The sequence below is a fragment of the Ambystoma mexicanum genome, chromosome 3p, assembly GCF_040938575.1.
Source record: "Ambystoma mexicanum isolate Mex_15411 chromosome 3p, UKY_AmexF1_1, whole genome shotgun sequence".
NCBI lineage: Eukaryota > Metazoa > Chordata > Amphibia > Caudata > Ambystomatidae > Ambystoma > Ambystoma mexicanum.
The window spans coordinates 514517810-514620241 of NC_090925.1; the positions used below are offsets into that span (position 1 = coordinate 514517810).

A 102432-nucleotide genomic window follows, 5' to 3' on the forward strand; every position below is an offset into this window, starting at 1 on the left:
ACTCACATGCTTTTGGCGGGTGTCACCCGCCTTGTAAAAGGCTGACTCACCCGCCAAGCCTCCAGCACTCCCATTCATTTCAATGGGCGTTTCACCCGCCAAAAACAAAATCGGGTGATTTCACCCGCCTTTGCAACACAAATGGTTGAGAGCTATGCGCTGATGTTGGAGTGCACACGGCCCAGCCCGGGCCTGTGCCGTTGCCCTCGGCGGGAGAGTTTTCCCTCTCTACCACCCGGAGTAGTCTGTGCGGGGAGCGGCAGCTCCACCCGCAGGTGTTGGTGTGCGCGAGGTCCTCCCTGGGCCTGCGCGGTTGCCGTTGGGAGAATGCCTTGTCTCCACCACCCGGTGTTGTACGCGGGAAGTTGCGGCTCCACCCGCAGCTGGTTGTGTGTGCGCGTGGACAGTCGGGCACATACGTGGTGCCGGCGGGGAGCTTTCTCGCTCACACCCGCTACCTTGCTTGCGCTGCGCACAGCCTCAGCTGCACGGCCTTTCCAGGAGGTGCTGATCGAGATGGCGGGCCAAGTGGGGCTCGAAGATCGGCCTCGTCTCCAGAAGGGGACCGCCTCATGCTGCGTTCATGCTCGGCCTCTCTACATTCACACACAGAGGAGGCTGACATGGAGCAGGGGTGCAACACTTCTTTATTCTTCCAGTGGCCGCCAGAAACTGGCGCCTTTCCCCTCCCTGGCTCCTCCCCTTCCCTCTATCCCCTGGTACTCCTCACGTGACATGAGTGCAGTGGCGACACCACACTTAATAAACTGTATTTTGTTTAATATTTGAAAGGTTGAATAATTCAGCTATATCAAATAAAAAACATAAAAAAACATAACATATACAGCGAGATTGCTACTAGCTCCTTTCCCCCACTTCCACAACTATAAATTATGTCATCTTTGTATCCATGTATTTTAAAACCAATGAAGTCTAAAAGAAATTGAGAACCAAAGTTTACATGTTAAACCTTAACAAAACACAATTGCATACTTGCCAACCCTACAGATTTAGGCAGTAGGCTACTGCTTTTGAAGCAGCCCTACCGCCTACAGATTTCAGTGACAGATCCTACTGCATTTTACAGTGGCAAGTAATTTATATGATTCTAAGGCAGGCTCCAGGACAGAGCATGCAACACATTAATTACTCTGTCTATACAGTGGACTGGTAGGTCATTACTTTGATTGCACTCAGACCAATCCACTGACCTGACAGCTGCCGACTCTGTCCTGCACTCTTGCCCGGACAACCCTTAGATGAACCAGCAGTGAAGGCAAGTGGCAGAGTGTAACACTTTCACACAGCATCTGCCGACAATTTGGTGTTAGCATTCAGAATTACACATTTTTAACATTTCAACATCTTTCCATACTGTGCTGTTTGTATGTTTTGTATTTTCCTGTGATGTTATTGTTATGGGAATTATTAATTTTCAAACTTGAAAAATCCTACATCTTTTTGGTCACATAATGTTGGCAAGTATGCAATTGAAGAAATATGAGCTGGGCGAGATGTGCAATAAGTGATCAGTATAATGTGCAAGAAGGGGTGGCCAATGTAAAGGGGGGGTGATGTGTTTCCAGTTTTTAATTTACGACCCTAAACATGTGGCGTTACAAGCACGCAAATCATATTTTGACCAGAAATGTAGGCCCATGCAGAGGTATGTGTTTGTGCTACGTTTGGGCCGGTTCCCAGCCCAATTTGGGCTATAGATGAGTTTCCTTTTCTGGTTACCCCTGGTTTATTGCGCATTTACGTTTGCCGGATTACGTGCTCATCACGTGACGTAGACGCCATCGTCGGGTTGTTTCCTGGGATGGGAAGTGGTCGTGTACTAGTCTGGACCTGAAATAAACATTATCCGGGCACCCGCTGCAGCCTCGCTTCTTATCGCTCAGGTACGTTTTACACTGTTGTTGCCACCGTAGCAGCCTCGCGAACTCGTCGCCGAAACATAGGGACGTAAGCAAGCTCACCATGTTACCTGCTGGTCTCCGGTGTTGACCCGTCCGAGCTTGTCTCCCGTCGTATTTGGTGCAATCAGCGGCCGAGCGATGTTGAGTCCGTCACCCGTGCTAACCGCGTGGCGCAGTCCCGACTCTCAAGTCGGTCAACGCTCCGCTTCCATTCACGTTGATTGCGGCTCCATGGAATCCGGAGATGGAGCTGGTCTGATTCCTGTGGATTGGACGGAATTAACGGTACGCACCTTTTTATGAGTGAACCTAAAATATATGGGTGGATTAGGATTAAGTGGACAGTCTGAGAGAACAATATCCCAGGGTCGCCCGATATGAATATGAACTAAACCGCTCAATCCTTTGTGAAATTTCGCTTGACCATATTTAATCTCTTTGCACGTATACCATTCACTTCTTTATTGTCGATGCTCGCTCCTAATTTATTCGATAAATGTTTTATAAATATCTCTTGGGCAGGAAGGTCTTAAAAAGTATACCCATCTTCCTTCTCCTTTGGGGAGCATGGATTTGAGGGGGAGGGGCAATTGTGTTGTGCAACACCGTTTGTTTTAAAGCGTCTGTGGACAATGTGGTGAGTTGAAGAGATGTTAGGGGAAAGGTGGGGGTAGAGAGGCAATGGTACGTTTCTGTTAACCATTCACAAAATGTGTATACATCATTTGTATGTCGGCGGACTGTTTTCCCTATGCTACATTGACCGTCCCGGACTGTCCATGCCATCTAGATGTGTGATTGCAAATCGTACTTTATTGAATTTCCGATGGAAGATATGCCTTCCTTCTGAGACAAAAGGACCGCATTTGCATGTCCCCCTTTGCCACATCCCCTGTGCACCTGCCTGCAATCTCTCATTCCATTTACATCGGACCTGCTTCTCCTGTCCACTTTTATTCTATGTGCCATCTTTCATCTTGCACTGTTCTTTTTAAATTCTATCTGGAGTGTACCTCCCCAGTGACTGCCGATATTCCGATGCACTTTCCCCATTTTTTTCCTTCTGTTGTGTATGTCGACTGGTGCGCTTGGACAGATTTTCACCTGCATTCAGAAGGAACGTCCTCTCGCTTTTGATGGCTTGTAAAAAGTTGCATATGCAGTTCCAGTTTGAAATACCGACTGAACACAGCCAGATTGTGAGATTGGAAATACCCACTGGGTCTGAGTTTTAGCTTTGGCAAACGGGAGCTGCTGTAGCAGGTGCAACTCATGTTAAGGGATAAGTTCATCCTAATAATGCCTGTTTAAATGTCCAGATTTTTAAACACTTGGAGAACTTCTAACGAGGGATTGCAGCCTGGGGTCAGACGCTAGTTTTTTCCATTTTAGAGCCTGCTATTCCTAACGTTCTCCCACCTTGTTTCAGTCTTGTTAGTGGGGAAGCGATCAAATGTTAACATAAAGGGATTGATCCATGTCAAGAGCATTTTTCTCGACAACAAAAACGCTCATTTAAAAAATTTGTTTTTAATGAGATGGTATGTTTTTTATTTTTATCTTTTTTTATTTTTTTTACATCACAAATAATTCCTGAAACCAAAAATGTTCGCATCACAATTCATTCCTTTAAACTATATAAGATCATTTCAATTACAGAAAAGGTAACACCTTATACACACCATTAAAGTTCATATCTCATGCAATCTGCACCGTTGAACTCCTGGAACTGACTTATTTCATATATAGGCACATGTCAAGCAGCATACAGCAAACCGTTCTGTTCTTCCTTTTCTTCCGACCATAGTACATTTCCTACTGCACCTCAAAGAATGCTAAAATCGGAGTGGTCACATTATTTTAATTCGTGAGTGCGAGATGTAGTGTGGGCAGAAAAGAGCCCACCGCCGTCGATGTAGTGAGACCCAATGAACACAAAAAGTAGTTGGTGCACACCCTAGATACGATTTATTTAAGGACAACATGGATGCAGGGGAGGTAGCACAACCCTGGCACGAGGTTGAAAATGCAACTAACAGAAAAGTATAAAGATGTATCAGATACTTCCATCCCCATCACACCTTAATACTGAAAAGCCAGTCAAAATTAGTAGATATTTGTAGTTATACTATACAGTGAGCCCATTAGTTCACAGGTATGCAAGAATGTTATATATTATTTTGAACTAGTGTTACGTTTCATTGAAGACTTTGAATTGCACCTGATGAATGGACTCTGGGTACCGAAAACGCGTTGTGCTGATGCTACTACATATAAAGACACATATGCCAATGACTTTCCACCTTTTTCCAAGGATTCTCCCCCAACCTTCCTTTTAAATGAAGTACTTATCTTTTTCCTCCTACAGTGGGCAATTTTGGTATTAGTCGTGTTTTACCTGTAGCAAATTGATGTGGGCAAAATCTTCAAAACCATTGATGAAGGGCTGGCGGCTATCTGGGAGCAATTGAATATAAAAAAATCAGCATGTGCTATCCATATAGGCCTTAACGTGTGAATTTTCAGAGGCAGGTTCCAAATCTCACCAATACCTGCAATGTAGCAGTCAAATAGGCAGGGGGCACGAACGCACGCCTAACTCCACGAAAAGTTTGAATTATTTGAGAGTGACCCATTTTGGTTTAGCCTAGGTTGGATATTTGAATTGTTGTTAAGGCCAACTAAAAATCCAGATGGAATTTCCCATTTCCTTAGTTTGGGCCACATTTATTTTTGTTGCTTATATAGAGCGCCAAGGGCATCTCTGCGCTTGCTTACATAGACTATTAGTTGTTACACAGGTTACAGGCATAATTACATTTGTTTTTACAATTTATATATGTTGCACATTTATAGAATACCGAGTTTTGCATGTCTATGATGGTATATATGCATTGGTCCAGCGTGGGCACCGGTCCTTCAGAGGTGCAGAAGAGGTATGTTTTGAGCTGTTTTTGGAAAATCCAGAAGGACTCATGGGGGTGTTCCAGAGTTTGCTGGCCATAGTGGGGAAGCTACTGCCTCAGGCTTTTTGTAGCTTGAATTTGGGGGTGATCAGGCGCTGCTATTTGGATATTTTGTCTGGCATGCAGGTGGGCACTACCCGGTGAAGACATTTATGAGGCAGCGTGAGTGTTTTGAACCAAATCCATTCTTGGTTGTGTAACCAGTTTTTGTCTCGTTTCGGAAAATGTGTGCTGATCTGGGGGTGTATGTTGTGAGTTGAGGTGCCTGTGTAGGGGGCGTTGCATTAGTCTAGTCGGGTCAGCACTGGGGCTCTGGCCAGTGTGGTGCAGCTGATGGGAGAGGGGAAGGGTCTGCAGGAGTTGATATGTTTGCAGGTGTAGGAAGTGGCTGTGGTGGTGGCGTTCACTTCTTCAGCTACGGTGAGGGAGGAATCTAAGTAGAATCCCAATGTTTTAACCTGGTTGGAGACTGATATTGTTGCAGTCGATGTTAAAGGATTGAAATGCAGAGCTGATTTTGGCAAGCTTGAGTTGAGAGCCTATGTGGAGCAGCTTTGTCTTGTCTTCGTTGAGGCACAGTCCGTGATGTGCCATCCAAGCCTGTATTGTTAGATGGCATTGAGTGTGAGGGTGTCAGAGGCATGGTCTCCTGTGATGGGAATGAGGACCTGGGTGTTGTCTGCGTAGTTGGCATATGTGACACCCAGGCCATCAAGACAGTCAACCGGTGGCTTTGCAAACATGTTATACAAAGTGGGAGACACGCATGAGCTGTGCGGTACTCCACAGGTGACAAGGGTGGGTGGTGCACTTCTCCCTTAGGTGAAAAGACCATCATAGTTCTGTCAGAGGAAAGACTTTATCTGTTGGGTGAGAATTGTGTGGTTGCATAGGATACTATGATAAACCAGATCTAAGGCAGCCAAGAGGTCCAGTAGTAGTAGTAGGGCTAACTTCCCTTTCTTTCATGTCATCCATTTGGACTTTTAAATCTAGTAGGGCAGTTTCTGTCCCATGGCTGGTGGTGGAAGCCGAATTGCCTAACTCCCAGGATGTTGTTTTCTTCCAAGTATTTCTGAACTTGGAGGTAGGCAACTCTGTCTTTAAAATTCTTTGTAGAAATGGACGTTGTGATGGGGCGGTAGTTTGTGCGGTTGTTGGGGGTCAAGGGAGTTTTTTTTTTTTTTTTAAATAGTGGTAGAACCTATGCGTTTTTGAGGTCCTTTGGGACACTGTTTCTGAACAAGGCATTGATCAGATTGGTGATGAAAGGGGCAAGTTGGGGTGCACAATCCTTGATGACTGAGCGTGAGCAGGGATCCCCTTGGCACTTGGAAGGTTTTACGTTTGAGATGATTTGTAGGACCTCCGAGTTGGTGACCATCGTGAATTCGAATGGAGGAGTTTCTGAATTGTAGGTGGCTTTCGGATGGTGACTATGGCAGAGTGGTTAATAGAATTTTCTTTTTTGCAGCTATTTTGGCCTGGAGTTGGGATTTTGCCTAAGAGCGCGTTCTGAAAGTCCAGGCACCAGCCTGCATTTTTATTGCAGTTTTCTACAGGTGGGATGGGGTTTCCAATTCTCTAAGGATAGAGAATAATTCCTTGGATTTAGAGTTGGCCTTAGCAAGTCGTTGCACAGTGCGCTTTTGGTTTGGAGGACTTGTAGTTTATATTCTTTGGCGGTCTTGTTGAAGGCAGTTCTATTTAGTCCGATAGCAGATTTCTTCCACTGGGCTTCAGCCTTTCTTTTTATTTTTCTTAAGGTGTTTAGTGTGGGGGTGAACCATCCGTTGAGGTGCGCAGGTTGTTTGGCTTTGCGAAGAGCCAGTTGGTCGATGGCTGCCAGAATGGTGTCATTACACTGTTTGGTCAAGGAGGATGGGTCAGGGTTGTCCTTGAGTTGGGTAGTGATGAAGGGTTGCAGTTACGGCAGTAGGTTGTCGGCCGTTATGTTTTGTTTATTTCTGGTTGGGGCGGTTGGCACTAGTTTGGGTGTGAGGGTCCTATTGGTCAGTGCCTCCATCTTAAAGGTTATATGATGATGATCTGACCATGGACCTGGAGAATTGGGTGAGATGGTGGATTTGCAGTTGATCAGCGAGCCAATCGAGTGTGCAGCCTTTCACATGGCTGGGATTGTGTATCCTATTTGTTATGGACTGCTATGGTGTTGGCTAGGGCTATTGTGTTTTTGGCCAAAGGGTTGCAGAAAGCCAAGTTGAAATCCCCCAGTATGATGATTTGTGATTTAGGTTTGGGGTTGGAGGACAGAGTTTGGGTAACATAATTTTCGAATGCATGTACGGGCCCTGGTGGTCTGTAGATAAGATGAATGTTACGAGTGGCCGTTGCATTCAGTGAGATTTTTACTAAGAGGTGTTCCCCAGAGGAAAAAGGTATATTTGGTATTTCTCTCATGTTTAAGGGGGTTTTGGCGATGATGGCAACTCTCCACCTTTTGGCTGTGTGTCAGTCCCTTCTGCAGATGGTGTAGTTATCTGGTACAGCGATACAGGGCTGGACAGTTTGTGTGTGAGGTGATATCTGCAATATCTAGTGAGTGTGCAGGTAGGGAACTGGCGTTGATGGGGGCACCTAAGATATTGAGAGTGGGCGCAGGTGAGAGGGTATGAGGGACACTGAGGGTGGGCACTTGGGTGTGCGGTCCTCAGGGTGAGAAGTGAGATTCTTCTTTGGATGGTAGGGGTGTTGGAGGTTTTATTTCTAATGACCTTCGTTCTGGTTGCAAGATGGATGTTTCTGAGTGCTATAGGCAGTGGGATATTTGTGCATGGGAAGATGCCTTGAGGGAGATTGGAGGTGTTAAGTGTGGTGGTATGGCACAGGATGATCTGAGGCCATGCAAGATGCAGGGCCTGCTCATAAGATTGAGAAGTGATGTGGCCATGATGTGATGCACGGGCAGCAGAGGGCGCTAGGTGATTTTGAGTTTAGCACACAACAGTACAGTGGCTAGATAGATAATACTCGGCAGTACAGTGTCAAGAGCATGCGGGCAGTGGATGCACCGGGTCAGTTTGAATTTAACAGTACAGTGGCAAAGGCACGCAGGCAGTGGTGAGCACTAGGTCGTTTTGGATTAAGCAGCACGGTAAGAAATGCACTATGACACTGGTGGGCGCAGCGTGCAGGCAGTGTATTGTGGCGTGAGCAGCTCCATGGTACAAGCATACCGTCAATAGGGGAAGTTAAGTGGTTTTGGTTTAGAACAAGCCAGTACAGAAGCAATTGCACAGTGCAGGGATATGTTTTGCAGTGGCGGGGGTTGACGTTGTCCCTGGCGTGGTTTAGGAGAGCAAAACTGAATGTTGGGAGGTTGCTCGGGTGTATCAATGTCGTAGAGGTGGGGAGAGCGGCTCTCCAGCAAGAGCGGTGGAGCACTTGATAGATTAGGGTCGATGGAATATGTGAGGTAGTTGTATGGTTGCTACTGGATTAGGCTGGCCTGTAGCAGTGAAGTGCAGTAGATTGAACAGATTTGACTACCCTGAGGGGGTGGTCACAATGCAGACCGAAGTCTGAGGATCTGGCGGGGAAATAGGGGATAGCAGCCCAGTACAAGAATGGACTGAATTCTTAACGCAGTGCTTGGATAAAGTAAAGGGAACCTTAAAAGTGTGCCTTAACAGTTGACCGGCTTCGCCTGCCGGTGTCCCCTGATTGTGGGGGCGGGGGGAGATTTGTTGCTGGGCAGCCAATTGCGCATCAGGAGGGCATTTTATGGCAAAGGGTGCTGCAAATTTCGGCAGCAGAGATCTTGGACTAGGTATTCCCTCGGTGTACCCAACAAAAAGAAATGTGATGGTCTGGAAGCTTGGTAGCCCTTTTGCTTAGACGGGATCAGGACACAAACGTACAGTGGAATTGCAGCTTTCTAACAGCTGAATGCAGAAATCAGCTGAGGCTGCTGGATGTAATGATAATAGCCCATGGGCTTATCTTACCTCGGAACACGGGCCGGGAGATGGGGGCACTGCTCCTCTGCAGCGGGACAGAGGGCTAGCTCCTGCTCGCAAAGTCCTCCTTCATGATGCATCTATCGACCGCATCTATTGGCGCTATACAAATTGAATCGCACTTTCCTGTCCAGGCTAGATTTTGGATACTTTTCAGAAGCAAGCTGTTGGAAGTTCCTGTATGTCTCCTGAAACCAGACTACTGTTGCTTTACTATGCCTAGATCTTTTACCCAGCATTCAAGTTGTTGAAGTAATATACACGGCAACACCTTGCAGTCAGCGTCCAAAATGGAAATTGGCAGATAGTTCACAAGATCAGATCTTGCACCCTTTTTGTAAAGGGTAACTACATATGCTGTAGACTAAGGGCACAAGAAAAATAAATCACTCTGCCACTTAAGACAGTTATAGCCATGCAGCCAGACTACCCTTAATAATTGGCTAGTTTATTTGGGCCAGGAGCCTGCAAGTTTTTTGACTTTTTTTCCCTTTCAAATTTTTTTTTTTCTTTTCTAGTACGTCACAATCAGTTTCCAGCTGTTAACACTGGATAGTTGGACTAGTTGATCAACCTCCACTTACTCGGGTTAAGCATACATGGCCTTAAAATGTTAGTCATGCTCTGACTCAGCATTTATTTGCTGAGTCGTTTACGCTCCCTCTAGATCAACCTGCGCATTATTTGGCATGGTTAACAGCATCATCTTCTGCATCCCTTTAGCTCCTATGTGCCCTACCTCCAATTCCTATAGGCTGGCTTCGCCTTGTTAATTAAGAGGTATTTTCCCTAGGCAGACATCTCACTCTTCCCCTTGGTTCTTTTCATATTAGTGCACATCTTTCTTACTTTGAGCAACCTCTTTATCAAAGCCTTGAGTCTGCCTTTTTTTTTTTTTTTTTTTTTCCCTCGGGTGCAGCCGTTTTTTACCGAAGCCATGCTTGTGCATATCTTTTCCCCACACAAGCATCAAAATGATCCACCATAAATGTCATAGCTCCAGTCCAGGGTTTTCCGTTAAGACACTCAAGCAAGTTATCATTTAGTCTCCTCGCTGATGTCGATTTCCTGCCAAGTTGACCCATAAGTCCCGTAAACCATCCTTTCCATCTACTCCTGTTTTTACTACCTGCTCAAAACATGCTAATAACATAATATGGTCACTACAATTAGTTGACTGTCTTCTACATTTACAAAACCACCATTATCACTAAAAATATAGTCTCTTTTTGATTTTGAGGAGCCATTTGACTAAGTATAATTACTTAGGATATCATTGGGTACAGTTCCATTCAGTGCAGAGAGCCCCAGCCCTTCTAAACGCTTTAACCAGGGGCCTCGGTTTTGCTGTTTATCTTCCCGGCCCCTGTTTTCTTATAGGAACCAGACTGGCTTTTCCCCTTTAAACATTTTTAGTTTAAATCTCCGGCTAGGATTACATGACCCCCACCACCCCCTTATCATTTATACGCATTTGATCCAGGAATACCCTTAAGTTACTGACTCCTGCGTGCCAATACATATTTAAAATCAAAAGGTGCCAGTTGCCCTGAAGTGCAATCTTCAGGCGAGTTGATGAAATTCATTTCTACAATGAAACATTTAAATTTCCTTACGGTCAGCGGGCCACCTGATGGATGCCCTTGCACTACACGTTTTGCAGCCTGAAAGTTAGTAACATAAGCATCTAATGAAGTTATTTTGAGCTGCGTTTCTTAGGCTAAAAAAAGCACAGTATCATGTCTCTATCTCAGCATTACAGAATATATGCGTGTGACCACGGGCGTTCTACAACGCTAGTGTCAAATCTGCTTAAACAGTTTTAAGCTATGGAAATTTAGATGTCCTGTGGTCGTAGTGCCAAGTGCACTCAGCCACAACCAATCTTCAGACTGTTTTGATGATTGAATTGTCTTAAAGCATCTGTATTTCGTGTCCAAAACCCCCACCATACTCTTTGGGCCTCTGAATTCAATGGCATATAAGAGGTCTCCTCATTTCCTGTTTCTGTAGGGCACCCCCTTGCCCCTTATCAATATAATGGGAGGGATCAAACCCCAAAGCACTAAAAGGTGGTTATTCCTTTATTATCAATCACCCACAATCTTGGAACATACGTACATAATTTGAGTGGTCAGTCCTATATTGATCTACAGAGTCAACTTGCTCTAGGTCTCTTGAAGCAGTGGCTCTCAGATAGGTCATCTGTCCCTGTTGATTATTCTGTTCAGAAAATATATGCGGGTACTACGGATAGTGCTGGGGGTCAAAGTTATTATGTACTTGTTCATTTACTCTGAATTGCCCAATACACGTTTGGTTAAATTTGCTGTCTGGGATCTTCTCTCTGATGGCCTGTTCCACTGGTGGTCATAACTTGGTGGCATTTTATTTTCTGTAGCCCTATTACACCCACCACAAGTTGGCCAGAAGATCATAGAGCTCAGTGTTCCTCTAGCGATTAAATCCTCCTTGGAAACAGTATGTGTCTCCTGATCCAACGCACCTACCCTTGAGGACGCGTCCTGCTCAATGCCCACATTTCCAACATCCACAGAATTATTTATTGTAGGGGCTCCAACTCTGCTTTCACTGTCGGCTGGGCTAAGAGGGAGCCTACAAACTTTCTTGAAGCTTGCTTCTTCACTCATGGAGGTTTATATTTGAATTTCTTTATTCGGTTTTTCAGATTTCTCCTTGCCGCTTGCTCATTTGATTTGCCCCTTACCCCATTCTTCACACCTGCATCAATTCCAGATACTGAATCTTTCTTGGGTTTTCAAGTCATATGACATCACCTATATCAGGAGAGTTGATACCTTCAATCGGTCCATTATTCCAACATATTCCAGCCCCAAACTCCCCTCCAGCCCTGGGTCTAGAATTGTTAGCATTGGCACCTCAATAATTCACCTTGTGTATATATCCATGGCTTTTTCAGGCCCCACTGGCTTATCCGCCGTGGTCACTTCATTGGTTTTAGCGACCATGGGCTGATGGTTGGATACAAATTCCTTCACATTAGTGTGGATATTAATATTCTCAAATTTACACTCCGCCAAGTTAGACTCTTTGTTTGTCAGTGACTCCCATTTTTGTTTCTTCATATAAGGGAACTAAAACGCACAGAACTTGGATAATTTCTGTCATAAGATCTTCATGTTGTCCCACTCCTCTGTAATCAAGACGCCTTAGTACTGCTGAATGTCTCCTCTGAGGAGCGGCTATAGGTTTAGAGGCCTACGATTATGGAGGATTCTAAGACACAAGACCCTTAACCCCATATCCGGTGGCGTGTCTAAGACTGGATTCCTTCGTTCTTCAAGCAAATGGATGGCTTCTTGCTCCATGCACTCCCTCGTGTCCATGTTTGAGGCTCCCAAAAGTAACTTGGCGCTCTCATTAGTGTCCACAGTTCTTCCCGGGTCATTTACGTGCTGTACTGTTTGAACAGACCTCATTATCGTTGTCTGAGAAAATAGTTAAAAAAATGGATGTAATTTTAGATGCATTGGGTTGCAACTGAAGATTTGAGTCACTTTTCGTACATTGATCAGTTGCCATCACTCTATACATAGACTGCTTAAGCATGCAATGTGCTGCTATGAAAAGAAACCCACATTTAACATATCACATAGTACACCATAGCAGGGATTTGCACTTAGCTTAGGTAGTTTTGCGGTGCAGCTTGCCCCCCTGAACTGCTGTCCCTGAGTCCGTCTGTGTTGGTACAAAACAAGCCAAAGAACAGCGTGTTTATGAGCTGCAGAGGCGGGTTCATACATGGGCAGTATTCTGCCTTCCGTTATCACAGCACTAATCGGCGTGTTGGATTTGGTTCAGTCCTGACTCATGCGCACTGTAAGGTTCCGGAGTCGCCTCCAATCAAGTTGTGGCATTTAGATTGTTCACTAAACTCTGAGCACTGCACAGCATGGAGCACCTTCTGCCTTCCACAATTCTCCTTTCCACATGCATCAAAACACTCCCATATGGACATGTACTTATCTGCTGTGCAGAGTGAGGCCTGCATGTGGGGAACAGGCCCACGGGAGCGTCATGCCGCAACTCCCGTTTCACACGTCTGCTTCCTCTCGCAGTCTGCAGCACAAGCAGGGATCCTTGGGCGTGGTGCGCCTTGCGTTGGGCTTTGTCCTAGTTGTCCTTAAAGGCCCGTGGTTACACGGGCCTTCTGGGTAACGTAGCTTCCTTTCTTGTTTCTGTGTGCTTGTGTCCTACTCAGTCCTGCAAATTAAACACAGGAACCTCCTGAAATGCTAACATCTCAGTCTCTTAGCACTTCCCCAAGGTTTCTTATGCGGGATCCCTTTACCATGAGCCGCACGGTTTTTGTTATTGGTGCTTGCCACCTGTTTTCCTCTAACAATGGCAGGCATAAAAACACTATCCCGAAACACTAGTTTCAATTGAAAAAAAAATCAGAAATGAGAAGAGTAGGAATTTGGTAGCAAAATATATCTTGTTGCTTCAAGTTAGTTACTGGACCCCCTCTACCCTGAAAAGCTTTATTGGCCCTGCCCTCACAGTACTAACGGTGGATTTGAAATTGCTGCAAGAAATAGTTCTGTTAGTGGTAGCTGAGCGCAAAGTTCACCGTAACTAGTGACATGTGAATTTATTTATGTTGAGTATGGTGCAAGTCTTGGCTGTTGAATATGTACACTGCTACTAGCAAACATATATCCTCTGTTATGGAGAGGCTGGTGTTGATGTTAGCACTTTTAATTCGGCAGAGTGGGTCATGGTGGTAGGAGGTTTAAATGCTGAGTCCCCTTACCTATGGCTTAATGAAGACTATGTAGATGCAGCAGCTGGATTTAACATTCCTGCAATAGGACTAAATCAGAAATGTTTGATTCACCAGGACTACAGTGGGTTATAAATCGCCTGGAATGGGGTCTCCTTGTGTGTCGTCTCCTTGTGGTGAATGGAAGAGCAATGGGCGTTTGCCCAGGAAGCTTAACGTGGACAAACTATATAAAGACTTGACAAGATTATCTTTATGAATGTTCACTTTTAACATCTTAGAAATTCAAATTAGCTGTCATTATCCACTATCATTACTTGAAACTTGTGTTCACATTTCACGAAAGCTGAAATATAGGGGGACAAAAAAGTAAGAAACTAAATAGACAGCAAGAAATCCACAGTATCAGTCATCTGATCAAAACCTTCCTGATGTTGCTGGCGAATCTTCTAATCTATGCCGCCAGATAGCTGACCCCACATCTTTTTATGTGCCAGTGTGACCACTGGGAGAGTGCTAGCTGTCAAAGGGGTAGGTAATGTGGGTGGGGGATTAGTTAAACCCCCAGACAAGTTCATCACTTTTAAGAAAATGGGTATAAGAGATAAAATATTCTATTGTCGCACATTCTGGCATTACCTGGGATGAAATAAAAGCTTCAAGAAGGATTGATGAACACTCATTCAGAAACTAAATTAAATAATTAAATTATTTAAAGAAAATACGCTTGCTAAGCAATGGATAAAAATGCTAAACATTGAACAGTCAACCTTTTTGGAAATGGTTAATGACTAAACCTACACAAAGCCTGGCCCTTTTAAACTCGTTGAGAACGCATACAATACTTGCATGGAATAAAAAAAGGATTCTTCCAGTGACTAGAGCAAACCTGCTTTGAAAACTAATTTGGAGTGTAATGTGGCAAGGAAGTATACAAATCACTTGACACCTAGACTGGATGGCCTGGATAACCGTGTTAAAATGCGATCTGAATTAGAGGTCTTTGCTGGTGGATCTAAATCAAACTGGTACCATTTTCTAAACTTGGTAACACTCTTGCGTTTGTTCTGGCGCTAAAGGGCTGAGTGATTCTGACGCTCAGAATTTCATATTGGCAGCCTTCCTTGATGTTGCTTGAAAACATTTAGCAGCTATCATTTTCTTAAATTTTGTTTTTTTTTTATGGGAACTGGGTATAGGGCAGAGTAATTTACACCATGTAATAGTGCATTCCTATTTGGGGGGATGGCTTTAGGAAAAAACAACCCTCTTATGTGTTGTACTCGTAAATTCAACAGCTCAGTTGGACAGTGAACATATATACAAGTAAGGGGAAAAGTAATGGGTGTGTCTTAATCGAGGCCTCCTAAAATAAAAAAGTTTTACTGCCTCAAAAGTAATACTAAGCCCAGATGGAACAGTTTGAGATTATTTATACAAGGATTGAAACCAGATTGTCTTTTGGTGCCACATCTTTGACCCATGCTTAAAGAAATTAGCTCCTAAAGTAGCACAGCAGCATATTTATGTGGGCGCCATTGTTGAGGTTTATCATATGAAAATCCTCCAAGAAGCTTGAGTGCTTTTAAGAGCTTGTCATTGGAGAAATAAAATGTGATCAACCATAAAACACTAAGCTAATGTTTGTCTTTTTTTTTCTTTTTCTTCAAATGATATTTGGAGGGAAACCTTTTGTCATTGAATAGTTATTTGGGCTTTGTGATTAGTAATTCAAATTGCAATCTGTATAACCATGAAACCGGAACAAAATATTTGGCCTTTGGTGACATTGCTTACATGCAATAAAAAAAATGTCACCCACCCATGATAATGCCATGGGAACAAAAAATTGTCCAGTTGATATTCTATGATTTGAAAGTTGGCGAGCTCAATAATATAAAATGAGCTAACTAATTGGGAGGATGAATTTGTTATTTTTCGTTAACCCCCCCCCCCCCCCATCAGAGCTTTATCCATAGAGCTAATCTTAATCTCTCTTGTGTGAATCTATTAAAAAAATTATATAAATCCTATCTCTGTACTTATCTTGAGTGAAGTATTATAGAAAGGTGAAGTGTATACATTCTTATAAAAACGGAATGGTGTGTTTCTGGCAAGAGAGGGAATTCAAGTTTTTAGTCCAGGGGCTAAAAGGGAAAATGTATCTGGCATATAGTTTGTGCTTTTTTTTTTTTTTTTTTTTAAGGACTCATTTATCTTGAGTATATTATAGTTTTTCCAAGGCGGGGCACACAATTTGTCCTTGCTACCATCCAAAGGCGAGTAATTGATTTTTGGTAAGTAAGAACTTGAATTTTCAAATCTTAATCCCCGTAGTATACATACGTACCTACAAACATTTCCTGAATGGATTATTAGGAGTTAACTAGTTAGGAGTTTGTGGCTACGATTGACTAAACTGGCAACATTAGATGTGGTTCCAAGGAAAACCGAACTTTAGAGTTTGTGAATTTATAATTTGTGCAAACTGGGCCCTTCCTTCATAGAACACAATACTTGTAATGTGTGTGAGTTTTGAGAGAACATTATTTTTCTCAAATATTGGTAGATTTTATTATTTTGAAAATGTATCCAATCAAAATTCAGTGATACTTGGTAATATGAGTTGCAAGTCGAGGGTATATTCAGCTTTTTTAAATATGTGCGAGTTAATTATAGATTCATTTCTTTTGTACTTTATTATTTTGTATGGTGATGAATGTTTTCTTTAAACCAAATCAGACTTAAAATCTACACTGCATTATAAAACTGTAACCGGTGTATTTTTTTCTAGTACAGTCCTTGAATGTACTTTAGTTTAGTTGCATGCAAAGAGTACTACAAAAATGTGCACTACCTCACAGTGAATGTATATTTTGACATTCACATATGTACGGACACAAATGAGTTAGACGCCCATTGTCCCCTCTACTTCACAGGTTTCCCTTTAAGGGAAATATTTTTTTGCAAATGTGTAAGTGAACACAGGCAGAAGGTATTTATCCAACTTTTTCCGTTGCTATGCTTGTCAAACGGCTAGTTCAGTGGGATCTCATTTTCATAATCTGCCTGTGGCCTTATGAATATTTGTCACGTTACCTTTTGGATAATAAGGTTTATTGACATTTGAAAACTATTCTTTTATTTACAAGAAAATTTTAGCCCAGTGTGGAGGTTCTGCTTTTTCTTTTTTTTAAAAAAAACATTTTTATCTTGTGTTCTGTTTTCATCAGTGATCCCAATTTCGATCAGTAGTGACTTAAACACATTCTCATGTGGCAGAGGAAGTGCTCCAGCTAAGATTTTGAAGTTGGAGTATTTTACTCTCTATTTCAAAGTTGGGAGTCATTATTTTTAGGGAGTAAAAACAGAAGTCCTTTTCAGTGTGATTATTAAGATAAAAAAGTTTCGCCTGTAAAACAGTGTTTTTATTTTACTTTTTTTATTTTGGTTGGTTAATTAACCTTTCAAAACACTTACGATGATACAGAAGAAAAGACATATTTAAGCATTAAGTCATAGCATTGTTACATATATAGATCAGCAGACTAAAAGTTACAATGACATTGTCTGAGTTATTTGACTGAATCATTCCATTTGTTGGGAGCCACACAGTTCCTTGCAAAATTCAATACTTAAAATATCTAAACATTTAAAATAAAATTACTACAACAGCAACCAAACAACCTAATTGTCAGGGCACATTGTGTACAGTACTGTGTTTAAAAATTGAATAGTAGCTATTCTTAGTGATATTTTAGGTGTGGCAAATGGCTCATGCCATAATTCATCATTTGAGCGCATGATGTGATCGTGTTAGTTTATTGATGCTATCTTCTTTGTTTTTCCAAAGCAACACACTCAATATGTTTGTGTTTCTTTGGTTTTTGCAACTTTACAAAGATGGCAATACGATGTTTCCACTTGAATGAGACCTCTTCTCAATAAGATTTGGTTTTTAGGCCATAAATTCAGACGAAACCTTAGTATCTGATTTCTTAGATTGAATGAAGGGCATTTCAATAAATAGTCAACTGCTTGTCGAAAATTTTTATGTCCAAAGAGTGCTCTATCAAAATCTTTCAATTGTAAACAACTCTGAGTAAGATGCCAATCCAATTGGTATAATTAAAGTTTAGCTTTATTTGGATTTACCATTTAGGTTGTTTTGCTGTGGCTTATTTGTGGTGAAGTTACTAAATATGACACCAAGATATTTGTATTCATTAACTAAGGCCAATTTCTGATTTTTTTCAAAAGCCGGTCATAATGTTTCCTTTTGCCTCATTATTTCTCCCCAACTCCATAACTTGAGTTTTCTCCAAATTTAAAGTTAGGTTATTTTTGACAACCTACTAGTCCACTTTGTTAAGAATGTTCTGCAGGCCACTTGGCGTCTGCATAAAGAAGCCATGCAATAGCCTGGTTTCCAAGTTTCGGCACATCATTCATTACGTCCATAAATTCAATTCCCAAATCAAATATGAACAAATTAAATAATGTAGAAGCAAGTATGCAACCTTGTTTCAGGCCGCGTTTGGTGTGAATTACTTAAGATAACAACCCATCCAGATGCATTTTGACCTGCATTGAGGTGTTTGAATGGAGCAGGTATATTATCGTTACGAGTGACAGGATAGCCAAATCTTACTAGTTTTTCAAGAAGTAAATGACGATCTACAGAGTCAAATGCAACTTGAAAGTCTACTTAAGCTAGATAGAGAGGTTGATTTCTTGTCGTGTAAAGTTCTTTGATTGCATTAAGTGTTGTAATATTGATAGCATTGCCAAGACCTGCAACAAATCCAGTTTGGAAAGGATCACAACGATTCTCATTAGAAGGCCAGATGTTAAGGTCTCTTAAAACAATTCTACTATAGATCTTCCCAGGGGCATTAAGGAGAGCTATCGGTCGGTAGCTTGCAGGATGTTTTAATTGTAGTCTTGAAGATTCTAGAGGCTAAAACACCTTTGATTTATGTAATGGCAATCCCTCAACCTTGAGCTAAGACTGCCAAGTTGAATGGATGTACTCGTCACTTTACACACGGTTTTAATATAGAGTGTGAATTAAATTGTAAGTGTAAAAATAATCTGCCTCTGTAGGATTATGCACACAGCACAGGAACTCTGAAAAATACAATTGTGCAATACTGGTTTTCTGTCACTGGAAAAAAGCATAATTTGTTACAAAAGATTAATTCTCAATTGCAACTTAGTTTTCCATTTTATTAATTTTACAATCCTAAAATGCTAGGAAAATTAAATCTGCACAATGCTTCGGTTTGCTCCATGAGCATCAACACAGCAGAACTTGAATGGAAAGAAACTATTCCTTTGATCAGAGTGTAGTTTTTTTTGGGGAAAGGCTTCAGAGAAATACATTATTTCTCCATGGCTTGCAATTACATCAAAGTAGATAAAAATCAAGAGGCATTCTGGTTTCTGTCAAGTAATCTGTCCTTTGCTCTGAACTTGTGTGTAAATGTACACAAGAAAATAATAAAGCTGTCGTATTTACAAGATTTTCATGCGTAAAAAGGCCTGGCACGCACCTTATCTGGAGGCCTGGTTGTTAACATCCAATGTCTAGGTGTATGCACCATTGCCCAGGCTACGTGGTGATAGCAAAGCAGTGCCAGATTCCATTATGTTCAGATGGCACATTTACAGGATTTATTTATGCCCAAACGTACAAGATTGTGTTACGCTCACCTGACTCCCACGGAGGCGCTGGCCTGGTTCGCGCTGCTGTGACCTCTTCTAAGGTGATGCGCAGGGTTCGGAAGATGGACTGGACCGGGCCCCCAAATCTGGCTTGTCTGGCTCGCAGAAGTATCCTTCTGTAGGCAAAAATAGGGGATTAACTGTCTGCGGGGTAATGCAATCGGCCTCCCACTTTCCCCTCTCACCCTCCTCGAAACCCTTCTGTGATTCCTCGTAGCGTCTCACCTTAGGGTCTGGAAGGGCGAGCTCTCCATCCTGCTTCTGATGCAGGGGCGCGTTGGTATCCAGTTACTTCACTGGATTTTCGGATTGGTGAGAACCAAACTTGCTTGGCTTCCAGGTAAGTTTTTTTTGATAAGAGGTTCCCCTTGTGTCCATGCATTAATGTACTAATACTAGTGTCTTTTTCCCCATAGGGGCCGGGGTATGGAATGCCGGGGAACCAGCACCGACCCGAGATGAGAGGTGAAATCCTTGTAGAAATCAGGTAAGTCTTTAATGAGCGTTTTTTGGTAATGTTTTTTCATTCGCTCAATAACGCTGATGTGAATTTTTTTTTTTTTCCCCCTTATGGGGCCAGGGGGCCGGAAATGCCAGGATGCGGCGAGGACCCAAAATGAAGAGGGAATTAATCAACAGGTAAGTCTTAACATGGAGATTTAGCTTTCCTTATTCCCTTCTCTCTCACCTTTTTGTTCTGGTCTTTTTCTCCCTAGGCGCTGGGGCGTGACTGCGAATCCGGATGATCGCTGCTGAACATGGAGGCGCCCTGTAAAAGTGAGTGGAATGCGGCTCTGCAGCGATCGGCGCGATGAGCTTTTAAATAAAAGTTTTCCTTTTCAGGATTGTCGGCGAGATGTCTCCGGGATGCGGATTTAGCAGGTAAGGACTTTTCCTTCTTCTGTTCTCTTCTTCTCTTCCTTTGCAGGTGATCCAGGATGCTGGCAGGCGTGGCAGAAGTCAGGATGCAGGAGCAGACACGGTGAGCGTCCAGCTGCTAGATGCAGAACAACGCGAAGCACGTGTGGCTGTTCGGGTGGGGTTTAAATAGCCTTGGAAGAAGTTCCAGGTATGTATCCTTCCCCGACCACGCCCGGATAGTAAATTAGTCCCACAGGTAAAGTAGTTCCTTTCAGGCCTCAAGGAGGCCGGGATCCTGCAGCATGGTCTGCATCAGGTAAGTGCACCCAAGCACTCCCATAATGAGCCTGGCCCATAGGCGCCAGGACATTGTCCAAAGGGCCCCTATATGGGGTTGCTGGGTCCTTCCTTGGGGACTGGATGTCCGCTTTCGGGGACGCAGGGCTTGAACCGGCTCCCCGGGAGCAGGCATCATGACAGATTGCTACACTTAGGTGAAAATGTGGCATTTCGATCCCATCAGTTAAGGATACGGCTTATTCCTAGTTAGCATAGCAACCACATATCATTATTCATGATCATCACAGTAAAGCCAGGTACCCTTGCTGGCATAGTAAACCATATTATTGTGCCAAGTTAGTGATGCAAACCAGATTGAGTGGTACTGAGGGCTGTATTTATACTTGCAGTGGAGGCCCCGCATGTGTTGTACTGTGGCAGAGTATGTGCCCCATCCAGTGCACTCCCCAACGTTGAGCTGCCTGTTCACTGCTGGCATGCATGTTGCCAAAAGCTTACATGGGGCCGTATTATAATAATTGGTAAATGGAGACTGTTCGAAATACCGATGGCTACAGATAAGATTTGGAATTTGATTATTTTGCTCTCCAGCTATTGAAGTGGGGGTTGTACATTGATTTCTATTACAGGGATAGAAGAGTAATTCTTGATCTCAAGGGGATGGACGTAGGTGCAAAATATATTTGAACTCTAACATGGAATAGTTCTGTAATCCATACCCCAGTTCTTTCGTTGTAGCTAATTTCTGTGGTACTGCTCTGCTGCTACCACTGTTATGGAAGCATGGGTCAAGCTCCCAATTCTAATGTTTTTCATATATTTCTTTCCTGTGTTTATTTTTTTTTTTTTTTTTTTTAGCCAGAGTGGGTGTGTTGAGCGGCAGCAGAGTACTTGCCTGCTTTAAGGAAGTAGCATTTTATTTTCTATAGTTGCATCACGCACAGAGCAGTACACAAACAAGCCGCAGAATTCCTAAGCAACAAACTACGCCTACATCAACCGACAAGAACACTAAGATCAAGCACCGACATACGCCTGGAACCAAAACCCTACAACAGAAAAAAAACTCGGAGGATCCTCTTTCTCCCACCAGGCACCCAAAACCTGGAATGACCTACCTAAGAATATACGGAACACAACAAACCACCTAGCATTCCGGAAACTCCTCAAATCATGGCTCTTCACAGGGTAACCACAACGGAGACGCACCAGAATGCGCAGACATTAAAACAACGATGAAAATAACTCCAATCCCGACCACTCCCAATCTGGACAAACCAAAGAACTAACCACCTGACAGAGCATAAGCTAAAGCCACAAAAGGAAGGCTCCAGAGACTGAACACATACTTGGATCCAGGCGAAAGCCCTCAAGTGACTCACCCACTCGCACGTACCGGGCGCACCATATCCAGACTGGCAGACGCATTTAGATAGAATTGAGAATATTAGCATGGCCACACTTGGATGGAATTGTGGACATTGGCCTGCGTCACATCTAGAGGGGACTTTGAATGCTAGCATGCCCGCCCTTATATAGAATTGTGAATATTAGCATGTGTACATTTAAACAGAATCGAGAATATCAGCCTGCATCGCATCTAGATAGGACCATGAATGTTGGCATGCCCGCACCTACGCGAAACCTGAAGACTAGGGCGGGCCACACCTAGAATTGTGGACATTGGCCTGCGTCGCATCTAAATGGGATTGATTGAAGGATAGCAAGCCTGCGCCTAGATGAAACTTTAATATTGGCATGTGCCACACTTGGAATTGTGAACACCAACCTGTGTAGCATCCAGATAGGGTTGCGAATGATAGCATGCCCACACCTGGACAGATTTCTAGATGCTAGTTTGCGCCGCATCTGGATGGGACTGTGAATGTTGGTTTGCCCACACCCAGATAGAATTCTAAACATTGGCCCGCGCCGCATCCAGGTGGAGGTGTGGGAGTCAACAGGTGCCACACTGGGACAGAACTGCAAATGCTAGCATGCCAAAGGTCAGGTAACCCACTAACAATATAAGCTCAAACTCTCATACTTATCTCACTCAAACTCACACAACCATCTCTCGCACAACAAGCCGCACGCACTTCACAACACTACAACACATAAGCCGGACCAACAGCACACGCGGCCTATCACTGACCTAATACCCGCACCAAAGCTCAGCATCTGGTTATACCGAGTTGAAGCTGCCAACAGAACACCACTCCTCTCACTAGCCTACTCCCTCTTCACCTTACTAATCCACCCCACCTATTTACAGATCGACCAGAGCGCCTGGGGACCAATTCCGTTGGTGACGGTGCGCGGTACAAATACCTTTAACATTTAACATAGATTCTCTTGTTTTGAGGGACAGATCACACTGCTTCATGTCAAATAAACTCCTAGGGTGGTGGTTAATATGTCATTGACTCTTTCACATAGGTAAATAAGCAGAGCTTGTCTCCCCTTCCTGATGCCACACCAGAACTTGGGCTAGCCACACTACACATAAACAAGAATCGATTCTATGTCGACACCCAGCATCCCCTGATGCTGACACACACCTAGACTGAACCACCCACATAGGTCATAATACCATCAACGCAATTACACACCAAGACCAGATAATCTTACAGCTACGGCCACCTGTGACTCTGGATCCCGTATGGACACTATCTTCCATCCCGCGTCCCAAGGTGAGCAGTCTTGGGTATTTTGACCTTGTGTGCCCCAAAATGTCCAGGCCAGCATTGCGGGTTGCCTCCAGGCGCCGCGTGTAACTCCTGCTTCACGGCTCCTTCTTCCCTTTCCCCTCCCTCTGCCCGCCTCCCAACCCTCCCTCCCATCTGTGATTGGTCAGGTGCTTTGCTGCAACCACCTCATCCATGATAACTCTATAGCCTTAACTGACCCTCCCAGGGCAGCCCCTGCGGCTAAGGGCCCCAAGGCCAAGGGCAGCTCCGACATTGGCAGCTCCAAGATGTGTCTGCAGCGGAAGCCAGCAGTTAACATATACCAACAAAAACTGTACGTGTGGCATGCGTGGGGTGTAGAGCAATTACTCTACACCAGAAAGCCCCCGCCACTCTACCTTACCTTTCCATAACATAGACTACCAAAGATTTAGCCCATGCATACTTAAGATTTGTGGCTACCAGCCTGATTTTATCCATGACCGTATTCGAAATGTTGCCTTGCGCTGCATCCTAACATACTAGTCAAGGTTACCAAATATCAAACCTGTAGGGAATTGCGACGCAGGCTAGCGTCCACATCTGAATGGGTTTGTGGATGTCAGCATCTGCCCCACTTAGATGGAATTTGGAAGGTTAGCATACACCACACCTGACAGAACTGTGATAGAAATGTGCATATTGGCATGTGCCACACGAAGTTAGAATTCTTAGCTTCGGTCTGCCTCGCATATAGAGGGGATTGTGAATGTTAGCACTTGCTACACATAGATTGAACTTGCATGTTAGCACGTGCCGCACTTAGAATTGAGAACATTATCTCACCCCAGATCTAGATAATTATTGTGAAGGTTAGTGAGTGCCACACATAGACGGAATTATGTAGACCAACAAGTACCACACTTAGACAGCACTACAAATGTTAGATGCCATATAACCCACTAACCAATATAAGCTCAAACTCTCTCCTTACTTAGCTCACTCAAAAAAAACTCGCACAACCATCTCTCGCACAACAATCTGCTCGGACTTCACCACACCGCAACAACACAAGCCGCACCAACACGCGGACTGGCACCAACCCAATACTCTCACCAAAGCTCAGCACCCGGTGTCTACCGAGTTGAAGCTGCTACTACTACACCACTCCTCTCCATCTTACTCCCTCTTCACCTTAATAACCCATCTCCTCGTTTACAGATCCGCCAGAGCGCCTGGGGACCAATTCCGTTGGTGACGGTGTGCAAATAAGTACCATAACATAACCAGTGTGCACAACCAAACTCGCCACAACCCCACACAACACACTAACACACACCAGGGGCACTGAATCCTACCCAACATGTGAGGCCTTCCGCACAAACTCCCACATGCACAACAGACACCAGTTCCTCCTGGGTCTGAACCTATCCTATTTCACCCCCCAACCCCCCCCCCCTCCAGCCCCACCCCTCCCAACCACCAAGCGCCTCAAGGTGGTAGTGGTGCACAGTATAAATCAACATAACTTTCCATAGCAATATTCTGCTTGTCGGACTTGGTTCCACCCCCAAAAGGGGAGATCCAGCCCAAACCGCTATGATGTTTATTCTTCTGCATGAAATCATGAGCCACCCCAGACTTGTTTCAGGCTCAGTGGCTGTAGTTGGTGGGGTGTAGCTTCGGTATGTAGCTGGGGTGGAACTAGGTCTGATTTACATATAGCTTGCCCTTTTGTTATGGAATGGAAGGTTGAAAACTAAGGTCTGCATTGTTTCCCGAGCAATAACCGGTTATAATTAATTCAAAACCTTACAGCCGCCGCCTTTTCTTTCTTCTTGGTAGTGTGGGTTCTGCAGGAAGTGGATTTGTGGGTGGGATATTGGCAGCAGAACAAAGGTTGGCACTTAATTCATAGGGGCAGCCCATTCTGAACAAATGTGCCAAATACTATGGTGATAGCAGGACTCCAAATTTCGGGTGATACTCGACTTACATGTTTTATCATTGGTAAATATGAACTGGGGTGTAGGCAAAAGGCTGACGGTATAACACTATTTTAACCGTTACAATTTCTAAATTTTTTTTGTTTGTTTCTTGGAAAGGTAAGCATTTTACTTCTTGGGCAATAAAATACAGTAGCAGGATACACCTCCACATGGAAATGCATTTTACGTTGTTAAAGTTGGAGGTAATTAGGTTAAATTGCAACCCAAGATGGGCACGTTACTTACAGAATTTTGTTTAGTGCACGCCTATGGCAAATCAAACTAATTATTTTGGAAAGCTATACCCGATGCATGCGCTTAGTTTTGGATTAAAGTCTTTTACCTTTCAGATTTTCTTGGTTTACAGCATTCAATATTCACCATCTATCTGGTTTGTGTCTAACCCTTAGAAGACAGAGCCGGATAAAATGCTTGTTTTTCAAATCCTAGCACTGCCTAGAAAAAGGGCCATCTCCAGTGGCAATTCCTTCTCTACTCTCCTGTATTTGTGCCCAATACTGTGCTGGCTTTCATAATTCATATCTGTTTTTCCCCCCTTGTGTGAACAGCAGCCCAGTATACAGACACCACTTGCTGCGGCCAATGAGTTGCTTTGGTAAGTGGCACTTGTTAAGTGCTGAGTTCCATCCACGTCCTTCTCCTGCAACGCATCAATTGTACGCATACCTCCTATACTTGCAGCCCTCCCCGCCTCTGCATCCCGATGCTTATGTGCCACAGGACCACATAGAAGGTAGGCTTTAGTTATGTGTTTGTTTGTGTGTGTTTTTTGCATGTTATGCTGTATATGTTAGTGTTTGCGTGTTGTCTGAGTGTGTCTGGCTGACTGCATATTATGCAAAATGTGCTGTGTGAAATGTAGGGATTGAAATGAAGATTGGTTAATGCAAGCTGTTTTCAGCTAGTTCATAGCGTTGCCCCAATTCTAACTCTCGCAAAAGATGCAAAAAATGATTTTGTCAATTTTATGTATTACCCCTTATGATTTAGATACATGGATGTGTACTATTCATTAATTGTCCCAAATGCACAGTTCAATTCACATAGGTGTGCTTGTTTGGCATCAGGTGGCCCAAAGTAGCTCCTAGCAGCTGTTGGTGTTAAGGTAACAAGGCTCTTCTAGGCTACAAGCGGGAGCTAAATAGCTCCCAGCTCCCCTCAATTTTGAACCACGTTGATTTGTACTGAGATTAAATGGACATGCACTTGGATTGTGATTTGTAAATGTCACACTGGCGCCAGTTTCTTTTTTTAATTAAAAGCTTTGTGTAGTTGAGATGGTTCTAACTCAGATGTGCAAATTGCCATTAAAACTGATGAATCCATGTTGAATTAACTGAATTTATCGTTATGGTTAAATAAATTGGTTATGTTACTGCGCAGTATAAATGTCCTTTAACATTGTCACCATCAGAGTGTTCCCCTGGTGGTTCTGAAAGGTAAGAGGGTAGCATGGGTCAGCTAGGCATAGCGAGACAAACGTAGAGCGAGAGTCGTGATGTCTTGTGGACAGCTACAGTTCGGTTAACATTGTTGGCTGAGCATGGGTGTGGTTTCTGGATCGGTGGACTCCCATGTGCTGTTGTGTGGGACTATTTTGTTTTGTTGTGGATTGCTGTGTAAGGATGTGGTTGTTTAGCGTTTGAGAGGTGTAAGCAGATGGGAGAGTTGAGGGTCAGCGGTTGGGTTAGTGGGGATTTTTAAAATTTGATTACCTCATTGCTTTGGTCATGTGCGTTGGGTGCCTCTGCCTGTGCTCTCGACATGGGCGTTCCTTGGTGGGTGACTCGCTGGGTTCTGCTCATAGTGGTGGCATGTCTAGTGGTCTGTGGGCAGGAAGGTGGTGAGCCCCTCCACACCCACAACTTTTGTGTCGCGATGGGTATGGTAATGGGGTTTGCTGGAGGGTCGTCAGCGGTGTGCCTGCCATCACCTCCCTGAACTCCCAGGGTGGGGTTCCCTCACTCTGAATTCCAGGTGCTTCATGTCCTCCTGGGGTGCCAGTTATTGGTTAATGCTCCCTCGTCTCCAGCATGGGTGCCCGTCCCTTAGTCGATGCCCAAAGTAGCAGTTCGGCTTGGGTGGGTATATCCTGGGCTCCTTCCCCAGCTTCTTCCTTGCATGCACGCTTGTTGTGTCGCAATCTATTTAGGTGTTCGGTTTTGTCTGGTTCTGAAGTGAACCAAGTTTTAAGTCCTTTTCTTAATTTTAGGTGTGTGTTTGTATTGCGTATTTCTTTCGGAAGGGTGTTCCAAGTTTTTGCTACCAGTTTGGAGAATGAGGATTCCCCCAAGTTTAAAAAAAATATATTTTTCTTGTGTATGGTTTTGGTTCCACTCGGATGTCATTGCTTGATCAGAGTGCTCTTGTTGGTAGGTAAATGGTTTTTTTTCTTCAGAAATTCTGCTCCATGCACATGGATTGCTCTGTGCGTTATGCACATAGTTTTGAACATGATTTGTTGTTTGATGACAGCCAGCGTAACACTTTTTTAGTGTAGTGGTAATGTGGTCCTTCATGATAGTTGAGGAGAAGTCTGGCTGCTGCATTTTGGATCCGTTGCAGTTTCTTCAGCTGGTCTTCTGGCATTCTGAAGTGGTGGCTCTTGGCATTGTCTATTCTGGACATAAGGGCGATTATGGTCGGTATTTTATGAGCACAGGAGAGGAATGGTAGGATTCTTTTTATCGTATTCCATTCATGGAATTCTTTTATGCAGTCTTCCAGCTTTGTGTTCTCTTCTTGTGCATCTTTGATTTTTATAGATTTGCCATCTGCGTAGTTTATTTTTATTAAATTTGTTAAACGCCCAGACTCAGTGCTCCAGATAAGATTTTGAGGTGGCAGTATTTTACTCCTTATTTTTAAACTTTGAGAGTAATTGTGATTTCAAGAGTAAAAATGACTTTTCTCCTTTGCAAGAGTAAAATGTATGTGACATCCAGCCAACATGTGCAAAAACTGTATGGAAATCATTACTATGTGGCAGCTTTCTGCATTGTGACAGAATACACCTTTCCTTATTTCTGTGAGGTCTGGTCATTTGATCTCGCCTGTATATATTTAAATGTTGAAAACAAAAACTAGCCAATTACATGGTAAAACTAACATGAATTGTATTGTGTGTTTTGAGGTTTGATAGCAGAATTGTCTTTTGGTGTTTAATTAAAGTCATTTCCTGGAGCTATTAATACCTAATGGTAAGTCAATGTTATGATACAACAGTGTAGAGAGTCAAGGACTCTATGCTAAATTCTATATCTGATCTCATGTTCAAATGGTTATAGTGCTTTTGGCAAAGTGCTGTACATAGAATATATTTATCACAATTATCACCAAACCAAAATCGGTACTCCTTCATCGACCTCGAAAGGAAGGACTGAGTTGGCCTTGCCGGTATTTGAGCCTGCAACCTACAGATCTGCACAGATCGCAGGAACGAGCGCTCAACCGGCTGCGCTAACATCCTTCAGAGGTTGGTTAACTGAGTAGGTATAATAATCGTTGCCTAGATGTTGGACTAACATATGAAGCGCTACATAAAGTTAAATACCTACCTGGATTATCACAGGGACAAGGTTTTGCTGAGTTGGAAATGTATCTTTCACAGTGCTTGCACTTCCTGGAGCGTCAGGTTTGGATGTTTTAATTGTAGTCTTGAAGATTCTAGAGGCTAAAAAAACCTGTGATTGGTGTAATGGCAATCACTCAACCTTAAGCAAAGACTGCCAGGTTGAATGGATGTAAACTAGACCGTGCATACTCATCACTTAACACAGTTTTAATATAGAGTGTGAGTTAAATCATAAGTGTAAAAATTATCTGCCTCTGCATGATTATGCGCACAGGAACTCTGAAAAATACAATTGTGCAATACTGGTTTGCAACTTAGTTTTCCATCTTATTAATTTTACAATCCTAAAATGCTAGGAAAATAAATCTGCACAGTGCTTCGGTTTGCTCCATGAGCATCAACACAGCAGAATCTGAATGGAAAGAAACCATTCCTTTTATCAGTGTGCAGTTTTTTTTTTAAAAGGTTTCAGAGAAATAAATTCTGTTTCTCCATGGCTTGCAATGACATCAAAGTAGATTCTGGTTTCTGTTAAGTAATCTGCCCTTTGCACTGTCCTTTGCTCTAAACTTGTGTGTAAATGTATACAAGAAAATAAAAAAGATGTCGTATTTACAAGATTTTCATGCGTAAAAAGGCCTCTTGCGCACCTTATCTGGAGGCCTGCCCAGACCCATAGGTACCGCAGCGAGTTTGCAGACTGCTTATGTTTGTTTTACAGAGTTACAGTCAATCGGAAGAAAACCTGGTGATGCACATAACTAATCTTGATTTCAACATCTATACCTAAAGACAAATAAAACAATCATTGTTACAGATGACAGGTCAAGGGCACCATAAGGTCACAGTTCGAGCCTAGCAGAGTAGCTTACAGGGTCAAGGTTGGTTGAATAGCCAAGTTTTCAATGCTTTTTTGGAACCTAGGGTAGTTTCCTCTTTTTTGATGCTGAGTGGGAGGGCATTCCAGTGAGTAGGGGTGATGACTCTGAAGCTGCTGCCTCCTGCTTTGTTATATGTGTAATGTGGGATTTCCAACAAACTGGTTATTGGACCTGAGGGTTCTACTGGAGATTTTCTTTTCTTAATGGTGTTATTGAGGTAGCTGGGTGCTTTATTCATGAGACATTTATGTACAACACATAATATCTTAAAGATGATTCTGGCATTGATAGGCAGCCAGTGGTTTGCTCTCCTAATGTTGAAGATATCTTCTAATTTCTTTATGCTTAGTGCTGCTCTAAAGGGCTTTATTTTGTGGACGTTCCTAGTAGGAGGGCATTACAGTAGTCCAGTTTGGTTAGTATCCATGCTCTGGCCAATGTTATGCAGTTGGTGGATATGAGGAATTGGCGGCTTATGGCAATGAGTTTGGCAGTGTATGTTGTGGAAGAGGAGAGGGCTGAGATGTGTTTGTTCATGGTGAGATTAGCATCTATTTTAAACTCCTAGCGTTTTGACTTGCTTAAGAACTGGGATTAAGGTACTTGGCATAAATTAGTTTTCAAAAATTGATTAGCAGAATTTGCTAATTGAAATATTTTTGATTAGCAAATCGATTTGATTAGCAATTTTCTACTCCTATTTTAAATTTCACCAGAAGTTAGTTTTACCCCATGAACTACAATTGGCAAGAATACATTTCTATGTACCTCTGAAGTAATACATTCGTGCAATGAGTGTAAAATGCAAAGGTTCACTGCATGAATGGACTACATAAATAGATCTGATTAAAAAAAAAAAAACTCCAACATTTTTCATTTCAAGGCTCTGTGCAGCTGTGTCCTGCAGCAGTCAGTGGTGCATAGTGCAGTGTCCATCTCAACAAGACATCAATAAAGACGCAATTGTGTGTGTCCTTTTTATTTTATTATCAAGTTTCATTTAACTAATGTTTGGCTTAAAACAGTCACAAGCAACTGCCCAAGATGAAGGCAGCAGCTACAATGAGTTTATGACAAATTGGGGACATAAGTTATCTTATTCTGCAGAACCAAATGGCTAGATGCCAGTCTCTTGGTCTGCCCAGGTCATTGAGGCCCTGATGCAGCACCCATCAGTTGCTAGGGCCATAAAGTTTCATCTGCGAGACCAATAGGCCCAGGAAGGTAACATGTAGCCATCCATTTGTGGTCTGGCTTATTGCAAGACAGCAAAAACCGATGATTTAAAAGATCAAAATAAATGATCTAAAGAAGGAGTGCTGTCCCAGACACCTAAAAGCCCTCAGAAAAATCATCAGGGTGCCCAAGAGGTCAGAAATCTCTTCTCTAAACCTGTGGCGCACAGGAACCGCATTTTGTTAATTCACGGCATTGTTTGAAGTGCTGAGTGGCAAGTTAACAGCAAATTATGCAATCTAATGCCCATCAGGCCACCAACACTGCCTAAGGATAAATGATGCACATTTCTGTTCTTGCCAGCACACTGGTGTGGCTGGGTTGGATCAAATAATTTGCCCACGATCACAGAGTTTGGTTAAGCAGTGAAGCCAGAATTTGCCAGCATCTTACCACATCCCTTCCAAGCTCTAATTAGTACACATTTGTTTTGTTTCAAGAACAACAAAATGGTTGTTTATTTGCAAAGACCACAAATCACTCGAAGCAACCACCTTTGGGGGAGTATTTGCACCACCCTGAATATAAGACTACAAGTGATAGCTCCATAACACAACCTGCTTGCAAAAGGCCTTTTAAATATTATTCCAGTCTTGTAAGGCGCTGCCTATGGCACCAACACAAGATTTGTATTTGGTATAAAAAGATGGGCTATGCTTTCCTTACCTCTCTGGTGACTGTTGTCTGTTGTCAATGTCAGTGTGAAGGTTCACTCTTTCCTGTTATCGTCCTCTACAGACACATTGCAATGTCTACAAAACAAAGAGCAACTGATTACCCACAGCAATGTGCTTAAGTGGCTGAAAATATTTGTCCCACCGGAACGGGTAGGAGAAATATTATTGCCAGCCACTTGCTAACAAGTAAGTAGGTAGGGCCATGAGCCTCGGGGATGTCCACAGCAACTTCCCCATGTTGCCAGTTTGCAGTGTTATATAATAACACAGCAATTTATTTATACTTTTGTTCTGGGGCTTAATGCCTTAGCTGCATTTGCGGGAGCCCTTCCGGCTGTCACTTCCCTTGGGGTATATAGAAGTGTTTATCACCTCGTTGCCTTTTCACACTGGTTCCTCCACAGCAGGCACTTGCTGACATAGGCTTTATATAGGATTTATAACTTTTCAGTGGGTATTGTTTCAACTTCCTGCTGCCTGGCCGTTTAGTGATAATCAGTGGCTGTTAACCCCCAGATTATTTTTGTCATTTCATTGGGTAAAGTTGATGTGACATCTACTGTGATGTCATCATATGCTACATACTATTTTTGAAACTGGTCCCAGAATCTTGGCATGTCAGTCTTAGATTATGGATAGCAGTGTGCTTTAAAACTGCAGTTATCTGACATACGAAGATGTTCCAAAATGGATCAGGTGTCACTGGAACCCTGGCTTTCAGGGTTCCAGTGACTCACTAATAACAGCATGGTGCTGCAGAGGGCCTTTAGATAATCCTTCAGTCTCGTGATTAAGGTGCCACACGCGCTTTAATCACGAGACTGAAAGCCAGGGTTCCAGTGCACGCTGATCCGTAATGGAACGTCTTTGTAATGCCCATCAGGCCACCATAGGGTGACCAAATTTAAAAAGTAAAAAAACTGGGACATGGAAACTAACAAAAGTAGGACTAACTCTAGAAAGTGGCTGTCAAGGCACTACACTTCAGTAGCGTTTGGAGAAGGGGGTTCAAGTGTTGCTGTTCAAAGAAACACATTATAAATTTATTACAAACTAGCACTATCTTTGTAAAATAAAGCATTTCTTCTGTGCAAGAATGTGCATTCCTGCCTGCAAGCTATGAAGACCTACTACAAAAAAGAGACCACTGCAGTTTCCAATTGGAACATAATCTTGAGGAAGGGGGACATTCCCGGCAAAACCGGGACATCTGGTCACCATAGGCCAACAACATAACCTCCTTGCAGATTGCATTTTAAATATTATTTCAGGCTTGTGATAAAAGCGCTCGTGGCACCTTTAAGCACTAGACTGAAAGAAAATGCAAAGTGCCTTCTGTAGCAGGCTGTTAGTGCAGGCCTGGGTGCCTAGAAGTGGCAGTAAATATTTCTCTCCCCATTTGGGCGGGTGAGATATTGTATAATTCCACTTTCTAAGCAGCCAGGCCTGCAGTAATAGTAGTCTACTTGCAGAGGGCATTTTTTATTTTCCTTCAGTCTCTTGATTAAAGCGCTTGTTACACCTTTATCATGAGACTGAGAGAAAATGTTAAATGTCCTCTGCAAGCAGGCTACGTTATTACTGCAGGCATGGGTCCTTGGAAAGTAGCAGTAAATAATCTTCCGCCCATACGGGCGGACAAAATATTATTTACAGCCACATTCTAAGCACTGAGGCCTGCAGGAATATCGTAGCCTGCTTGCAGAGGGCATTAAAAAAATTCCTTATTTCTCACAAATCACGAGAAGAAAAGAATATTTGAAAGGCGATCTGCCAGCATGCCATTTAACCGTGGGGCCGGGTACTAGCAAGTGGCTGGAATTAATATTTCTTCCCGAATGGGCAGGTGAAATATTTCTTCCTAGCCGTGGCCACTTGCTAACACCCGGCCCCGCAGACAAGGGGCTTGCCATCCACCCTCCCCTAAGCACCCCAGCATGACTGCTTATCTCGGATGGAAGCCGGGTCTGTGAGTGGTGCTGGGGTGCTCCTGCTGAAGTCTTCTCCGCATGACTTCGATGCCGCCCCCGGGCTGGGCTCCTACATTGATGCAATGTATTTAGCCCAGCCAGGGAGCTTTTGCCTGCACACTGTCGGTGCACCGACCGCAGAGCTTAAATAAAAAGGCACAGTAATCTGTGCCTTTTAAGCTCCGTGCTCGGTGCCATAAATCATATCGCAGAAACTACGACATGATTCCACAATTAAAACGCAAACCAGCGGTATCGCAAATTGCAATGCGATACCGCTTATTTTATGCCTTGAGGTACAGTCAATATTGATATGTGAGTAATCTGGGGGGAGACTACTTGTTCTAGTTTGGGAACCCATGATGAGGACCTCTCGTCTTATTGAGGCAAAGGCTATTTAAGGCCATCCAGTTTTGAATGATGGCGTAGACTTTGTTGATGTTCTGAGAGTCTTGGGTGTAATCCCCAGTGATGGGCGAATAGGGATCTGGGTGTCATCTGCAAAGGTTGTGTACATGACACCCATATTGCCTCATTCTGAGAATAGGAGTTGTAAGCATTGTACAGGTTCGGGGGAAAGGCGGGATCCCTGGGGGACTCCTATGGGGTCCGTGGCCCCTTTCCCAATGGCAACTCTAGATGTTCGTTCTGCTAAGAATGATTTAATCCGGAGAGTGGCATTATAGTCTTTTGTTAGTGTTTCACAAAGTTTGTCATGGTCTACAAGGTCGAATGCTGCTGATAAATCTAGCAACAGCAATATGGCCATTTTTCCTGGCGGTCTTACGGCATCTATTTGGATTTTTAAGTCTGTGAGTGCAGTCTCGGTACTATGGTTGGGCCTAAACCCAGATTGTCTAGCTCCTAGGAGGTTATTTTGTTCTGGGGGGGAGGGGGTTTGTATTTGACTATATGCTATTTTTGTTGATAATTTTAAGAAGGAAGGGGACCGTAGTCATTTGCCGGTAGTTAGTTGAACTAATGGGTCTAGTGAGGTTTTTTAAATAATGGTGTGACCCATGCTGCTTTGATACTGGCTGGGACCAGGTTAGTGTTGAAAGAGGCATTCACAAAATTGGTGATAATACGGGTGAGGGTGGGTGCACATAATTTAACTAGATGTGCTGGGAAGTTGTCCCCTTTGCAGTTTGATGCTTTTAGTTTAGCTATGGTGTTAAACACAACTTCTTGGGAGATGGAGGAAAAATAGAATGTTGTTGTGGCGTATCCTGCGGACTTAGAAATTGGGTTAGGAATAGTTTGTTCTTTCAGATAATGCTTTTCTTTTGCTGATAATTTTATTTTGTAGAAGTTTAATTTTGGTGGCAAGGGGATCTTGAATAGTGGTGCACCATTCTTTACTAGGTTGAATCGGATTGATGATAGGGATCGGGTTTTCCAATTCCTTGAGTATGGAGAACAGCTCTTTAGAATCTGAGGACGCATTGCTAATCCTGGCATTGAGCGTATCTGCTTTGTGCAATGATGGCTGCTTTTGTAAATTTTGTTAGCCGTGTTAAAGGCGTCAGCAGCCTCTGGGGTTTGGGTTTTGTTGTGGAGATGTTCCAGCAAACGTTTTCTTCGTCTGAGAGCTACTAGTTCATCATTAAACCAAAAGGAGGATTTTTTTTGGCAGTTCGTTTAGTTTTGGTGACACACGGTGCTACTGTGTCTATTGTGTTTGTAAGGCAATTCGGGTAAATATCTGCCAGTGAGCATGAAGTTTTGCAGCAGGTAAGGCTGTCTTAAGTTGCAGGTTAGCAGGTCATGTCAGGCCCAGGCCACACGTTTATATCAGGTCGAACACATCCATATACATTTTTTTTACGTAACCGTGTTTTTTTTTTATGCATTACATTTTCAGGTCATTGTTCTTCCATGTAAGCTTTGAATGGGCCCCAAATGTCTTTTGGACGTAATATCACATTTATCGAGCCGACTGATCCTCCTCGAGCTCATTTACAGATGTCATTTCTCTAAACCATTCCTGGGCTGTAGGTGCTCTCCTTGACTTCCACTTCAGCGTTATACAGAATGCAGCCCATGTTAAACAGTCTACATATTGTGATGGATACTTTGCCTATGTCTCCTGTATTTCAATGGTGGAAGCATCTTGGCTGGGGTATATAATGCAATTGGTTTAATATTTTAAACTGTATTGGCCTCAGACAGGCTTTAAGGGATGTCTCCCTGGTCAGCAATATTTTTGCCATTTGGTTTCGTCAATGTTTGTCTAGGTCTGTTTCCCATTGAAGTTTCATTTTTATTATATAACTGTTGGCCCATCTGAATTCACGCATACAGCCTCAAAACCAGTCCTCTACGCATGTCTTCTTTCATTTCTAATTGTGTACAGGCTCTTGTGGAAAGGATGGCCATTTGCAACATACTGCCGCCCTAATGCAGAAATATTGCAGCAATCTAAAAGGAATATTTCAGTTTCTCCCTGAGTTACAAAAGACCCTCCCTGGAAAAAGGTCGCCTACTCTCATTATCCCCTCTGGATCAAGGCTTTCTGTATGTCTAAGTTGTAAATCTATGGTAGTCCTGGGCAGTTCCACAGCGCTATTTTGCTGTTGTATGGTATGTATATGTGCAGTATCTTGTCTATCCACCTCAACCGTAGAGTGTACCGGAGCAAATGGACATGAATCCACATGCTTCCCTTCGAGTATCACGGCTTTCAAATCTGTAGGAGCTCCCCCATAACATTCAGTGCTATATGTCCTGGGGCGGCGGGAGTTTGTGAATGCCAGTAACCCGCATCATGTGCCTGTTATACCAACAAAAAAAAGCTCAAAATCTGGTGTTGCCAGACCTCCCCTTTCGTAAGGTTCTGACATTCCCTCAAAGCTGATGCTAGGCGCCCCATTCCCCCAGGCAAATTGTATTGCAGTGAATCTAGTAAAAAATCTACAGCCTGGCCCTATGTGGATCGAGCTGAAGTAATAGTTATTTGGGTACCACGATCATTTTTAATAACGAAAGTTTACCACATCGGGATATCGGGAATTTAGATCACGCCGCCAAATTGGTTGTCAATGCATTAGGATAGGCTTCATGATTATCTTCATATAGTGTTTGATTGCCAGAGACCAGAACTCTGTGATATTTAATTCTGATCGGGGACCATCTTAACATATCGGTGGACGCGGTAGTGTTCAACGAACGGTATGCCATCTCACTGGGCGGGCGTCCAGGCTTAAGTAGCACTGTGATGACCTTCTCCGACATTGAAGGCGGAAGACTCCCATTAGCCAGTGACTCTGACTCTTCCCACACTCTTAGGAGCTGTGGGGTCAGGGTGCTTTTGTATTTATATATTTCAATGCTAAAGCCTTCTGGGCTTGGGGAGTTACCAAGGACCAATGAAGCTATAGAATCTTCCATTTCCTTTAATTCAAACAGCCACCCTATATCTTCCCTAATTTCTGTTGAGAGACATGCTTGGGGGGGGGGGGGGTCCTCAGATAAGTATTGTATTGCTTCTTGTGTGCTCGTGTCTGTGTTACCGTAAAGTGCCTTGTAGTAATTCCTACAAATCCTCAATCTCCTTGGGAGACTTTACGATTTGGCCCGCCTTCCCCATAATGCCGGTGATGGTCTGTATCCCACGTTCCAACCTGGCCAGTCCTGCTAGCCATCTCCCGGGTCGGTCTCCCTCCCTGTACCTACGGGCCTAAGAAGGTTTAGCCATGTATCTTCCAAATCTGCCGGGTCACTGAACTTTGTCAGGCTTCCCTTGATTTCCCCCAGGAGTTTACTATCATTGGTGTTGCCATATTGGTTTTCTAAGTTTCGTATTTCCCTTTCCGTATTGCCAAGTTCCTGTCTAGTATTTTTGAAGCATACCGATAGTCGTGGAGATCAGTACCGTTATGCAACCCCTCCCTAGGCCCCCCCTCCTAATCCGCACCTTGAAAGTTTCCCATACCATGGCATATTGGGACACTGAACCCTCATTCTGTTAGAAGTCTTCAATCTTTTCTCTCACTGTTGTGACATGTATGGCATCCTTGCATTCTCCACATGAAGCATGGTCTGGGTAGTTCCCTAAATGTAATCTCTACTGGAGAATGATTGACTGTGTGGGTGAATCTTGCTGTATTGTACCCTAAACGCCCAATCCGCGTATATTGGTATTCAGTTTGTGACATGGCATTGTGTACTGTGGAGTGATATGTATATTCAGTAATGTTTGAGTGTTCATTGCCCCGTACATCAATAATCCCTAGCTGACTCATTTGTTGTACCATCTGTACATCTGTACGGCACTAGATGTTTTCATCGGGTAGTGGTAGTTCTATCTCTCACCACGTCTAGTACAGTGTTAAAATCGCCTCCCCAGCCCCATATGATCGTGATCTCGCCCTCCCTTGTCACCGTACTGCAATGCCATTGTAGAAGCCCGGGTCATCAATATTGGGGCCATATGATTTCACCAGTATGATTCTATTCTGGGCCAACTCCCCTGTAATTATATTTAGCCCTTCGGGATCTATTTGCACCTTTTTTGTGATTTGAAGGGCAGTGTTTGGACTAATTTCATTACCCCTTTGGCCTGTGAGGAGTCGGAGGTATAAAATCTCTGCCTTCCCCACTTGGGGGCAAAAGTATCGTTTAATGCTCCCGTAGTGTCTCTGGTAGCATCAATATCTGGAGGGGCATGGGGGGGGTTAATGCCTCTGACGTTCCATGATACTAGGCATATTGAGTTGCCCATTTACTCCCGTATTGCTATTGGATTCAGTGTGTTTTCCGTTGATAAGCAACCAATTTTCTGACGGTGTTCCCGTGCCACTCCTGCAGCCTGCATTTTTAACCTTAAAACATTTCTCGACTCCCCAATCCCTTTTCCCTACCCCTTTTGTATGTATCCCACCTACCTCCACCCTTGCCATCTCCCCCAACTTAATGGTGTCCCTTCAAAACAGTAGAATACTCCAGGGGGTCCTGTGAGCAGACAGTCCCACCGCGTGTCCCACGCCCAACCTGCCAGTTTCCAACTTGTATAATTGTTGTGTGCCTCTTATCCTACCAGTTCCTCACCTCTGGCTTCTTCTTAGCGGTCCGGATTTATTGATCACCCGGCCTCATGATCAAGATCGTTCTCTGCCACTCGGGTGCTAGTGTTATTTCTGCGATCGCGCAGTGATAGCGGGATGGGCAATTCCATGTATGCTATAGCCTCTGCTGGATTTTCCCAAAAAAAGTGTGCGTCCCCTGTGTTGTATCTTGAGTTTCATCAGGAACATTAAGGAGTATGGGATGTGCCTGGCACACAGCGCTGCCTTCACCTGGTCGTATGATCACCGCTGTGTCTGAACCCCTGCCGAGAAGTCAGGATAGATATGTACTGTGCTGGACTGTGTAGTGTTTTTCTCCCTGACTAATTCAGGATGAGGTCCCCATCTCTATAATTTAGCCGTCTTGTGATGATGATGATGCTGCGTGGTGGGGCACTGGGTTTGGGCATCGGCGCAAGGGTGCGATGTGCCCTTTCCACTAAAAAATGTGATGCGAAGAGGACTGAATCAAATACGGTAATGGAGTAGGGAAGATAGCTGGGGGGCAACGTGCTCGCCTTGGAAGCACAATGACATGGAGCACCACAGGTTCGATTTTCCCCCAGGTCCGTGCTCGGAAACCTCTGGGTATTAATATGCTTCCAGTACCCCTACTATGCGGATGTTGTTGCACTGCAATCGCGATTCATGGTCTTCACGTTTACCCTTGGTTTTAATGAGTTCGGTTTTCAGTTCTGCAATGTCCCGGTAATGTTGTTTTTAGTCTATCTTCTGTTATTCCGATTCTAGCTTCAGCTTTGGTTATTTGCCCACTCTTTCTTTACTTTGGTTTTCGGGGAACTGATTGTGGAGACAATTTCCTCAAGTTTGACATTCACGGATATGAATCCGGCTTGCATTGCATTGCTTGAAATAGGTGATTGTCACAGGAGTCTCCTGGTGTTGTGTTGGTGCTTCCACCCACTGCCTAGTCCATCTGTGTTGTGTTTTGCGCCATGGTGTTTGGGAATGAGTCCATCAGGCCCTTCATTTTTGTTGGTGCCCTTGTCATTTCTTGACACTGCTCTTTTGCTGCTTGATTATCTGCTGTCCTTCTGGCTGTTGTCCTTTGTTATTGCAAGATCATTGAACTGACCCGGAATCCTGTTGAGCGGCTGTCGATACTACTAAAGGCGTCTGATAAACCTAAGCAGACACCAGAATTTGCAGACTGCTTCTAGTACGTTGACCTCCTGGTAAGCTCTCTGTTGTAGCCCCTCGGTGTGTCCTTCGCCTGCACTTCTATTTGAATAAGGAGTTGCTGCTGCCAGGCAGTGTCGGTGGTATAATAAGCAGATTCATGCGCTGCACTTGGTACAGTGTACCGTTGTCCCAGTTATGGGGATAGTGTCTACATTACACTCCACATACCGATCAGCGTGCCCCTACCATGCGTACATATACAGTCTATCCTCAGTTAAGACAATATAAATGTCTGTGGCGTTGCCTTACGGTACTGCTCCATCCACCGGGAGGATAGGTATTGTGGCCTCCCACTTACAACCTGGAACACACGTGTTCAGTTCTGAGGTCGCCTCCAATTGCAGTGTTTCCCTTCAGAGGTCGTGTTGTAATGGTATCAAAACTATTCCCTCCACCTGGACATTCAACCCTGCTATTTTGTTGATGTCCTTGCGTCTTCCAAGTGTACCGACTTCAGTAGGTCCAGGTTAGTGTGATGCTTGTATCCAGGATATTTCCAACTTCTTTGTGAGGGTCTGCTTACCTCATACAATGGGCCTGCCTAATATATTCCTCCCAGCCTGTCAATGGGTTATGGGCAATCTCCTCTGTCTCGGCCTGTAAATAGTCTTCTCTTGTCCCAGCTGTTCACTGCACCACATATGCCGCTCCTACAACATTCTGTCTTCAGGGGGTTTTAACGCCCCTGTGGTGTTTGTCAGCTCCCTTCTCATAAGGTCCTACCAGAAAGTGGTCAACCTGGCAGATGAGGTACTGAATAGCGGGCCAATTGGTCTCACCGGGGTCCCTAGTGGCATGCTACCACTCGGGCGTAGCGGATCTCGACCTGAAATGTTAGCGTGGTCGTAGTCCGTCCCTGTATCCCGGGAAAGCTTTTCTGCTCTGTGGTGCAAGTTTCTGACCTCAGGGACTCTAGTCCGCAGGCACCCCAGGCCGCAGCATGCTGGGGGCCGGCGTAGCCAATGACTGGACATTCAATGAAGCTGCGGGAAGGATCTCACTTTCGTACAGCTCCCCATGCTTTTCAGTGACACTCTAAACCTTCAGTACTGCTGTCAACAATTTCTCATCCACAGGGTCCCGAAGTCGGCCTACAACAGGATAATTTCCACAGATTGTGCAGTGTTTGGGCTGGAGCAACAGCTAGCCCGCCATTACTTCATGCTGCTCAACAGCGTCCCAAGGCTCTGTCTCTTGATGAGCTTCATTAATGGAGTCTGGTAGATATTGAAGAGCAGTGGGGATAGGGAGGATCCTTGTGGGACTGACAGTTGGTGTTTTGTGGCTTAGAACGGAAACTGTCTGGATAAAACCTTTCAATCACTTGATTTTAATACAGAGACTCTTGATGAGGATGTCATGGCTGACTGTTGAAAGCTGCGGAGAGGTCGAGCAATATCGGAGTAGAGTTTGGGTTAAAGTCTGTGTTTTTGTCTTTAGGTCATCCCTGATAGATAGGAGTGCCGTCTCCATCCCTCTCGTGGGTCTAAATCCGACTTGTGCCTGGTGCAGCAGCTGGCGATTTTCTGTTTCCTGTGTACGTTTTGCTGGATGGGGAATGTTTTAAATGGGTCTGTAGTTGGGTGTCTTCCACAACGCCTGCTCTTTAAGAGTGGTTTGATGTACGCTGATGAATGATTGCAGTACTTCTCCTGTTGCGAGTGATGGGTTAGAGGTTTCTGTAGCATTCCAGTGATGTGGCCTGTGTGAGGATTGATTTGTAGATGTCTGGAGGGCATGCTTCATTGCTATGTCTTACCAGCTTGACAAATGTCTCTACTGATGTTTGTGGGAAGCTTTGGGAGTTTGTTCTGTGGTTTCACGTTTGTTGGGGTGGGTTGTGGGTTTTGGTTGACTGGTCTGATTTGTATGATTCGATGGACGTCAGATATTATTTTTGAAATGACCCAAGAGGTCCTTGCATAGTTTATGGGAAGGTACTGAAGTGTTGTTGCACTTCGGTGGGTACCTCATTTAGCTTAGAATGTTGAACAATTGTTTTTGGGTGTTTGTCAGCTTTGATTTGGTTGTCGTATTTCATTTTGGCTTTTTGAATTTGCTTTTTGTAAAATCGGATTTGTCGTTGGTATTGGGATTTTTTTTCTCTCGTATTCTTTCCTACATTCTAGTTTCTTCTTTTCATGGCACTGAGGGGGAGTAAGCCATTTTGCCGTGGCTCCCTTTGGTGATTGGGTGAAAGGTTTTTCTGGGGAGATGCTGTAGTTGCAGCATTTATGAAGAAGCTCTTGTTTTTCAACCGAGGTCGGCTTCGTCCAGGTTGATGGTTGATGGTTTTGTGAGTTGAAGTTGTTCTATCAAGTTGCTAACTTTTTGATGGTCTTCCAGTGTCTTTTTATGATAGTTGGATGTTTCTTTGAGCTATTTGTCTACTTTAGTCGGTAGCGTGATCACAAATGGAATGATGAGATGGTCGCTCCAGAGTTTCTGTATTGGTGGTGCTAAGTGTTTTGTTGAAAATTGTGTTGAGCATGTTCCCCGCTGTGTGGTTCCCCTTAAACCATCTGGCGTACTTTCATTGTCTTGAGTTGCTTTTTGTGAGCGCTTATGTTCTTCAAACCAAATCTCAGTCTGAGGACTATAAGGTGTTTATGTTTGATGACTAGGTTGATGGTGGCTTCTATGAAGGTGTCAACGAATGTTGCATCGTATGTTGGCCTTCGCTGGGTTTTCAGGATTCTCCACACTTGGCTTTTTCTGATTAAGGCTGTACACGATTCTCCAGGACAGTGTTCACTGAAAGCTGCTTTTTTTTGTTGGCTTTACTGTTGCTAGGATTTCCCACAATAACCAATCGATGCTGCAGTCTATTGTTCCCAAACCCGATTCTCCTCTCCAGTCTAACACCCCATTTTGTGGATGGTCTTTTATAGCCCACGTCTTCTTTTTTCGCCCTCTTTCCTCTCGTGATTAGTTGATCTTTGTGGATCAAAGGTGGTGACATCACGTCTGCTTTTCATAAAGCCTATAAAATGGTAAGCAGCCTTCGTGATTACAGGTGGAAGTACCCAATTTCTTCTGACGCTGTGGCCTTGCTTCGGGGTTCTTTTGATGGCCCGGACTGCATGGGCATTTAGGCCTCTGCTTTTTCTTTGCCTATGCTATGGGGCAGGGTTTTCTCCCCTATTTATTTTATCCACGGATGGGCATCTGGACCATTTCTTCTTCTCCCGTATACTCTTTGCCTTCAGCCCCGTCGCAGGTAGATTTAGTGTTATGCTGGCTGTCAGAGGGGCCCCTTGTCTGTTCATCGTGCTTTCCTGGCCCTTCACTTTTACATCATACTTTCGTTATAATGAGCATTACTCACATAGTTGAATGCCTGCCTTTCAGGATTATTCTCATAGCTAAGCCTGTAGATCGGGCTTTAGGTTTCATCCCTATACTCATAATGTAGGCATTATAGTCCTAATAGTACCCGAATGACCAGTGTGGACGAATACATGAGAAATGAAAGTAATAAAACAAATAAGAGACCAGCCTCGCAAAACCCTCTCAACTACAAGTGTAGTCTAGTACATTTTGGGAGACCATCTTCATGGTACTCAACCTTGTATTAGTGTCGCTTCTGAAATGTTTCTAATCTCTAATTGCACTGCTCAATGCGGACCTCTAGATGGCGGCAGTGCACCAGGTTATTCGAATTACATAGATATTGATTTTAGATAGTCTGCCAAACAAGTCTTTTGAAGTTGGTCTGGGGGAGGTGAATTTTGCAGATGCTCGTAGGTGGATGTGTGCTGAAATCCAAGGAGTCGGCCTGTCTATGGGCCGGCCGGCTACTGTTTCTAAAAAATAAACTATCTGAGGTGCAGTCGCTATTTAAGTAGTTGGCACACACAAAAAATCTCCTTGGCCTATAACTGGTGTGGTTAAATAAAGATCCTTTGATAAGACATTTTATTTATATCTCGCTCAGACACAAGTGTTTCAGAGCGCGACAAAGCTAAGGGAGGGGAACAGGGAGTACAAAAAATAACGATCTTACTTGGCCCAGTAACATTAAGAACGCCCAAGTGCATGGAAAAGGGGAAAGGGCGTGGAAGGGGAGAAGTGGAAAGTCCACAGTGGAGAGAACGGAATAAATGAGTGAAATTGTAGTGTAGCCAGACAAGTGGCAAGTGCAAGATTAGTCAGGTAGGGTATATCTAAGTGCAGAAGACGCGTGGGGACTGTATGGGTACAGATACAGATCCCAGTGCCAGGGGTGGCCCGTAGGCAGGCAGGGTGAGCAGGTACCTGGGCCCTAAGGACAGAGGGTGGCCAGGTGCACGGTGTCAAGGGAGAAGCAGATCAGCAGGGGGAGAAGAGGGGCAGAGGCAGAAGCGAAGAGGAAGCTCTTGAGGTGCTTCCGGCGATGGTTCTCAAGTTTCAGGGTGGTCAGGAGGCTGTTCCGTTAGAGGAGGAAAGTGATTTATGGAGGGATAGTTGAAAGTATTTTGGACCCAAGCCCCAGAAAGCCTTGTGGACAATGTAGAGGGTTTAAAATGTAATCCTGGCATCCACTGGGAGCCAATGAAGGGATTTCAGAGCTGTAGAGATACGATTCCAGGGCTTGAGTCCGAGGACAGTCTTGCAGTCCTGTTCTGGTTTAGTTGTAAAGGGCGAAGAGTGGAGGCAGAAGGATTTAGAAAGAGGCTGTTACAGTAGTGAAACCTAGAGAGAACCAGAGCTTGGGATACTGCTTCTGGGGGAAGGAGAGGAAAGGCAGAGTACCTCTAAGGAGGTGCAGTAAGAAGTTTGACTTTTTAAAGACGTCAGATGTGTGCGGAGAAGGAAAGTGTGGAGTCAAAGATGATCCTAAGGTACTTAGCATCGCAGGTAGGGGTAGGGGGTAAGATGAGGGCCAAGGGAGGCCGGCCAGAGTGGGGGGAGGGGGTGGTGAAGGTGTACCAATGAGGGGGGGTGTCTCAATCTTGTTGGCATTTAGACGAAGATTATTGGCAGCACACCAGTTTTGAATGGTGGTTAGGCAAGCGGTAATGAGGGAAGGCGAGGTGGTGGCTGGAGGAAGTCTGAAAATGATTTGGGCGTCATCAGCATAGCACTGGAAGTTTGAGCAGAAAATGGAAATGCAGTAGGCGAGAGTTGCCAGTTATTGGTTGAAAAGCCAGGGCGATAGGTTGGACTTCTGGGGAACACCACAGGTAGTTAGGGAGATGGAGGATAGGAAGGACCCAAGTGTTACCTGGGAGGGTCGGTCAGATTAAAGGTCAGCCAGGCCAGAGCCTGATCAGTGATACCCAGGTCGTCACAGACGATTGAGGAGGATGGTATGATTGACCGTGTCAAAAGCAGAGGAGAGATCAAGAAGGATGAGGACGGAGGGAATGGAGTCCAGGTTAGAGAGCAGGACTTCACGGATGTTCAGGAGCAGTTACTGTGCTTCTGGTAGCTCTGAATCCAGATTGGTGGTCATGGAGAGAGCCAACAGTCAGAAAGAAGGTTAAGCTGAGAGATGGCCAGCTTTTCCAGGAGCTTCCCCAAAAAGTGAGTAATGGCAATTGGGTGGTAGTTAGACGAACAAGAGGGATCGGCTGTGGGTTTCTTGTGGAGAGTATGCACAAGGGAGTGGTTCAGGGGGGAAGCAACACATCCAGAGGCAAAAGAATGGTTGCAGAAATCGGCGAGGGTATCTATGTGGTCCTTAATGGTTTTAGAGGAATAGGGGTGGACCTATTTTGATGAGGCTTTCATAGATCTGACTTGTCTAGCAACCTCATCCGGGGAGGGAAAGGAGAAAGGAGGGGGGAGTGGGTGAGGGAGGGTCAGCAAGCTGGGAGGGGAGGGGAGGGGAGGGGAGAGGAGGGAGGGAGGCGGAGGAGAGGGTGGACAAGATGTCCTGGGTTTTGGAATTGAAGTGAGAGGCAAGGGCATTTCAAAGATCCTGGGAGACAGCAGGGTTGGCCAGCTCATTGCAGATTTTAGAGAGTTCGGCCGAGTTGTTAAATGCCGCAGAGATGCAGGCTTGAATGTAGGCTCCCTTCTTGGAGTGGACAGCGAGACTGTATTGCCTTTGGAGCAGGCGGCAGGCCAGTTTGTCAGAGGCTGAGCAGCTGCCCTACAAGTGTAGCTAGGTTCGAGTCATATCAGGAATTGCATTTGGCTTTGGACTTCAAACGGATCCTCATGACGGGGGCAAGAACATCAAGAGTAGAACAGATAGAGGAGTAGTGCAGGGACAGGGCTGTGTCAGGGTGCGAGGAGAAGGTGGCAGCGAAAGCCTTGATTGACACGCTTCATGAGCTGGATGTCCGAGAAGGTGGTGTGTGGCAATCTTGGGGAAGGCCTGTCTTTGGGAGAGGAGATGGACAGATGGGAGGAGGCAATGATCACTCCAGGGGAGGGGAGTAGAGAGGGGGAGGCCAGAGGAGATCAAAACATCAAGTGTGTGACCAGCAGTTGGTCCGGAGGGGAGGATGGAGAGGGAGTCGCTGAGGTCGCGAAAGACCTCAGATGAGGACCAGGGAGCATCAAGATGGATGTTGAGATACCCAAGAAGGAGGCTGCCCTCTGTGAGAAAAGAGGTAATTTGACCGTGAGCGGCGGGGGGGGGAGATTGTATGCAGTAGCCTTTTTGCACTCCTCTACCACCGCAGTTGTGCAATTGGACACCGGTCACGGTCTGCATTGTGCGTTCAAAGAATTGATACTATGAATAAAAACGTGCGCTGACACCCATATTAATAAATTCCGCATCTGGTTGCAGCCAACCATATTCTTTCTGGTTCGTTCTGCACTATTTTTTTTTTTTAATGCCCAAACACCAACTCTATCCTGGGTCATGACTGATTGTCCATTGTGAATGGCATAATTTGTTCAAACCTCAATTTTTAAATCCTAGCTGTTAGAGATATTCTAACTCTACCCTACAAGCAATTGCAAACCCTACGTCTGTTCCCCGCAAATGGATTTTACCCTCCTATTGTGACCTAATGGTACTTCACATGTGGGGATCTCTTACTCTATAGGAAATTGTTTCAACGAGTCCAGGAGAAGTAGAATATTTAAAAGGCACACTAACGTTGCTGGTAATGTATCTTTGTGACTCCATGTTTTTATTTTTTTTACAATTCTAAAAAATGCAATCAATTTCATGCGGGTCAAACGCCTTTTTTTTGGGACAAGTAGAAATCCTGACAGACTAGCAGAGTTGTTTAGTTTAATACTTTGCTAAGCTGAGAAATTAAAATGAAGCTCGCCTCATGGAGTCACCTTTGGTTAAAGCTTATGAGATGGACTTGCTGTATTCACTGTCCAACACTTGTTCCTTTTTATAGCAAACCTTTCAAGCAGAAGGGACTGGCAAAAGTGCTGTCCAGTAATTCGGGCCCGGGTCCTTTTGGTCCCTGTGACTGGTTAAACCAGTCCTTTTAGGGGCACCTCGGCTGGAGACGCTGGACAGGAAGTAGTCATGTGACATGGTAAAGAAGTGGCAGTGGAGGAAGGACCAAGTGGGTGTATTTTCTGAGCAAGAGTCTGGATAGGTTATTGGCTTTTATTTTGCACAGATAATAGCCAGTGCCGAAACATTGCCCATATGGGTGAACTGTGACCCCACCCAGGGTGTACCAGACCATGGCACCTGGGATCAAAGTAGGTTGGGGTAAAAGGTAAGCGTGAGATGGTAAAGAAGGTGCATAGGTCCGATTTTAATAAAACAGGCACACATGTCGCAACACAAATAACATAAGGTTGAGTGATCTTGATTGCTAGGCAGCTTCCAAGGAAGCATAAAAGGGATCAAGCCCATTTTCCTATGGCGTTGACAATCTTGTGTTTTTATTTTACGGTAAATTGGCCTTGTGCAATAAGCGTGCAGCACAATTCTGATTAAAAATAATATATATATATCCTTTTGAACCTCGTGGTGCGAATAGCAATCCCCACCGCTTGGGCAGGGTGTGTAGGGGGGCAGGATTGAACAGGGCAGCTAACGGCCCTGATACCTCAGCTAAATCCTTGCTTCACACTGACATACCTAGGCGCTAGCTGTTAATGGCCGTGTAAGCTCCCCTCTGCATGGGGTGATTGCTACGTTCATATGGTGGTCTGAATGCCTAGTGGTGATCTCCAGAATGGTCTTGGGTTTCAAATCTTTCTGGTGACTGCTGTGCTGTAAAGGTCAGGAAGGCTGGAGCGGGCAGTTCCCATTAAGCCCAGGATGCAGTTTCTCTTGTGTTGCAAGCCAACAATAAAGATGTCCGTCATGCAAATTGGGTGAAAGAGCTGGGTTTCTGTAAGGCGGGCTTAAGCCTGTGATCATGATCATACTCCAATCGGAGCATGGATACCGAGTGGGACTGCTGCCTTTTCCATACACCACCTCCAGGAAGTCACCAAGCTTGCAAAAACCCATTTTCTGGGCACGATTCCCACTCCCTGCAAGTCAAAACCACCCAGTGGTTGTAGCTGTAGGTGAGAGCCAACTTTCACCTATGGCAGTTTTTGTGAAGGTTAAACAGCTTGGTTATTAGCATCTCAAAGTACTCCTCTTATGGAAAGTCCTACTTGACCATAACTAGATCTGCTGCTGTTGACTTAAGTTGGGCAAATTGGTAATTTGATGCAGATGGGAACACTGAAGAAATTACTTCGGTTGTGGATATAAACATTTGAGATGTGCTGCCATTAAGGTGCACATTTTGCGCACTCTGCTTGCCATTAGCTGGTGATTTACTTTTGGCAAGTAAGAATGTGCTTGAGCTGTGTGTATGTATATATTTTTGTTTGTGAATGACTGATGGCTGGCTAGTATCTTGCAACTTGACGTTTTGCCCCCTGCTGCCATTGTTCAAATTTTCAGACCAATTCTTCACATTGCAGTTTCTTGCTTTTTGAAGACCCTTTTGGGATGCAGGCACACACAGAAACAAATGAACACCACACACAGTCTGGCGCAAATGTTTATGCTCCCATCTGCCTTTTTATCCTCAAAACTGCAAACATAATTTATGGCAAACCTATCCAAGAACAAGAAAAGAATGTGTACATATTTCATCACATGTTCTTTGCTCTTTGATCATTAACAATGCCTGAACGTTTTAAGTCCTTGCGTGCAATTTATAACCTAGTGGAAAGTTGGCATAACCTTGCTTCTCGGGACACAAATGACCATAGCTCGTTGAGACCAGCCTCCCTTCCCTAAATCTTTCCTGCCAACTCCTGGTGCTGCTATGCGAAGGGCTAATTAGTCATATTCCTAATTCCCCCCCACCCCCCCCTCCCCGGTTCCCTCGGCGCGCCAGAGCATCAAACATGTAGCTTTTCTCGTTGTCCATAACTCAAGCACTGCCCAAGTATTGAAGGTCCACTAACATTGCGTGCAGTGGCATATATGAAACCTCCAAACCCTGGAAATACGCACCCTACTACAAGCCCCCCTGCATATTCTCACCTGGTGTTGATAGGCACCAAGTATCCACGGTTGCAAATCCCTCCTTCGCTCCTCTTAATCAGTGAGTGAGTGTTGCAAATGTTTCGGGAGGGAGCAGCTCCATAAACACCTGCAACCCAGGAAACCGGTGTGACGGTTCATCGTCCCAGCCATGAGGATGGTAGTGCCCGTTACATATGCTCCTCACCTGCAGAGCCAAAACATTCCTTATGGTAGTTAATGTTAAAGGATATTTGTACCATGCACTATCACCACCGGAGTGGTCCCCTGGTGGTTCTGAAAAAGGGAGGAGTGGGTGGGTTAGTGGGAATAAGCTGGGAAAGTGCAAGAGGGCAGTGATGTGCTGTTGGCAGCCTTAGCCCGGTGGGTCCGTTGGCTGGGCTTGGGATGTTTTACGGTCGGTAGTCGTCGTGTGCTGTTGTGCAAGTCTGTATGGTTTGGTTTGTTGCAGTGTGATGAAGTTTGTGCGGATTGCTGTGTTTTAGGCTTGTGGTTGTGTTTGGTTAGAGTTTGAGAGGTGTATGCAGAGGGATGATATGGTTAGTTGGCATTGCTGTCCTTGGAATTATGGGATACCATCTAGGTGTGGTGCATGCTAACATTCACGTTTCTATCTAGCTGTGATGCAAGCTAAAGTTCAGTTCCCTACAGGTGTGACACTAGCTAAAATAGGCAATTAAGTTAATATGTAGCACAAGCCAACATTTATAATCCATTTAGTGTGGTCACAAGTCTCCCTACGTATGTATTGTCGAAGTCTATGGCAGGCTACGATATGTAAGGTAGAGTGGGGGGACTAAAAAGGGTTACATTTGGAAAGTTTTAAAAAGTACTTGTCTGTTTATTTGTTAATCTTTGTTTTAGTCACATAGCTAACCTTTACACCAAACTCAGTATTGCTCTTAATGTACCAGTAATACATCAATGTCCAGTGTCCTAGCTATTAGTCGCCTGAGGCTGTAGTGTCTGTGTGCCATCCCCAATGGGTATTGTCTGATTTAGAGAAACTAAGAATGTGTTTTTGAAGTGTATTATAATTGTTCCATATTTTATAAAACTGACTGTCAAATTAATAATTGTTTTTAATCAAGAAATTTTCAGTATAAGAGTTTATTTGAATACTTGTCACTGTGAAAATTGTTACAACCCTACTGCTCACATTGACCCCTCTTGAGATAAGCCTGGCTGCTCAGCCACACTACCAACCTGTGTATTACAGATTTATACGAAAGGTTGGGTCTTCTTGCCAGGCGGTCGTGGTTGCTGTATTCTTCGAAAGGATACTGCACACAATCTTGCCTAACTAAGTCTTATGTTAATTTCTATTTGATTGTTTAACTGTATGTTATCAGAGGTGGGGAGGCAAGCGGGGGGGGGGATGCTGTATGAATGATGGGTGACTTAACCTTTCAGTAGGATTTCTAACCAAAACAATCATGGTAGTTGGGTCACACCAATGCTTTACACCTTATTCTGTCTAGGTAACTTTCCTCAGAATATTATGAGTTTTTTTTCATGAGTGGGACGTGTGCAATAACAGCATGCCATCAGATGTTCGGGAATTACAGGACTCTCGCAGGAAGATGAATTATGTCTCTGCCAAAGGAGTCGCCACTTCCCACAACAGCCATCTCGTCCCACGTGATCTATGGGCTGGCTTGGGACTACACCAGCCAGCCTGGCTCTCTGCTCCTGCTGCAGGAGCGTCTTCCCTCGGTTGTGTCCATGCACTCTGGGGTCTCTGGCCTTCTGGCTGCTTCTCCCCTCTGTTGGCGTACAGTGGCTTTTATGTTCCACCCTTAAGCAGAGAAGATTGGTCTTGGTCTTCCGCAAGAAGCAGAAACAAAACCATGTTTGAAACCAAGCCATCCATGTTAAAGGGGCCCTTTACCTGTTGAGAGGTGTGCATAGGGGGTGGGGGTTTCTGGTGGTGTATATTACTCCTAGTAAGATCCTGCTTACACCCCTCCACACCCTGTGCCCCTCAGAGGGGTATTGTGTAACAGGCTCACCTCCCTAATCCCAAAGGAAGTGGCTCCCCCTTGAGGACTAGGGAGGTGAGCCTTAGGACAATTGTTAAATTGCCTAGCTTTGTCACAAGGGCCAGTGCGTTTTCCAGACTTTTGCGTGTCTTCGCACTGGTGGAATTAAATGCTTTACATGAGTGTTTAGGTGGGTGCAAGTGTTAGGTTCAATGATTGCTTGTTGGGTTTAGAAAGCAATGTTGATATAATGCTTACCTTTGGGTTGGGGGTGGGTGGGTGGGGACTCCCAGATATTGTGTGGACGGGCACCATTTCCTGAATTGTGATTTTTGCATGTGTTGTCACCAAGGCTGTCATTCTGCTAGTACCACCACTGGTGCAAATCCTGACAAAGCCCTACAAAAACTGCCATAAAGGCAAACCCAGATAAATGCTGTCGGGTGCACAACCCAAACAATTGTCAGCTGGCTTTCTGTGGCCAGCTGTGCCTGGCAGCCATGCCAGTCTGCAAGCAAGAAGCAGACACTGTCTGGGGCGGAGTCTTTACTGCACTGCTGCCTGCTAGGAGCAACCTTTCTGCCGAGACTACCACCATGAGGGCACAGAGCATTGGCCTCCTTAGTGTCGCATTTAAATCCTGCTGGGAGAGGACAGTTAAGGCTGGGTTAAAATGCTGAACATATTGTAAACAGGCCATAGTGTGCTAATTGCAACTGAAAATGACGTGCAAAGTGAGATGTGCTGTAAACTAGAAATTGTGTGCGAAGTGGATAGACTGCAAGCTGGATCCGATGTGCCAAATGTATACAATGGAAACTGAAAATTGTCTGGTGATTGGGAAATATGAAAAAAGTGCAAAATATTTTGTCCTGGAGGTGAATTCCTGAGTTGATTATAGGTTGCTGATCCATCCGTTTTTTTAAATGGATGTGTTTCCTTAAAATCTAGAAAGGGGCACATGCTCAAATGTATTGAAGCTGTTATGTGTTGTGATTTCAGAGACCCTTGCTGTTCTGGGAGAAGAATAGCCCATTTAAAATAGTGGGAGAAGCTTGTGACCTCCTGCATAAGCACCATAATTTAGTTAATGGGAATGTTGCTCACAAGATCCGTTGCAAATGGAACTGCACGATAGAGCGGAAAAATTGATGCATGGTTCAGAAAAAACAAGTGGTTGCCCGGGAGCAGCCTAGAATAAGCAATTGCATTGCTACGCTGAATGCCTTGATACTGATTTGCTTATTCTTGGGGGGGGGGGGGGCTGCTGCTGGGACAGCTTCACAGCAGGGCTGTTTGCCTTGGTCACATTTGGCGTGCTGTCTGCGACCTGACTACAGAGGCCCAAATGTACTGCAGTTTCCTTGGTGGATGTGGAATGAGTGCTGAGCATGTGGCAGCTTTGATTGGAGTATTTGAGCGAGGACCTAGCTCTGGGAAGCAGTGGATCCCTTTACAATCATAGGGAGGTACAATGAGGTTAGGAAGCATAGAAATAAGGAAGTGGGGATCTAACCAGGGAGGGCAATAGTCAGCAGTGAATCTACAAGTAACATGTGGAGATCAGATCACTGGGTCTCGGGTAAGGTGGGGGCGGGGAGTGGACGTTGCATGGACCCTAGGTGCTGTGGCGGAGCCATTCCTTGAAGCGGCTGGGCCTTTACTTCCTTCCTGAACTGTCAAAGCAACGGGGCGTTTATGTTGATGGGGTCGAGTTTACAGGGTAGTTCCTGGAAGGCTTTCCAAAAGGGCATTGCCATGACACATGTGGGAGGGGGACCAAGGCTTGAGCGGCATAGCATATCTGGTGCTGCCGAGGCTCCCAGTGTGCTGCTACCAGAGCTTCACTGAAGTACCACCAGATCAGTGGTGCTAGATGAGCAGCGTGTTCTCTCCTGATGGATTGGACCCCTATCCTAACTGAGTGGAGTAACCAGTGCCAAGCCAAAGAAAATGACAGCCTCCAGGCATATGCTGTGGTAGGTGGCTGGATCTGGAAATGCACATTCATGGAGACTGTCGCTCAGGCTTCACTGCCAGCCTGATATCTACCCTGGAGCAATGAATGGGGGTATGCCTCCCTCAACAGAGGCCAAGGAGTTTGAGGGGGCAACCGTGGATTGTCTGAACCCTGCCAGCAGCACCACTGGAGCGAACAGTGCTGTCGGACAAGCTGTGTGCCTTCCTCTGAAGTGTTTTATTACTGAAAGGATTATATGTATTGTATTAGGTTATTTTATATAGCGCTCTGTGTGGCCTCCATGCGCTTTCTGATAGGAACTCCCTCGGTCAATGTGGTGGTAAGGGGTTTAGTTTACGAGATGCGTGTGTGCATTTTGCGTGTCTAGGAATTGGGTGGGTGGCTGGCTAGGCTCGACTAAGCAGCCCAAAGAGAGGCTAGGCACGTGGGTGGGCGCTGTTGGTGGTTTGCTATTGTATAGAGAGTCGATGTGTTGCCAGCTATACCAAGTTCCTTTCGAATGGTAGTTTCTGAAACACCTAACTTCCCTCAGCACCTCTGCCACTAGCTTACCGTCTGGTTGGCTATGTGTGTTGCTAGACCGGATGTGCTTAGCCATATTAGTATTCTACAGTGCATGGTTGCATGGCTGTGCTTGGGGCCTGTGTCCACACTAGTGGTTTGTATATGTACCGTAGGCTCTGAAGTTATTCGGCTGGAGGTTTCACGATATAATAGGATGAGAATGAGACCACACCCAAATCTAGGGCCCCTGTATAGTGGGAGAGGCCTAGTTTTCATGCTGCAATAGGTTTTCACAATGTAATCAGCTGAGATGGGGGAGGGGGCAGGGAGGAGGGGCTATACCTAGATTTGAGAACCCTGTATAGTGGGAGAGACTGGTATCACAATGAGTACAAGAGTATAATGGGAGAGAGGCCTACGCTTCACAATGCAGTCCTAAGGGTTCCCAACAACACTGGTCGTAAGGAGCTCTGTGCTGCAATAGTAAAATAAAGATTATCTTTTAAGGGTTATGCAGGAAAATGGACTCCATAGGACAGAACACAGAGACCAGAGTTTCAAAAGACAGAGCACGTAAGAATGAATGAGTAGAAAAAGGCTACTCATTCAGGATTTCAGAAAAAGGTCCAAAAGTCCAGCAAAAAGTGCTGGGGGGGTCTCACTAGGAGAGTGGATGAAGCATAGAAATTATACTTCTCCCTAACACTGCCACTAGCACATGAAAAATCTCCAGATTGTATTAATTATAGTTGATCTATTAATATAATGGCATTAAACTCATTTAAAGTGCTCCCAAATTTGACAGATAAGCAAACTCTGGCATAACCCTTTCAAGCAGTTCCAACTTCGCAGCCACAGGGGCAGATGCCACCACCGCTGGTGCAGTCAGTGATTGGTGGGTGGCACAGGCCTCATGCTGTTGGTTTCCACGGTGGGCTGGGGCTGCACCGGCACATGCCTACCCGTTAGTAGCACACACATAGTATATACACGGATCAAGCACAGTGACCGACAGCCACATGTCACGATAATGGACAAAGGCAGGGAGCATGCCACGTTGCCTTAAGTGCTGAGCTGCCGCTGGCTGGTGCGTGCGGACCCCTCATTAGCAAGTTACGCATGCCGACTTGCTGACAGGCTGGGGGGCTGCCTGTCATGGCGGATTTCAACCTGCCCCCACGGAGCTGCTCTGCCACAGCCAGCCGACCGAGGGAGGTCAGTGTCACAGTGCTAGCTGAGCTCCTGTTCAACTCCCAACAGAACGGCGCAACAGTCGACCGGGTCCAGCCTGATGTATGGCCACCCTGGCCTCACGAAACCAGAGGAACGGCAGGTGCTCACAGCTACCATGACCAGGGGCCTCAGCAGGTGTTCACTTTAACTCCCGCAATAGGGCCCCAATACTGCACCCAGCCCAGAGCTGGAGACACTGAAGTTCAACTTTATCAGCACATCGGCATCAGAGATTGACGATAGGCCCTACAAGGAGAGAAACGTAGTTGTTGCAAGCTTAAAGTTTGGATGGAACTCTGTCAGACAAGAGCTTCTCTAGGGCTCTGTCATTCTTCCCTTCTGGCGCAGGCTCCCTCTGGTCAGGATCCCTACGTCCCAAAGTGATCAATACAGGCTTTAATTGGGATCCACTTTCACAGGTTCTCAAGAACAAAGGTGACAGCAGGGGATAGAAAGAAGCCGGCATTGGGAAAGAGCTCTGCAGTAAATCCTAAGCTCTTTGCAGTCATTTTGGGGATATAGTGCTTAAGAAGGTCTGTATAGCTCACAGCAGCAGTTTCTGGTAGGAGAAAACCGGTGGTGTCCAGGGGCACCTGAGCTAGTTCTCAGTCCATTAAGGGCCTACTTGATTAATCTCTTGGTCTAATTACCGGCCACCAACTGTGCCCAAGTGTGACAGCCTGCTCACCTCTCGTACGCGAAGCTACCTGCTACATTTGTCCAGGCCAGTAACTGCAGGCACAGCACTCCGTACGGCACACCGACTCCACGTCCTCACTCCTGTATTAGTAGCTAGCTGCTGCGGCGGCAGCCACACGTAGTGTTTTTGCGGTCTCCAGGCAATGCTCCCTCACTGGGCTTCTGATAACGCAGATGGAGCCCTTGCTGCCACCACGAGGATAAACGCCAAAGCCTTCCAGAGGCCTCCGATCATGCTCTGATTTAGTGGCACTGGATCGAGGCTCAGTCCCCATACACGGGAGCACTATGCCAGCCCGGGACCTTTGCCTGTGCTCACACCGCCCCTTCCACCCCCCCCAGATGACTACTGGGCAGCAGGCCACAGGGGTCTTACACCCTAAGACTGCAGGCACCTCCCAAAGCTTACAATGAACTCAACTAGCCTGCGCTCGCCACCACTGCAAGGTGACCCCCGGACCAGTGTCCATACCTATTGCGCCACAGTGGACCAGCCCCCAGATTTCACAGGGGCAACCGCAGGGTGTTCCCACGCAGATACGTCAAACAATGAGGGGGGGGGATGTCTGATCTCATTAGAGCGTGCAGGAGTGTCCTTAGGAACATAGTTGGGTCATCCAACCCAATTTGACTCAGGAGTGAACAGCACAAAAACTGCCTAGGTAAGTACCCAGGAGTTAGACAGTAGCTTCTATGATGAAGAGCGATGCCACTGGTGGGTTCCATAGGTAAGAAAGCCGCTCCGGTTCAGATATCTGGCCTTGGTGGCTGGATGAAGAAATTTTGGTGGGAGCGGACGGTTGGACTCGAAAGGCACGCCCACCAGATTATCTTTGTGGCTCTTGGATGTGGAAGCTTGACGGGCTTTGTAGCAGCAATGGTTGTCACCCGACAGGTGTTCTTCTCTTGGTCCTAGATGCAAGGGGACTTCTATGATCTGGATGGAGTTTCTGTAGGTCCAGACGGATGCCCACAAGTGTGTTGCTGGCACTGTGCTCAACGATGCGCTGCAGCAGTGCCAGAGGTCCCTGGGTATGCAGGCTTAGAAGGTCGCAACACTTTGTGGGATGGCTCAAACTGTAGCTGTCTCAAGACTTGTTAGGCCCAGAATAATAATTAATAATTTGGCATTTATATAGCGCTATGAACCCTCAGGTATCTGAGCGCTGCTTATTATTACTCACGGGGTGTGGTGCTCATTTATCGACCTCGGAAGGATGAAAGGCTGTTTGGCCCAGCCGGGATTCAAACCTGCGTTAGCAGGCTCTGCACAGATGTCAAAGCGAGCGCTCTACTCGCTGTGCCACTTGACCAGCCATTGAAGAGAGTGAGCAGTCAAGTCTGGATCTTACCTGTAGCACAGAAGAAAGGGCTGGTGCTGCAGCAGCAGCGGTGGTCACTCAATCGGCGTGGCGGTAGCTGAAGGTGTTATGTTGATTTATACCACACACTGCTACCATCCAGGAGCAGTCTCCAGGTGCTCACGTGGCTATTCTAGAAAGAGGACATGGTTGGTTAGTGAGGGTAGGGGGATAGGATGGGTAAAGAACCAGGAGAAACTGGCAACTGTGTTGGGCTACAGATAGGTTGATGGCATGCACTGGCTTATGTCTTGTAAGGGTGAAGCTCAATGCCTGGGCTGTTGGTAGTATGTGAATGTTAGTTATGTTGGTTGTGTTTGTGTGTTTTATGTGTAAATTGGCTGGTATTTAAGGTTATGCGCACAGGCTTGTTGTGTCCATAGGAGTAAGGTCCAGTGCCTGAGATTGGGTGCGAGTGTTAGTCATGTTCAGTGTGTGTTTGTGTGTAGTTTGGCTAGTTCATGGGCGTGTATAGTACAAGGGATGCGTGTAGGAGGGAGCGGGGTGGTTTTAGTACACTGGGTATGCTGCATGTTCCTCTAGGTGGCTAATCTCCACGACATCGATACTGTTGGGCAAGAATTGATGTAGATAACCCTGTGGGAGACTACCCAACCCTTGTCCTTCTGTTATTTGGGAACCCACCTATTTGTATAGGCCTGTACTGCACAAGTTGGAAGTGTGACTGAGCACCCAGACCTATCTCCAGAGGGGTAAATGTGAGCTGTAGAAACGAAATCCACAAATGCAAGTAGCCAAGTAACACTTATACTCAAGGTTTAGGCTATACATTATTTAACAGTAGTTTATTTAAAAACTTTCCTTAAAGGGCAATCTATGTAGCAATCAAATGCACTTTAAAAGACTTGTTCAGAATCAACACACAGCTAGTGGATACTCTTTAGAGATGCTTCTTACACACTTCTTACACCCTAAGATAACTTCACTAACGAACAATAATTGCATTTATGTCACTAGTACACTTTGTAAATTCTGAGGTTTGTAGAAAGGAAAGGTTAAAGGAAGGAAACAGGTTAAACCGGTTCTCTGAGCATGTGAGCCCTTAAATCTTCTAATGGAGTGTAGATTAAAAAATTATAAATTACTCACTGTAGTGACTAACATAACTTAGTCCCCCCCCCCCTAATCCCTCACTTCCACACTGCATGCGCAGCCCCCTCAGGGACGTGAGACAGAACGCCCCCCCCCCAACTATCTTTGCCTGCCTGTGATGCCTAGTTGATGTACGCTGGGCTTGCAAAATTTGAAGGCAGAGTACCATTTTCATAGTATGGTGGTGATTGAAGATTATTTCATTTGCCTTTTACTGCAAATGCATTTTGTTTGTAGTAAATATCTAATATGTTTCACTGAATGGCTGGCCTTTGGGGTTGCAGCATTTGACCAACTATGAGTGTGGTCATAGTGGCATACACAAGGCACTGGTAAATATTTTGTCACCATGGTCGTGTGCATTTCTCTTATGTAGAGTATGTAAAGTAAGGAAATTGCCCTGCAGCTCTAGTGGGAATTTGCCAGGCCTGTTACACGTAAGGAAAAAAGTTTTCATCCCCTAAGCACTACTTTTTGTAGAGGTTGCCTGATGTTTGAGCTCAGAGGGCCATTTTTATCTTCATAAGCAGTGCAGGGTCTGCATGCTTGGGCACAGTGGAGGGTCTTGCGTGCAGCGGTGGTTCAATTGACTCCGTAACGAGGGTTGGCTGGGATGGGAGAGGGGCTGCTCTCTTGGTAATTACGTTGCTAATTCATCATCTGAAGGTACTGCTGACCCCTCAAGGACTGTAGCTCCTTGTTCTCTACAAAAGTGATGGTGCTGTGCAAACCCAAAGTTAAGGCAAGACATATTAAAGGAAGGCTACAGCCAAAGGACTAGCCAAAATGGCAGGTCCAGCAAAAGGTCTCTCCACAATGGCGGGTCATAGTAGCAGAAGTCCATATGGGGTCTTAGCACGTGGCTGGCAACCCTGAGAAACAGTATGTGATGCACACCGAACTAGATTGTTTAACATCGAGGCGATTACTGCACCAAGTATTCTATTCAGTAGCTGTTCTTGAAAGAATGCAAGGTATGGCGTTTGCAACCCCCGCAGTAACCCACAAACGGTGTGTTGGCTGGTAGAGTAAGTGCGGTTAAAGGAAAAGCTATCTTGTCTAAACTAGGATGTTGACAATGGATATTTGAGTAAGAGATAGCCAATCTGCGATTCAGGACAAAGACGCGGACAGCTAAGAATGTGCAGGACAAGTTAAAAAAAAAAGAATTACAAAAAAAAATTCCCATCAAAGTTGGCTACAAAAATATGTGGATATTAGGTTGGCCGGAAAGCACAATGTTTACTCATGATGCACCAACAGCCTGCTCCCAGGGGTCTTGAAAGAGGGTTTGTGTTATCAAAATCAAGGAAACCATCTTGAGGACTGTCCAAAAGCAGCTCAAAAGAACTTAAGATAAACTCGGGAACCACAGTGTACTTATTTTTTTTTCCTCCAGACTGCTTGATGTCTTACAAAAGCAAAACAGCCCAGGACAAATTGTGGCCTGGTTGAGACAAACTGAATGCTACTAGGCATTCCCATGCAGACAATCTAAATTTGCTTCAGCTGTGGGTAAGGCTGCTAATATATCAAACCCAATGTGTTAAGTAATCGCCACATAAGAGGGGGAGATGCCACCATGGACCAGAAAGAAAATGCTAGTGGAAGGACACCCGTACTCTGCATCATGGCAGAGGGAAGAACAGGATGTGGTTGATGGTCCCGCTACTTTATCTTGAAAAGCAACTATGTTGTCTAAAGTTAAAAAGGAGATTTTCTTTTTTTAAAGGCTGGATGACGTATCAGCATGTTGTAAAGGATTTCCTGTTGACCTGTGAAAAATCTTTGGATGTGGTCCCTTTTCCCCAATTGGGAGTCCCCCTTTGGGGTGGATGTCATGGGGAGGGATCACCCTTATGGGACTAAGGACGACTCTCTGGGTAGAATGCAGTATCCCATTAATCCACCTAACCCACCCCTACCTCACAAATTACACTTTTTTTTTTGCCTCCCACTTGAATGTATGTACTATTGACAAACCCTTACCAAGTACTGAGACAAGGGAAGAGTAGGGCCCCCCTTGATAAAACCTTTTTAAGTACTGACACAAAGGATAATTCAAATGACCCACTTGGAATTAAAAACTCTAAGATGAACTATGGATTAATGAAGAATGACCACCTGAACCAACATTAGCATTCTAGTCAACTTAACCAGTATGTTGACAAGGATGGAATAAAAAGGACGCAATGTTGCACCAAGCCCTCCATCGAGCTGCATGCAGTACGGAGAAGTCTGGGCTGGGATGAAAGGTGGGGAGACCCAGCATTCATACAGGATCTGAAGCAGGAAGACCCCTTTATTTGCTGGAATGTGGCTGCCAGTACCAATGCTGAAGAGGCGACGGGTTGTCCGTGTCGGGAAAGCAGACTAGCTGGAATGAGCTGCTGCAGAGCTGCCGTAGCTACACCAAACATTGTGGAGGCTGCAAGGAGACCGCAGATGAGGTTCAAGACTGGCCAGATCCCACAACAATGCTCCCTAGAGACATGGATGCATTTTGGTTGACTGGTGGGAACACAAGAAGGTGCAGGCAGCGTCGTCGTAGTCTCAGCACCTGGCAAGAGCCGAGTCTGCCATGTTGTATTGGAACAGGAGTCTGGGACCCACAATCAAGAGAATACCTCAGCCATCCTCGTGGTCACAGTACCTGGCAGGGTAGTGAGCCAGGTGGGCTGTAAGTAAGGCCAAGGGAAGGGAGCAGCCCCCTGGTGTTTGTGAACATTGTCAGAAAGGCCAAGGGAAGGGAGTCATTCAAATGGCATTGTGAGAAGCCTGAGAGAGGCCAGGGAAAGGGTATTTGTTCTCTTAGCACTAATGTTTTGAGTTCAAAAGTGCTTTATTTGTGATCTGAGAAGTTTTCAGTCTGGAACTTTATGTGCTGTGTATGAAAGACTTCAACCTGGGGACGTGAGTTATTCCCAAGGAAATGCTCTCCAGTGTAAGGGAAGGAAATGGGTTTTCAACTGGATGGTGGATTTTTAGTAACGGACATTCTGACATATCCTTCATATTAAGTTGAGGCAGGGAAACCCCTTTTGGTAATAGGGCCAGGTAGTGATGTTCCTTTTATTTTTCTCACAAATAAATGTCTTTAGCAACAATCATGCCACCTGTGTGTCTGTCTCCTCCTTCCATACCCTTGCACATGATGGAATAATATTTTTGGTTTTCAAACTGAATTGGGGTTTGATTCTCCGGTTTAGAATGTGTCTTGGTGGGACTCCCTGCAAAGGTTATATTGTAGTTATATTTTTGAATAACATGTGGGCTTATGATATTCGACGTCTGGCGACCCTGATAAAATGCCTCTGTTTCTTGACCTCTTGTGTTGCTTTCAAGGAGTATGTTGAACTATACAGCTCCGTGGTAGAGGGAGTGAAAATGAGACCAATGCTGATCTTGAAAGGAGGCAATAGAATTTTGGTCGCAGACTGTGACATATATGGAGCAAAAATGAAGAATGTACCAGTGTACTCCCCAGTGGTTTTATCATCTCTGCAAGGCCTGGTTTCTGACATTGAGAGAAGCATGAGTAGCCTTAGTTAGCATTACTGTTTGTCTTAATTGATCTAAATTCCCCCAAAAGTGTCCGGTGGGGTTTGTAAAGCCTTGAAGACTTGACACTGACGTTGCCATCTTGAAGTAACCCATTTGCAAAGGAATGTGGGCTGTTTATTAGGAAATTTGTGCAGAAATTTACATCGGCACACACGGGTACATGATGCTGATCTGTAAGGATACTGAAGGGAGGACTCTACTTTCAGTTTATGCCCTCAACGATGGGCAAAGGCAGTTCTTCAGAAAATTCTTCCCGATATGGCAGAATTTAGACAGTGAAACATTAGTGTTCACAGATTGGAATACATTTCGTGGTTTATTGATGGATCAGGGAGTCCCATCCTCTCCTGAAAATGCTAAAAGCTGAAGTTTTTGCACAGATGCTTGCTGACCTGGAACTGTTTGTGATGTAGTAATCCCCGGCAGAGGGATTATAATTATATGTTGTAGGATGTATTCTAGAATAATTGCCTCAGAGGGACTAATGCCAGACTTCCTTTCTTCTAAAATTGGTCCTGTGTTTCGAACACGTCACGCCCAGTCATATCTAGCTTTGACTTGCGGGTTTTTCACCCTAATAGAAAATATGAACTGAAATTGCATGAGGAGGCCTTTTGTGTGATCAGTATTGGTGGAAATGGTTTCTCTCACTATCAACTGTATTTGGACACACTGATATTGGTGGGAGTGGATTTTTGGACGAGTGGGATACTATGTGGGATCTTGGTTGAGCAAGAAATAGCATATCCTAGAGCAAGCTGGAGAGTTGGTTAAGCTAGGGAAGGAATTGGGTAGGTGTCAAGCAGTCCTCTCTTGGATCTGCATAGGTTTAGGCTGGCCAAAGGTGAACTGGATGGGTTTATTTCAGATTGCACAGTTAATACATGAGTTTCAAACATTTCTAAAACTTGTGGAAAGAAATCTAGTGGGCTTCTAGCCTACAGGTTTCCAACGTGTCATACCAGAAGTCCTAGCTGCCCTTCAGAATGCCAATGGGTACCCTACAGTTGGAGAATAAAGGCAAACTAGATATTTTAAAGAGTTTTTCTCTGAATTGTTCAAATTGGAGGCACTAGATAAAGGTGCCCAGTGTAGCTTTTTGGATGAAGTGGATCTCCCAGATATCTCAGATGGGGTTGCAACTTGATTTTTTAAAATTGTAAACTAGAGGTTTAGTCTGGAGGTAACCACTGCAATTAAAACACTGCCTTTTTAAGAATGTACTTGGACCGGTTGGATTTTCCTTTCACTTCTATAGCTAGTTATCACATTTAATTGGTAATCTTCAGAACCTCTAATTGTTTTTGTGCAGTCTAAAAGGGTTTTGGATTTGATGGCAGATGCATTCAGCACTCTCATATTAAAACCAGGAAAGAATAGTGCTGATTGCAATCTCGTTCCATCACACTGAATGCGTATGCCTAAATATGTTTCAAGACCTTAGCCACTTGTCTGACAATGTTCTCCCATTCATGGTGCAAACAGGTTGGATGGGTTTATCCCAGATAGCGGTACACATGATATTTGTAGAGTCCTATATCTTATTGAAATGCAAAAATTGATGGGGGTGGAGGGGGGGGACGTGGGGGAGAAACAGGGGTCGGCTCCATTGGCTTTGAATGCCTTGTATGCATTACAGTGGTAATTTACCATGGTTTATACCATGCACCGCTGCCATTTCCATGGGTCTCCAGGTACTCTGGCAGATCTGAAAAGGAAGGGTGGCTGGATTTGGGATTGAGAGGGAAAACCGCAAGAGCTTTTATGTGCTGTTGGTAGCTTCAGTTTGGAAAAAACTGTCACTGTGTGCTGGTTTGTTTTTAGTTGGTAAATGTTGTGTATGGGGCGACTTGTGCATAATTGGTTTAGTTTCATGTTTGGTGTTGCGTGGTGTGTGCAGTTTGTTGGTTTTTAGGATTTCGCTGTGGTCGAGGTAGGAGTGTTTGGTCTATTGTTTGGGGCTGGGTATCCAAGATATTGTAGAGTTATTTATTTACTGGTGTTAGACCGTAGCATCAAAATGTAGCTAATTTCAATAGTGGTTATACTCCTACATTTAGCTAACTTGCAGTGCCTATACTTAAAATACAGAGTGCAGCAGGGATGAACACAATGGCAAACCTCAGTGCCGCAAGATTCATACACTGTAATGGTGAAATTAAGTGGTGGTAATGGTGTGGCTCGGGTTACAGGGGCACAGCACTGTCTGTGCTCCTGAATTCTACCACCTTACATGGGTTTTTGCTGTAGGCTGCTTTGTAGAGCGCCCATTGGAAACGGGCGAGCCGGGTGGAGGTTCCCTCTGCCGGCTGCCTGGACGATGCAGTCCCGTGACCCTGACCAGTCCCAGCAGACGAAGAGCAAGGGGAGCTGAGGGAGGAGGGTCTAGGCAAATGGACCACTGGAAGGAAAACCACAAAATAAACTCCTGGTAAGCCATTATACTCACACAATCCTTGCCTACAAAAGGATTCCAGGCGATAATTGAGAGTGCCTAGTTTTGGTTCCAGTTTTGAGTGGTGATGGCCAACAATCAATACCCAAGACAGCATTCAATTGAAAGGAGACTATACAAGCCCTAGAGGGGCACAAGGGGTTGCCCATTAAATCCTTTGTGCTTTGTAGGGAGTTGCTTTCCTAAAGGGTACAACAGTTCATAAATGGTGCTTGTATGCAAACAATCGACACTTTATTTTTTATTTATATTTCTTTTTGGGGTAGATGCCAAGAATATCCTGCCTAAGATTCTCCAGACCTTGGAGAAATTCTGGGTGGTCTTTGTATTTACGATAAACCGTGTAAAGCCCAAAATAACGAATGTTACTGAATCCTCAAAAGGGGGCTTAACTAATTTGAGAGGGAAACATGACTTCTATTGGGAAGAAGGTAGTTGGGTTACTTTGAGATGGTTCGCTAGGAGATAAAAGCTCCTTTATAAAATCAGTATTGTTTGCCTGTTGAAGCATAATTATACGTGACCATGAGAAATTGCCAAACCAGGATATTTCAGATTTTATTGAAGTGAAAGATCGAGGCTATGCTAAAGGTACACACATACATCCAAGTATTTAATTTTAAAAACTGGTATGGTGGTTTTCCAGTTTAATTTGGCCTGGGAGGCTCCGAAAGGGTTCACGAAGAGTAAGATCAAAATGGGAGGAGGGCTGGATGGGGTCCCCAACATTGTGAAATTATAAAGTGTCATTTTAATCCAGTGGTGGGTTTGATCTCGGCTAACTTCAACAACTGATGACTGGCAATAGAACAGGCTGACTGTCCCCCTGACTCTCCTTCCTTTTCTGGCCCCCCCACTGGGGGGGGGGGGGGGGAGTTCTGCTCCCTAAAGGTGTGCCTTAAGCATTGTGCGTGTTTTTCTGTCCACATAAAGGACCTCTATTGTCTGTTTAGTGTGTTGGTTATTTGTCTCCAGGCTAATCGGCACTCCACCAGGGAAATTGGGTTAACTCTGAATTTGCCATGGATAAGTAGCTTTTTGAGTAGGAATCGTAGTAAATGTGGATGTTTGGTAGGGATGGGATGAAGGATTGGTTTCAGAACTGGCATTGGATCACTCCTAATACAAAAGCAGCAGTGCCCTGTAGACTCTCTCCCTTGTAGAAATGCCTAGATCAAAATATTCATTTGGCAAGTGGGGTCTACTATTGGCACCTGTTAGAAAAGCAGAAATGTATGGCAGATTTGGCCTGAGATCTGTGGAATGATGTAAGAGAAATCCTTAAAGAATTTGGACATGGGAAAATGAGGCTTCCCAGTTTGGGGGAAGCGTACAACATGTACCTTGGATTGTATTATCTCCCCAACATCTAAAGATCTTTCTGAATGTTTCTTCTCTGTTAAAGGTGATGTGGAGAATGGCAAGACTTCTGCATATGTGGTGGGGTTGTCCCAGCCCTATTGGGAGGAGTTATTTGGGGGAGGATGAAGAACTGTTTTGTCTTCTTAAAGACTCATTGGTTATATTATTGCAAGACGGTTCTGTTCAGGGGTGTTACCCAATTACCAGCTCAATCTTGGCAGTTTTAACCCACCTCTTGAATGTAGCAAGGTTGCATTCCTGCAGTAACGGAAATTCAAATACCCCTTTAATATGGATATGGTGGGAATATGATGGAAATGGAAAAGAACATGCTTCTGTAGAAGAGGTTGGCCAAATATTTAAGCATCTGTGCCTTTTTGTATTCGTGCCACAGCTGTAAAAGAAACTTAATTGTATTGCATAGGTGAAAGCCGTTCCCTGAGGAATACTGTATGGAGCTGGGCTGAGATTAAGTACATGTAGATGTCCGGAATGTGGTGGTGTAACTGATATTGTTCAAGGAAAGGTTTTTATTTCTTTGAAAAAGATGTAGTGGTCCTGTTCAATTACAGCACATAAATTATGCTAAAATTTATATATGGGATTATAATGTGAGAATCTCGATTTCCCTTTTCTTTGTGCTTACTTAGTGGAGAGACTTTAGTTTCATTTTATATAGAACTAGTTGGAAAACAATTGGATTGGAGTGTCGCATAGTCTTTTGAAACCGGAAATGGCTCATTTTTATAAAAATGTTTGTGTTCAATAATGTTCCTTAGTCTGTTATGGCTAAAGTGACCAATTTCATTGACGTTAACTAATTTATACTGTGACCTAAAGTCCTATCTGCGATCGTCCGACTACTTTGTACAGCCTTAAAACTGAGATTGGTAAAATAAAGTCTTGCAGAACTGACATGAACTTGTCTAAGATGTACAGTACTTTATGGAGGGAGGATAGACTTGTAAGAAAGTGTAATTTTTCTGCACAAGTAACCTTTTTAAATGCCTGCCTTTGAACATACCTGTGTAAAAGTCTGAGTTACGTTTTGATTTTAATTCCAGAGACCACTAGTGAAGATTGGAAAAATGGCTGTACACAATCTTGCTACAACTAACTTTCTCATCATGGAAAAGCCATGGAAAAGATGATGTAACAGCACGTGCATAATTTACCAAGTAAATTTCAATGGATACAAAGTATAAAGATGACTTATTTAGAAAGTATGTACAGTTCCATGAGTCGAAAGTGGATGCGTCAGACAACAAGCAACGATTCAATGATGAGTACCTTCGAACTGCAGCATCGGCCTTACTCAGCCTTCCGAAAATCGATCCCTGCCATAGATTCAGGTTGATAAAATTTTATGAGTTGGCTGAAAATTCCCTAAAATCGATTAAATCCTCAAATTTGCACACTCTCTATCGGGCGATTGAAGTGTTAGAAACTGTTGGGATAAATCTTTTTCTTTATCCATGGAAGAAGGAATTCAAAACGATAAAGGTGAGTGGTTTATGTTTTGCTTCCTTTTAATCTTTCTTTTTATTGCAATTTTAATTAAACGGTGTAGTACACATCCTTTTTTAGTATTTGATTTTTTTATCAGTTTTCTTCATAAAGTAGTTTGCATGTTACATGATGTGCCATTCGTCACATGATGGATACAGTCTTGCTCGTTTTTAAGGAAATCTGTTTTCCTTGTTGAGGCATTCAATGTTGCTAACTGTCCATTATCCTGTTATTAATGCCCCTCCCTTTTGCCATCTGCATCTTGACACTGGAGGAAAAAACCTGCAGGTGATAATGCAGGCTTTCTACTATGTTTTGCCTCTGCATCCTTTTAGTGAGCTGTTATTATTTTAGGTTAAATGTGTCTTTTTTCTAATTGTTTTATTATCTAATTGTGTTTTATATATACATTTCTGAGGGTTGTGGAATCTGCTTCGATCACATGCTATGCATAGGCCGACATCTAGTGGAAGCTGCAGTGTATTAGTTGTTGTTTTCGATACTCAAAAAGGGACGTCGACCGGGCGTGCCAGTAATACTATCCCTAGTGTGAAGGTCCATTGTACCCATGGTCCTTCACGCGTCGAGGTCCCTCCAATTGTTTTTTTTCTGCCATTGTGAGTGGGCGCATTAAGCGGAGTTCAATTTCAGCTAACGCCATTTGCTTCTGCAAAGTTTAAGAGTTTCTCTTTCTGTCTTTTCATTCCCGACGCCATGTGCTCACTGCGGTGAAGAACAAGAAAAAGGACAAGCCTCTGTCAGACTTGTCAACTTTCGACTGACCCTTTTCGGCCATAGCACACTAAACTTTTTCGCTACAAAAGAAAACAAGCAATGCCCAGACTTCGCTTCCATGTTCCCCCCCTCCCCCCCCCCCAGCCAATGAGCAGGATTGTGAACAAGATGCACAGAGAACAGATGCCGCTCGTAGTATTTGCTCCTATGTGGGCAAGTGGGCAAGACAACCATGGTATCTACATCTGCGCAAACTGGCGATGTCCCATCCCATCAAGCTCCCGTACCTAACCAGCCTGTTAACCCAACACTGAGGAACAACGGTACATCCTCAGCCACACTCTAACTTGGCAGCATGGCTCCTGAAGTCTGAGTTCGGACACCTTTAATCTACCACAGCGGTGTATGGCTATCCTCAAGGAGGCACGAAAACCAAACGCTAGATACTGCTATTTCGTCAAGTGGAGATGATTTGTAATTTGGTGCCAGTCAAAACAAACCCCGTAGAATGTACTCCTTCACACATTTTAAATTATTTACTCCACTTGTTGATATTTTATTTCTATCGCGCTCGTACACAAGTATTTCACAGCGCGACAAGGGAGGGAAACCGGGGAGAACATTAGATTCGGGCTTAGTATTCAACTCTATACAGGTCAACCTGGCAGCTTTATCAGCCTATACCACCTCTCAAAGTAAAGTCTTGTGCTGGAAAGTACCAGTCATTAAGGCATTTATGGAGGGAGTAAAGAGGCTCCACCCTCCAATTTCTAATCCCCTGCCAGGATGGGATCTCGATGTAATGCTAGCAAAGCTCCCCTCTCGAGCCTATGCAGCAGCAGGACTGCCTTTGTAGTGGCTATTACTTCCATAAGAAGTCAGTGAATTACAAGCCTAGTCAGTGCAGGACCCTTTCTTTAGTGTCCATAAAGATACATTGTTTTTATGTACTCATCCTAGGTTTTCCCCTAAATTCCACGTAAAACAGTCCATTGAGCTCCCGGCTCCCTTTCAGAATCAAACTAGCTCAGCTGAGGTTAAACTCCACACACTAGGTGTGAGGAGAGGGGTCCTCTACTACGTAGACAACACCAGACTGCTTAGAAAGACAGATCAACTGTTTGTCTCCATAGCAACAGGCAGAGAGGGTGACTGCATTTCCAAGAATGCCATCTCCAGATGTATAGTCAAATGTATACAACTATGCTATTCATTATCAAATAAAACACTGCCTTTCACGCCAAGAGCTCATTCCACATGAAGCACAGGAGCTACTCTGACTTTCATTGCAAATGTAATCTTAGACAGCATTTGCAAAGCAGCTACATGGAGCTCAGTACATGCTTTCACTCGGCATTACTGCATTGATGCACGTTCCAAAGCAGATACAGAGGTGTGTGGGACAAGCGGTTCTAAAACTTCTATTTGCCGTGGCTACTTCTCACAACCCACCACCTTCTCGTAACACTGCTCGCTAATCTATCCGTAGCATGTGATCTAAGCAGATTCCACAAGCCTCAGAAGGGATACATTACCCACTGTAATCATATTTCTGATGCTTGTATCTGCTTCGATTCACATGTGCCCACCCTTCCTCCCTTGGGTGAAGGTGCATAGATGTTATGAGCTTTCTGTCTATATCTGCCTGGATACAGATGTACTCACATTACACTTGCAACCTCATGTCGAAACGAAACAATCTGAGGGAATCTCGACGCGTGAGGGATCATGGGTACTGTGGACGTCCCACTAGGGATCGTATTACTGGCACGCCCTGTTGAGGTCCCTTTCTGAATTTCAAAAACAACTGTAATACTCTGCAGCTTCCACTAGATGTTGGCCTATGCATAGCATATTAAATGGTCCTGCTAGGCCTTCTGACATTCGTCCATGCAAGTGCAGGGGGAGCGGGCAGGAAGGGGCGGAGGGGCTGGTATTATGGGAATGCATATTTGTACTCTCACCAGTCGGTTCTATGTTTCGCCGCAGTATTTTTCATCGCAGGTTTTTTCATCGCTGTTTTTTTTTTTATTCCCTTAGACCCACAACCATATATATTTTTTTTCGAAATAAAAACGGCGATGAAAAAACACGCGGTGTAAAATACTGCGATGAAATGCGTGTATACCCACCAGTCAAGGCTCTGGAGTTTATAGTTTAACGGACTGAATACAGCCGAACCCACATATTCCATCCCAGTTGCCAACTTGTGTTGCTCGAGTAGGACAGAGATCCGCTCCACAGGAGGAGTGAGACTTTGCTATGCCCAATTATGCTGCATTTTGCAACCTTCAGTTAAATCTAGCCATGTAAAACTGCCATGGTAAAAATTCAGGGCACATGATTGGTAGTCAGCTACTGGGGTCTCCCTGCTGACTGGCCGCTGACACTAGACTCCTGCCCCTACTCTGGCTTCATTGTATGACGATTTCATGGAACATGGAAACTTGGCACACCTGAAATGACCAATCCACGTCTGCAGCAGTACTGCAGTGACTGGTGCCACAAAAAAATGCACTTGTGTTTAAATTGCTCCAATGCACTATTCAGTGCTTATTTAACACATGACAAACGTTAATTGGTGTGGAAGAGTGCTGCATGCAAATAACCCTGAAGTTAGGTCCTACTCCTCCATTTGAAGTGATGCCTCTGGAGTTCCTCATCACCACCAGAAATGTACCACTCCTGACAAGGTTTGCTATTCTATTTGGAATATGCATATGCATATGCATATACATATGAATGTAGGGGCTCTGACCATGCAGGAGGGTGCATTATGGTTTAACGTCCTAGGCAATGCAGGTTTTGTTTTGTTGCGGGGTGAGGGGGGGGTCTCTTTAGATGGCAGGCTGTGGGGAGGGTAGAGGATTGAAGACTGAGGTAGCTCTAGCCAACAGTGCAAATCCCAAGGGAGCCTTGGCCAGGCTCAAGTGAGCCAGAGAAGCGGGGCAAAAAGGGTCACCTGAGCAACCCAGCAATTCTGCTTTCTGTGGTTTTCATGTTACAAATGCAGTGTTCTTGTCACTTTTGCATTTACTTGCATATAGGTATCTCGGGGCATACATTTAAGAGGACACGAATGTTGACATCTCTGTGAAATTGAGTGCTGTAGCCGGGTGGTCCACAACCTTCAGCTGTTGATGTTTTGGACGAAACGCCTGCATGATCTACTCATTATAGTAAATGGTGAAGTATATCTTGGGAGTTGTACTCCAACATTAGGAGAGCTGCAGGCTGAATTCCCTTGCTTAGTCTTATTAGCCATGTCGAATGCATTTCACCTGTTGCTGTACAAGCCAATATTAGAATCTCAACATCTGAAATTATTTTCTTGTGCAAATTGAGCTTTGTTTTTTCTTTTCAGACCTACACTGGACTGTTTGTTTATACTGTAAAGTCGACTTTACGTGAAGAGGATATAAAACAGATCTTAAGTTACATGGGATATGAACACGAGATGGGAAGTGGCTATAAGCTAAAAGACTTGGTGGATACGACCCATGTTAAAAGGGTTTCTTTCGAACTTTTTTTAGCAAGGGTGGAATGTGAGCTATTACTTGACATTCACGCACAAGTGAAAGAAAAGGGATATTCTCAACTTAATGTAATTAATGAGAGAAAGAATAATAATGAAGATGTCAGAGGATGCAGTGATGAAATGAAAAGGCGAGCTGAAAGCAAAGAGTCCTTGAACACTTCTATGGCACGAATGGTCCTTCAGAAATCTGCTAGTGAAAGGACATCCAAAGACTTAATCAAACCGAAAGTGAGTAAGCCCTCAAAATCTGTTGATACTTATGACAGTTATATGGAGCGAAAGAATAAGCCCCCCCTGATGACCACCTTGAGTCTCCGGAAAGAACCAGTTGTGGCTGCTGTTTTAGATGATATTAAAGATGAAATAATTCGTCCCTCTCCTTCGCTTCTTACAATGTCAAGCTCGCCACATGGGTGTTCTGATGACTTTTTGCATGTTTCATCTAATCCAAATGGAGTATTGAGAACAAACAACACCATGCACAGCTCTTGTTACTCTGTGCAAGATGAATTGGATTTGTATACTGATCCAGACTCCCGAAGTATGGTGAATGTGAAAAGACAAGAATCTGTAAAACCAGACGTCTGGGTCATAAAAAATGATACCACCCCAAACTATCACAAGCGTACTCATCTAGCCAAAGAGACCAATTCAATGCAGTGCCAAAATTGTGGAGCATCTTGTAGCACCACAGTGTGCCAGAATTGCGACAGTGTGAGCATTTACAGACCGGACTATCCTATTGTGAAACCAAGCAGCTTCTTAGTAAAGACATCTAGTCAAAATGACAAACTTTCCCCTGCTTCTGCTTTACGTGAGAAATCTTTGTATGGCTTGCAGACTCCACCTCAAGACCGGGCTCCTCAACACAGTGCAAAGCTGAAGCCAGTGAGCTCAGTACGCTGTAGCTTTTGTAACAGACCTTGCGCTACAAACACATGCATGGTCTGTTCAAAGGTTTCTTGTGATGAGTGTGTTTCATTTTACTATCATGACTATTGTTGCAGAAAAAGTGAACATCATAAATTTACTCCTAACAATCAATTGAATTACAAATCTACCCAACTGCCCCACCTCGTTTATCGATAGATTTTCAATTTCTTCTAGGAAAAGGGCTATGGTACAAGAGGTTTTGAACTTTTACTCATCAATAGAAATATTAAACTGAACTCTAACGTAGATGTGCAGAACTGTTTGGAAATCCCTAAACTTGGTCATTCCTTTTTATTTATTTTTTGTTAAATTTGCAAGTAAGCGTTTGCTACTGTTCAGTTACCTCTACCTATGCAGTAGGTATGGTGGATCCCAAGTATTTTCTCCCCGTCTGTACACTCCATGCTAACATTTGCATTTTGTATTGGAGGAGTGCAGTTTGAAAACTACATAAGTGTTTTTTTTTGTTTTTTGGACTAGTGTTTTTATTTATATAAAGCACAGCTTCATACAAACCTATTTTTATAATTGCATGGTGTTAAAAGGTAAATACTATATTTGGGGATGTACACTGGCTAAGGCAGCAGGTAACTACTTTATATTGCCATTGTTTATCCCCACATGTTCACTTCCAGCCTCTGTTAGAATCTGAATTATGTACCATTTTGTGACTGTACAATCGGACACCATTAATTGTATAGTATTCATAATGTGAACCTAGATTCAATGCAGTTGAAATATGCCAATGCTGTCTGGGATTCCTCCCAGAGAGGAATTGGTAATATTTTCAATCATGTTCTGTCATGTGGTCTGCATCCTATTCTATGTTGTAAATAGGAAGTGTGACAAATGTTAGCGATTTATTTTTCATCTGTTCATTGTATTCTTAAAAGCTGTAAATGTTCATTGTAATGACTTGAATCACATTTAAAATGTTAGTATGTGTGTTTTAGGGATCCACTTGAAAATGGTTTATTGTATTTTTGAAAATAGAAGAACCCTCTACTGAATATTACCTGTAGCCTACCTTTCTGGTCATACATAGTAAATGCACTCTTTAGGACAAAGGGAAAAAAAGTCTGTGTTGAAGTGCCAAGTTAACTCAGTCCTCTATAAGGCATGTGTGCCAAGTTTATTGGTATGTTGGTTACCAAATGCAATTCTTAAGTGCTGCACTATGCTGAAAACCTTTTATTCAGGAAGAATGATGCCATTATATCTTTTCAAGCTCCTAATTTGTTTGCAGCCTCAACATATTTCATAGCAAGGCACAATATATTTGCCAATAAGCAGAATTTTACATTGATCTAGCCAACACGTGGCTAGGGTTTATTTCACAAGACACATTATCTGCTTCTTTGCTTTTAAGGGTGCACTAAAACATCCCTGAAAACATATGGTTACCTAATAATAAAGTTCACTTTTTAGGATAATTTTTAGTGATTTTCACCTGATTCAATTATGTCACTGATATGTGAGTTTTGGAGGGTAACCTGTTTTAGCCAGTGAAGCGGGAACACATTTTGGTTTAATCTCCCTTCAAATGTTATGTTCCTCTCATAAATAAATGTAGTTTAAGGATTGAGCTAGACTGGTTTAAGCCTTTTATGATCTTTCCTCCTCTGAAGCACTGCTTCGGGCCCTGGATACCAAAAGTAGAATCCTAGCTTGTGGTGATTTCTTATTTGAAGAATAGTTCTTTCATAAGTCTGGAAATAAAACCAAGCACTGGATAGGTTGATAGTAAATAGTGAAAACCTTAGGGAGGTGTCCCAGTTACTCCTGATTTTTGGCGCATTTTAGCTGCAAGGACCAGGACAAAAACATTGCTTGCTCAACTGGGAAGTCCCATCTTCCACAAACCATATCTAAATAAATTATAGGCTGCCAACTCATGCAGTTGTATTTTGCATTGCATGTTTATTGCCATCCTGATTCTCTATAGTTTGGGTTCTTTGGCACTCCAACTTGGACCATCCGCCCTATGGTAGACTAAATTTAATAGTGGTTGTTCTGTTACTCATGCATGTCCGATTCCTTTCACACATGATCTGCCTTCAATGCCTGGGTCTTGAGCACCTGTGTCTTTTTTTTTTTGAAGCCTCCCCACTTGAGTGTCTCACAACAAGATTTTGCAGGTAGCATCCATGTCTGACTTCTCAACTCTCTTAGATTTGAAGTTTGACAGAAATTGTTTCCTTGAAACAATCCCATGTGAAACTCTTGTTTTTCAGGCTGTGCCTGGTTTTCTAGTCTTTCTAGACAGTGCCTCTCAACAAGGGGGCACTGTGAGTGGGGAATGAGATTCTGAACCAGCTATTGCTCTATTACCAGGAAGTATTTGGTCCTACTGCAAGACTTAAACCGAAGGAGCCTTTGCCCCAATTTGCGCCTAAAGTTTGTGGGCCTCTGCCTGAGGACTCTGCAATGACTAACATCATGTTTTCTTGTCTGAGGTGTGCAACAAATCTACTATGGAGAGCTCATTCCTTGAATATGTGACCAATCCTAAATTGTGCGTAGGTTTCACCCGCAGGTACAGTCCCTTCTTCAGCCTCTGAGCACGGAGACTCCTCAATCTTTCAAGCAATTAATCTGGCCTGAGTTTTCCCATGGTGCGTATCGCTTTGTCAGTGGGGCAGTGGATGGCTTTGCTGGATTCCCCCCACCCCCCCCTCATAAGGGCTTTGCATAGAAGCACTTGTTTCCTACCAATTACCTTTTTCTTTTTGAACTTGATTACTCGATCTCCAGCTGATCTGGTGCAAATTAGGATGTATATGGACCAGTCTCGCAGTGCCATCTGACTTTTGCAAACCTCTGCTCAAAGCCAATTCCTTTAGGCTACAAGATTGCAGCTTCCCTGACTTATCCCTCCGTTATAATCCATATTCTTGATGTCCCCAGAAATTAAGGAATTTACTGTGACTTGCTTTACTATTAGTTGTCAGTCAGTTGCCCCTCTCTGAACTTTCCTCTCAGAACCCAGCCTATCTATGCATCCTGATTAAGACCAGAGCTAAATGCCTTCGGAGAAAACAAAGGTGCTTCCCCCAAGGACTGTTCCCAAAACCACCTTCCTTTGGTTTGACAATGGTATGACTGGGCCCAATTCTAAACACCTTTTATCGGTAACTCTCCAGTATCTGACACACACATAGTAGCTGTTTCTCTGTTGGGGAAGCTCCACTGTGCCATTGGCTCTGTAGCACGTTTACGCCTAACCTCATCCTTTGTCAAGCAGATGGTCTGTGACTTATCACACCTGCCAGCACAGTAATTTGTGTGCTACTTGCAGCTCTGAGCAGCGGAAAGCACTACGCTTCTTCCAGCTCATCTTTTTGGTATATGGATGCTAGATACAGTAAGTTCCATTAAAAACACTTCACACCTGCATCAAACAATGGTGTAGCCAAAAAATGTGGTTGGTGTTGAGAATCTTGCTTTATAGACCGACTTGTAAATGCAAAGTCGAACTTTGTGTCTAATGCGAACAAGGACAGAAAGACGCATGCCCCTATACTTTATGGTCCTAAGGCACTTGCTTACCTTACAGCCTAAGGATGAATGTCCATAAAGAGGCTGGCATGATTACATTTGTTTACCTAGCAGGTTAATCCAAAAAAAACAGTATGGTACTTTTTGGCATGAATCAGTTTGCAGATCGGGACTCTTTCAGCAGTGGAATCCAGTAAAGCTTTAAAGAGGTAGTGCGAGATTCTGCAGCGCATTTGGCCTTTCTCTTTACTTCTAAGATCCCTATTCCACAAGGAATGTGTGGCCCTAACCCCTGGCAGACAGAGTAGACCACGACCCTGGAGGAAGATTGACTTAGTAGTAAGAGTCACTATGGTTTTTAACTTGTATTACTTGGGATTGCTTGTCCAATCTTGCACATAACATGCTCCCATGAATATGGTTAAGTATTCAGAGTTTATGAACGTTGCATAGCTAGCCAAAAATATAAATGTGATAGAGTATTTGTCAGACTAACATGTTTTTGATTTTTGCCATTAATATAGTTTGGATGAACGTTGACCCACCAGATTTATGTGGAAAACATTTAAAGAATGTACATAGTGCACATTCTAAAGTTTTACAAAGAAAATGTCTGGTACTATTCTGTGAATATTTTTCTGAAATGTTTTCTCTTATTTTTGAAGATATACATATATATAATATCTAGCCACTAGTAACCTTTGTATATTGCTATCTGCAGCACTACAGTAAAGAATAAACCGTGATGCCACGTAACTTGTACAGTTAACATAGCTATTACTACTTTATGAGAGCCCTGTGTACAAATTGCCATGAAATACTGTTATACAGACTGTGTTGAATTGCAAGTAATTACATACTATTTTTGTGTGATCTTGTTGTATGAGATTGCTGTGATTGAGACAGTAGAAATATACTAATTTAGGTGTTTGAATCATTTCCTCCACAAAATGCCAGATTTTGAATTCATTAAATGCTTTTGATAAATGTTTTGGCTTAACATTCAATTTGTTAAAACAAATTCTTTACATGTTTTTCGTGCAGTTTGCTTGAAGGGGCATCCCTGATGCATTTAAAAAATATCTACTGCTGTGGATGTTGACCGCCCTACAGGTAAGTGGTGTATCAGCCACTTTTACTCCCTCAAAAAAAAAAAAGCCCCCCCCCCCAAAATAAAAATGCAAACAAAAAAATAGGAAACTTGACACGCAGAACCTTGTGCCCCTGCTTTCATCCACCTGGCTCCATGGATCTGTTTGGACCAGTCATGTACATTGTGCCACAGGAAGAAACTACTGTTATTACTACCTAATTTGAAGAAATAAACCTGTATCTTTTAATGTGCATGAATAACTAGGTGCAAAGCAATTAATCTGAAACATTTCTGTTTTCCAGTTAAAGCCTATTTTACTCGATTATCAAATACTGCCATTGAGAATTGGACTTCTGTTTTGCTCCCTAAAAAATAATTTTGCTCCCTACTTTAAAAAATGGGTCCCACTTCAAAATGGGTGGTGACGTATGTTAATTACCTGCCTGCAATAATATGATCATGCCAAAGATGATTTTATAGCCTGGGAGAAGGGTGGTGAATAGATTAATTTCCAGCAGCACGTGAGCCAGTAAGGTTAGCATCTGTAGATTACAGAACATTTGTGGTTGTATGCTACAATATTTCATGCTTCACATTGCAGTGATTTAAGTAGGCAAGGTTGTGCGCCAAAGGCGGATAGATGGAAGGAATTGTATCAAGCCTAACCTCTAACATTGTTCTATGCAATCATACAAACATTTTATTTTTTAAATCCTTTTGTGCAATACAGTAATGAAAAACCAAGCTTTGTGCAACCTCTAAAGGGGCAGTTCAGCTCAAACTGCTCAGTCGCACCCCTTTGACACAAGACAAGAAGTAACCTCTGGTATGTTGGAGTCCTCATTTGTGAGGTGAGGCTCCAGATCCAAATCTGTCTGTACCATCACACACTGACTTATGCACCACCACTAGAGTGATCGAAGGAAGGATTTGCATTCATCGTAAAAGCTGGAATTGCTTTTGACAATGGCCTTTTCTGCCTTCTGTGCCATTGCAGAATGGATAAAAAAAAAATCTGCTTGAACCCACTTCAAAAAAGCAGTCCATCCCCACAGGTAATGTTTGTAATAGGTCGGTGCTAATGCTGCTTTCTTACCCAGGGACTCCTTGCTACACCTGGAGAATGTATTGGTCTTTGGATCTAGTTTACCATTGTAAGAACCCACTCTTGGGGTTGCCCTGTTAGCTGTATGCTCATGTAAAATTTTGTTGTTAAGCTCATCCCTGTATTCTGTCAAATACAACGACAACTTGTGATTAGTAAAAAAATAAATCCTTATTCCACATGTTTTTTTAATGATTTCCAGCAAGAAACCTCACACTACTCAAATTAAAACTCTTGCAATGCTTCGAGCATGTACTCTGAAGTTAGGGGCAAATAAAAAAAAATGCAGGATATGGTGTGACACTTGGATTGAATTCTGCAGATGCCTCATCTTTACGTATCATTCCCAAACACAGGCTGCTTGGAACACTTCGACAAGTGGTGTATTCCACCTTGACTCCTCCCCTCTGGCTCTTGCGTGCCTCCAGACATGACCTGCACCTTCCTACTTATAACATGCACTATGCACCCTACCTTCATTCCCTTTTTCCGTGTTCTCAACATGCTGTTTAGAACATTGTTTTCCTGTGCTATCATGTTGAGCCACAAGCCTTTGTGTTTCAAGCCTTGCTGAGACTGCAACTCTAAAAGGTCAATCATTCGCTCCACCTCCACTCACGGCACAATATTTGTTTGGTGCTGGGGGGGGGGAATGGAGTATGACATAGACCAATTTGGCTCATGTTGGGCAATGAACTGAAGGCCCAAAAGGAGGTTGTTGCTGTGAAGTAAACCCCCTCCGAAGTCACCAGCCTGATTTTATCGGGGTTGACACTGAGGGACCCACTCTGGGAATAGGTGACTGGGAAATCGAGTGACACAGGCAAAAAATAGGTATCTAGCAGAGTCCTACCACTCCTTCCACCTTATCCCACAAGAAAAAGCGCAGACATAGGTGGGAGGATATAGACCTATCCAAAGAGATGGGGCAAGTCTTCCTCGAAAGGGAGGAATTTAACCAACAAATGCTCTTTGTTTATGAAACCTGCAACTGGTGCAGCTTTAGAGGGTACTTGGATTGCTGCGCCTGGACCACTGGCAAGAGACTGTCGGAGAAGGGCCACGCACCCTCCTGCCCAACTGGAAGCTGAAGTGGCTGTGTTCTGCAGCCTTGATTTTGGGGGGAAGAGGGGTATTGGTGGATCAATGTCTACTGGTGCCCCCTTGGCCCCACCAGCTTCATTGACTTTGCAAGATCAGGGCTATACCCAGAATCCAGGACTGACTTTTTAGTCAATGCAATTGATCTTTGTAGATGCCCCCATCCCTTCTTTGAACAGGAGCCCCTTTCAAGTCCAGTACTATCGTCTGTCTGATTTCAGGGCAGACCAGGCAGAGCTGCTGGAATCTGCATCTGGTCTCCATGATCCGAGCCGTTTACATGTCCCCCCGATGCAGTGAGTGCTGCCATACACTCAGAGCCCCCCCCCCCTCCCCCCCCACACTCCCCTAACCAAACCATTCTGGGGAATGTGGTTGCAGCAGCAGTGGTATGGTGGTGTTCCCCGCCACCCTAAATCTGTGGGGGGGGGGGGGGGGGGGGGGGTGGGCTGGAGAAGGGGGCAGCCTCCAACCTCACCTTAACTACAGAGTGAGGACTGTAAATGGGCCAGTTTATGGCTGGATGGCAGCGTGGGAACAAGCTGCTCAGCCTTCGGCTCCCATGTGCATGTCGGGCAGGAATCTCTCCACTACTTCCCATCTTTATTTTTGCATTTGTAAAGCGCCTAACAGCCCGGAGGCATCGAGGTGCTGTTTCAAGAAAATGTCTGTTAAGTGAAACAGTAGGCATTGCATAGGTTACAGGAGCCTTAAGGAGAAACTAATACATATATGATACAGGGTGAGTTGAGGCAACTCGTAGTCATACATACATGAAAACTGATTATCACCTGAAATTACACCAAGAACACCGTTTTAATTGCTTTCCTGAATGCTTTGTGTGACTCCATGCCTCTCCGTGTGGGGGTAGTGAGTTCCATTTGGTGGCAGCAATGCCTTGGAAACTATCCCCTGCTCATGCCCTAACACTTTTGGGAATGGGAATGGCTACACGGTTGGTGTAGGCAGTTCTTGTGGGCCTGTCTGAGTGCTATAAGGTAAATCTCTGAGAAAGGTAGCGGGGTACTGAGTTGTGTAGGCATTTGTGGGTGAGAGTCTTGAAAATGATACGCTCCTTAATGGGGAGACAGTGAACAGATTTCCTGGTGGCTGCTCTGAGGTCATTATTTTGTACTGTCTGCAGTTTCCTAATGTTTTTTGCTGAGGTGCCTAGCAAAAGTATGTTGTAATAGTCAAGTCGGGACCCAATAATTGCTCTGGCGAAGGTGAGGCAATTCTGTTGTGTTAGAAAAGGTCTGGCTGCAGTGATTAATTTTGCATGATAGGCCGATGTGTATGAAATGGCGTTCACCTGCCTAACCATTGAGTGGTTAGTCTAGGTAAACTCCAAGAGTTTTAACTACCTTTGAAACCGAGATAGTGGTATTGTCGATCAGAAAGGAGTTGTATTGGCATCCAGTTTCTTGATGGTCTCCGATGAGTAGAAGTTCTGTTTTTTCACGATTTAGACACAACCATTTCTCTGTCATCCAAGTTTGGATTGTGCCGTAAATAGTATCAAGTGATTCCTTGTCTGCCTTGTAGTTTCCTGTAAGGGGTATGAGGACCCGCGTATCTTCAGCATAATTGGTATATGCGATGTCTAAGAGGTTAAAAAGAGACCTCATGAACAGGTTGTAGTGAGTGGGCAAAATACAAGATCTTTGTGGAACTCCAGATTTGATTAGCTCGGGCTTAGTGCAGGCTAGGTCCGAGAAGACTTTCATTGTTCTTTCTTTGATAAAGGATGAGATCCTGGCAGTGGCATTTGGTGAGAAGTTGGCGGTTGTAGAAAGGTGGTGGCACAGGGTAGCAAGGTCAACCAAATTAAAAGGCCGGCGATAGATCAAGGAGCAGCAGGAGGGCGGGTTTACCTGCATCTCTGAGGTCATCGATCTGATTTTTAAGGTCCAATAAGGCAGTTCCGTTCCATGGATAGGAAGGAAGTCTGATTGTTGTAGACCTAGTACACACCAGGAAAAGAGAAGCGTTCTCCAAGTGTAAGCCTAACCCACTGACCCCTTGAAACTAGATTTCAACAGAATTGCCAAAAATTGCACACTGGCTGTCATCAAAGCTAAAGCTAACTCCTTCAACTCTAGAATAGCCAATTCAAAATCAGACTCTAAAGAGATCTTCACCATATTTGGAGAGCTGGAATCCCTCACCAAAGATGAAAAATCGGACATGTAATAAACTTGCCACCCTCCAAATCCAAGCTCACCAACAATATCTCAACAACCTCCCCTCCAGGCCTCTCAACCACACTGACCTGGAAGGGTGTGATTTGCCACTCTTCTCCTTCCAAGACATCATGGAAAAGGAAGTCATTGATCTCATGAATATAATCAAACTGGAAAGGGGACATTTGCCACGCACAGCTGATCAGAGTGCGCTCATACTCTCGCCCCCTTTCTTACCGCCTCCATTAACTCCTCATTTGTCACAGGGCTTGTCCCACCCTGACTGAAGGAAGCATGGGTTTGCCTCCTTCTAAAACCTATGCTCTACCCTACTAACCCTGGGAACTACAGGCCCATCACCACAGTCCTGTTTCTCATAAAGATCTTGGATAAAGCAGCTTATCTCAAGTACAAAAATTCCTTGAAGATGACAAACTTTTTAGTCTATGCCAGTCTGGCTTTTGCCCAGTTCACGGGACTGAAACAGCACTGCTAGAGCTTAAAAACCAAATGGATGACGTCGGAGACTAAGGCAAACCAGCTATCCTCCTCTTAGAACTGTTGGCTGCCTTTGACCTTGTTGATCACGACACTCTCTGCCACCACCTATTCTCTGGTGCCAACTTCTCCCCTAATACCATAGCCTGGATCACCTCATTCCTCAAAGGCAGAGTAATGAAGGTCTTCTCCGACCAAGCGTCTGCAAACCCTAAAATGTGGCGTCCCACAGAGCTCCTGCATTTCCCTAAACCTCTACAATATATTCACAAGGCCCCTCTTCCTCGACGCCCTAGGCATCACCTACATGAACTACGTGGATGATGCACAGGTATTCCTCCCACTCTCAGGTGACTAAGAAGCTGACACTAAAACCATTAACTCAATCTATGTGACCATAAAACTGGCTCTGTCTAAATGGTGACAAAACAGAACTTCTCCTAATCGGCTCATCAGAAACCCTAAAGAAACGATGACAAATATAGGTCATTCACCATTGCCAATTTTCAAATCCCCATTTTCCCACACCATCAAAACATTTGAGAATACCTGGACTCCAACCTCTCCATGTCTAAACAGGTTAGCAATCCCGTCCTCCGCATCCTACCATGCCAAACTCCTCACTGTGACTAGTCCCTTCCTCTCCAAAGAAAACCTTTTAACCAGAGCCATAACTGGTTCCCGCCTGGACTACTGCAATGCCCTGCTAGCTGGCATCTCCACAAAAAACATTGAAAAACTCCAGGTAGTCCAAAACAACGCCTTTCGGGCTGCCATCGACATTCCCAAACGTGACCATATAATGTCTGCAAGACAACCAGTCCATTGGCTCCCCATAAAATAAAGGGTAGTCTTCAAAACCCTTGTCATCATTCACAAATGCCTGCATAACAGAGCCCCCTTTACCTATCTGAAAGAATCTCCCTACCACCCTCCACAAAACTGACCAGAACCCCCTACACCAATAGAATCACTGTACCCAAAGTCCTTGGGTCACGTGCCCACCTCACCATAGAGGGATACCATCACACCTGGCCTTCCACAAAGCAATCAAGACCCTGCTCGTCACATGAACCTGCTACCCCACTCTCCCCCTCTCTGTCTACTGACATCCTAGCACAGATCTCTTCCGTTTTTTATAAATTATTACTGCTCCTTGCTGTACTCACCCTAAGCTACGCCCTCATGTAACCAGTAGGTGCACCTTGTAACTATTATTGCTCTCTTAGACGAGCGCTACTAAAAATGCTTGTATTTATTGTTGACACTGTTTCGTTTGTATTCAATGCAACGCCCTCTTGTAACCAGTAGCCACACCTGTAACTATTATTCTCTCCTGGACCAGCGCCTCAATGCCTCTGCTAGTGTGCTCTATAAATTCAAATAAAAAAATCGGTTGGACCTGAATGTAGCATGAGTTTGTACCTAGCAATGCCAGTGCCTTTCTGGGATGACAGCTGTTTGTTGTTTTTCTATGAAATCTGGTGCTGGCAGTGACCAAGCAGACCATATCCCACTGGATAGTTCTTTGAATAACGGAATGCTACAAGAAGGGATTAAAGGAAGTTCTCCAGCATGGGGTCTGGCATGGATTCACATGCTCATAAATATTCCGTCGTCGGGCTGGGAATTCTCAGTAAAAGAAAAACCAGTTTCACTTTAAAACTGTATTTCTCCTCTAAGCCAATCGCTGTCCTCTGGGTCATACTGCCCCCATCCAATGAGTCCCCCCTCTAAGCTCCACCTGGTGGCCATCTTCAGATTTTTACCGCACGCTTTAGTGTTGGGAGTCCTCCAGTTGCTCTCTGAGCTAATTTCGTGCTTTTTCTCAAAATAGTTAGAATTTGACCGATTTGTAGATCTTAATACACTGTCTGATGGATGTTTTGAGAAGGCCTGGCCTTGGGGACTACTTGGTGCCTTTTCAGCATGGATGAGGAGAAGGAGGAATGGCACAGCCTCTTCAAGCTCTGCACGAAGTGTGGTTTAAGAAAAGTCTTCATAGAAGATTGTCACCATAAATGCTTGTACTGCCTGCATGTGGACCATGATGAGGAGGGATGCGAGGTGTGCCGTGGTTTCTCTAAGAAAATAAACAAAGATTAGATACAGCAGACTGTTGGCGTGGCTCAAATTGAGCAAGGCCTCTGACGCAGCCTCAGAGCAGGGTCAAGCCTCATCCAGGACCAGCCAGTCTGAGGAGCGTTCTTCCGCCTGCGTGTGTGGGGGTTGGGGGGTTCCACGAGAAGGCCAAGCTCTCTGGGTCTAGCTGATGGAGGTCACGAGATGGCAAAAGGGGTTCACCATTACCATCATCCTCCACGATGACCCTGCCAATGAAAGGAGCGTCTTCAAAGAGAAAGTCGCAAACCCTCCAGGTAGGGTTCGTCGAAGCCAGCGAAGGCCTCAACCAAGGCACCGTCAACAAAGGCAGCCACAAGCACTTTGTCGTCTAACGACGTCCACAGCGGCTCTGAAAAACAAGGCAGCTGCTCCGGCCTAACTGCCTCCTTAGAGGGAGAGTGAAGCAGTCCCACCTGTGGAGCCACCCAGATATGTAGACTGCTGGGCTACTGAGGACAGACTGGAGCAGACCTACTCTAGTACTGACAAGGTGAACAATCTTCACAAGGGATGCTGCTTGGACACGGAGGGGGAGGACCTCCGTCCCTAGTGTGGAAGAAGAGACTCATTAACCCGGTTCCGACTCTGTTGGCTCCATTTACCATTGGACCTAGGGATGTCTCTCTGGACATCCACTCTGCACACGCTGCTCACTGAAATCCAACAAAGGATGCCGCCAGCGGGGCCTGCACCTCCCAGAACCTCTGAGGGTAAACTCTTTCCCCCGTGGAAGAGAAAATCTAAGGCGGGTGCGGTCCCCTGCATCATCTGACCCCGCCACTATCACCTCGTCATGACAAGACACCTACCAGAGCTCCGCGTCTACACACGGACACAGCTACCACGGCTACTGGTACCAACAAGGATTATTATTTCATTGGGGCGAACGGGGGTACTCCACACATGGACGAGCCCCATAGGGCATCCCGTCCGGACGAAGGTAGATATTTTCATTCTGTCATCTCAAGGGCCTTGGAACTGTTTGAGTTAGTCCCTGAGGAGATGGTGTGCTTCCTGTACCAATGCTGTGAGTCGAGGAGGAAGACAATCATGTCTGTTCCCTTCCTGGCCAACATCTGGGAAGAGTGCCTAGTCCTTAGGAAGAATGCAAGTACATCCCAGACGAAGCGGGACAGATTGGAAAAGAAGTACAGGGTACCTGACTCCGTGCCCACGTGCCTAAGATCTCACTCCTTCCCAGATTCGTTGGTGTCGGCTGCAGCTAGGAAACACTCTGCGAACCAGTCAATGGCAGCCATGGTACCTCCGGACCAGGAGCGGAAGAAGCTGGATGCAATGGGTAAGAGGATAATTTACATGGCAGCCTCTACTAGCATCAAGGCATTGAATGCCCTAGCCATTTTGTCCCGTTATGACTGGGAACTCTGGAACAAGCTAGACCCTATACTGGACTTCCTACCTGAAAATAAGGTTGAGGCACTGGAACTCTGTCAGGAAGGTGAAGTGGCCTCAGATCATACCTTCACAGTGGCGGTAGAAATTGCAGAAACAGCTTTTCGGCAGATGGGGGCACCAGGTGTCTCTAGGCCGTCAAGGTTGGTTAAAGGCTACAAACTGCCGCCAGGACGTTCAGACAAAGCTGCTGGATATAATGTTCGATGGGGAAAACCTCTTTTGAAAGTCAGTTGACAAGCTTTTGAAGGTGATAGACCGACACAGAGACTGCACGTTCCCTGGGAACTTTGCAGCATCGACGATCCTCGTCCTTTTGCTCCTCCAGAGGAAAGCCCGGAAGATCTTCAAAGGGTTATAGTACCCCCTTACAGGCAGCCCTCATGCTCTTCCACTCAATTGTACAGGGGATGCACTCTGAAAGGCAGAACTGTCCCCCCCCCCCCCCGTGATCCCCCTCCACTGCAGGCCCGAACCGGCCGTGGCTTTGGGCCCCCACTTACGCACCCCAGTGGGAGGGCCGGCTAGGAACGTTTGTCAGCACGTGGGAAAAGATCCCCATGAACAGTTGGGTGCTGGATGCTCTCGGAAAGGGGCACACCTTGGAGTTCCAACGCAAGTGTCCTCGTATCCCTAAGATTCAGCGGCAAGAACTACACAAGCAGCAGCTTCTGCAGGAGGTGTGGTCCATGTTGCGGAAAGGGGCAATGGAGCTTGTCCCCCAGTGATTCCAGGGCTCAGTATATTCTACATACTTTCTAGTTTGAAAGAAGACTGAGTTGGAGGCTGATTTTGGGATCTAAATCATCTCAACAAGTACAAAGTCTCAAGTTCTGAATGGTCACGTTGCAGAACATGCTCTGCCAGCTGGAGCAGGGAATTTTTTTGATGTAGTTGGATCTGGAGGACGCCTACTTCCACATCCCCATTCACTAAAAGCACAGCAAGTTCCTGCGATTCGTGGTTCAGGGTCAGTACTACCAGTTCAAGGCTCTGTCATTCGGCCTGAAGTCAGCCTGAGGATGTTTACAAAGTGCCTGGCACTGATGGTGCCACATCTTCATCTGCAGGGCATTCATGTTTACCCCTAGCTGGACGACTGCTGGTGCATTCCCGCTTGCTGTCCCTGTCAAGCGAGCACACAGCGAGGACGGTAAGTCTGCTGTTGGAGCTGGGATTCTTCATAAACTATCCAAAGTCTTGCTTGAAGCCATTTCAGGATACTCTATTCCTAGGTGCACGACTCAAAATGGTGACATGCTTGGCGTCTCCCTCGGAGGAGAGGGTGAAAACTGTACATGGCAAAGTGCAGCGCTTGTCGTCGGCCGCCCAGGCTGGGACGGTTCGATCCATCAAGTCGATTTTGGGTGTTTTGTCCTCCTGCTTAAACCTTGTTTGCCTCTCCAGACTGTGCATGAGAACTCCAGGAGTTCCTGGATGCAAGTATCGGGGAACTTTACAGAAAAAAACTCTCTGGGGAGCTCTGTTTCAGGTTCCAACTTACCAGGAGATGGTCACCATGGATGCCTCTTAGAGGGATGCGGAGCCCACACTGGACAGTTGCATGCCAGAGGCCTCTGGCAACCATAGGAAAAGAACCTACACATCAACGTCCTGGAACTTCGGTCCATATTCTGGGCCTTCAAGGCTTTTCTGCCATCATTGAAAAGCAAGGTGGTGAGGATCTTCAAAGACAACACCACAAGAATGTTTTACATCTGGAAACAAGCGGGTGGGGGGTCGGGGAGCAGTCTCTGCAACTCTCCAAAGAGGCCCAGGATTTGTGGCAGTGGGCCATACGTCAAGGCATGTTCCTCATTCCATTTCACCTGGCAGGAGTGGGAACACCATTGTGGACTCGCTCTGCAAGGAACTGCGTTCTTGCATGCCATGAGTGGGCGCTTCGCCAGGACCATGTGAATCTGCTGTTTGACAAATGGGGACGACCCCAGATCGATCTCCTCGCGACGGTGGCGAACACAAAGTGCTAAAGGTTCGCCAGAAGGTTCCTTCAACAGAGGAGCTTGGGGGAGGTGTTTTCGTTCCTGTGGGAGGGACAGGTCTTATATGTTTCCACTCCTCCTCCGTGTGATTACACACTCGGTGCCACTGCAGAATGATACTCGTTGCCCCGGCGTGGCTGTGGCAGCCAGACTTAATACGCATGTCAGTGGCTCCGGCCATCAGGCTACTGCTGTCCTCTGACCTTCTTGCCAGAGATGGGCAGGGTGATTCTGCATCATGACCCAGATTCTCTGAATCTGAGGGCATGGCTCCTGCAGCCCTAGAGTTTGGAGGTTGTTTTACCCGCAGAATGGAAGGACATCCTGGCCACAGCATCGTCAACTTTGAAGTGCTATGGACATAAATGGAACGCTTCTCTTCTGTGGTGCTGGGCTCAGAGGATTACCCCTCTGCATGTCACGCCCCTGCAAGTTCTAGCATACTTGCTTTCCTTAGCAAAATCGGGACTGGCTCATGCCTCTATCAAGGTGCATCTCGCTGCATGCCCGCTGTACACTAGGTCACTGGGCAGACCTTTGCTGCCGTCTCACAGGCTCGTCAAGGAGTTCCATAAGGGGCTCTTCAAGACTTTTCGGCCAGTGAAGGCTCCTGCCCCAGCTTGGGAGTTCAATGTGGTGCCAATTAAGCTCAGTGGAGCAACCTTCGAACTTATGCATCAGACTCCACTCAAGTTTCTCTCGTGGAACACTGCTTTCCTGGTGGCTTTCACCTCAGCCAGTCAGTGTACACACCTCACCTTTATGCCAAAGGTAATGTCAGAATTCCACCTCACTGAACCTTTGGTGTTACCTGTCTTCTTTCTGAATCTGTCGTTGCCTGCGAAGAGGACCTTGCGTTCGCTGGACGTTGCTCATGCCTCGAAATTCTACAATGCACGTACAAAGCATTTTCAGAAGACTTCTCAGTTGTTTGTCAACTTTGGACCTTTAAATCGGGGAAAGGCCTTGTCTAAGGCTTCCATCTCCAGGTGTCTCTCTGGCTGCATCAAGCACTGTTTTCGACTGGCTGGCAGGCTGCTGCCAGGATGTCTGAGAGCCCATTCCACCAGAGCCATCTTGGCAACAATGGCGTTTCTCTCTGGTTTGCCCCTGGTTGACATCTGCAGGGCTGCTATGTGGAAGTCCATGGCCACTTTCACAAGGTTCTACTGCGTCGACAGGGATTCCAGGGAGGAACCCAGAGTCGGCCAAGCACTGCTACGCAACCTGTTTTAGGGGAGTCTTTTCCAGAGGTGAGTGTTTATGACTTCTGTTGAGCCTTGCCACCTCCCGTGGTTGTGTATTGTGTGCTTACCTAATCTGAAACCCCAGAGTGGGCTTCTCTGTAAAGCATTCTTGTCTTGATCTGGTTACGAGAAAAGATGCTCAATTAGGCAGGGAGGTGTTGCAAAGTTTTCTGGACCAGAGCTTTCAGCCCCCTTCCTCAAGGGCTACCGCTTTGGGAGTTTATCAAGGTAAGGAATCTGGGAGAATGCAATCCATTGAATGGAAAATTACTTAACGGTAATGTTCTTCCTATCGATTCTTCTCCCACAGACTCCTCATTGCCTGCCCTTCCTTCCCTACTTCTCAAAGCTTCTGCTGGTTTATTGTGGGTGAGCGTTTACGGCGGTGCTCCATTGTGCCAATTTACTTTTTTGTGTGTAAAAAGGAGCAAAGGACCAACTAAATCTTCCTCCCAAAAAGATTTTTCTTTCTAGTTTTTGCAGGTTTCTTTTTTTTCCTGCCTCATTGAAATGGTTTCCCTCGGGTGCCGAACATGTGGCTGGAGAGAGAAGATTAGGTGGGAGGGCGAAGTGCACAGAAGTATGATGCCGACATCCTGCACAGAGAACAGAAGTGCTGGAGTCGAGGCATGGGAGCGGTGTTAAGCAAGAATATTGCTGATAAGTAATTTTCGTTTCTTGCATGATGGAGAAAATTGAAATTGCGAGAGCTCGCATGAACATGTGTTCAAGTGCCTTTGAAGGGATGTAAGGCAGGCAGCACCCCGTGAACATGAAAAATAGGAACAGAAGATGGACCTTGAAATCTAATGTGTTAACTACACCCCCTTAAATTCAAAGTTTTATTTGGGAACTGGATACACATACAGTGTAAAATATAGGGACTGGTTAAGTCGCAACACTTTTAAAACCTCGGTGCAGGGCAACTGGCTTTTATTTATCCTAATTTTCCGAAGTTCCCTTCCCAGCATTCAATAAGGTGCAGTATTTTGATCAAACTAGTTTCCAGGTGCCTTGGACTTGTTATTCAGAGTTCTTTTGACAGTCCTCCAGCACTGGTTTGATATCTCTTTACTTTTTTCCCTTCTAATGCCTGCTTTGTCCATTGTGTGCTTTTATCTGCCCCACTCTCCTTGAGGTTCACCAGTTGCTCCTTGATGTAGACCTTAAGTTGGCAACTGTAATCCTCTGACACGAGAGGAAAGGGATCAACTAGGGGTTTTGGTATATCCCACAGGCCTGTGTGAGAGCAGGGCAAGGCCAGGAGATGTTGGCCAATTGCTCTGCCCTTTTTCAGTTCTGGCATGTTAAAGGTACTTATATAGTGCACCGTCACCAATGGAATTGGTCCCCAGGCGCTCTGGCGGATCTGTAAACGAGAAGGTGGGATGGGTTAGTAAGGTGAGGGGGGAGCAGGATAGTGAGAGGGGTGGTGTTCTGTTGGCAGCTTCAACTCTGTGTACACTGGGATCTTAGGTGCGAGTATTGAATTGGTGTCAGTCCTCGTGTGCTGTGGGTGTGGTTTATGTGTGGCAGTGTGGTGAAGTGCCTGCGGTTTGTTGTGCGAGAAATTGTTGTGCGCGTTTTTGAGTGAGTTAGGTATACTGAAAGTTTGAGCTTTTTTGGTTAGTGGGATATGACATTGAACAAGTTAACTGTCTCAATTCTAAGTGTGGCACTTGGTAATCGTCATAATGTTATCTACTTGTGGCACTTGCTAAGCTTCACAGTCCCATCCAGGTGTGCCATGGGACAATATCCACAATTCTGTTCAAGTGTGGCACCTGCTAATCTTCGTAACTCCATCTAAGTTTGGCACATGGTAACATTCACAACTGCATTTAATGTGGCACTTGCTAACCTTCACCATCCCATCCCATATAGAAGCAACTCGGGCTAATGTGTACAATTCTAAGTGTGGGACATGCTAACAGTCACAGTTCCATTTAAGTGTTGCACGTGGTAATCTTCACAATTCCATCAATGAGTGGCATTTGCTAGTCTTCATAATTCAATCGAAGTGTGGGGACATACTAACATTCAAGGACCTGTCTAGATGCGATGCAGGCTAATGTTTAGAATTCTTCCATTAAGTTTTCTATGGTCTTTTTGCTCCTCTGCCTTTCCCCCGCCCCTCCTCCTCCCTCCAAAACGTCTGCTTTCTCTAACCACCTTTGTGGCATTGTCCTTGACTACACCTCCATTTTATTTATTGTGCATTTGTAAGGTGCTTGTACAACAATTTAATTGTGTTTCAAAGTACCATTCTTTTCACCCCCTCTGGGCACTGTTGTCACTCTTCTCCTACCGTTACCCTTTTGGATACTACCACTACTATTGTCTTCACCCATTTTGCGAATGCCACTTCACCTCTTTGCACACTCCCTTAACTCTTTTTAGCACCACCTTCTTTCCTCTCTAGTATTGTCCTACTTAACTATCACCATTTTGCTCCTAGCCAGCAGCAAAAGTTCTCTTGGCACATCAGTGTGGTCTCTTGAGCCATTCCGCCAGCTCCCAGGCTCCAGTGTGGCCAAGCATTCTTGCCCCTGCTTATTGGGAATAGCTCCAACTCCAGGTCCTCTCAAGCCTTAGCCAAACAATGATGGTTTATCTCCAGCTCCTACTTCAGATGCCTATAATGACAGATTAGGCTGAGTGCTTTTGTAGGGCTATGTTCTCGCCCTAGAGCCTCCTGAGTGAAGGAGCATTTAGTATCAATTTGGGCTTTGTCCCTGGGTAAGATTACCACCCTGATGTGTTACCCTGAATTACCTTCTCCTTCCCGTTTATCACACTTTGCCTGTCACATCCTGCCCATTGCTTGCCACCTCTCTGGGTTCGGGGATCTCCAGTGTGTCTCTTCAGTCAGTTAGTGGGCTGCACCCGAGGATGGGTTTCAGTTCTGATGCGAAACTTGGGGCAGGCTAACACCTCTTCTTGGATGTTCTCAGTCTGGCTTTCTGGTCTTAACTCTATGGGAGTTTAGGCCTTATGGGTTGGCTTGCAAGTTTCTTCTGTTCAATTTGGGTTCCTTGTTAGATGGTACTGTTGTACTGAGCAGGTACTGGCGGTTCAGCAGAACACCTGTCCATGGGTAGCAACTATAGCGTACACAGCGTCAATGGAAGCAAAAACACTGTATTTGGGTGTTGATGGTTTCATTTGCCTGTTTCCATATGGCGTATGGAAAAAATGGTTTAGGGATCCCAGATGTAAAGACTACTCTCTTAAAGGGGCTATGCCCATTTCACTGTCTCCTGTCTTGAGATGGAGACGAAGAAGAGTGAGCAGAGGGGAGATGCTTCCCATACCACCCCTGGGCCCATCGTCTGCTAGATTGGGGAAGCAACTGACACCCTTGTTCGCCATATATGTGCCTAGAATGAGACTGTAGACTTAGTCTGTGAGTTTATTTATATTTCTGAAGCCTAGAGCTTGCTTATTTAACACGCCTGGCTCTTGAGATAAGAAAATATAATGCAAACAGATAATGTACACAAATACGTAAATAATTCCTTAAAAGATTCTACCATGTTTTTGCCAACATTTTATTTTAAGTTACCACTGCCATCAGCCTATGTTATCTGTTTATCAACAATGAACTTGTAACAATTGAATACCAATTTGGGAAGAGCCCTGCAAATTGGTATTTAAAAAAAAAAACTTAAATAACTGAGGATATCCTCATGTGTTTCCAACACCACCAGCTTCAGTTAGACAAGCTTATCTAAAGTCACACCTTTAACCCTAATGTTCCATACAGCATTTAGAAAGCTGGCTGCCCATCCTGTCACCTGTACATCCCAATCTAGTAGGTAGAGCAAGGTCTGATCTTCCTTCTCCAATAATGTGTAAATGATGAGCCCTCCGACTATAGCATGGGCCTGTCTACAGAAAGTGTTGCAAATATGCCATGTCGCCAAGGCAGCTGTCACGTATCAGTACTGTGATTCCATTTTTTTTCAGGTAAATTGTCAAAGGCAGTTTCACACCTTGCCATGGTCAAAAGGTCTTTCATATGTCCTTCGCATGGTTCTGAGATTGGTCTGTTGCAAAATGTCTGTTTTGTAGATCTCAATATAAGGGGCAGATGTGCAATTTTCTCGAGCTTGTTCTTGTCCATCTCTTTTAAAGGATTAAGCTTGCTGAGTAGTAGATTTGTTTTGGGCATTGAATGCCCATGTTCTCCAAGTCTTGCATTTGTTGCAGCTTATTTAGCAAGACTATTTCGCACCCTCTTTTCACGCTGCGTGTGCCAGTAACCACTAATATTGACATGCTGGGCGCAGTCTGCTTTCTAGTCCGGAAAGATTACTCAGTGAGTTGAGCTTTTGGTTCTGTGATCTGTTTGCTGTGATTTGACTGTGCGAATCAAAGTTGACTCGGCCTTTCATCCTTCAGAGGTTGATAAAGTGAGTACCTGTTTTGATTGTGTAATAATAATGTATGTAAATATGTTCCATATATAGCGCTTTGGATAAAAGTCTTATATAAATTACAGCTTGAGTATTGGTTTCCTCTTAGCTTTTGCATAGTCCTAGACAGTGGTATTCCTCTTGGAGCAACTGTGTATGTGCTGTTACTTCCCACAATGCTCATAGTCTGTTCTCCTCAGATTATTGTTTTGCCATTGGTTATTGTTACGGTTACAAAGAAGAGGAGTTGAAAGGAAAAGATGGCCCCAAAGTTGCCTTGATGTGTGGAAATGTGTTTTTATAAAGATCAGTGCTGTTTTTACTGATGGCTTGATTCTACTGCTTCGAATCCATGGATGCAAACAGATTGGATGGCCCCTCTTGTATCTGTTCCTGTGGATAAATGAACACTGTTTCCTGTCGCTGTCTCCATGGGGAAGCGAGAGCCTGGCTTGTATAAAATGGAACAAAAGAAATGCCAAAAGGCAGCGCTAGGCTGCCTACATCACAATGGCAGTAGGATTGGTCACCCAAACACAGTTGGAGGATACCACCAGGGCCAACGATGTTGAAGCCAAATGGCATTGAAACTATTGTCAGTTGTGACTCCCAAGGCTGAGACCCCAATAAAACCTATTTGGTGAAGGGCACAGACACCATTGCTAAAATTGCCCAGTGTTCCTGAATAAACACAGCCTGTACTTGGACACGTCAAAAAATTCTGGAAGCATAAACTAGGCATTGTAACAGATCAAACTAAAGTGAGAAAAAGCAAAGCCTCTAAGGCACTGCACACGAAGGCATGAACACTGTGTTGCAAATGTCTCTAATACAAGAACCATTTGGGATAGTGTTAAATGCATGGTGCTGTAAATCCAAATGCGCAGGTAGGTGATCTTACTGAAAGTTGTAAGGCCAGGAAACAGAATTTAGTTGCCAGTAAACCAAAGCCAAACCATGGGTTTAGTCAGAAACACAATATAGTGATGTAACACATTTCCAAGGTCTGGGTGATGAAAAAATGTATGCAACAAAGAAAAGCTTCAAACGTAGTAAAGGTGCACGACTCAGGAGGGCACCACGCTATGGATGTTTTTGATGATGACAGTAATTTGCCCCCAACCCAAAAAGATGCAAAAACATTTATAGTTGCTTTCATAGTCAAACCAAAGAGCAATGAATGTAGGTGAAGAAGGGCAGTTGGACACTAGGCCCACCTTATAAGCCATGTAAAACTGAATACTATGGTGAAAGTGAAGATACCTGTGGGTACAAGACATATTGGGTGGCATCCACACTTTTATTTTTATTCCTAGGGTTCATAAACCAATAAATAGCATTAGCTGTGCAGTGAAACAGCGCAAAAGAGTTATGGTTTTCAATGCCTTAGAGTAAGTGTTAGTCCCATATTAAAAAACAAATGCAAATCACCATTCACACAATTGGATGGTTGCATTTGTTTTTTAATATGGGACTAACACTTGCGTTAAGGCATTGAAACCCAGAACTTTGAGTCTTTTGCGCTGTTTCACTGCGCAACCAACGCTATTTTGACAGTACTTGATTGAGGAACCTAGGGGAACATCATGTGTAGTCTCTGCTGCATTAGACCACCAACAACCGAAGGAAGTTGAGCACACCACAAATGTGTTACTCCCCAGTTCATATGGTTTTTCTTTCATTAACCAATAGATTCCTGTGAATGTATAGTCAGGATGATGTGCAAACCGTTCTCTCCATTTTTCCAGATAAACTGATTCACATTTAGTTCCTGTCTAGCTTCCCCCCCCCCTGCCACGTCAACTCTTCGTCCAGGGGCTTGGCACTAAAAGTTCAAAGCTGGCTGGTGTCTAGCCACTTCAAGGTACTGCCACTAATTTTATCCTCCTACTTCACCCAGACAATAATGCAGGCTTATGTTCTCTTTCTATCTGGTGCGCTCCATATGTCCCACCTTCCCCAACCCCCTTTCAATATGTTCGGCTTCCTTCTCTACCTAGCAGTTTAACTTCTCCCACTTCCCACTCTGGTTGTTTCCTCTACTTTGCTGCCAACTCCGCCTGTGCCTCCAATGCGTCTGTACCTTCACGTTCTGCTCTGCTGCTCCTAACTCTGTTCCCAACAAGGGTTTTCATAGCTGTGCCTTCACTGCCCCCCTCCTTCTGGGATGCGTTTGTGGCAAATATTTGCAGCTTGGTGTGATTTGTTTTTATTTTAGTTCCCTCTTCATGGCTTGGTGGATCGCCCGTGCTTCTGGAGGAATAGGTGTATTTTCTTTATTTTTACTGCTCTGTCTACTGACTTGGACTGAACCGCCTAAAAGGCTAGTCTCCCATCTTTGATCAGGGGGGGCGAGGGGGCGGTGCGGTGGCTCATGCATGTGTACATATGGTGAGCTCCGCGAGCGGAGGCAGCTGGTCCTGTAGCCACTTCTCAATGGCCTGCTCATTTGCTGCGGGAGCAGCAATCTGGCTAATGTTGACTTCTCCTTTAGTGATAAGAGGGACAAAACAATGGGCTGAATACCATGGGTCTGGATTTGCAGGCCCTGTGTATTTTATTGACACATTGGCAGGGGCAGCATCAATGGCATGAGTCCTATGGTGGCCCCATGCTTCTGAACCCCAATGCTGTGTGGGGAATCCAAGGGTTCATCCCACCGCAGGTCCCACATTGCACAGTGGATGGTGTGGCCCAGCCCCGTCAGCTGCCCCCATGAACACCTTTAGGGCCAAGGAGGGCTCAGTGTTTTTCTATGTTTACCAGCTGGGCCCCTTCTCTCAAGCCTCCCCCTCAGGAATGTTTGGGACACCCATGGTGGAATGCTTTGCTTTCCCAGGGAATTTGTAATTTTTAAATTCAGTCTTTCCCTCCTGGATCAAGTTTGAAAGACTGTCTGGAAGGATGGGTTTTGACCTTTGAGGAAAGTGACTGGGTGACTCCAAAAAACTCTAGGCAGTGTGCACTTTGGCCCATTGCCAGTGTGGCGAGCATCTCCTTCTCTGCCCCTGAATAAGGAGTCCTCCCATTTGTGAATCTTTGAACCATGCTTGGAATTAAAACCGGTTGAATTCCAGAAGACTGGTTCTGGTAGACCATGGATTAAAAGTATGTTGACTACAATACGTTTTCCATTAACCTTGATCTGTATTTAAGCTTTTTGGTATATTTCCTGAACCCCATGAATTCGGGTGATGGGATCTAACTTTTTGGGAAGTAGTACCTCTGGATAGAACAGATCAGCTTTCAACGCGGCTTGTTCACCCATGTAATATAGCAGGATTAGCATTGTTTTTCTGCATTTTGATGGGGAGGTTGTATCCCTTGTTGTTTTTGTCCAGGGCAAACCTGACTGGTTTTCATGACATGGGCCATTATTTTGCCAAGTAGTCGCCCCATACTTGTTCTTCTTGCAAAGGGACAAATTAGCTAATATGCATTTGTTCCGGTTTGGTAATGTCTTGCTAAATGTCCCCTGCTTTCTGGAAGGAAAACAGCATTGTGGGGTTTTCTTCTGCAGTATTGACCATGTCTTCTTGGCCTCTATTGTTGCTCCGCAGAGAAGTGGTCTCAGATAGTCGGGGATCTTCTGATGAGCTGCCAGTCCTTTGCACAGTTAAATGTTAAAGGTATTTGTACCGCGCACCGTCACCAACGGAATTGGTCCCCAGGCGCTCAGACGGATCTGCAAACGATAAAGGTGGGATGGGTTAGTAGGTTGAAGAAGGGAGTAGGATAGTGAGAGAAGTGGTGTGCTGTTGGCAGCTTCAACTCAGTATACACCGGGTGCTGAGCTTTGGTGCAGGTATCGGATTGGAGTCAGTCCACCTGTGCTGTTGTTCCGGTTTATGTGTTGTTGCAGTGTTGTGTAGTGCGTGCGGTTTGTTGTGCGAGAGATGGTTGTGTGAGTTTTTGAGTGAGACAAGTATGCAGAGTTTGAGCTTATTGGTTAGTGGGTTACCTGACCTTTACCAATGCTAGTACTCGCGGTTCTGGGGAGAGTGGCGCTTGTTGGCCCTCGCATTCCCATCTTGGCGCGGCGCAGGCCAATGATTGGGGCTCCATACTGGTGTGATCATGCCAACATTCACACTTTTATCTGGTCGCGGCGCAGGCTAGTGTTTAGAGATCGGTCCAGGAGTGGGCAAGCTAGCGTTCACAACTCCATCCGAACGCCACGCAGGTTGGTGTTCACAGCTTTGATTGTGGCATAAGCTAGCATTCATGTTTCCTAGGCGCGGGCGTGTTATCCTTCGAACAGTCCTATCCACATCCGACGCAGGCCAACGTCTATCTAGATGCGTCTGCCAGTCTGGCTGTGTTCGTCCGGTGCATAAGAGCGGGAGAGTGTAGGTCTAGGTTTCGTCTGGGTCTAGTTAGGTGGTCAGTCTCTGTAGCCTTCCTTTGCGGCTGTCTTCCATGATGTCTTATGCTCTGTCGAGTGGCTGGTTCTTTGGCTTGAGCGTTTGTTCAATTTGAGAGTGGCCGAAGTTGGGGTTATTCTCATCATTGTTTTAGTGTATGGGCATTCCGGTGCGTCTCCGTAGTGGTTACGCTTTGAAGAGCCATGATTTGAGGAGTTTCCTGAATGCTAGGTGGTTTGTTGTATTCCGTATATTCTTAGGTAGGTCGTTCCAAGTTTTGGGTGCCTGGTGAGAGAAAGACGATCCTCCGAATTTTTTCCTGTTGTAGGGTTTTGGTTCCAGGCGTATGTCTGTGCTTGATCTTAGTGTTCCTGTCAGTTGATGTAGGCGCAGTTTTGCGCTTATGAATTCTGCGCCTTGTTTGTGTATTGCTCTGTGCGTGATGCACATGGCTTTGAACTTTATTCGCTGTTTCAGCGGTAGCCAGTGTAGTATTTTTAGCGTGGGTGTGATGTGTTCTCTTCTGGGTAGCTTGAGGAGAAGTCTGGCTGCTGCATTTTGTATGCGTTGCAGTTTTTTTAGAAGTCGTTCGGGCATGCCCATGTATAAGCTATTGGCATAGTCTACTCTGGACATGATCAGAGCGATGATGGTGAGTGTTTTGTTGGCGAACAACAGGAACGGTAGGATCCTTTTTGCTGCTCGCAGGAGGAAGAAACATTTCTTGATTACTGAGTTTACTTGTGGCTCCAGGGTGAGGTGGTTATCCATCAGGACCCCCATATTTTTTACCGTAGATGAAGGTTCTGGTGTGGTGCCGAGCTCTCTTGGCCATGGGATGTAGTTGATGTCTCCTCCCTTTTTTGAAATAATCATTATCTCTGTTTTACCTGGGTTGATTTTGAGATGGTTGAGGTTCATCCAGTTGAATATGTCTCGAAGGCAATTCTCTAGTGGGGTGCTTTCTTCTCGGGTGTCTTGTATGTTGAAGATTATTTGCGTATCGTCGGCGTAGTTGTAGCATGTGAGGCCGTGTTTTTTGATGAGTTTGATTAATAGGTACATGTAGATGTTGAATAGAAGTGGGGAGAAGGATGATCCTTGTGGTACTCCGCACGTGGAGACTCTGGGTTTGGATTTACAAGGTTTCATCCATATTGTTTCTGTTCTGTTTGTTAGGAAGGATTTGATCCATAGTAAGGCAGTGTCCGTTATCCCTAGTCCTTCTAATCTCTTTATGAGGATGGCGTGGTTGACGGTGTCGAAGGCTGCAGACAGATCTAGGAGAATCAGGGCGGTGCTGTTGTTTGAGTCTGCGTTTGTTTTTAGGTCGTCCCATATTGAGAGGAGAGCCGATTCTGTTCCACTCATGGGTCTAAAGCCAACTTGTGCCTGGTCTAGTAGGCAGTGCTCTTCTATGAATTCTTGGGTTATTTGGTAGACGTACGTTTCTAGCAGTTTGGCTGTGTAGGGTATGTTGGAGATGGGTCTGTAGTGAGATGGGTCCTCCACGTTTCCTGTTGTGTCTTTAAGTAGTGGCTTGATGTAAGCCGTTTTGAAAGCCTGCGGTTCTTTGCCTGTTGAGATTGAGAGGTTGAGGAGATTCCTGTGGTATTCCATGGGGGTTCCTTGTTTGAGAATTGTTTTGTATATGTCCGGAGGGCAAGGGTCTTCAGGAGAGCCTGATTTGTTGCTTCGGTTTACCAGTTTGACGAAAGCCTCAACTGATATTTCTGGGAAGTTTCGTAGCTTGTTTGTGTGTTCCTCGTCTGTGTCGGTGGGGTTTGAGTTGTGGACGCTCGGATTGTTTCGTATGGTGTGTTGGATGGAGGTTATTTTGTTTTTGAAGTGGTCTCCGAGGTCCTCACAGAGTTTCGTCGATGGGATTGACGTGTTGTTGCAGGCAGGCGGGTTTTTTATTTCGTTTTTGATTTTGAATAGTTCTTTTTGAGCGTTTGGTGCTCTGGTGATTCGGTTGTCGTAATGTTTCCTCTTTGCTTTTTGTATTTCCTTTTTATATGCGCGGATCTGTTGTAGGAATTTCATTTTGTTTGCAGTGGTGTTGTTGGTCCTCCATTCAGCTTCTAGTTTTCGGTTTTTCCTTTTCATGGCGTTGAGTAGTGGGGTGAATCATTTTGCTGATGTTTTCTTGCGTGATGGGGTGAAAGGCTTTTCTTTGGCGATATTGTCAAGGGTTGTTGTGATCCAGGTATGAAGTAGGGCAATTTTTTTGTCTAGGTCTGCTTCTTCCATTGTTGATGCTTGTGGTTTGCTTAGTTCTAGGAGCTCGGTTAGGTTGGAGTTTTTTATGGTTCTCCAGTTTCTTTCCATCACGATGGGTTGTTTTTCTTGTTGCTTTTTTGTCGGAGAGGCCGTTGTGATTATGAACGGTATAATGAGGTGGTCGCTCCAAAGTATTTGAATTGGGGGTGCCGTGGTGATGAGATCCTTGTTGGCGAAGATTGCGTCAAGTGTGTGCCCTGCTGAGTGGGTTGCTCCTTTGACTAGTTGTTGCAGGTTCATGGTTGCTAGTTGGGCGGTTAATGATTTTTGTGTGGTTGTGGTTTCTTCGTCGAACCAGATGTTGAAATCTCCAAGGATGATCAGATGGTCGTGCTTGATGGCTAGGGTAGTGATTGCTTCCGTGAAGGCGTCTATGAAAGTCACATCGTAGGTTGGTGGTCTGTATATCAGTATGAATTTCAGGTTGGTTTTGTGGTTTACTGAAAGTCGTAGTATTAGGGATTCGCATTTGTCGATGTTTAGTGGGTCTTCCATTTTGATGGTCAGTTGTTCCTTGTGGATGATCGCTAGTCCTCCCCCTCTTTTGGATTTCCTGTTTGTTTGGATGCATTTGAAGTCTTCGGGCAGGCAGTTGTTGAGGGTGACCTTGTAGTTGTCGTCTAGCCATGTTTCGGTTACAAATAGGATGTCTATGCCTCCTTCTGACAGCAGGTCGTATATTTCCGTTGAGTGTTTGGCCATTGACCTTGCGTTTATTAGGTTACAGTGGATTCTCTGGGTGAGGTTCTGTTTTGAGGTTATATGTTGTTCGATTCTGTAATTGTATGTTCGTGGAGTTTCTGCATTGATGTTGGTAGAATGAAGAACGGCGACAGCTGCTTCTTCATTGAAGCGGTCTAGTAAGTTGATAACAGGGCTGATTAATCTTGGCGTTTCTGCTGTGATGCTACTCGGATGAAGATCAGCAGTGGTTTCTTCTTTGGGTTCGATTGTAGGGTGGGGAGTGGGTTGCTGGTTGTTGGTACTTCACCGTGTTGTGCAGGGCGTGGTGGGAATTGGTGTTGTCCCTCTGTTCTTGTAATGTAAGGGGTAACTGGGTCGGAGCCTTCCCATTCTCTTGTTGATTGCCCCCGTCTTTTTCCGGCATCTGTCAGGAAATTTTTTGCATGTTTCGAGGTTTCCGTGTTGGGGTGTCGGTGTACCGTAGTTGTTGCGATCACCACAGTGATTGAATTAGAGGCGAATCTCCTTCTCGCTAATGGATCCTGACAACAAGCTTCTAATGGAAGAAGCAGTGGCATAAAGGCTGTCATTATTGGGAGCTCTGCAAACCTGTAGCAGTCTGAACGTCCTGTTCCACATTGGGCTGATGTGGTTTTTAGATGAGCCTCAGTAAATGTGGGAGTGAAGAATTAGAACATTTCGGAGTTGTTCCTTTACCTTTTGGAAGAGTCAAGAATTTTCTAACCATCTGTCCAACTTTGCTATAATCTAGAACAGCACTTCTCAAGCTGTTTCTCTGTGTCACCAGCTTTAGTTCTGGCGACTGCTGTTGATGAAACTCTGGATCATGTCCCAGCCACTCTAGGATCGCATGTGTCTCAAAGTCGATTTTGTTAGTCTGTGAAGTACTTGAAAGGTTTGGAGTGGCAACAGTTTCCCAATGAGTCACTTTGGCAGTCCGTTTGGAATTTTTAAAGAAGGCTTCTGAAATTTCTGCCACAAATTTCATGAGTAGAGTCATTGGAGGAGAAAGGGAGGGATGTTGAACCTACCCCAGGAATGCTAGTAGTCACTGAACTAGCTTCCTAGGGAGATTCCGTAGGTTTGTTGTTGCTTCTATTCCACAAGTGTGAAATTGCAGAGAGCAGAGTTTTCCACATGCTTGTTGGTCAGGTGGTTTCACTGAAATAAATCTGTTTATCTTGGTTGACCTAGCCCAATGGTGTGGTGCTCTTGCTCACCTATCTTGAGAACCCAGCTGCTGGGGTGCCTTCCCTTGAATTCAGAGTAACTGGGTGGCTAAGGTGGGCTATGACTGCACTGGCTGCTTCTTGCCTCTTGATATAGACCCAAGACTTGTTGACCCTTGGCCTGACTCCCCTGTGTTCCCCCACCTCTCGCAGTGTCTTTGTCGGAGAAGTAGAGGCTGGGGCTCCTGCCAAGGAAGTGGAGGAGTCAACACTAAGAAGGGGTATAGAGGTGGCACTTGAAGCATCTGAGGATGCCACCGTGGAGGCAATGTTGGGTCACCCCCAAGTTTAAATCTTTTATTCAACAGTCAGACACTTAGAAACACAAGTTTCATTGAAGGAAAGGGTCTTTATTAGAAATGTGATTGGGGAATACATAACCCCCCAATATGGTCTGATTCCTAAATAACCATGAGATACGTCTCTCAGCCCTTACTTTCCTCTCAAAACGTGCTGCACTCTTTCGCTACCTCCAGATGGCACATGTGAAAATACAAAGATGACAATGTCACAGGATTTTCTCTCCCGAGTACCCTTCCAGGAAAAGTGGCGATGTTCCCATCTGGCTTCCCCTGAATCCTTGGTAACTCTTCCTGTGGACAATAGACTATGGTCTCCTCTGGCTTCCTTCATCCCTGCCCATCTCCTAGTTGATCCACCTGGATGAATGTCCCAGATCCAAACACCACCTACAAATCTGTTGTTACAAGAAAGCATCTCTGCTCAAGTGCTCCCTATCTTGTCTCTACCTAATTTCACTCAGAGCCCAGTTTCCCAGAACAATTTCCCTGCGTCAAGAGTCTTTGGCTAGTTCTCGCCACAGTATCACCCGGTCTTTGACTGGCCAGTGGGTGGATCGCATTGCATAGAGGGCTCTAGTGCTTGTGCTGCAGCTTCAGATTATTCTTAAGCAGGTTCCAGAGTGTCTCCCAGAGGCGAAGTAGGCATTGTTGGGTGTGCCTGACTGGGCTATTG

The 102432-nt window shown here is 44.8% G+C and overlaps 1 protein-coding gene across 4 annotated transcripts; it reads left to right on the forward strand.

The window, feature by feature from the left end:
• Positions 1-1790: 1790 nt before the first annotated feature.
• Positions 1791-76680, forward strand: SPATA2 (spermatogenesis associated 2). Of its 4 annotated transcripts, none has more exons than XM_069651190.1 (4): positions 1791-2207; positions 25751-25935; positions 66543-66981; positions 71087-76680. In XM_069651190.1, the coding sequence occupies exons 3-4, from the start codon at positions 66667-66669 to the stop codon at positions 72347-72349; spliced, it is 1578 nt and encodes a 525-aa protein (XP_069507291.1). In that variant the 5' UTR covers positions 1791-2207; positions 25751-25935; positions 66543-66666; the 3' UTR covers positions 72350-76680. The 4 variants fall into 4 exon arrangements, with proteins under 4 accessions (XP_069507291.1, XP_069507290.1, XP_069507292.1 ...); XM_069651189.1 differs by having other exon boundaries at positions 1791-1904; XM_069651191.1 differs by having other exon boundaries at positions 1791-1904; positions 25754-25935.
• The last annotated feature ends 25752 nt before the right edge of the window (positions 76681-102432 follow it).

Bases quoted from the DNA above. Each gene is read 5' to 3' on its own strand.
- SPATA2 (XM_069651190.1), top strand. From the start codon at position 66,667: ATGGATACAAAGTATAAAGATGACTTATTTAGAAAGTATGTACAGTTC. The intron at 66,982-71,086 runs GTGAGTGGTTTA...TTTTCTTTTCAG, and splicing joins AGGAATTCAAAACGATAAAG to ACCTACACTGGACTGTTTGT.